This window comes from Schistocerca nitens, chromosome 4 (assembly GCF_023898315.1).
Source record: "Schistocerca nitens isolate TAMUIC-IGC-003100 chromosome 4, iqSchNite1.1, whole genome shotgun sequence".
Lineage (NCBI taxonomy): Eukaryota > Metazoa > Arthropoda > Insecta > Orthoptera > Acrididae > Schistocerca > Schistocerca nitens.
In genome coordinates, this window is record NC_064617.1 from 691,597,844 (window position 1) to 691,719,739 (window position 121,896).

Here is a 121,896-nt window from a genome sequence, read left to right on the forward strand (position 1 = left end):
GTTTAGATGTAGCGTCATCATACTACGGCGCGGTTACCTCGCATCGGACGGACGGACGGACAGATAATAATTGTCTGAAAATAAAAATTAAACTTTTCACCCGAGGGAAAATTTGAAGGAAGGACCTCTCGTTCCGCAGCTGCTTACGCTAACCACCGGATCACGGCGCTCCTGAGCTCACCCTATCCTTGATGTTGCCTATCTTGCGCATGGACTACTCAGTTTGTATATTTTGCTTATTTTTTTCATAGTTCCACACAACTTCTTCCTGTTTTCTCGATTGATCTGTGTTCAGTTTTTCAAGGCCTATCCACTGTATCAACTTATTACTAAATCTGAGGGCGGTGCGATGGGGAAGTTCCCTTGTTAGTGGTAATGTGTGTTGGTGGCGTTGCCAGTTTACATACTGTGCATGTAACTCACAATAAATGCGTTGGATGCCTCCTGTGATCAGTTTACTTGAAAAACGTTTGTTATCATCGTAATTTATGTAACTGGCTCTCCGACTTCCAATTTGACAATTTGTGGAAAAATTGTTTACCTTGTTAGTCCTAGTTTCAAACATTGTCTGATAGAAAATGTAGGCATGAAGGAGTCTGTAAAAGCAATTAATCGCTATTATAGCAAACTTTTGAATCCACTGGACACTTGAATTCTTTATATTGATTCTGAGAGTTTTGTTATTTCTCTTGTTATTTACTGTCCCAATGTCATCCGTGAGAATAAAATTAAAGGCAGTTGGATTAGGTTCCTGATCTATAAACTGTGATTTAATATTCTGCGCTGCTAAATAAATTTTGAAGGTTATATTCTTTACGTAAAACAGAGTATCGGTGTCAGTCCTAGGATTGACGATAAACTTCAGAAATACAATTACAGAATAGTGGCATATCGATTACGGCTCCTCACCATCAATAATAGTTGTTACCCATAGTTTCGTATTTGCTATTTTACCGTCGTTACCCTTTAGAGACCAACCTGATCTTTCCACAATGCCATTTTTGACTTGCTTCTTAATATGTCCTATAACTACAGATTTGTTGAAAATGTTAACTGTTAAATACGCTTTCCACAAATTAAAAACTTCCAGTTATTCTTCATATCTTGAAACTTACTACCGCTGACTTTCACTGAAGAAAAGATACATAATAATAAAATGAAATCAAAGATTAGAATGTCGAAGCATAGTGTGAATGGTTAAAATGAAATGAACTAAGAATAATCTTCTTGTCTAAAACACTTTACTCTTCCAGAGAACTTCGGTACCTCTCAAAATTTTTTCAGCTCTGATGTTTAGCCACATGTGGAAAAATAGCGGGTCTCATGATGCAGCACTGTTTAGCCGTCACAAAATAAAGCCTCAAAAATCAGTAAATAAAACTATTCTTGTACAGTTGCTCCGAATCGCATATACCAACCGCCCTTTGCTGCGACAACGACTCAAAGTCTATTGGGTATTTGATTTTGCTCTGCTTTTTCGGGCCTCCTTACCTCTCCTTCTAGCCCAACCTTTGTTCTGCAATTACGTCTTCATCGGAGAGCTTCTCCTCAATATTTTTATTTTGTGCTGAACTGTTTTGTACCCTTCTTGCATACACACGAGTGTCACGTATTTTATAGAGACTGAATGAATATATCAGGTGAGTATTTCTTCTCTTATCAAATTAAATATTACATATCTTGCTGTGAATTAATTTGTTTGTCCCCATTCCACTTACTGCGTTTCCTTGAAATTATATAAAATATAAGTCTGTAAAAAAAAAAAAATCGCGTATAGCCTCCTTTGGTTTCCACAACAGCTGGAAGTCGGTTGGGCATTGAGCCCACAACTCGAGCCACAGAACTAGGAGATTCAAGTAACTCATTCCAAGCGTCATGAATTTGCTGGTTTGCCGTGCGTTGACAAATGGATGGTTCTCACTGAAACGGCGTATCTGCTGATCCTGAGCTGCTGTTGTTTTGCGGCGACGGCCATGAGGCCTCCCATTCAGGTTACCACTCTCTTCCTTTCGTCTGATCCACCTGGCTACCGTCGACTAGTGAAGACCCATAGTTCTTGCTATGTCGGCATTTGAAGATCCCTCTGCATGGAGTTCTATGATAGCGCCCTTGTCTACCTCAGCCAGATGGGCCATTTAGCGTTGACTGAATGATTCGTTGCGGTTAATATTGGCTGCGGAAACAGCGCTGGCAGGAAACAGACTGCCTCCTCCAAGATGGCAGCCGCAACGCAGTGGCCAAGTATGTGTAACACGGAAATCGATGGCATAAATGAGAGATCGCAAGCCCGTACCCGTGTCATTACATAGTGGAGCAACTTAGAATCTCTAATTTTTCTCAGAAGGGACTGGTCCACTCTTGTCATGTCTTATCCTGATAAATATTACATGACATGAAATGTTTACGTTTTGCATATGCGGCAGGCCTGACGCAAGAAACATTTCTGAAATATCTGAGGCAACCTGAAGAACACTTCGTGAATTTTATCGGTAGAAGATTTCCTTATAAGAAGGAAAACGTGTTTATCCCCGCTCGCCGTGTTTCCAGGTGGCGCAGTTTACTCGGAGGCATACATAATTCTCGCCGGGCGTAAGAAGCGACTCGACGAGCGAGGGGAACTCGCCAAATGTCATAGGCTGATTGTCCCGAAACTTTGCTCAGTGAAGGAGAGGACAAAATAAGCGAACATGTGTTTCGGCTTATCTGCAGACACTCGACCGTTTCCGAGAAAACGACGGTCAAAGTTACCCTCATCTCGTGGTCGTGCGGTAGCGTTCTCGCTTCCCACGCCCGGCTTCCCGGGTTCGATTCCCGGCGGGGTCAGGGATTTTTTCTGCCTCGTGATGGCTGGGTGTTGTGTGCTGTCCTTAGGTTAGTTAGGTTTAAGTAGTTCTAAGTTCTAGGGGACTTATGGCTACAGCAGTTGAGTCCCATAGTGCTCAGAGCCATTTGAACCATCAAAGTTATCAACGCGCTGTTGCTCTAGTGTAGATACCTTCTGCAGCCGAGAACGCAATTGAAGCGGTGGCTCAGTGGCTACCGTCGTTCCTTCTTAACATTGATTCCCGTGTTCGAGACCATATTGGGTTTTTTAATTATTTTATTTTCCTGCCTCTCTATCAGAATTATCTACGAAAGGTTTTTTCTAATTTATGTTGAAATAATGTTGTCATTACTCGACATTTAACTTAATGTGTAATTAATGAATTAAAAAGTAATAAACGAATGAGACAAGCTGATCTAAAATCATCTGGGCTGCCTCATGTATCGTTATAACCAAATATTTTATAAATGTTAATCTACATTTATATCCGATAATGGCACTTTTTGTGTGTTGAAACCGGTTATCCAGTAAACAATATTTAAGCGATCTTGGCTTCTGAATTATTTCTACAACAGAGTGATCGCCCCACTACACACTGTGTGTTCCCTTTTTAACTTATTTCTTTACACAGTAAATTAATTGACGAATAACGACAACAGTGTATCAACATAAATTGGAATAAAATTCGTAGATAATTCAGAGAGTGAGGGGAAAAAAAAGGAAAAACCGGGTTTCGAACTCGCAGCGCTAAGTTTCGAAATCGCTATGGTAGCCGCAGAGCCACCGCTCCAGTTGAATGCTTACCCGCTAAGAGATATCTACACTATAGTAACAGCGCATTGAAAACTTTGACCGTCGTTTTCTCAGAAGCGGTAGAGTGTAAGCAGATAAGCCGAGACACGTGTTCGCTTATTTTGTCCCCGCTTTCACTGAGCGAAGTTTCAGCAAGATCAAGGTATTTCCTCGGGAACTTACACAGGAAGAAACCCTAGTAATAATGTAATTCAAGGCTCGCAAGAAAAGATTTAAGTGGTCCTTTTTCCCGCACACTGTTAATGAGTGTCGCGGTAGAGAAATAACCCGAACTTTCTGCCAGGCACGTAGGTCCGGATTGCCAAGAAATCCTGTTGATGTAGTCATGTAGATGTAACAACAAAATTATGTTTTGATTACGACATGTGACTTTCATTTGATTTAAACATCGAAGTTGTTTGCTATTTATTTACTTTTTGTTCAATAGTTTCAGCCATATACAAACACCTAGGCGCGTTAAATTGATATTGAAATAAAGTGTTATGCGTGGACCAATAACAATAAATTCCCCCACTATAATACTGCAGTACCTGCCAGCGTCTTCAGAAGTGGATATCGCATACGACGTTCCTAGGGTGTTTATAAATAGATATTGCAGACGACTTCGAGAAAAGTTTGAATGTAGCTTCGTAAAAGTTCCGTGATCAAACGATCTGAGTTGCTGGCGAATACAGTTTATCCTCACTAGACAGTATATATTATCATTATACATGAGGTGAGTACGGTTTCGCCGGGTTGCGGTGGCCGAGCGGTTCCAGGCGCTTCAGTGACGAACCGCACGGCTGCTTCAGTCGCAGGTTGGAATTCTACCTCGGGCATAGATGTCTGTGATGCCCTTAGGCTAGCTAGGTTTAAGTAGTTCTAGGTCTAGGGGCTGATGACCTAAGCAGTTAGGTCGCATAGTTCTTGAAGCCATTTTTCGACCTTTCGCGTAAATTTTCTTTACATAAACCGTCGTATCTTTTGATTGCGTTGACATAGAAGCTCATTTTTTTACACCACCAAGGGACCGGTTACCGCAAGAAGTGCGATACATTTCCGCTTATTATGTCCACCCGTTCTGGAGGTAAACGGGTTTTAAGGGTTGGGTAGACCGATAGACGGTCAAGAAAGTGAGAGTAGTAGGGTTCCGTTTTTACCGGTTTAGGTGACGAAATCCTAACAACGAAAACACTGAAGATGAGGGCCGCATAAATAACACCCGCTACTCTTTATTCGAAATGTTCTAGTTGCTGTCGATGCATAAGCATATTAATCGTAGCAACGTTTTTGATCCAAATCACGTTTACAGGAATGCAAATGGAATGTATTTACCTATACACATAGTAATTCACATCCCAGTATTAATGCCACCGCGTTTTAGAACTGCGAACATTCTCATTGCTAGCTAGCTTAAGACACACTTCTGCTAATGAACGTTTTCTGGCTGTGGCGAGTCTAGTGGAGAATTCGAAACAATGCAGAATACGTTTGGCAGCTGTGTAGCCGTTTATTTCCTGGGGTGGTGCAGAATTATCCTACAAAATTTACTCTCTAATAACGGTAATTTGTTATTTCGATAAACATCCCGAATGATTGTCACATAAGCGGTCACATAAAGGAAGAAAATTCATGTTTTTATGTTTTTGAGTCCAGAAAGCTCTATGCAACAGAAACTGCAGATTTTCATTGCGAAATTGCCGGCTTGTTCATGTCTGGGGTAATAATAGAGGGCTGTTTGCCTGGGTTGTCTGCTAGCATAGTGAAAGGAAGGTCTGGTTTGTTTTTGGTTCTAATCTCTATGGAGGCAGGTAGAATATCAGTAAAGCAATTTTAAGAAATTCTCGCGCACCCAATTCGTTTTATCGCTACCTTTATTCTGTACTGGCGCTCTGTGGATGTCAATATGACACTTTTGTAGAATTTCATACATGTTACTGCCTACTTTTTCCGCTTCTGTCAATAATGGAATTGACTTAAGCGTGGCACTGAATGATTTTTAACTGAATTTCGATATGAATCTTCACGCATTGCTAAATTTGCACATTTTCATGGTAGGTCAGCAATGGTAATCCAGTATGACTGGTCTGAACGTTGACACAGACCGTTTCGCGGCCGAATGCGGATTATATTTTGCTAATTCGTAACGGTCTGGGGTTCTTTGTCTTACTGAAACAGTTATGTTATCTGGATAAGCTGAAATTCATTTTTATTCGTCCGTTTCATACAAATTAGCGTTTCTTCTTTCAGTTCTGTCTTATATTTACGTGTTGTATTTAACACACTAATCAGCATTAATATAGTCTTACAAATTATGGAAAACAGTCTAAAAAAGTTCAGATAGTTTGTCAATTTCACGCCTGTGCATATTATGTTGGTAGCACTCCGTCGCCTTGCCTGTTATGCTGTGTAGCAGACTTTAAAGCCGTGCGGATCAGCATAACGAAAAGGCGAGGGGTCTCGCTCGTTTTGTCCACGACTGTACACCTACATCAAGAATAGCATGGGAATGATTTCCAGAATCGTGTTCAGTTCTGTCAGTGGGCACAGAAGCAAATCCTCACCTAACCGACCTTCTTCTCCAATGTTCTATTTATCGATGATTGTTCCTTCTCAAAAGGACAAGTAAATACAAAGAACGTGGTCCAGCGACATCCACGATTCCTTAGACAGGTGGAACATCAGCGTCAATGGAGAGTTAACGTCTGGTGTGGGATGCTTGCTACTACAGTTATTGGCCCTTATTTCATCAACGGTAGTCTACATGCCAACTTCCCCAGACGAATTCTTCTTCCTCTTCTGGATGAAATGCCGCTAAGAACCAGAATGCAATATTCCAACTCCAGAGGACATGCAGAAATGTATTGTGCTTGCTCTTCAGCAGGCAACACTGGAAGCAGTAAATAATTTTTTCATTCAACGAGTGCGCCAGTGTATCGGTGTCCAGCGTCACCACTTTGAGCACATTTGAATGTTGTACTCCTGGGCAATGGTCCAGGAGAGTCAAAGTCAATTTTGTGTAATGTTTTTACTTGGTTTTCATTTGTTTTTTGACAACTTCAGCAAGTGGACAAGTTTGTGATCCTGGTCTCAATTCACTGAGTTTTAGTAACAGCTACAATGCAGTATTGTCGTTTCTAAAGATGTAAATAGAAGTATGTGAAAAAAGGACAAGTTCCTTTTCGTAAGTGTGTACAACAAATGTATAATTGTAAATTGTATATTGATATGAAGCACTTTATTTGTTGAAAAGTGTCGAGAAACGCTAATGTAGGAATAATTTCTGCGATTTTAGGGCATGTGATTTCGAGACAAGTGCCAGATGAATCTGCAAGCGTGCCTCAGTAAACTGCCAGTAGTTAGTGCATGCATATTGGTGCTAAGTTCATACGCAGATAAAATTTACACATGGCAGTCTGATTAATTTCCTCCAATTTATGCATGTTTTCAAACTCTTGTATGTATCTAAGTATTTCTGCATGAGACATTCTCCTATCCAGCCTCATTGTAACGTAATTGATGAGAACAGACTCGACAATATGAATCAGTGCAATAGAAAACATAAAAAATTGTTGACTATCACTTCTTTTATTACTCCAAAAGTCGAGCATTTATCTTGTATTTCTTATTTTTGTGTGTGCAGTGTATGGTTTAACTTTTCTGTTGCGATAGCGACAAAATGTTAAAAAATATTTAAGTTTCTATAAAAAGCAAAAGAATAAATAAAGTAAAATTGAAAATAATAATGGACAAGTAGGTGGTGTAAATCGCTTACCGTATTTACCGTTCAGTTTCATAGTTCCAAATGTGTCGTTTTCTCCTGACACTTCAGCGCCATCTACAGCGTTATTGTAACGTAATTAATTGTAACAGAGATTCGACGATATGAGTAAGTGCAATTAGCTGTCACTTCTTACCCCATTACCGAAAAAGCGTAAATAAAGTGGAATATGAGCCACAGTACTTTGAAGAAAAAGCACAATACCACTGCTCTTCAAATCTTTAAGCCAACTTCAGTTCCTGGTATCAAATTGTTCAGACGACTATAAAATGCATATACAAAGTTTCACGGTACCGGTACTGCTGAAGGTGATTGTCTATAGCAGCGAAGAAATAACACTAAAAGTACTCTAAGCGCTGTACGGACTAAAATGCGCCGTCCCAAAATCACGTGACTTTAGCAGCAGGAGATGTTGCGGACAGAATTCTCGTTCTGCGCATTCTCATTCCATAGATATTTATACTCCTTGGGCCACATGCAAATTTTCTGAGGATGACAATCATAGATGTTGTACACATATGTCAGAGACAATATGCATAACAAATTGTAAACACTAGTGCGCGGCTTGGCTGTTTTTTGCACTGGCAGGGTTGCGTCAGTGTGTCATCGCAGGAGTGTGGTGATTGTCGTGTGGTTGTACATACAGCATTGTGCAATTGTTATAGTTTTGTGTTTATGACTCTGTGGTTCTACAGTCGCAATGGGCGGTCAGAAGAGATATAAGAAGGATGGTAAAGAGACGATCTCCCTTTTATCTATGTCATATTGTGAAATTATTTCGTTACATCATTTGCTTTTGTTTTCTTACAAGTTGAGTGGTAGCGATGAATAAGCCGGTAATATTGCCCAGACTCATTAACGGTTTTTAACATTGTCATCCTCACTGTATTAGTACATACTTATATAGAAGCAATATGTTCCTACTTTAAATTTTCGTCCGTCACTATTTTCTACAACAGGATACCAGTTTTTTTACAAATAGTATGTAAAATACCCGTGGTCACTACAACTACGTTTTATACACATTATATGCATTCTTGGTCGCTTATGTGGCCAGGTGAAATAACTTTTCTCGCAAGTCACAACACAAAGCCACAGAATAAGCATCATTATTTTCACTTTTTTCTAAATGACTTGGCCATAACATGTTATTGCTATTTGTTTACTTTGATCCCTGTGTACAGAAGTACCAGCCAAGAAATTTCGTAGTTAAAACTAACACGCAGAATTAAAATAAATCGTCCAATTTTGCGCTTTTTAGCACTTTTATAAAAACAGAACAACCAAATGAGAACTTATTAAATGATTGTGAATGAACACTTGTTATTACTTTAACTTGCAGCGTGCTGTTCTGATGTGAACAATTTCTTTTGCATCACTGTCTGATAACCAGTTGACAGTTGATCAAAAGGAGAATTTAAGAATTTTGTTTGTTTCCGCGGATGTATAACAGATCACATGTATTTTTTTTTCCAGATCCAAAGAAATGGAAAAAGAAGAAAAAAGATGATGATGATTATTCATATGCTGATGACGATGGAGAACAAGGAGAAGGAGGTATTGCCAAGTACTGATGTATTGTCTTCCAGTTTCTCTTTTGAAAAAAAATTTCTGCTATATTATTTCAGATATACCACTGAGACGTGTTAAGGTGGTTTGTTTTTCCGAACAAGATTAGAAAATGAATGGAAAAGGAGCAAGATTTTCAGTTCTTATAGCAGTGTTTTGTATTACAGTTTGCATGAGGAACATTGGTTGTTGTGGAAGCCACTGTGCAGAATATCTACTGGTTATCACAGAACTGAGCAGCTAAATTTTTACTGATAAAAGCTAATGTAATGATGATGGAAAGTTACAAATGACCTACCAGGACTCGTTTACAGATCCTGGGAACATTGCGTCAAGTAATTTGATGAGTGGTTGCATAGTTCAGTCAGTAGAGCTCTTGGTTGCAAAAGGCACAGGTGCTGAGTTTGAGCCATGTTCGGGCACACAGTTTTAATCTTCCAGGAAGTTTCATATCAGTAGACTTTCCACTGGAGAGTGAAAATTAATTCAACAGAAAAGAACATTTGAAGTGCAAAAACTTATTATGCTTTTGTACAGAGTGCTTCAGATATGACATACATTATTTTCTTCTGCCATTTCAACCTCGAAATGGCAATAATGTGCTAAATCTTAGCAGATTATTGGCCTTTTATGTGCTTTTCTGCTGGTCAGTGCCACTTGTATTTAGTGAATAATGACCTGTGTTTGTGTACATAATTAGAAAAAGGAAATTATGTACAACACAAGGAATATCAACCAAAATGTAAATGGATTTGACTTGTTGGGTGTTCTGCCGGATATCAGCATTGTACTTGCATGATATTTCGGTAACGTATCTTGTTACCTTCATCAGGTGCGACCTGAGACTACTCCTCAAATGGACCTAGTCCAGTATTTATGCCTGTGGCCTTCCCCCTTCACCAGGCGCTCCCACTGCAGTCCGCTCCCCCTTTGCGTTTTATCTTGTTCACCGCCGTCGAGTTGATATGATGTTTTATTCTGGCAAATACTGGTACCACTTCTTCATCTCGACATCTCAGCAAAAAACTGAGAGAACTCAGCATCCTCCCTTTCCTCTGTTGAAGCTTGTCCAGCTTCCTGATCATTAGATCCCCGGGAAAGCCTGAAGAATTACATCAAAGAGACTCTATGGGGAGGAGATGTACCAGAATATCAAGAAGCTGGACAAGCTTCGACAGAGGAAAGGGAGAATGCTGAGTACTTCCAGTTTTTTGCTGAGATGTCGAGATGAAGAAGTGTTACCATTATTTGCCAGAATAAAACATCACATCAACTCCAGGGCGGCGAACAAGATAAAACACAGAGTGCGCGCAGACCGCAGAGGGAGCACTTGGTGAAGGCGGAGACCACAGGCTTCCTGATGAAGGTAACGAGCTACGTTTCCGAAATATCATGCAAGTACGACACTGATATCCGGCAGAACACCAAACAATCCAAGATGTCATTAGATAGCCAGGAAAGCCTGAAAAATTAAGTGGATTTGTATTGTAAAATGGACAATATAATGAAAACAATTGTTCTTTCTTCAGCTCCGTAAATTAAAGTGAATTACAGAACTAATAATGTAAAAAAAATAAGGCCAGTATAATTCTCCATCCTTTCCACGTCTCAGCTGGTGCTCTGTCAATAATGTCAAAGTTGTTGGCAGAACGTTGAATCCTGTACTCATTCACCCATTCCCCTTTCATTCTATAACTGCTCATTTGCATAAAGGTAATTATTTATGATAATGCTGTTATTATAAATATCGTTTAGACGTACTGCCTCATATGTAGTTTCAAATTTTATTTCACTTTTACTGCCACAGACCACAAATCCAGATGTTCAGTTAACCGTCACTCAGTATTAGGATTTTTCTGGCTATTAATTACTCTTCTGCCTCCAGCACTTATTTGCATATACAATTAGTGGATAAGCAGCATAGTGAATACATTATTGTAGGCAAAGTAGTTGTGAAACTAACAGCTGCATCAGTAGTGCAAGTCCGTATGCCAGCCATGTGGCCTCAGCAACACAGAGTGCATGAGTGTTGCATTTGTGTGTGTGTGTGTATTTTGCCCATCTCCAACGAAGGCCTTGTTGGGCGAAAGCTTACTCTCTGACAGTCTTTTTGTTGTGCCTATCTGCAACTCAGCATCTCCACTACAGGGTGAGTAGCAACTATTCATTTTATAATATTAATTTAAGTCTTAGGAAGTGTTTTTTCTGAAGGTGTTAGTCTGGAGTGTAGCCCTGTATGGATAAATGTGGATTCCTAGCACTTCAGACTACATCTACATCCATACTCCGCAAGCCACCTGACGGTGTGTGGCGGAGGGTACTTTGAGTACCTCTATCGGTTCTCCCTTCTATTCCAGTCTCGTATTGTTTGTGGAACTAGAATAGAAACTTTTGACATGCTGTGCCACAAAAGAATGCTGAATACTAAATAGCTGGATTGAATAACTAATGAGAAGGCACTGAAAACATTTGGGGAAAAACATTTTTAGAATAACTTGACTAAAGTAAGGGATCAGTTGATATGATACATACTGAGGCATCAAATAATAGTATGATAATGGAGGGAAGTGCGATGGGTAAAAACTGGAGAGAGAGAGAGACACCAAGGATGAATACAGTAAGTAGGTTTAAATGGGTGTAGGTTATGGTAGTTATCCAGCGATGTAGAGGCTTGCATGGGATGAACTACCATAGAGAGTTGCCTCAAACCACTCTTCGGGCCAAAGACTACAGCAGCACCAAATAACATCATGGTTCTGATTTCAGTAGAGTAAGTTTCATGTTCCATATATCATTTGTGCAGTTAATTGTAATTATGTGGTGTGAGTCATTGTTCATATATAAACATGGCTTCATGCTAACCATTTACAAGTGGTATCTTTTTATTTTTGTAATACAGATGTAAATTAGTAATCTCTGCCCACCACCCTTTAGACATTACAAGGATAGAAATTCTGTTTTGGAATATAGGAGTTGTGAAGGAGATCCTTATTCAATTTATTTTCAAATTTAACTTTTCTGTCTGTCTGTGTTATAGATGCCCCTATAACTACCTTCTCAGCACAATGTCTAATAAAATCCTGTTGCACTGAAACCAATATTGGAGGACAGCTGTACTTCTTCACTACATTCAACAGCATTTTCATTACAATACCACCATGTTTGTTTTACAGAGGGTATTCCAGATGCTGCTAAGAAAAATGTGGAGGCAGAAGATCAGTCTGCCCTGGAAGATGAATTTGGAGCTAAAGATTACAGATCACAGATGGCACTTAAATCTGACCATCAATCTAGGCCTCTTTGGGTAGTAAGTATGGGCATGCCATTACTGAGATTATATTTATTTATATTTCCTTTCCCAGACTGTTCTCATACTATTTCCCCCTGCCTCATGATGCCTTGTATTTGTTTCCTCCGCATTTGTTCATTTTTTCATTACCTGTACTGAAGGTTTATTGACGCCTTATAATGTTCCATTTCATTTTATGTGTTTCCCAATTTCTGTTTATTTTTACAATTTTTGTTTTTTGCTTCCCTACTGTAGTCATTTTCTATTTGCTTAATTACTGATATTTGCATTTCTCTAACTGCTGTTACTGTTGCATTTTTCTGTTTTGTAATTTATTCCATATCTAGGAACAGATAAGCTGTGTGCAAGAGGCAGGTCTGGTCTTCAAATGAGGGTAAGTCAATTATTATCCACAAAGTAGTTATAAAATTTTATTGTAATCAAATAGGAAACTTACAAGAACATTATTTTTCGACATAGTCTCCTTGCGTTTCAACGCACTTGGTCCATTGTTGTACAAGCTTCCTGATATCCTCATAAAAGAATATTCTCGGTTGAGCTGCGAGCTAGGAAGGTACTGCTTCGTCTGAGGCAAGTCGACGGTCCCTTAATGCCTGTTTGAGCGGACCAAACAAGTGATAGTCAGAAGGGGCAAAATCGGGACTATATGGAGGATGATCCAGTACTTCAAATTTGAGTTTCTGGAGCGTTTCAGCAGTGTAGGCAGTAGTATGCGGATAGGCATTGTCCTGCAACAACACAACACCTTTTGACAGCAATCCTCGGTGTTTGCTTCGAATTGCAGGCTTTTGCTGGCATTAAGCATCTCACTGTAACATACAGTGTTTATTGTTGTTCCCCTTTTCCTCACAATGATCTAGTACTGAACCTTGTGCGTCCCAAAAAAAAAAACTTAAGCATCAGTTTTCCTGTGGACGATTGGGTCTTGAACTTTTTCTTGCACGGCAAATTTGGATGTTTCCATCCCATACTCTGCCTTTTACTCTCCATGTTTTGTCACCAGTAATGATCCTGTCTAAGAAGTTGTCCCTTCGTTACCATAGCAATCCAGATGTTTTTTGCAGATGTCCAAGTGTGTTTGTTTATGCAACTGTGTGAGCTGTTTTGGGACCCATCTTGCACAAACTTTATGAAACCCAAGTCTGTTGTGGATGGTTAAGTAGGCGGAACCGTGACTAATTTGCAGATGATGTGCCACTTCGTCAGTAGTTAATCATCTGTCTCAGAGAGTCATTTCACGTGAATCCTCAATGGTTTCTTCATTTGTGGCAGTAAATGGTCATCCAGCTCCTTCATTGTGCATAACACTTGTGCGACCACTTCGGAATTTTTCAATCCATTCATAGACACTCCATTGTGGCAAATCACTGTTCCTGAAATGTACTGAAAGTCTTAAATGGATTTTGGTCCCCGATATGCCTTCCAACCACAAAAAGTGGATCACTGAACGTTGCTCTTCTTTGGTGCAAATAGACAGCGGAGCAGCCATCACCAACAGCACGGCAGCGATAATGAAACTAAACTAGCAACTTGAAAATTGCTAAGATATAGCAACAAATAAACAGAGCATGCGTCATCAACGTAAAACGACAGTACTACCAAAATAAACAAAAATATAACTAAATTGCGGATAATAATTGACTTGCCCTTGTATTTATTGCCGTCTGTAATTTTTCCTAACTTACCAAATTCTATTACTTATTTGTTCTGACTAGTGGAAGACCATCAGTTGCATGGAAACTTCAATATTAATTAGTTGGAAATACTGGATAACATCTTTATGATACTCTAGGAATGCACTTATCTTAAATTTATTCAACTTACTCAGTTAATTTCCTTGTGATCTAAAACTGAGACTGACTGCTAAAGTTCTCATAGTGTTCTGTGTCAAGAATAAATTTCTTGTGATTCAGATACACTAGTTTTTGTTTGGATATTGCTCTGAGTAGAGTCTTAGGTCCAAATTTATGTATTATTTTGTTAGAGAGAATTATCTGACACTTGCTTAGTTCATATTGAGGTCTTTTTGTAGTAGCTTATTTTAGTCCATTTTTTATTTATTTCACTTTGCAAATGTGTGTTTAATAGAGTATTCTGCAGCATAATATTCTGTGGTACTTGCATAATTATTATCTGAATGTAGACTTTTCCAGCATATATCATTGATGAAAAGCTCTGTTGTGTGGCAATGATGAAATCTTATTCTTTTGTTTCCAGGCTCCAAATGGCCATATTTTTCTAGAATCATTTTCCCCAGTATATAAACATGCCCACGACTTCTTGATCGCAATATCTGAACCTGTATGCCGACCGGAACACATTCATGAGGTCAGTTTTATTCCAGAAATTTCCTGCATTTTGTAGAATACTTTGATGACATTTACAGTCGGTCTATTTAATTGTTTTGGAATGCTAAAATTATAATGTTAATGCAAATGCCAAAATTAGAGGTCAGCACATGAAGTGCTCCCAAGTCAGCTGATGTTGACTGTGCAGTGTATTCCCAGTAGTGAAATTTATGAACAATTTTTTCTTTGGTGACTTACATGCAGTTACATTTCTTTCCTTATGTGAGTGATGTGAAATTTTGCATACCCCAACAACAGATTGCTGCTGTGTTGAGTTCACTTACTTTATCTCCTGGTAACATTGATTTAAAAAGTAGACAGTGAATACAAGGAAAAAACATTCAGAATCATAGAAAATATGAACCTGTAAAATATGAAAACAATGACGGAATAAAACTGGTTCTTTAAACTGGGACAGTTGCTAGTTAAGGAAATCTTTCTCTGTCTTGTGGACAGTAGAATACAATGTTGCTCTGTCATTGCATCGTTGGATGACCCATACATCAGTTGAGAGTGGAGCACAATGCTGTTGGCACATTTTGTTATCCCATGCTTATATTACCCATCCAAGGACTTCCCTGAAATAACTATACTATAATATGTGATTGACAGACACCAGTAATGGGGAACACAGTTGCCAAATCATACCATATACAGCATTTCACATGCTCATGAAATCAACAGTAACAGGTGCACACAAAAAGAGAAAGTGGTTACTGGCTGTTGTTGGTGGAGAGGGCAGTGGCGATGGCTGCAGCAGCTGTGTATTCAGATCTCTATCCCCTCCCTACTGTTCCCCACCCTATGTGACAGCCTTGTCTGATACCCTACCACTCGACTCACTGAAACATCAGTCACAAAGTTATTTTGATCAAAGTATACTGCAACCAACTTTTGATCATGAAACAAGCAGGTACATTTCAGTATCTCCTCTAAACAAAATGAGCACACAAAAGGATGGTATATTTGTTGCTTTAAACATTTTCTGTTTATAGAAAAATATAAAAGATTAGTAATTCCGTGAAAAAGTTTTGTACAAAGCAGTGTTCTTGCTTCAATCCATTAAGATCATTATAAGCAAGACTTAAACAAGTAATACTTACAGAAGTCTGTTCCTTTTAGCCCTGAATAGTGTTCCACATTAAGTGTACTCTCAAACATGGAGAGTATTCCCATGTTTCATTTTCATGGTAATGGCTGGGTGTGGTCTGACTCCATAAATATGAACCTGCTGTTATTAGACCTTAACTGTAGATATAACAGTAACAGAAAAATTACTGTCTGTTTCAGTTCAGTTCAGTCGTTTGAATAGTCTTAAACAGAATTCTTGCTTTAGTGATAATTACAATGAAGGCTAGGCTTTGTAGGGATTCTTTATAGAGCAACCGATAACATAACAGGAGGCAATTAAAAGAAAGAGCATTACAGTCTCCTGGAAGAATGTATGTGTTGGCACAAGCAGTACTTCTGACTTGGACTGTCCTTTGGTGTCCCTTGTACATAATGAAAAAAGACATTAGTGTAAAAGTGGAAATGGTAGACTTTATATGATTGAGGGTTGTTCCATAAGTAATGAAACACTTTTTTTCTGGAAGCAGGTCAGTTTTATCCAGGATTCCAATAAAACATATCATTCCCCACTCTTTTGGCTACATAATTCTATTTTTCAACATAACTTCTGTTCAATGCAATGACCTCACTCCATCTTACTGGGAGGATCTATATGCCTGCATGGTACCACTCTAATAACGGATGTAAGAGCCAGCATCTTGCTACATCATTAACCTTACCATCATCCATGTACAACTTCCAGTGGCGTACATCTTTCCTTGGACCAAACAGATGGAAGTCAGAAGATGAGAGTAACAGGCTGTAGAGTGGACAAGGAAGAACAGTCTAATGACATTTTGTAAGCTCCTCTCTCAGTTGCACAGACTTGAGTGAGGTGTGTTTTGTAATGGAGAAGGAGAAGTTCGTTTACACTTTTGCGATGGACACGTTAAAATCATTTCATCAGTTTCCTGAGAATAGCAATATACACTTCAGAGTTAATTGTTGCACCATGAGGGAGGACATCATAGGCAATAACCGCCATCAGCTTGACTTCACCACTGACAGTGTGGATTTTAACATTTTCGTTGGAGGAGAGGTGATATGGTGCCACCCCATGGATTGCAGTTTTGTTTCCAGTTCGAAGTGATGATCCATGTTTTATTGCCTGTGATGATGATCGACAAAAAATTTTCACAATCAGCCTCTTAATGCACAAGCAATTCCACACAGATCATCCTTCATTGCTCTTTATTGTCTTCTGTTAAGTGGTGAAGATCCCAGTGGGCACATACCTTTGAGTACCCCAACTGGTGGACAAGTGTGTCAGCACTATCGACAGAGACGTCCAGTTGAGCAGTGAGGTGTCTGATTGTGATCTACTGATCACCTAAAATGAGAATGTCCCCATATTCCAACATTGCAAGAGTCACAGCTGTGTGCAGGCTTCTGGCATGCGGGATATTTTTGCGGTGATACCAGACACCTCTCGCTGCGCATTTGGTTTCAGCCGTACATTGGTCATACAAAGTAAAATTGGCCCATGTATTATGGGCTAACTCTGTCAGAATTTAAAGTATTTTACTGTGATAGGGTCTAGAAAAAATAAATAGCATCATATAAAGAAAAAATAAATAGTATCATATAAATTTTCAGTTACAGACTGCCATTTTCTGCAGCAAAGACAAACATTTTCTTTCTTACACTGTGTGAAATTGTAGGTGGCTATGGGGGGGGGGGGGGGGGGCTATTTCTCTTACTCTCTACAATAATGAATCTCTCTCTTTGTTCAGTGTAGTAGTCTAAATGGGAGGAACAGAAAATCTGTTAGTGTAGCTTAAAATAGCATCAAGGGGAACTGAACAACGTGTCTGATCTGATGAACAAAGCACTTTCAATACTGTGAAATACCCTCTCTCTGTGAGAAATTTTTAATTTAATGCAAGAACCCAGCTCCCTGGCCGAGTTTGCTTGTATGCAGTGACACTCAAACAGGGGGTGAGCCGGTTTGAATGCTACTGGTGGAAAAAATTTTCACCGCCAGTATTTGGCCAGCAAGGGGAGGAAAGCTGGTGGTGTAAAGTTCCTGATGACCAGACTTTGGGCGAATGCCCTAGTTTAAATACCGAACCTCTCCTCACAGTGTCTCATGAAGTGAGGGCATGTGACACTGTAGATGTGGATCCGTCATTCGGATGGGGATGGTGGCCTCTTTGGTGTTATTGGTGAGGAAGAGTCTATGTGATGGCAACAGGTTTCATCCTCTCCTTTCTCCCACGACCTCCTCCTCCTCCTCCCTCCACATGCCAAAACCATTTATGCAAGGTGTTGGCACATCGCCAGATTTCCAAGTACTTAACACTGTCACCTCTACTTCTCTCGTCAGCTGAATACTCACTATGAAACATTCCTTCTGCTGCCAGGATTCGAGCCAGTTGCCTTATGGATCGAGCATTGCTGCATTAGCATGCAGATATAGGGATGAATGTTATAAATTGGCATCCTTCCCATGTCACTACACTTTGAATTTTTTCCTAGGTGATATGCAACTGTTTCATTGACCTAGTATTGAGGTGACTAAGTTCCTGATTGTATTACTGTACAAAGGGGTTTTCATAACATAAAAGCAGTTTGTATGTAAGATAACCAGATTTTTATGTCATTTAGCTGAATATTGTAAATGACAAAATAAATCTAAAATGAAATAAAGTAGACCAAACATCTTGTTAGCAAGTTTTTTTAGCAACAAATAAGTAATATGTAGCATATACTGCTTTATTGTGCAATGTATTACATTTTGGTGTCATATAACTGTGTTGAACAATCATTTCTCCCTGGTCTTTGGTATGTCACAGGTATTTTGCACAACTTGGTGAGAGAATCTGTGCTATGCCTGTTTTGTGTGTGTGTGTGTGTGTGTGTGTGTGTGTGTGTGTGTGTGTGTGTGTGTGTGTGTGTGTGTGTGTGTGTGTCAGAATATTTTACTTTTAAATTTATAGCCTGTGATTTAGTTCTAGACCATCAAGCATATGAATCTTATATACATGTTCCTTTGTAATAACCTTCTGAAGAACAGATGTTGCATGACAAAGTAGCTCAGCATTTAATTTTAATATGCAGAATTTTTTATGATGTGATCATAGTGTAAAATGTTATTCATTTATTCTGCAAGTGCAAATCTCTAGTTAATTCTTTTGTTTCAGTACAAACTCACAGCTTACTCGCTTTATGCTGCTGTGAGTGTTGGACTTCAGACGCATGACATAGTAGAGTACCTAAAACGTCTTAGCAAATGCAGTGTTCCTGATGGCATTGTGGAATTCATCAAGCTTTGTACATTGTCGTATGGAAAGGTAGGTTCAATGAGTGAGCATTTCATCAGATTTTCTTAATTGGAGGTTGTTTATAAAATTTTGTGGTAATACGTGTAAGTTTTTTCACTTATAAATGTCTGTGTAGATAGTACAATCTTTACAGGGAAGAAGTACTCTCCATCTTGATTAACCACATGATTCAAAGATAATGAAAGGTAGTACATTAAACCAAAAATACCTGCCATGTTTGTACCTTAGTAGCAGAGTAAGTGTTGTCTGTTGGTGAAGCTTACAATGCAGTGCCACAAAGACCCATTTTTGCTCCTGTTTTGTGAAACAGAATCCTCACAGGCCTCAAAGCAACTGAGAGAATCTGCCAAAAAATATCAGTTTAGGGTCTCAGCAGCAGTTTCAAAGCACAGGCAATGTTCGTCACAATACAGCATTAAGTTATCGGAGGGTAATTACTTCACAAAGGTGCCAAAAACTAGTGTTAATTGCATGACAATTTCCAGCAGTATCTGCAGTACAGTTATCATTGGTGCTTCTAGCTGCCACAGGTGTTGCAGTTCCCTGACAATTATTGTATCAATGAAACTTGAAATTTCCTGACCGATTGAAATTATGTGTCAGAACATGACTAACTCAGAACCTTGCCTTAAACGAGCAGTGCTCTTACTGACCAAGCTATCCAGGCCTGACTCAATGCACCCCCCCCCCCCCTTTCTTGGGCTCACTTCTCCCTTTATATCTCTTCTTCTTTTCAAATTTCACTCCTGTATATACTGTGTGTTTTAATCTGACAGAAAGTTTCAAAACAGGGCACAGTCTTATGTAAAGTGGTAGATTCATTCTGGAAACAGTCCCCTAGGCTGGGACTAAGCCTTTTTTCTTCAATCTCCTTTCTTCCCAGAGGGCAACGTATGCAGGAAAGCTTCTATGATGTTTGGAAAGGAAGAAAGAGATACTGACAGAAGTTACACTCATATGATGGGCCTAGAGTCCTGCCAAGATAACTCATTCAGTAAGAGCATTGCCTGTGAAAGTCAGGGTTCTGGGTTCAAGTCCTTTTAGTGCACAATTTTAATCTGTCAGTAAGTTTCAAAATGGCACAGACTCTGCTGCAGAGTGAAAGGTTGCTAGAGTCCACATCTGTCAGACTCTTCTGATGCGATAAAATTTGATGGGCTCCCAACAGATCTTCCTTACTAATTCATTATTAGTAACTCTTGTGAAGGAGCATCTCAACAACCTGTGGATAAAGCACTAAAAATATTCACACTTATACTACAAGTCACCCTCATTGTGTTTTGCAGAAAGCTCTTTACACAAAGATACAAAGAAGTCTTCATGTCACAGACATTCTTGTCTGTGGGACATGCAGGTCATTGGTGTTCCTAGGCACAGTGTATGGCACAGATGTCTTTTTGCTGCACTTGTGAGTGATGTCAGGTACAGCTTGACCAAACTTGGGGCTACATGAAGCCCAAAACAAACACCTCACACATACAAACCATAACAACAGCAACAACAACTATACATAGTTTGAAGAAACTATGATCCCAACTAGGGATAATTTTAATCTGTGAGCTCTTCTTTCCATGAATGGCAACCATGTCAAGCTTGTTCATTCATCTGCTACTGTAGTAAGTGATTTCCCCCCTCCCCCCCCCCCCCCCCCAGTCCACTACGTCCATCAGAATTATTACTAATAAAATCTCAGTAGTGTGTGTCCTGTCAGTGCAGACATAGACATGCTTATTTTACTGCTAGCAGTGTAACGTTAGGACTGTGAATAAAGAGAGCGGATACATCAGAGATGAATTGTATGTGTTTGCAGATTTATTTTCAAAAACTTATCTTTCATTGCTTAGATATCCGCCCCACGGACTAGTCAGCAAGGCCTCTGAGACAAGCTGGAGCGCTTCCAGATGTCTGCACAGGTCCTCACTCCATCCCCACCCTCCTGACAGTGTGATCAACACTCAGTTGATGTTGTGAGCCACACCATAGGGACAATGGATGACTGGCATTTGTGACATCTTAAGAGTCAGCCATATTACTTGGACAAATGACCAAAAATATTATGCATAAGGCTTCTCTCTATGATACAGTTGTAACACCTGGAATATATTTCAAATGTCAACTGCAACCAAGAGTATGCGGAATTTGCTTTTCATTGGACGAAAAAGTATAAATTTAATTTCCATAATTTAACAAGAGATGCTTCTATCCTTTGGCCTGAATGTTACTTACATTTGTCTGTGTTAACCCCAAATCCTCCAAAAAATATAAAGAGTAATTCTTCTGCCTAAGACATACAAGTATACCCTTTTACTCAAAAGGAAGTTGTCACTTTTTCCTGTAAGATAGTCAGATTGTCTCATTTATCTCATTTTCACCCCCATTTCTGACTTATGTCCATGTTTCTTTGTTAATACAGTATATAACAAGTTGTATGCCATGGCTGTCATAAAACAGCTAAACTATCTCATGAAATGAATTACATAATATATTTTCAATATTTAATTGTTTTAGTTATGTTTTATTATTCCTATAAAGCCCAACAAGGCTCTTGAAAATGCAGCTGTCATCTGTTTGTGGTCTTTGTTTAATATGTAGCAATGACCAGCACTACAAAGGTATACCTCAGCTGAGGAAAAACAAAAGTAAATAATAATAATAATAATTTATTATTATTATTATTATTATTATTAATATTATTAATAATGCATTGACACAGTTCCTGTTAGTGCCACACTGACCAAAGAGTCAGAACGTATTGAAATATATTTTATTTTATTTGTGTAGTGAGAGAAAAAAAAAAACAACAGTAGTCTTAGCCCATTGTTGGCTGCACCAAACTGAATTTATTGTGTAGTTTTCGTAAAGCCAACCATACCCTTAAAACCTAGTGGGAGACCCTTTACTAATTCCTTATTCGACATGATTTCTTCAGGACATAATGACCCAAATATTCCGTGTCTCTTGACCTACAACAGTTGCCTTGAAAGATTAGGTGTGACATGGTCTCACCCTCCCCACCCTTCACCACCTAGTCAACACTTATTCTTTCTCTATGCCAATTGTTTGTAGATGTTTAAGTTCCGATGACCAGTCATTAATCCCACCATGAGTCTAATGTGTCTCCTTTTAAAGTCCAGGCTTGCAGAATTTCTCTTGAAATATGGCTTTGGCATCATTATCTTGCCAAGTTGTTTTTTTTTTTTTTTTTTTTTTTTTTTTTTTTTTTTTTTTATCATAGTCCAATATCCTATATGCTGCCTCTTGATCCAGCTGTGTACACTACTGGCCATTAAAATTGCTACACCAAGAAGAAATGCAGATGATAAGTGGGTATTCATTGGACAAATATATTATCCTAGAACTGACATGTGATTACATTTTCACGCAATTTGGGTGCATAGAGCCTGAGAAATCAGTACCCAGAACAACCACTTCTGGCCATAATAATGGCCTTGATACGCCTGGGCATTGAGTCAAACAGAGCTTGGATGGCGTGTACAGGTACAGCTGCCCACGCAGCTTCAACACGATACCACAGTGCATCATGAGTAGTGACTGGCATATTCTGACGAGCCAGTTGCTCGACCACCATTGGCCAGACGTTTTCAGTTGGTGAGAGATCTGGAGAATGTGCTGGCCAGGGCAGCAGTTGAACATTTCCTGTATCCAGAAAGGCCCGTACAGGACCTGCAACATGCGGTCATGTATTATCCCACTGAAATGTAGGGTTTCGCAGGGAGCGAATGAAGGGTAGAGCCAGGGGTCGTACCACATCTGAAATGTAATGTCCACTGTTCAAAGTGCCGTCAATGCGAACAAGAGGTGAGCGATACATGTAACCAATGGCACCCCCTACCATCATGCTGGGTAATACACCAGTATGGCCATGACGAATACACGCTTCCAATGTGCGTCACCGCAATGTCGCCAAACATGGATGCGACCATCATGATGCTGTAAACGAGAACGTGGATTCATCCGAAAAAGTGATGTTTTGCCATTCGTGCACCCAGGTTCGTCATTGAGTACACCATCGCAGGCGCTCCTGTCTGTGATGCAGCGTCAAGGGTAACCGCAGCCATGGTCTCCGAGCTGATAGTCCATGCTGCTGCAAACATCGTCGAACCGTTCGTGCAGATGGTTGTTGTCTTGCAAACGTCCCCATCTGTTGACTCAGGGATCGAGACGTGGCTGCATGATCTGTTACAGCCATGCGGATAAGATGCATGTCATCTCGACTGCTAGTGATACGAGGCCGTCGGGATCCAGCACGGTGTTCCGTATTACCCTCCTGAACCCACCGATTCCATATTCTGCTAACAGTCATTGGATCTTGACCAACGCGAGCAGCAATGTCGCGATATGATAAACCAAAATCGCGATAGGCTACAATCCGACCTTTATCAAAGTCGGAAACGTGATGGTACACATTTCTCCTCCTTACACGAGGCATCACAACAACGTTTCACCAGGCAGTGCCGGTCAACTGCTGTTTGAGTATGAGAAATTGGTTGGAAACCTTTCCTCATGTCAGCACATTGTAGGTGTCGCCACCAGCGCCAACCTTGTGTGAATGCTCTGAAAAGCTAATCATTTGAATATCACAGCATCTTCTTCCTGTCGGTTAAATTTCGCGTCTCTAGCACGTCATCTTCGTGGTGTAGCAATTTTAATGGCCAGTAGTGTAGTTTCGATTTATGATCATCTTGGTGATGGTTAGGACAGGTTCCAGTCCAATAAATGGAGTTATCATGCCTGTCTTAGCTAGCCTATCAGCTTGTTCATTGCCACTGACTAACTGACTGAGAACCAACAGCAGGTTTACCCTGCTGCTTTCCCCTAGTCTTGCAAGGGCATCACGATGTTCTGCTATGATATATAATCTCATTGCAGAGGCTGATGGAGATTTCAGAGCTGCTTCACTGTCTGAATAAATGTAGATGCTACAATCCCTCTAGCACCTATGCAAATTCTCTTCCGTGCACAGTCTGATAGTGGATATTTCCACCTGGAATACCATGACAAAGTTCCCTAGAGAGACTGCTCTCTCTCTCTCTCTCTCTCTCTCTCTCTCTCTCTCTCTCATCTAGGCTACACCCTGTATAACTTTGCACCAGAATGTTCCTATGTTCTTGACTCATCAGTAAACTAGATTATATCTCCCTTCTACCAACTATTAATTGGAAGATTTATTAAGGCAGCTGGAAGTTATTGTATGTTCAACTGGCATTTTCCCAACCACTCCAATATGTACCACACTCATTGTGTTGGTGTGAGATTCTGGTCATCCTAAAGGTGTCCAGTTATGTGCCATTTTCAACCTGTATGCCCATGCCGCTGCCTCCACTGTAACCCAAAATCCCATCTGTGCGTGTACTGCTAATTTTGCCTTTTCTGGTTAAGCAGGCCAATCTTTGCACTTTGCCAAGCTTCTTAGCAGCCACCTTCTGTTGTACATTATTCCACTATGCTGTAACCCCATAAACTGACATATGTCTTACTGCATTGGTGTATATCCAGTAAATACTCCTAGGCTTTAGACCCCAGTTTTTACCACTGGTCCTACTAGTGCTCATAAGAGTACCTTTCACCTTGGAGCATACATTCTTATGTGAGAGGTCCATGATAGTTTTGCACCCAGTATAACCCGTGGATACTTCACTACCTCCGATACTGGTAGATTTCCATTGAGAAGCTTGAGATTCCAGTATGTGTACTGGAAATGCTTCATTGTAAATTGTATAACAGTGTTACTAGGGACTAACCCTTAGATTTGGTTTTTGCACAATGTTCTGTGCACATCATGCCATTTTTTTAACAGTACTAGCAAATTTGTCAAGTATTACTATAATTAAATCTTCTGCTCATCCATGGCAGATGTAGCCTCTAATCTTTAACTCTTTAATGAGTTTATTTCCGGTCTCGTAAACTGACATACGGCTGGGAGTGCGGTGTGCTGACCATATGCCCCTCCATATCTGCATCCAGTGACGCCTGAAGGCTGAGGACAACATGGCGGCTGGTCGGTACCATTGGACCTTCATGGCCTGTTCAGGTGGAGTTCAGTTTTTTTTTTTTTTTTTTTTTTTTTGAGTTCATTCACTACTAGGTTCAACAGTAGTGGGGACAAAACCCTTTCTCTTGGACACCATTTTGTCATTCGCCGTGGTGGTTTCTGCCTTTCTTCTGTTCAGCATAGTCTTAATTCTCCTGCATGTGGTGGTCTCATTGCCATGCTTTTCTGCGACTCTTGTTTGTTTGTTTATTTGTTTGTGTGTGTGTGTGTGTGTGTGTATTGATGACAAAGGTCTTAATGGCCGAAATCATTAATTGTGAGAGTCTTTTTGTTGTGCCTATCTGCGAATCAGCATCTCTGCTATATGGTGAATAGCAACTTTCCTTCTCATAATAATACACACATCAAAAAAAGTTTTGCATCATCTCGGTTCCGAGAGTTCCGGAACCTGTACAGAAAATTGGGATAGAGATCAACATAAACATCATTTCTGCCCTTTCTATTGCTCATGAAAACCACACATTGCATGTTGTACCACCATACAGTGAGACTTTCAGAGGTGGTGGTCCAGATTGCTGTACACACTGGTAACTCTAATACCCAGTAGCATGTCCGCTTGCATTGATGCAAGCCTGTATTCATCGTGGCATACAATCCTCATGTTCATCAAGGCACTGTTGATCCAGATTGTCTTATTCCTCAACAGCGATTCGACTTAGATCCCTCAGAGTGGTTGGCGGGTCAAGTCATTCATAAACAACCCTTTTCAATCTATCTCAGGCATGGAAAGACATCATGTTTACACCAGTGACTGTTAAACTTTTTATTTACAATATGCAATTTCAGCCTTAGGCCATTATCAAGTGCTGATGTTTTGGCTTTAAGCCATGTCTACTTTATACAAGCTGACACATTGTATAAAGTAGACATGGTTTAAAGCAAAACATCTGCACTTGATAATGGCCTAAGGCCAAAATTGCAATAGTGGAAATAAAAAGTTTAACAGTCACTGGCATAAACATGATGTCTTTCAAGAAATTTCACACGACTGTGAATCCTAGTTATGAAAAGTTAAATATCTCAGGCATTTTTGCTAGGGTTCATATCTGGAGAACAAGCTGGCCACTCTAATTGAGCGATGTCAATATCCTAAAGGAAATCATTCACAAGATGTGCACGATGGGGCCGCAAATTATCATCCAGGAAGACAAAGACCTCACTCTTATGCTGTCGATATGGTTGCACTATCGGTCAGAGGATGGCATTGTCATATCGTACAGCCATTACGGCACCTTCCATGATTACCATGGGTGTATGTCGGCCCCCACATAATGCCACCTCAAAACAGCAGGGAACCTCCACCTTGCTACACTCACTGGACAGTGTGTCTAAGGCATTCAGCCTGACTGGGTTGCCTCTAAACACCTCTCTGACGATCGTCTGGTTGAAGGCATATGTGACACTTTTTGGTGAAGAGAAAGTGATGCCAGTCCTGAGCGGTCCATTCGGCATGTTGTTGGGGCCCATCTGTACCGCACTGTACAGTGTCATGGACCTCGCCTTGGACATGGACTTCGCCATCGATGTCGGGAGTGAATTTGCACACCACTGCGCACAGTTTGAGTCGTAACATGACATCCTGTGGCTGCACGAAAAGCATTATTCCACATAGTGGCATTGTTTTCAGGGTTCCTCCCAGCCATAATCTGTAGGTAGTGATCATCCACTGCAGTACTAGCCCTTGGACGGCCTGAGTGAGGCATGTCATCGACAGTTCGTGTCTCTCTGTATCTCCTCCATATCTGAACAACATTGCTTTGGTTCACTCCGAGACGCCTGGACACTTCCCTTGCTGAGAGCCCTTCCTGGCACAAAGTAACAATGTGGATACGATTGAACTGCGGTATTGACCATCTAGGCATGATTGAACTACAGACAACACAAGCCGTGTACCTCCTTCCTTGTGGAATGACTGGTACTGATCGGCTGTTGGACCCCCTCTGTCTAATAGGTGCTGCTCATGCATGGTTGTTTACATCTTTGGGTGGGTTTAGTGACATCTCTGAACAGTCAAAGGGACTGTGTATGTAATACAATACCCACAGTCCATGTCTGTCTTCAGGAGTTCTGGGAACTGGGGTGTTGCAAAACTTTTTTGATGTATGTATTTACCCTTCGTTACTCATATAGAAAAGATAGTAATAGTGCCTCAGTGTTTGTGAGCGAGCATAGAGAGAGAGAGAGAGAGAGAGAGAGAGAGAGAGAGAGAGAGAGAGAATCCCACTGAGAAGCAGAGCCTTTGTTTGGCTGTACTTAAAAACGACAACCAGGAGAATGCCATATTACTTCGAATCATGTCCACTTTAACATAACTTCTGTCTTTAGTCAATAGGAAACATTCATGTCGGATTTCTTGTTAATCACTTTCAATACAATCACTCAGTGGGAAAATGATATACAGACACCAATTCCAAAGGAGTATATTGTGATACACCGAGAAAGTATTTGAAGCAGTAGCTTTTTCTCCATCTGTTTTGTCCACACTGTGAAAAAATTGATACTCTGTACGGGTGCTGATGACCCCACAGTTGAGCGCCCTACAAACCAATCATCATCATCATCATCATCATCATCATCATCATCCATCTGTTTTCTTTGTTTCTGTTATGGAGGAGTGGAGACTTTATTTAATCTGCTAAGACAATTACTCCTTTGTTCTTGATTTCACTGTCCTCCCCTTTTCCTCCTACCCACTACTTAATTTTGTTCTGTGTTTAATTTTGTGCTAATTTGTGTAAATTACTTCCATATTCTTATGTACATGTATTTCTTTAAACCAGTTATGGTTACTGTTTTCTGGAGTATAACACAGTTTTTCTATTAATTTGCAATGTGCCCCATTACAATATTTGTAATATTACCATGTTTAGGATTAATTTTTATACAAGATATACTAGGAACAAGTCTAATTATAACAAATTACAAAAAAAAGAGTTGGAAGTATATATTTATATTCGCAGTAATAAACTCCTGTATGGCCCATATATTTTCAGGTAGAACTTCAAGTAGCATAGTTATTCATATGCTAGAAAAAATTATTATTTTACAAAATTTGTGAAATTTGTTCATATATATCTTTACTAAAACTGCTTTATTGATGGGTCACCTGTCTCCCGTTTCTATAACACACTTCCTTAGTGTATCTCTCTCATTATCAAGTTTGCAGCATGTCCATAAGAGGTGTTCTACTGGTCAATTACCGTCTGCAAATGTACAAACAGCACTTAGGCTAGACTGAAACACTTGTAGTTAATTTCCATGCCCTGTTAATATTGTAGTAAGATTACATGAATGCAGTAACAATTTGGAAAGACAAAGTTGAAGAGGCATAAATTTTTTTTTTTGTGCTTGCGACATTTGAAGTTTCAGCTCATTCTCTTTCCCAATTTTCTTTCTGTGTGCATTGTAATTTTCTTTTGATCACAGACAGAAAAATTCTGTAGTAGCTTTTTGTTGCATTTTCTCAAGCTGTTTGTTTGTCAAGCTTGGCTGCCAGTTCATTTCAAGGAGTTCCTACATGGGCTTTTACCCATTCAAAGTTAATATGCTGTTCCCCTGATGCAAATCCCAAATTTTGTTTCTAATCCTTTCTAACTAAAATGTATGATTCTGGATTTTTGTAATGAATCCAGTGTAATTCGGTTGCCATGAATATTACAGTTGCCATTTTAAAATTTATGTCTCATAAGTTATCTAGTTTCTCTAAAGCTTGCAAAATTGTTAATAGTTCTGGTTGGCTAATAGTGAAGCCATTCTTTAGTGTGTACTTTCACTGACAGACAACTGTACTATTAATGATTATTGCCACTCCTGAACCTGTTTCATTCTCTAAATAAGTCATATTGACATAAATCTGTATCAAATATTCCTTTATTGTAATGTTCTTCTAAAGTTAGTGTACTTGCCGGATGGGGCCACAGTTTTCAATCTAAAGGACTGACTGTAGAATGGGCCACATGTTCCATTTTTTATAATTTTATTTTCTTCAGCTGTTGCCTGGAGCCTAGTAATTATTGGTGTAAGGACTGGTAGATTGCACAATGCTTCAGTAGATGTTGTTCTGTAAGCCTTAGCAGTCTTAATGTTGATCAAGTTCTGAATCCCTCAAATCTTCATACAGTTATATTCTCTTCTTAGTGTGTGAATCCAAACAGGAGCTGCATGCGGCAATGTTAGTATTATAGCTATTTTGTAAATTATTTTCATTGCCCCTGAACGATACTGATTTAAATAAATAATGTATTCATTTTGTTCACTTTTCTTTCATGTTCTGTATATGTTCATTAAAGGTAATTTTAGAATCATTAATTATATCCAAATATTGTTATTGTTCAACTTGTTGCAGAACATTGCTGTGTAGGACTACTAATTATTGCTTTGTCTGTATGCCTTCTCATCATTATTAGCAATACTTTTGATTTTAGGTCATTAAATTGGATACTGTTTAGAGCACAAGCTGTGATTTTCTTTTTCTTTCTATTTCTCTGTTGTTGTACTCCTGTGCACTAAGGACTGTATCTGCTTTGGTCAGTATGATTAAGTCATGTCTTTGTTTTAGCTGTGTAATCCAAATTCAGCAGAGAATTATATTGGGTACTCCAAAAATATGGATTACAGTAAGACTCCTGTGGGTGCCCTTTTGTCACCTCCTCTAGTTTGATGATGTTAAATGGGAACACTGCTGTTCTGTTACTGAAATAGTTTCTAGCCAGATTATATAAGTTCCTAGGATATTGAAACTTGTGTAGCATGTTTAGGATGCTGGGCCACCAAAAGCACCCTGAACATCAAGACTGACCATCATTACATATAGTCCTTCTGATATACTTCTCTCAATGAAGTTCTTAACTGCCAACAGTGCAGTCTCTTGTCTCTTTCTCTGGAGCAAATCCGTACTGATTGTTGCGTGGGAGATTTTTAGTGAAGTCATGCTACATATTTCTATTAATTAAGAGCTTTTCCTATTCCCCCCCTCCCCATGCACAGAAAGCTGATGGAACAGAATTTGGAGACTACAGGGTTTGAGAGTGGGTTCTACTTTGGCTCTTTCCCACAGTCTTGGAAAGCAAGCATTCTGTAGGCAATTGTTACATAAAATGGTAAGATACTTGCTGTGTATTCTATGAAGGAGCTTACTAGTAACACAATTTTTACCAGGAGCCTTGTCTGCAAACAAGTTCATTATTATTTCCTCTATTCTGTCTATGTAAAATCAGGATCATCTACCATTCCATTGACTCAGAGCCTTTGAGATCTTTTCAGTTTATGGTATTATATGCCTTGTGTTTGGTTATTTTGAGTCTTAAACACTTTATTGAATAAAGTACCTAGAGCATCTTTAAATTCTGTAATTAAAGTTTCAATATTTGTTTCCACTTGAACTTTTTCTGCCAGATTGTGGCCTTTGTTTTAAAAAAAATTGTGTAAGGTCATGTTCTGTAAATATTTGTGTGTAAGCTCTTCCAAGAAGTAACATTCAAGATCTTGCTTGTGTGAATGAAGGTGTGTGTTTCCCTTTCTTTTTCTGGTGAAAGCTGTGGCATGAAGCTTATGTGTAAGTAACTTTTAATAGTGATGACTCACCGAAAGGCAGAAGTGCTGCGTCATCAATAGGTACACAAACAAAAGGTATAGAGCTTGGCCAGCTTTGAGAATTCACTGCCTTTTCCAAGCTTGTAGGAAAAACATGCACACACACATGCCCACACGCTCACTCACACTCACGTTCACTCATTCACTCGGTCACTCACTCATTTGCACATGCCTGCCTCTCTACATTGTGCTCAGTTGACTGCCAGCTCTTTTATGGTCCATGTTGAGTGTACTGGGGTGAGGTGGAGATATGGGTTGGGGTGGGGTGAGAGATGGAAAGAGACGGGAGGCAGGAAGAGGGTTGGGGGGAGGCATCTAACAGCTTATTGCAGAGTGGGGAGCCATCTGTGATCTAGCTAGTGGTACAGGTAGAGGGGCAGGTGGCAGACAGCTGGGCATGTGATTTCAAAGACTAGGGCATGAGATAACAGCACACATCTGGCTAATGTGGGGACACAAATTCAATGGGGTACTGGGATAGGGGGTGGGGAACAGCGAGTTACCTTAGTTTTTTTCCAGGAAGATAAGGTTAGCTCCCATCTGTGCAACTCAGGAAAGCTGCTGGTGGTAGTGGTGGTGGTGGAAAGGATCCAGATAGCATAGGCTGTAAAGCAGCCATTGTAGTCTCACTTGCTGTGCTCTGCTGCATGTTTTGCCACTGGTAAGTCCACCTAGGGTTTGGTAACAGCTTGGCAGTGGCCATTCATTCTAGTTGACAGCTGGTTGGTTGTCATACCAATGTAAAACACTGTGCACTGGTTGAAGCAGAGCTGGTATATAACATGGCTGCTTTCACAGATGGCCCAACCTCTGGTGGGGTAGAGTAAGGCTGTGACAGGACTGGAGTAGGTGGTACTGGATGGGTGCATTGGGCAGGTCTTGCATCTGGGTCTTCCACAGGCAGGGGATTGGGGACAGGAATGGAATAGGGATGGACTAGGATGTTGTGGAGATTGGGAGGGTGGTGAAACACCACTTTATGAGGAGGTTGGAAGTATCTTGGCCAGGATATCCATCATTTCAGGGCATGATGGTAGTTAATGCCCTGACGAATTAGTGGTTGTCATTCCAATCTGGGGTGGTATTGGGTGACAAAGGGGTGCACTTCTTTGTGGATGGTACTTGGGATGGATGTGAGGATCAGGTGTGTGTGAAGAAATGACACAGGAGGGCTGTTTACAGTGACCCCACCGAAAGAATCTCGGTTCTTGTTGATCAACGTCTCTAACCAATTGTCCAAAACCTAGCCTCCCAAATTAAAGATACCAACCATTTCGTGCACTGATTCTCCACCATCCCCACAACCTTACCTCCCAGATCCCTACTCGTCACTGTTGATGTAACCTCACCATTCACCACCATCCCTCGTGTCCATGGCCTTGCTGCAGTTGAACATTACCTCTCCCAAAGCCTTGCAAATTCCAGTCCCTCCACTCCATTCCTCATACAACTAACCAACTACATTCCAACCCTTAACTATTTCACCTTTGAAGGTAAGGTATACAAACAAATTTGTGGCACAGCCATGGGCACCTGCATGGCACCCTCCTAAGCCAACGTCTTCATTGGCCACCTAGAGGAAACATTCCTAGCTTCCCAGAACCTCAAACCCCTGGTCTGGTTCAGTTTTCTTGTTGAATCCTTTGTAATCCTGACCCGAGCCCAGGACACGTTAGTCTCATTCCACACAATCTCAACACCTTCTCTCTCATCCACTTCACCTGGTCATCCCCCACCTATTGTGCCACCTTCCTAGATGTCAAACTCCTCTTTTCAGATGGCTCCATCCACACCTCAGTCCTCATAGACCCACCAATCACCAACAGTACCAGCACTTTGACAGCTGCCACACCTTCCATACCAAACATCTTCCCATACCCATGCAGCCCACCACCCGTGGTCGATGCATCTACAGTGATGAGAACTCACTCACCCAGTATGCTGAAGGTCTCGCAAAGGCATTCACAGCCAGACAGTACCCTTCAGACCTACTCCTCAAACAGATCTCCCATGCCATATCCTCACACACACCTGATCCTCACATCCACCCAAGTCTCAAAGAAGCGCCCCCTTGTCATATAATACCAGTCCGGACTGGGACGAGTGAACCACATCCTTCGTCATGGCTTTGATTGTCTATCATCATGCCCTGAAATGAGAGACATCCTGCCCAAGATACTTCCAACTTCTCCCAAAGTGGTGTTCCGCCGCCCACGCAACATCCATCATGCACTAATCCATCCCTATGCCATTTCCATCCCCAATCCTCTGCCACAGGGATCGTACTCCGGTGAAGATCCAGATGCAAGATGTGACCAATCCACCCATCCTAGCTCCACGTACATCAGTTCTGTAACAGGGTTATCCTTCTCCATCAGAAGCTGGGCCACGTGTGAGAAGCTCTGCTGCAACCTCTGCACAGCATTTTGCACTGGTATGACAACTAACCAGCTGTCAACTAGAATGAGTGGCCCAACATGCAGCAGAGCACAACATTAGAGACCAGCACCAGCTCTTCTGAGCTACACAGATGGTAGCTATCCTTACAGCATATCCTTCACTCTGGTAACCTTCTTGGCCAAAACCGAAGGTAATTCGCTGCCCCCCCCCCTTTCGTGTGTGTGTGTGTGTGTGTGTGTGTGTGTGTGTGTGTGTGTGTGTGTGTGTGTGTGTGTGTGTGTGGTGCGGGGGGGGGGGGGGGGGGGGGCGCGTTCTGTTATCTCACACCCTAGTCAGTGAAATCGCATGCTCAGCTGTCTACCACCTGCAACCTCCTCCACCTGCATGCCTAACTGGCCCAAAGATAGCTCCCCACTCTCCCACGAGGTGCTAGATGCTTTCCCCTAACCCCTTCCCTGCCTCCTGCCTCTCTCCATACCTCACCTCCCCCACCCCCATCACCACCCCACCCCACTCCATCCCCTCACCTCACCCCAGTACACTCACTTGGCCCAGGAAAGAGCTGGCAAGCGACTGAGCTCACTGTAGGGAGACAGGCTTTTGCATGTGAATGAGTGCGTGCGTGCGTATGTACATGTTTTTACTACAAGATTGAAAAAGGAGGTGCATTCCAAAAGCTAGCCAAGCTCTGTGCCTTTCATTTGTGTACCAATCAATGACACAGCACTTCTGCCTTTCAGTGAATCATCTTCTTTATTCTGAAATAATTTGTAATTCTCAACCAGAACTTTCCATATGTTATTGTCTTTTAATTGCTTATGTCTGCAATTTAAAGTGTAATCTTTACAGTGAGTAACAATCTATCTTTTCCTAAAGTGATGATAATCCAACCTGGAGTTTCCATTGTTTGACATTACACAGTTTTTAAAAAAAAGAAGTGGGACCAAGATTTTATACAAAGGAAGAGTAAAAACCAATTAAAAATTAAAAACACAATTTTTGTTACACAAGAAATCAGAAATATAAATAATATAAAAATACAGCAACAAGAGAAATTACATCTCTGACATACCATTCATAAACCATCAGTAGGCATTAACAGAGTTTGCATAACTGTGGCTCAATTAATAATTGAAGAAATACAGTCAGTAATAACAGTTTGCACACCACCATTTTACATTAATATTTAATTTGATTTTGCTTCACCCGTAAGTGATGACTTCCAAACAAACCAAATGTAGTGAGTGACTGTGGTACACTTCATAGAAAATGTACCAGTGAACTCCAACTTCAGGAATAACCATGAGTCATTCAGTTATACACATGTAAGTGGTTTAGTATGAGCACTTGCTTTAGTCCAACACATTTTTGGAACATTTATTTCAAATGTAAAATTAGTTGTAAAAGAGGCTATACTTTATTTATATTTTTTAAAATGACATTCACTGACATTTGCATGTACTTTTGTTTTTAATATTACTTTTTATAAATTTTTGTTCTTTTAAAAAACGTTTTAGAAAGTTTCAAGTTTTATAACTTCACAAATTTCCATTCCTGGCAATGTGTTTTCTAAAATACCCAGTTCACGTGACTGGCTACAGAAATCACAAGTTGGTGCAGAGGACGTTGTTTGCTATCCTCCCACCTCGCCTATGCTTTTTCCTTCTCCCCCTTTTACCCACTCTCTTCTTTCCTGTACCCAGTCACTCCCATATCCGCATGTAATATTGCAGTGCAATATTCTAATTTCAATCTTTTATTATGTGACAGTATGATGTACTTTCATTGAAGCGTTAAATGACTTCATGATGTTCAAAGTGCCTAATTATATTTGTTCATATATCTGTATAGAACTTTTTAGTGGATTAAGCACACTTGAGGATGGCAACTACGTGCCAAAACAAGTGACATGTAAATTTTTTATATCGAAGCAATTGTGATGTAACAAATTAATATCCACACATTTAAAAAGGTCGCATACATCAAGTTGGCAATACGACAGATTTTAAAAAGTGACTGGTCATTACAGAATCAGTATCTTTGTAAGTTACTAGTATTGCTGTTATCAGGATTGCTGTCTTCCCTAAATATCTAATTCCAACTATTTTTGTTGATAACAATATGGTTCTAGGATGAAAGTAATATCAATCCGATATTGCATAATAAGCTGCATTAGGTTAGTTTTTACAGCTCTGGAGTGCTGTAGATTTACTTGTATGTCCATGATTTGTTTTTGAGTCATTTGACTTGTATTTGGTGTCATCATTAGTGATAATCAATACTCCGTTTAGGCTATGTACTGTTTACTTTCAACATATAAATCTACTGCATTGTTCTTATCCGAAAACAGAGATGACAAACACATATCTCATTTAGTGTCCATTTCTTTTTAGTTGCACTTAAAAATCACTGTAGTTGACAATGTTTGGTGATTTCTTTGTGTTTTGTGAATTGTTTGTCGGTTAATTGTTGCAGAGCTAAAATATCTTTAGTGTACTGTTTTGCAATAAGAAGTGTTATTTCTGGTTGCTTGTTGCTTTTGAAAAGGCTTTGAATTATTTTGGAGACAGGTGGTTATCTTTAGGGATCTCTTCTGCCAATAGGGCAATATTTGTTGAGGAACTTGATACTGACGAACTGCATTCAGATCCTGTACCATTTCATCTTTTATTGTGTACTGCCAGGTGCAGATGTTGTATCAGTAGCAGCTGCTGCACTTGACGTTGTGTGAGCTTCGGTATTAGCTGGAAATGATAACAGATTTACCAGATACTGTCTCGCTAAATTCATTTAAGTTGTTAATTTTCTTTGGAAGGACTATGACAGTTTCATCTGCCAGGTTTTTTTTTTTTTTTTTAATCTGGAGTTCATCAGAAAAATTGTAATTGGTCAGGTTTGAACTGTTGGCAGTATCTTTAGAAAATTCAAGATGAGATTAATGGCTTTTAGTATGTTAGTTGACATTTATAGTACAACAGCAGAAGAGACAGATGTATGTTGCTCTTCTTCAGACTGTGTTGGAGACAGGGCAATTTCAGGAGCTGCTTCTTTACAGTGATGACATATGAGGGGCGTTCAGAAAGTAAGCTCCGATCGGTCGCGAAATGGAAACGACTATGAAAATCCGATAAAGCTTTGCACAGATGTGTTGGGTAGTGTCTCTAGTATAACCCCAGTTAGCATCACGTCGCTCTTCTCATTTCTGAGCTCGCAGTGAGTGCGTAAAGATGTCTAGAAAATAGTGTCTGCCGCCAAGTACGAGGGCCTGGTGAAAAATTTCGCCTGAAGCTATGCAGCTAACATTACATAACTGTCGTGCTGTTTCTTCTTCAAGACAATTCTCAGCCGCATTCTGCAGGGGCAATGAAGATGCTCCTGCATCGTTTTCAAATGGAAATGTTAGATTACCCACAATACAGTCCACAATTGTCTCCCCCTGAGTTTCATCTCTGGTCACATGAACCGCTGTCTTTGAAGACAACATTTTGACACAGACAACGAGGTGTAGGCCAGCGTGGAGAATTGGCGGAAAGCACTGGCGGCTGCCTTCTATGATGAGGCTATTGAAAAGTTGGTACAACGCTATGACAAAAGTCTAAGTCAGAACGGCGACTACGTAGAGAAGTAGCTGAAAGGTGTAGCTAATTGTTACAAGTAAAACATTTCTGATGTTCACTGTGGTTTCAATTTGGCAATCAATCGGAGCTTACTTTCTGAACAGGCCTCGTACTATGTCATCCACAGTAATGATCAAATGGTTGAATATGTTTTGAGCAGTATGGCAAAGTGATTTTATATGATAGCATTCCTGAACTTGGGAGCTGATTATAATGTCTCTAACATGTCCTAGTGTATGTCCCCATTTAGATATTTTATTAACTATAACAGCATTACTAACAGAGGGAAATACATTTGAAGAAACAACATGTGTACTGACACTCTTAATACACTTTATTGGCATCATTAACTCCTTAACACACAAATTACCTTCTTGCACTAATCAATTTACATTTTCAACAGCTCTTGTAAAAATACAAATATTGCTCCAGATTTATACGAGTAATGTGTAATAGTGATGCTATAAATTATTTCAGTTTCTGATTTTTCGTAGTCATCCATTACAGTATTGAGAACAAAACAGAGGATTGCAATTTTGATGGAAATTTGGTGATGCAGTTCAGTCATGGAGGTTCCAGTCGAGCTTCCATTTGTGTGCACAATCATAGCTTTGATGTTGACCGTTGACTGCAGCACCATGCTGTAACTGTTCGAGGAGCTTGACGTGCTGACAAAGCTGCCTCGTTTAACTTAATTACATGGGAACCTCGGCCCCTGCGCTAAAATGAATTACATCACAGTGATTGTTGTGAAGTAAACTATAACACAACAGAGTTCAAGAACTTTAACAGTTGTGTTAAACCACTGTTCTTAGGACCTATTCTTTTGGTGTACCCACATTCTATGAGTCGTCCCTAGCAATTTTCTCTATTGTTAGTGTAGTTGTATATTATTTGTTAATTTTGTAAATGTTATACTGCTGCCTAATATCCACATTTGTTTTCTTCCCTGAGTCCATGTTTTTAATTTATTATTCGTTAATTCTAATCTTGCACACATGTGAATTGGTCAAATTCGTGGATGTGGAATTTTTGCGTTCCTGTGATTTTGTTGTAAATATCTACCATCAAGTGGAATGCTGTATCAGTTTTCCATAACATTTCTCTTACATCCTTTTTTTCCATTCCAGTTCGCTCATTGCTTTCAGCTAGATAAATGTTTCCTTATTTCAGATTTTTCCCTTCTTTGTGATGAAATTTGGTGATGCAGTTTTTTTGTTGGTAATACCTTCATTTTTGTTCCAAGACGATTTGCAGGCCTACTTTTTCTGTTGTTTTAAGTGTTCGTGGCTGTTGCGATGCTATCTGCACACTGTCTGTCAGAATTGAAAAATCTGTTTTTTGTTTTTGCAGAGTAGTGGCTGGAAGAAAATTAGTAAAATTGGTACAATGTTTCACCCTTTTTCTCCGTAGGTGAAACTGGTTTTAAAACACAATCGTTATTTTGTTGAGTCACCATTTCCTGAAGTGCTTCAGAAGCTGCTGAAAGATCCAGTAATTCAAGAATGCCGGTTACGTCGAAATGTGGAAGATGGTGCTGAGGGTGATGGCCTGATCACACAGACACAGGACAAGAAAGGTACAACACAGGTCAGTTGATTTCCAGCATTTCTTAAATCTCTCTCGAATATGGCGTTTATGCCATTTGCATCATAAATGTGTTCTTCTTGAATTTCCTGTCATCTTTATATGCATTATTTGCGTATGCAGTTTGGCAGCAGTGCACCTCCTACAGAAGGTGCAGGGCCGACAGATGCAGATGGCCAGGCTGTACCAGAGGACATAACTAGCTTCTATGACAAGATTGATAAGGAAGATGAGGATGAAGAGGATTCTGTTACAAAAATTGTGTCATTTGAAGTCAACCAGGTCAGCTTTTTTTTAGTGTAGTTGTTTACAGTTTGTACATAATCATAATCTTTAGACAACAGAGTTATGTTGGTACATGTTGAAGAATTTAAACATATTGTCCACTGGTTCAAACAATTGCAAAAGATATTGAGCACAAAAAATATGAGTATTGTTTTACTGTGAACAGTCAGAACACAATTATGGAGCTAGGACCAATATCCAAACACATAAAAACACGTACTTATCAATTGCTGATACATTAACATTTAGCAGTGCTGACACAAACATAAAGCGCTTCAGTATTGCATTATATTTGTTTTCAGGATAAATTTATCATTAGAATTAATGTTCAGAGTAGCTCACAGTTCTGTAGTGATTAAACAATAATCCTTTGATAAGGTATTTCCTCCTAAAAATCAGCAGATTTTTAGATGCTCTCTCTCTCTCTCTCTCTCTCTCTCAAAATACTGCTGTACTAATTCACCTGTCTGAGATCAGAAAATTTGAGCCAATTACTGAACTTTTTTGTTTTCCATCCACACTTTTGTACATTCTTCTCTGGTAGCTTCAGACATTATTTTGCTTAATATAAACATGCCATGCCGTTGAATTCAATGGTTTTTGCAATAGCAGCTGCTTTGTTAATAATGAGCTGTTACTCATGTTATTTCAGTCCAGGTTTAACTATTAGATAACCCTATTTCCTCTCACTGTTTATCCTCACTTTTAAATGAATGTATTGTAGTTCTGGAAGCCAACATTTGTGGCAAGTTTCCTTTCTTATTTATTTGTGTCTGCAGCAACCTATAAAGTAATCACTTCTCATCTTTGACTCCTACCCCCGTGAACCATGGACCTTGTCGTTGGTGGGGAGGCTTGCGTGCCTCAGCGATACAGATGGCCGTGCCGTAGGTGCAACCACAATGGAGGGGTATCTGTTGAGAGGCCAGACAAACGTGTGGTTCCTGAAGAGGGGCAGCAGCCTTTTCAGTAGTTGCAGGGGCAACAGTCTGGATGATTGACTGATCTGGCCTTGTAACAATAACCAAAACGACCTTGCTGTGCTGGTACTGTGAACGGCTGAAAGCAAGGGGAAACTACGGCCGTAATTTTTCCCGAGGGCATGCAGCTTTACTGTATGATTAAATGATGATGGCGTCCTCTTGGGTAAAATATTCCGGAGGTAAAATAGTCCCCCATTCGGATCTCCGGGCGGGGACTACTCAAGAGGATGTCGTTATCAGGAGAAAGAAAACTGGCGTTCTACGGATCGGAGTGTGGAATGTCAGATCCCTTAATCGGGCAGGTAGGTTAGAAAATTTAGAAAGGGAAATGGATAGGTTAAAGTTAGATATAGTGGGAATTAGTGAAGCTCAGTGGCAGGAGGAACAAGACTTTTGGTCTGGTGAATACAGGGTTATGAATACAAAATCAAATAGGGGTAATGCAGGAGTAGGTTTAATAATGAATAAAAAATAGGAGTGCGGGTAAGCTACTACCAACAGCATAGTGAACACATTATTGTGGCCAAGATAGACACGAAACCCACACCTACTACAGTAGTACAAGTTTATATGCCAACTAGCTCTGCAGATGATGAAGAAATTGATGAAATGTATGATGAGATAAAAGAAATTATTCAGGTAGTGAAGGGAGACGAAAATTTAAAAGTCATGGGTGACTTGAATTCGAGAGTAAGGAAAAGGGAGAGAAGGAAACATAGTGGGTGAATATGGATTGGGGGAGAGAAATGAAAGAGGAAGCCGTCTGGTAGAATTTTGCACAGAGCATAACTTAATCATAGCTAACACTTGGTTCAAGAATCATGAAAGAAGGTTGTATACATGGAAGAATCCTGAAGATACTAGAAGGTATAAGATAGATTATATAATGGTAAGACAGAGATTTAGGAACCAGGTTTTAAATTGTAAGAAATTTCCAGGGGCAGATGTGGACTCTGACCACAATGAAGGCAGCAGAGGATCAAGTAGGTAAAAAGACGAGGGCTAGTAGAAATCCTTGGGTAACAGAAGAAATATTGAAATTAATTGATGAAAGGAGAAAATATAAAAATGCAGTAAATGAAGCAGGCAAAAGGGAATACAAATGTCTCAAAAATGAGATCGACAGGAAGTGCAAAATAGCTAAGCAGGGATGGCTAGAGGACAAATGTAAGGATGTAGAGGCTTATCTCACTAGGGGTAAGATAGATACTGCCTACAGGAAAATTAAGGAGACCTTTGGAGAAGAGAGAGCCACTTGTATGAATATCAAGAGCTCAGATGGAAACCCAGTTCTATGCAAAGAAGGGAAAACAGAAAGGTGGAAGGAGTATTTAGAGGTTCTATACAAGGGCGATGTACTTGAGGACAATATTATGGAAATTGAAGAGGATGTAGATGAAGATGAAATGGGAGATACGATACTGCGTGAAGAGTTTGACAGAGCACTGAAAGACCTGAGTCGAAACAAGGCCCTGGGAGTAGACAACATTCCATTGGAACTACTGACTGTCTTGGGAGAGCCAGTCCTGACAAAACTCTACCATCCGGTGAGCAAGATGTATGAGACAGGCGAAATACCCTCAGACTTCAAGAAGAATATAATAATTCCACTCCCAAAGAAAGCAGGTTTTGACAGATGTGAAAATTACTGAACTATCAGTTTAATAAGTCACAGCTGCAAAATACTAATGCAAATTCTTTACAGACAAATGGAAAAACTGGTAGAGGCCGACCTTGGCAAAGATCAGTTTGGATTCCGCAGAAATGTTGGAACACGTGAGGCAATACCTTAAAAGAAAGATTAATCTGTAGACTTAGAGAAAGCTTTTGACAATGTTGAGTGAAATACTCTCTTTCAAATTCTAAAGGTGTCAGGTGTAAAATACAGGGAGCAAAAGGCTATTTACAATTTGTACAGAAACCAGATGGCAGTTATAAGAGTCGAGGGACATCAAAGGGAAGCAGCGGTTGGGAAGGGAGTGAGACAGGGTTGTAGCCTGTCCCCGATGTTATTCAATCTGTATATTGAGCAAGCAATGAAGGAAACAAAAGAAAAATTCGGAGTAGGTATTAAAGTCCATGGAGAACAAAAAAAAAAAAAAAAACGTTGAGGTTCGCCGATGACATTGTAATTCTGTCAGAGACAGCAAAGGACTTGGAAGAGCAGTTGAACAGAATGGACAGTGTCTTGAAAGGAGGATATAAGATGAACACCAACAAAAGCAAAACAAGGATAATGGAATGTAGTCGAATTAAGTCGGGTGATGCTGAAGGAATTAGATTAGGAAATGAGACACTTAAAGCAGTAAATGAGTTTTGCTATTTGGGGAGTAAAATAACTGATGATGGTCGAAGTAGAGAGGATATAAAATGTAGACTGGCAAAGGCAAGGAAAGCGTTTCTGAAGAAGAGAAATTTGTTAACATCGAGTATAGATTTAAGTGTCAGGAAGTCGTTTCTGAAAGTATTTGTATGGAGCGCAGCCATGTCTGGAAGTGAAACATGGACGATAACCAGTTTGGACAAGAAGAGAATAGAAGCTTTCGAAATGTGGTGCTACAGAAGAATGCTGAAGATTAGATGGGTAGATCACATAACTAATGAGGAGGTATTGAATAGAATTGGGGAGAAGAGAAGTTTGTGGCACAACTTGACAAGAAGAAGGGACCGGTTGGTAGGACATTCTGAGGCATCAAGGGATCACAAATTTAGCATTGGAGGGCAGCGTGGAGGGTAAAAATTGTAGAGGGAGACCAAGAGATGAATACACTAAGCAGATTCAGAAGGATGTAGGCTGCAGTAAGTACTGGGAGATGAAGAAGCTTGCACACGATAGAGTAGCATGGAGAGCTGCATCAAACCAGTCTCAGAACTGAAGACAACAGCAAGAACATCTTTGACTAGTTTCACAGAAATCATTTCCTTAATCGGGTAAGACTGTTGCATGTACAGCAGATAAAACTGCATACACTTTCTGTGATTACAACAGAATGTAACCATTTATACCACAAACAGATGAATTCTGATGGCAAGTAACAAGTGCAGATCTATGGATGGAAAAAATTTATTTTGATCACGTAATTTATTTGTTAGGGCATACAATGTGATACATACTAGATAAAATACTTGTGCTGTTATGCTAATTCTTTGTGAAATGTTCACGTGAAGAGGAAAGAAAATTTCACACTGATAATAATGAAGCTGCAGTGGCTAAATTGAGAGAACACTTAGTTGAAAACACCTACTAACAGCTCCAAGTCCTATTAAGTTGTAAGATTTTTCTCCTTTAGTCAGCATTTAAATTTATTGATATTTTTAGGAAATTTGCATTGAACATTGAAAGTACATTAGTTCAACTGTTTCAGTTTCTTTCCCTGCACTTTAGTATTGTTCTGTGGGATTATGAAATAATTTTCAGGCCTCCGTGTAATCCTCATTTTTAAGCCTGTGAAATTGTGTTAGTCTTTTTTTCTGTCACTGTAAAATAATTTAAAAAGAATAAGACCAAGAAAAATGCTGAATTGTGAAAGGAGGGGGACAACTTTTGTGCAATGTCTGTAGACTTTCTTTTACTTTTGTGTAAGAAACTGGAAATGATTTACTAATAAATTTCTTTTCCTTTCTTTCCTTGTTACAGGAAAAAATTGAGGTGATCCAGAAGCGCTGTATTGAGCTTGAGCATCCTCTGCTGGCAGAGTATGATTTTCGAAATGACACTGTGAATCCAGATATCAAGTTAGTATTCACATATATAATTGTCAGATCCATATTTATTACAAAAACGTATGTATGTATGTATGTTCCACATCACCTCCTAAACCACTAGAGTGATTTCAACCAAACTTGGTACTTGTATCCCTTATGTCTAGAAAGAATCGCTGTGGAGTAAGAACCACCTACCTATTAAAAGGATTTTGGTGGTGGTCGGTGGGGAGGGGGGGGGGGGGGGAGGGGCCATGAAAAAGAAGTGTAGGCACGACTTGCGAGTATCCAGACTTTACTTGTCCAGTATTTGAGAATGAGAGCACTTAGTGACTTGCAACAAATTGTACACGAGATTTCAAACTACAGAACTTTTTCTCACTGACAGTGCCCACAAAATGATGAAAATTAAAAAAAGTTTATCGCCAACTACATTTTCATTGTTCATGCTGTAAAACTGCTGTGTTATTATTTGTTGGCTATTAACTCTTATTTGCAACGCATTTCACAGATGGTATATATGTCACTGAACGTACCTACAAAATTATATCATTTTACGACACGTTATTCAGGAGATATGATGTCATAAACGTTGCGGTACATGAAAACAAAACTGCAGGCAAAATTCATTAGAGATACAAATGAACTATGTGTACAGACAACACAAAAGTTTTCTGGGTAATGATACTGCATCATATTGTATAAAACTGCTGCTGGAGAAAACCGGTGTTTTAGCCATGGTTGCAGTGGCCTCCTCCTGGGTCTGTCACTACTGTCACCAGTAGACCCAGAAGAAGGCCACTGCAAGCATGGCCAAAACGTTGGTTTTCTCCGGCAGTGGTTTGATACAATATGATGTGCTACCATACCCAGAAAACTTTTATGTAGACTGACTCTCGGCACAGAAGCCTACACAGTTATATGTGTACAGATATGGATGAAATATGTTAAATATGCATGACATGCTTACAAAGGCGAACCTACACTATGTGACCAAAAGTAACCGGACACCACCAAAAACATATGTTTTTCATATTAGGTGCCTTGTGCTGCCGCCTACTGCCAGGTACTCCATATCAGCAACTACAGTAGTCATTAGACATCATGAGAGAGCAGGATGGGGCGCTCCGCGGAACTCACGGACGTGGAACGTGGTCAGGTGATTGGGCGTCACTGTGTCATACGTCTGTATGCGAGATTTCCACACTCCCAAACATCCCTATGACCACTGTTTCCAATGTGATAGTGAAGTGGGAACGTGAAGGGACACACACAAAAACATACAGGCTGACCTCGTCTGTTGACTGACAGAGACCGCCAACAGTTGAAGAAGGTTGTAATGTGTAATAGGCAGACATCTATCCAGACCATCACACAGGAATTCCAAACTGCATCAGGATCCACTGCAAGTACTATGACAGTTAGGCGGGAGGTGAGAAAACTTGGATTTAATTTTCATGTGGCTGCTCTTAAGCTACACATCACACCGGTAATGCCAAACCACACCTCACTTGGTGTAAGGAATGTAAAAATTGGATGATTGATTGGTGGATAAATGTTGTGTGGAGTGTCAAATCATGGTACACATTGTGGCGATCTGATTGCAGGGTGTGGGTACGGCGAATGCCTGGTGAATGTCATCTGCCACTGTGTATAGTGCCAACAGTAAAATTCGGAGGCAGTGGTTTTATGGTGCGGTGCTGTTTTTCATGGAGGGGGCTTGCATCCCTTGTTGTTTTGCATGGCACTATCACAGCACAGGCCTACATTGATGTTTTAAGCACCTTCTCGATTCCCACTATTGAAGAGCAATTTGGAGATGGCATCTTTCAACATTACCACGCACCTGTTCATAATACAAGGCCTGTGGTTGAGTGATTACAAGACAGTAACATCCCTGTAATGGACTGGCCAGCACAGTATCCTGACCTGATTCCTATAGAACACCTTTGTGATGTTTTGGAGCACCAACTTCATGCCAGGCCTCACCAACCAACATAGATACCTCCCCTCAGTGCAGCACTCCGTGGAGAATGGGCTGCCATTCCCCAAGAAACCTTCCAGCACCTGATTGAACATATGTCTGTGAGAGTGGAAGCTGTAATCGAGGCCAACACTGCACTGAATTCCAGCATTACCGATGGAGGGCACCACGAACTTGTAAGCCATTTTCAACCAGGTGTCCGGATACTTTTGATCACATAGTGTATGTGTCGAAGACATCTCCTAAACACCTGGATCGATATAAATGAAACTTGGTACATGTATTACTTACTATCAGGAAAGAAATACTAATGGTGTAAGAACCAGCAACCTCCTGTTGAGGTAGAGGTGATAATGTGGAGAGAGAAGGAGGTTGTAGGAGATGAACAGAAAGACAGATAGGAGGGTGGAGGAGATGGAGAGAGGTGGAAGAAGCAGATGACACAGACGAGTGCGAAGCAGATGAACAGAAAAGGAGGAGGAGGGTATGGACAGAGAGAGGAGGAAGGAGGAGATGAACTAATAGAAGATTGGAATAAATATATACCTGGCAATCCTGAGTATTCAGCTAGTTTTTTTTAATAATGTTACACAGCTGTTATTTTTAAAGACATTTTGTGTCTCTGATACTTGAACTAAAATTAGATAAATGTAAGCAAAGAGGTTATACTTGCTTGGTTTTGTCAATAATAATTTTGAGGAAAAAGAACAAAATGTTCAAATTGAAAAACTGGTAGTTCCTTATTTGTGAGATGTAGGAAAGGCAACAAACTGCCAGCAACCGAAGACCATTAAAATGACATACCAGAAACAGGCTGTAGACAAACAATTTTGAGAATGTGATGATGTATATGATCCATTTGACAAGAACGGGGAGATGACAACCCAATAGAAGAATTTGATATTCTGACCATGATAGTTTCCATGACAGGGTTGGCTTTCCCAGTGAGGCTTCTGTGCTCCACTGTCATCTTAACAGGACTGCATACTAATGGCTCCTAACCGAGCGAGGTGGCGCAGTGGTTAGACACTGGACTCGCATTCGGGAGGACGACGGTTCAATCCCGCGTCCGGCCATCCAGATTTAGGTTTTCCGTGATTTCCCTAAATCACTCCAGGTAAATGTCGGGATGGTTCCTCTGAAAGGGCACGGCCGACTTCCTTCCCCATCCTTCCCTAATCCGATGAGACCGATGACCACGCTGTCTGGTCTCCTTCCCCAAACCAACCAACCTAATGGCTCCTAGATTCCCAGCCACCAAACCAGCATCAGTCACTTCCAGTGAGCCATTTTGCACTTGACTGGCCGTGGTAGCCTGTGGCATCGGCCCCCACATAGCTTGCCACCGGCCACGGTTGTTGATTATTCAAGGTTTCACTGCACCTGAGACACACTGATTGTAGCAGCTGCTGTGACCTACAACAATAATTCACCGCCAGATGTGTGGGTAGAGGCACACTCTTCCAATGTCACCAGATGTGGGCTTGAACTACTGTAGTAATAAAAGAACTGTACTGCCTTTGAACAACTTCCAACTCACCCCAACCCACTAGCCTCCCCTGGGGCACAGCCACAGCCTCTACAATAAATCTGCTTCAATTTATTAATTCTCTTAATTTGGCTGTCAAGTGTAACTAACCTTTGAAAGTCATTATTATTTAATTGTGCACTTAAGTACATAATAAGAGAATGGTATAAGACTTAACCTAAAGAACACACGAAGTAGAAGCTCCAAAAATGAGTTTAGACTGCTTGGAATTTGCTGGTGATTGTGCTCTCCTAGCTAACAGTGTTCAAGAAACCAGACAACAAATTAAATCACTGCAAGAAAATTGGCCTTAGAATATTGTTTGGAAAAAAAAGGAAAAAAAAGAGAAAAATAATACTAACTGATCCATCACTTGCAAATAACAGCACAATAGAAAAACACAAAATCAAAACTGTTGGTTGAATTTAAATATTTAGGTGAAACATAATATGCAACCTAAACAAGAAACTGATGTGGCAAAGAGAATAAAAACATGAACAATGCAAATGACATTGCCAAAAACACACATGACAAAAAAACCTATCAACAGTTGCAGGATTAAAACCTTATAAGACCGTAACAACCTAAAATAACATTTGCATCTTCAGAAGAGGTAATACAACAGGAAGTTACAGAATACTAAAGACACAAAGAATAATAATTAGGAAGTGCATGGAGGATAGCTTCAAATTAAACAGTATACAAGAAAACGGAACTGGTAATAAACTTAATCAGAAAGAGAGACCCTCATTCTTTGGGCATCTGATCAGAACACCAGAAAACACAATTGGAAAGAGAACAATAGAGAATATGTGGAATACTAAGAGCAACATTTAATGGATTACAGAAATTAAGGAAGTTTTAAGAGAAATGGAATTTAAAGTAGGTGATTGAAAAATCAACAGATAAAACCAAAATACTGCAATACATTCAAACAGACCACAAAAGAAGATAAATAGAAGTACTACAGCAAGGTTGATCTCAAAGAAAGAAAGAAAACAACTTATAATACGTTTGTTTATATCTGAACAAATGAAGATACATGGGAAAGACAGAAGAACAAGAAGAATCCTTTGCATAATAATAAATTACAGTAAACCTTTGTGTAACCATTGTACTATTGAATTGAATTGTGTTATTGGGTTATAGCAATTCCTTGTATAAACCTTTGCATAAATGCCTGAAGTGGTGCAATGAAGGTCATAAAATTAATAATAATAATAATAATAATAATAATAACAAACAGCCAAATGTAAGAAAAATAGCATAGTCAAGGGAAAATACAATAAACAAGAAGATTACATATTGGATAACCACAGCGACTGCATACAGGCGATGGAAAAAATAGATGCCTATAAATATCTAGGATACAGACAAAAAATAGGAATAGATAATACAAATATTAAAGAAGAACTAAAAGAAAAATATAGACAAAGACTAACAAAAATACTGAAAACAGAATTGACAGCAAGAAACAAGACAAAAGCTATAAATACTTATGCTATACCAATATTGACCTACTCATTTGGAGTAGTGAAATGGAGTAACACAGACCTAGAAGCACTCAATACACTTACACGATCACAATGCCACAAATATATAATACATCACACACATTCAGCAACAGAAAGATTCACATTAAGCAGAAAGGAAGAAGGAAGGGAATTTATAGACATAAAAAACCTACATTATGGACAGGTAGACAATTTAAGAAAATTCTTTATAGAACGAGCAGAAATTAGCAAAATACACAAAGCAATCACTCATATAAATACATCGGCTACACCAGTACAATTTCATAACCGCCTCTACAAACCTTCAGATCACATAACATCAACAGATACGAAGAAAGTAAATTGGAAAAAGAAAACACTACATGGCAAGCACCCGTATCATCTAACACAGCCACACATCGATCAAGACGCATCCAACACATGGCTAAGAAAAGGCAATATATACAGTGAGACGGAAGGATTCATGATTGCAATACAGGATCAAACAATAAACACCAGATATTACAGCAAGCATATTATTAAAGATCCCAATACCACAACAGATAAATGCAGACTTTGCAAACAACAAATAGAAACAGTAGATCACATCACAAGCAGATGTACAATACTAGCAAATACAGAATACCCCAGAAGACATGACAATGTAGCACAAATAATACATCAACAGCTTGCCTTACAACATATAAACTTATAAAACAACATGTTCCCACATACAAGTATGCACCACAAAATGTACTGGAGAATGATGAATACAAATTATACTGGAACAGAACCATTATAACAGATAAAACAACACCACATAACAAACCTGACATCATACTCACAAATAAAAAGAAGAAATTAACACAACTAATCGAAATATCCATACCCAATACAACAAATATACAAAAGAAAACAGGAGAAAAAATTGAAAAATACATCCAACTGGCTGAGGAAGTCAAGGACATGTGGCATCAGGATAAAGTTGACATTATACCAATTATACTATCAACTACAGGAGTCGTACCACACAATATCCACCAGTACATCAATGCAATACAGCTACATCCAAACATATATATACAACTACAAAAATCTGTAATTATTGATACATGTTCAATGACCCGAAAGTTCCTAAATGCAATGTAACATATACCGTACAGTTAAAAGGAAGTCACGCTTGATGAAGGTCCGCGTCACTTTCCATTTTTAACCAGACCTAAGGTCTGAGAAAGGAAAGAAGATAACAATAATAATAACAATAACTCACATGTTAGATATAGAAGAAAAATTTCAGCTGACATATATAGAATACAAAGACACCCTATACAGACATTAGACCATTCTTGCATAGACCGCTAAATAACCCACAAGTCGAAACAACAATAAAAACTATCAACACAATCATACACAACAAAATAAATAAAAACACAACTATGGAAGAGTTACAACTACTGGTTTATATAGGAGCACTCACTACACTAAATATACACACTAGGCAGAGATCAGAACCAACCAACACACAGAAGAAACCCACAAAACCAGCATGGCAACACAGGCTACAGATCAGAATAGAAAAACTGAGAAAAGACATCGGACAGCTAACACAATTTAGAAGAAATGAAATGTCAGGAAAAAAATGAAAAAGGTTAGGTAAAATCTCACAACAAGAAGCGATAGAGCAATTAGATGAAGAGAAGCAGAAATTACAAGCATTGGCCAAACGACGTAGAAGATACAAAAAAAGTGAAAATAGAAGGAAACAAAACCAAAAATTCAACACAAACCAAAAGAAATTTTACCAGACAATAGATAACACACACATTCAAATAGACAATCCACAAAACATAACAGACATGGAACACTTCTGAAGCAACATATGGTCAAACCCGGTACAACATAACAGGCATGCACGGTGGATACAAGCAGAAACAGATATACAAGACGATACCACAAATGCCTGAAGTGATAATTTTGCAACATGAAGTTACCCAAGCAATTAACTCTACTCACAATTGGAAAGCCCCTGGAAAAGATAAAATAGCAAATTTCTGGCTAAAGTTGTTCACCTCAACACATTCACATCTAACTAAATTATTTAACAATGATATGAATATAATAGAAGGAAACATTCCACGTGGGAAAAAATATATCTAAAAACAAAGATGATGTGACTTACCAAACGAAAGCCCTGGCACGTCGATAGACACACAAACAAACACAAACATACACACAAAATACAAGCTTTCGCAACAAACTGTTGCCTCATCAGGAAAGAGGGAAGGAGAGGGAAAGACGAAAGGATGTGGGTGTGGATGGATATGTGTGTGTGTGTGTGTGTGTGTGTGTGTGTGTGTGTGTGTAAGGTAAGTCTTTCCGCTCCCGGGATTGGAATGACTCCTTACCCTCTCCCTTAAAACCCACATCCTTTCGTCTTTCCCTCTCCTTCCCTCTTTCCTGATGAGGCAACAGTTTGTTGCGAAAGCTTGTATTTTGTGTGTATGTTTGTGTTTGTTTGTGTGTGTATCGACGTGCCAGGGCTTTCGTTTGGTAAGTCACATCATCTTTGTTTTTAGATAAATTATTTAACAGTTACATTGCAGACCAATACACATTCCCTAATACACTCACACATGGAATAACTTATCTGAAACCTAAAGATCAAGCAGACACAGCAAACCCAGCAAAATATCGCCCCATAACATGCCTACCAACAATATACAAAATATTAACTTCAGTCATTACACAGAAATTAATGACACATCCAACACAGAACAAAATTATAAATGAAGAACAAAAAGACTGTTGCAAAGGAGCACGAGGATGTAAAGAGCAACTGATAATAGATGCAGAGGTGACATATCAAGCTAAAACTAAACAAAGGTCGCTACACTACGCATACATTGATTACCAAAAAGCTTTTGATAGTGTACCCCACTCATGGTTATTACAAATATTGAAAATATACAAAGTATATCCTAAATTGATACAGTTCCTAAACATAGTAATGAAAAATTGGAAAACCACACTTAATATCCAAACAAATTCAAATAATATCACATCACAGCCAATACAGATTAAGCGTGTAATATACCAAGGAGACTCATTAAGTCCTTTCTGGTTCTGTCTTGGTCTGAACCCACTATCCAACATGCTAAATAATACAAATTATGGATACAATATTACTGGAACATACCCACACAAAATCACAAATTTGCTGTACATGGATGATCTAAAACTACTGGCAGCTACAAATCAACAACTCAACCAATTACTAAAGATAACAGAAGTATTCAGCAATGATATAAATATGGCTTTTGGAACAGACAAATGTAAGAAAAATAGCATAGTCAAGGGAAAACACACTAAACAGGAAGATTACATATTGAATAACCACAGCGACTGCATAGAAGCGATGGAAAAAACAGATGCCTACAAATATCTAGGATACAGACAAAAAATAGGAATAGATAATACAAATATTAAAGAAGAACTAAAAGAAAAATATAGACAAAGACTAACAAAAATACTGAAAACAGAATTGACAGCAAGAAACAAGACAAAAGCTATAAATACTTATGCTATACCAATATTGACCTACTCATTTGGTGTAGTGAAATGGATTAACACAGACCTAGAAGCACTCAATACACTTACACGATCACAATGCCACAAATATAGACTACATCACATACATTCAGCAACAGAAAGATTCACATTAAGCAGAAAGAAAGAAAGAAGGAAGGGAATTTATAGACATAAAAAACCTACATTATGGACAGGTAGACAATTTAAGAAAATTCTTTATAGAATGAGCAGAAATTAACAAAATACACAAAGCAATCACTCATATAAATACATCGGCTACACCACTACAATTTCATAACCACCTCTACAAACCTTCAGATCACATAACATCAACAGATACGAAGAAAGTAAATTGGAAAAAGAAAACACTACATGGCAAGCACCCGTATCATCTAACACAGCCACACATCGATCAAGACGCATCCAACACATGGCTAAGAAAAGGCAATATATACAGTGAGACGGAAGGATTCATGATTGCAATACAGGATCAAACAATAAACACCAGATATTACAGCAAGCATATTATTAAAGATCCCAATACCACAACAGATAAATGCAGACTTTGCAAACAACAAATAGAAACAGTAGATCACATCACAAGCAGATGTACAATACTAGCAAATACAGAATACCCCAGAAGACATGACAGTGTAGCACAAATAATACATCAACAGCTTGCCTTACAACATAAACTTATAAAACAACACGTTCCCACATACAAGTATGCACCACAAAATGTACTGGAGAATGATGAATACAAATTATACTGGAACAGAACCATTATAACAGATAAAACAACACCACATAACAAACCTGACATCATACTCACAAATAAAAAGAAGAAATTAACACAACTAATCGAAATATCCATACCCAATACAACAAATACACAAAAGAAAACAGGAGAAAAAATTGAAAAATACATCCAACTGGCTGAGGAAGTCAAGGACATGTGGCATCAGGATAAAGTTGACATTATACCAATTATACTATCAACTAAAGGAGTCACACCATACAATATCCACCAGTACATCAATGCAATACAGCTACATCCAAACTTATATATACAACTATAGAAATCGGTAATTATTGATACATGTTCAATGACCCGAAAGTTCCTAAATGCAATATAACATATACCGTACAGTTAAAAGGAAGTTACACTTGATCAAGGTCCACGTCACTTTCCATTTTTGACCAGACATAACGTCTGAGAAAGGAAAGAAACAATAATAGAAATTATTCATTTTTACTAAAAGTTTTCATTTACTTGCCCAGGTACAATAAAAACGAGTAATTTCATGTTCAAATAATAATAAGCAATGCATTCCTGTTTGGCACAAAGTTTGCATATAGATATTTCAGTTTGTCTGCATTATTAATTTCACTCTTACCTTTTAGCTGAACGTGTTGTTGATGTTGTTGTAGTTGTGGTCTTCAGTCCAGAGACTGGTTTGATGCAGATCTCCATGCTGCTCTATCGTGTGCAAGCTTCTTCATCTCCCAGTACCTACTGCAACCTACATCCTTCTGAATCTGTTTAGTGTATTCATCTCTTGGTCTCCCTCTACAATTTTTACCCTCCACGCTGCTCTCCAATACTAAATTGGTGATCCCTTGATGCCTCAGAACATGTCCTACCAACCGATCCCTTCTTCTAGTCAAGTTGTGCCACAAACTCCTCTTCTCCCCAATTCTATTCAATACCTTCATTAGTTATGTGATCTACCCATCTAATCTTCAGCATTCTTCTGTAGCACCACATTTCGAAAGCTTAGTCTCTTCTTGTCCAAACTATTTATCATCCATGTTTCACTTCCATACATGACTACACTCCATACAAATACTTTCAGAAACGACTCCTTGACATTTAAATCTGTACTCGATGTTAACAAATTTCTCTTCTTCAGAAACGCTTTCCTTTCCATTGCCAGCCTACATTTTATATCCTCTCTACTTCAACCATCATCAGTTATTTTGCTCCGCAAATAGCAAAGCTCTTTTACTACTTTAAGTATCTCATTTCCTAATCTAATGCCGGCAGCATCACCCGATTTAATTCGAGTACATTCCATTATCCTTGTTTTGCTTTTGTTGATGTTTATCTTATATCCTCCTTTCAAGACACTGTCCATTCTGTTCAACTGCTCTTCCAGGTCCTTTGCTGTCTCTGACAGAATTACAATGTCATCAGCGAACCTCAAAGTTTTTATTTCTTCTCCATGGATTTTAATACCCACACCGAATTTTTCTTTTGTTTCCTTTACTGCTTGCTCAATATACAGATTGAATAACATCGAGGAGAGGCTACAACCCTGTGTCACTCCCTTCCCCACCACTGATTCCCTTTCTTGTCCCTCGACTCTTATAACTGCCATCTGGTTTCTGTACAAATTGTAAATAGCCTTTTGCTCCCTGTATTTTACCCCTGCCACCTTTAGAATTGGAAAGAGAGTATTCCACTCAACATTGTCAAAAGCTTTCTCTAAGTCTACAAATGCTAGAAACGTAGGTTTGCCTTTTCTTAATCTATTTTCTAAGATAAGTCTTGGGGTCAGTATTGCCTCACGTGTTTCAACATTTCTACGGAACCCAAATTGATCTTCGCCGAGGTCGGCTTCTACCAGTTTTTCCATTCGTCTGTAAAAAATTCGTGTTAGTATTTTGCAGCTGTGACTTATTAAACTGATAGTTCGGTAATTTTGACATCTGTCAACACCTGCTTTCTTTGGGATTGGAATTATAATATTCTTCTTGAAGTCTGAGGGTATTTCACCTGTCTCATACATCTTGCTCACTAGATGGTAGAGTTTTGTTTGGCCTGGCTCTCCCAAGGCTGTCATCAGTTCTAATGGGATGTTGTCTACTCCCGGGCTTTGTTTTGACTCAGGTCTTTCAGTGCTCTGTCAAACTCTTCACGCAGTATCTTATCTCCCATTTCATCTTCACCTACATTCTCTTCCATTTCTATAATATTGTCCTCAAGAACATCATCATTGTGTAGACCCTCTATATACTCCTTCCACCTTTCTGTGTTCCCTTCTTTGCTTAATACTGGGTTTCCATCTGAGCTCTTGATATTCATGCAAGTCGTTCTCTTTTCCCCAAAGACCTCTTTCCAGTAGGCAATATCTATCTTACCCCTAGTGAGATAAACCTCAACATTCTTACATTTGTCCTCTAGCCAATTTTTCTATATTTTCAATTCAAATATTTTTAATGTTGGTGATATATCTAATTTCTCATTGTTGGCTTGCATTGCACAAAACTGTGTGTAGATTTTAATATCTTTATTTCATTTTTTCTCATAGTTTAAGAAATTTTCTTAGCGTTCACATTGTCATATCTGTCAGGTGCTACGTTCCAGTGCTCACATTTGTTTAGTTCAGTTCAGTTAATATTCTGTCACAGCAAATGTCTTTTGACCTGTTCAGTCACGACAAGAAGACTGTAATATGTTACAGGTTTGTGAGGGAAGCAGTGGACCATAAAAATGAAAGCTCCAATAAATTTCTCATTTTATCATAAAAAAATACCATGTTACTAATTCTGAAGGTGCTTGAGGAACATTCATCAAGAGGGGAAGGTTCACATTTTATCAACTGGTCTAATTCAGCACCAGTTTTTTAAATTTTGTTCTAATGTCATTTATAATCAGTCTCTGCTGAATATTTTCATAATATGTACAACAAGGAATCAATCCTGTTTCAAAGTCCACTTGTATGGTGATGCGTAATAAATACCAATAATCCTTTAAGTTTCCAATGCTTATGACTAGTCACCATAAGCAAAGGTACCACAATACTTAAAACACATGTAGTGTTACTTCTCTTGAAGATAGGGGGTTCAAATCCTGGTCATAGAAGAAATTTTTGTCACTTATACTTGGCTGGCACAGAGGAAAAGGGAAGATGGTATACTGTTCTTTGTAGTCATACTGCACACCAATTTGTGATTAAAATGGGTCTGTTCACCCACATCTCACAGACTGAGAGTGTAACAATAAATAAAATCATTCTTCTGACCGGTGTAAACATTTTATCTAACAACACTTTGGCAGCTGATGTGTCAGTTTAACAATTTATTTTCTGAAGCAGCTTCTTATTTACCATCATGAGGCCGTGTGGACATAGTCTCAGGACTCCTAACCTAGAAAAATCTAAAGTGATCATTATGAACCATCTCTGGGATCAAGAATCTGATGATAATGATCATGTTGTTGGATGAAGCTTCTAAGCTGCACTATTCCTTTTGATGCTGTTCAACAGAAATAACCTATATTACAACATACATCCTTCTGTCTCATTGGCATCAAATCATGTTGAAATCTAAACATAGCCCTAATAATCCTTTATGCTAAAACAATTACACTTAAAATATAACACAGCATTCACCTCCTGTAAAGGGTAGGTGCCAGCCTACACAAACACTATAATTCAATTTTGAAATTCCATCTATTACTTTGTGTCCCAAGCAAGGAAGTCCTACAGCTTACTGTGTTAAGAGAATACATAACAGGACATGGAACAGAGATATTAAATGTGAATAATATTTAATGTACACATATTCCTTTATTATTACAATAATGGAAATTCCTGGATGGAGCAATATGTAAAATAAAGCAAAGACAACCACTCACCTATAGCAGATCAATGTGTGGAGCACAGAAATGCATAACAGAAAAGAGCATTTGCACTAGCTTCTGAGACTAGAAGCTCTTTTTCTAGCAAAAGTATACACATTCTCACACACAACCACACAGATACCCAAAGGCACACTCTCGTGACCATGGCAAGACTTGTGCATGTATGGAAAGTAAACATTTCTCTCACATTAAAAAGAATATTAATCTGAATTTAATGTGATATACCTTTCTGTAATAGCTTTATGGCAGAGGTTGGACAAATGTCGATCACAATCTGTTGGTAGGTCACAAGTGCTTATTTGGTAGATCAGGTGAGTACTGAGAGCACAAAAGAAAAATGGTTAAATAAGATTTTTTCATGGCACTGAAAATGCTTGCTCGTTCAACAGAAGTTTGTTTTTTGCTAACATTTGCATAAAATTGGTACTAACATCTGTTTTGAACCTCTAATCCTATGTTAATGATACCTAATCATGTCTCTCACATTAGTTCTGTCAGCCACCATCTGTGTGCCGATTGATGTTACATTATTTCATTTATCTTGTGCATTGTTGGTACATATGTGACGGGAGAAGTCTCTGATTTTCATGCATTATGGTGCAGTGCCAACTTCTATGATGTAATACTGCATGGAATGAATGCAGGTAGAACCCTGTAAATAGTTTTTGTGTGCTGTCAGCACTGAGCATGCATACATGCTGACATGCTTTGCGAGAATGTCATCACAGTTCGCCATGACAACTTGTATGTTTGTGGTTTGTCATCAGGGACATTTTGTGACAAATCTTCAAATGTGACCTTGTACCAGAAAAATAATATGTAGTGCAAAAACTTCATGCAAAATGAATTATGTATCAAAAAATGTAAAATTTATCATTTTCGTTCCAAATGGGTACATGATTTTTTTGTAACCATTTGTGAAAAAGACAAATGTTGAGAGATATTTCAAAACCATGCGTCTAGGTGAAAATGCCAAGTTTCCTTTATACTTTGAACTGAGAAAAGAAAAAAATCAAGAAACATAAAAATCAATCAAGTTTTCAGCAGAATTTGGTCGCAAAACAAGTAGATAAGTGTTGCTGTCACCCTCGCTTCTTATCATGTTTCGCATGTATTGATAAAAATGGGAAAACCCTTTGAAGATGATGAATTCATAAAAGAAACATTTTGAGGAGCTGCTGCTTAGTTGTTTCAGAATTTCAAAACCAAATCTGAAATAGTGGATGCCATCTAATCCTTTCAACTTTTGTCAAGACTGGTCAAAGAAGAGCTTAAAGAATATACAACGATCAAGACACAAAGAGATAACTGACATTACCTGTTAGTGGACGTTGATGTAAATCAATGGGAAAAGTTGAAAATTTGACCTGTACCGGGATTCATATGTGGGTCTCCTGCTTGCTAGGCAGATGTGCAGACCACTGCACCATCTGGACACAGTGGTCATCACAACTGCATGGACTATCCTAACAAGCCTCCCACCAGACCCAAACTCTCAACCTACCCACACACTACTGAAGTAGTTCCCTGTGCCCACTATCGTCATTACTCACAACATTTCACTGATTCCTGTATGAGTTACAGTGCGGTGTGCATATGCACTGAAATGATGATTTGATTATCCTGGTATCTGTTCTTTTGGACGACACACAACCTCGAAACAGATTCTGATCAAATCATCCTACCTGCAGACAAAGGCTGTTATTAAATTGCAGTGACTATCTGCTATCTGGTTGGTTGATTAAAAGGGGGGGGGGGGGACCCAACTGTGAGGTCATCAGTCTGACTATCTGACAGAAGGCCTCTGCCAGTTATCTGATGCCTCTGTCCATAAATTCTACCAGGGGAATCCCATACCAGAGGCCCAACGTAACCTCCAATTCCCCCTTAAAACCTTAGGCCCTTCCCAGAACCTCTCCCCTGAATCCATTTCCCTCCTCTCCCCTACAATACCTCACACATCCACCATCTATGTGCTTCCCAAAATCCACCATCCCAACAATCCTGTTGCTGGTTATTGTGCTCCCATTGAAAGCATTTCAGCTCTCATCGGCCAGCAGCTCAAACCAGTTGCCTGTAATCTAGCCTCCCACATCAAAGATACCAACCACTTCCTTCACCGACTCTCCCCCATCCCCACCCCTTTACCTCCTGGATCCCTGCTCGTCACTGTTGACACCATTTCCGTATACATCAACGTCTCTCATGTGCTTGGTCTTGCCTCTATTGAACACCATTCCTCATACACCATACTAGCTGTAACGTAACTCTCAACTACTTCTCCTTTGAAGGAAGGATATAAACAAATCCCCCACCTAACCATGGGCACACACATGGCGATTTCCTATGCCAACCTTTTTATAGAGCATGTGAAGGAGATCTTCACAGCCTCCCAAAATGTCAAACCCCTAGTCTGGTTGAGATTCATTTAAGCTATCTTTAGATGTGGACTCAGGGCCAAGACACCCTATATTAATTCCTTCACGCCCTTATCACCTTCTTCTCCCTTTCTCTTGTCCTGGTCCTCCTCAAGCCAGTGTGCCATCTTCCTGGATGTTGACCTCCTCCTCTCTGTGCCAATAAATTGTTCAACCATTAACACTTCCTGCTTTTTGATAGGTATCATCCCTTACACACCTAAAAATCCCACCCATACATCCTGGCCACCTGGGGACAGCATATCTGCAAGGACATTCTACTCAAGATCCTTCCCATCCCTCCTAAAGTGGGGTTCAATTGCCCACACAACCTCCACAGTGTCCTAGCTCATCCCCATGCCTCTCCCAATCTCAGTCCCTTGCCACAGGGATCATTTCCTGTGGAAAACCCAGATGCAAGACCTGCCCAATCCCGGCACTTCCAGTCCTGTCACAGGCTTATGCTACCCCATCAGAGGCTGGTGCTATACTGGAGACCTTCACAAAAGTGATCGGCAACCGTTCGGGCACCTTGGACACACCACAGCATTGCGAACTTGCCCTGTTGCAGAAACGTACGGACACCAGGCTGTGGTACCGGCACTAGCAGAGGCTGCCAATTCCAAGGGACCTATTTGCATCTGCCACAAAGGTGACCAGAAAATAGTGCCATGGTTATTCCACCGCTGGCCACTATAAAGATCAGTACCAAAGCTGCATGGGTCAGTTCTTCCAGCTTTGAGAGCCTCTCCTAGCCTCCGGATGGGTGCTGCACACCCCATTGTGTTAGGATACCCTCAAAGTCCATCATAGAGACTGACACTGCTGTATTCAGCATTTGTCATTGTTTCCCACTGCCATCAAACTGTATCTGTCCTTTTCTGACCCTATGGAGGTGTCATTCAAGACAGCTTCATCGGACTTAGAATATTTTCCATACAAGTGTATTTGTCTATGAAGATCCTAATTATGTTACTTTGTCAGGCTCCGGAATTGCCATACTGTTAAGTCTGTACTTGTTAGACACTGTAGTTGCAATTTTGCTATCAACAAAGCAGCCATTTGTTTCCTTGGTCTATCAACTTTTGTAAACTTTGATTGCCATTTTCCCAGTGTTGGTGTGAGCGAAACATCAGCTGGGCCACATTTGAAAGCCACCATGTCATATACCAGCTCTGCTGCAATCATTGCACAGCTTTTTATATTGATATGACTACTAACCAACTGTCCATCACGATGAATGGGCGCCACCAAACTGTGGCCAAGAGCAAAGTAGACCACCGTGTGACATAACATGCAGCTGAATATAACAGGCTTGATTTCAATGGCTGCTTTACTACCCAAGCCATCTGCGTCCTCCCCTCTACCACCAGCTTTTCTAAACTGCACAGAGGGACAGATGGGAGTTATCCTTAAAATACATTCTCTGCTACTGAAATTATCCTGGCCTCGACCTATGGTAACCTACTATCCCGATACCCTCCACTCAACAATCTCCATCCCCCATGTCCTATCACCTCTCTATTCTTGTCTCCTACCCTCTTTCTGTGGCTTCTTCTGCCAAAGCAGCTGCCCATCTTTCTCCTTCCCCCTCCTCTCCTTTTTTGCTCCCCACCCCCCATTCACACATCCCTGCCCCACGGCCTCCCAGTGCTATGCCTGTTGGTAGTCTAGTCCTTCATGGTCTGCTAGACAGCATTCTACTCTCCCTAAATGCGTACCCTGCTATCCCTTACCCTTTCCCACCCCATCCAGATTGGTGCTTGCGTTCTACATGACACTTGCATTCCAGTCCGAGCTGCTGGAGATGGCAGTCATGTGTGAGTGAGATGTGCTTGCTGGTGTGAATAAATGTGTGGGTATGGGGGGTGGGGGGGACAAGCAAACATTCCTTTTCTGATGGAGGCTTTGGCTGAAAGTTAAATAGCAAGTGGCTTTTTGTCGTGCCTGTCTGCAGTAAGTAGCAATGTGTTTTTCCTTATATTATTTACGAATCAAACCCTTCATCATATTTGCATGTCTATTTTAGTGGCTATGTATGATTAGTTCTGAAGTATTTTATGCACATGAAAGGACTAAAATTATGACACAGGTAGTTGGCCATAGTTTACCTTCAGGAGGCCATATTCTTGGTATTAACAGTAGACACAACAAGCGGCTGCAGCTTGTGGAACTATTAGTTCCTTTCACACAGAAACGGGGGGGGGGGGGGGGGGGGGGGTGGTTAGAAAGTAAGGGTAGATTGTTTGGACTCCAGGATGAAGTGAACCTGTGAGTTGTGAGGCGAGGGAGACAAAAATTGAGGATGAGGCAACAGGGAGAGTAAGAAGCAAATATAGTACATTAATACATCATTTTTCCTGATTAGTCAACCTTTTTTGCTTGTTTGGCTGCTGCTTTTTTGTATTTATCTATCTTCTCTTGTTTCCTTGAAGTCCTTCCTTGCTCTCCTAGAATATTTAATTACTAGTCATTTTCTGCATCTTATTTCAGTGTCCAGTTTGCCCTCTGCAGAAACTCTTACCCTTATCTTACCCTTTTTTTCTCTTTCAGCTATTATCATCAACAGCCCAAGCAACTCTCATTTTTCACAATCTCATAACATATCCTACCTTACAACAACATACCCACATTCCTCCCATAAACATGCTTTCGCCTTAGCCAAACAACTGTCCCACTTTTTTTTCCCAGTCCTTCTTAACCATTGGTGTTACTCCCAAATGCCTCACTTTGCAAGTTCCCATCTTTGACTACAACTCATCTTTTTGTCAATTGCTCCTTAAATTCCAGACTGTTCAGTACTTAGCCATTACCCACCTAGCCCTTGACAAATTCATTGCCTCCATCAACTCTGCCATTCCCAATAGCTGTTGTCTCTATTTAAAATCTTCCTCCTTTCAATTCCTAGCTGTATTAACCCATCAATCTAATTCTCATTGAAGCCAGCCATAAACTGAACAAAATGCGTTCGTTCCAAAGGCCTAATCTTCAGTTTCAAGCACAAATTCAATCACACTGTCCTAGTCAAAGATCTCCTCTCATTCACTTTAACCTCAATTGGAAATACTATTTCGCCACATAATCCCAGCTCAGAACCAACAGAGTGAACATCGAACCCTCCCTAGAACACTTCCAACCCTAATATCAAAAGTATCCTCCTCTTCCCTAAAAACATCTTCTCCAGAAGTCCTCACTTCCAGCATTGCTTCTCTATCCTCTCTGAAAAAGTCACTGAAAACTCGTACGTTACGCAAGCTGAGCTGCAGTAACCTGAAGGAAGATCACTCCATCATCCTTCCTGTGGACAAAGGCTCCGAACATTCAAAAAGTCACAGAAACTGCTGTGGGAACCAGGATACAACCCTTGTCCTACGCCAACCTTTTCATAGGCTGCGTGGGAGAGGTATTCCTCAAGACCCTGTGGCTTGGCACAGGTCAGTGAATGACATCTTTGTGATCTGGACTGATGTTTAACAATTCTTTCACTTCCTGCAACAGCTAAACTCCTTTTCCAGCTCATATTCGTCTGGTCCTTTTCAAAATCCAAAGCCATCTTCCTCAATAGTGGCCTCTGCCTCACTGCAGTTCACATCCAAACCTCTTGTCAATACAAAACCAACCGACAAGCAACAGTACCTACATTTTGATAGCTGACTCCATGTCAAATGCTTCTTTTCCTACAGACTAGGCATTCACAACAAACATCTGTATCATCCAAGCCTTAATTGCCTCAATATAGTACTTCACCCTTACTTTCACAATTGCAGCTCTGAAATGAGAACCTTTCTCCCTGATATCCTCTCTGCCTCCGTAATATCCATGTCATACCATCTGATATTCAAAGACCATTATCCCTAACCCAGGGTTCCTGTCCCCTGAAGTTGATCCCACCATAAAATCTGCCCCATGCACTCTCTCACCCACTACCAACTACTCCAACCCCACCCCAATTAAATCTTGCAGTATCAAAGGCAGAGTGACACGTGAAACCACAGTTTGTTTACCTACAAATGTTTGTACGCTGTCCAGTATTTTATACAGGAAATGAGCACAACTAAATTGCCTGATTGTATAAATGGCTATTAGCAGAACTGTCTGCCAGCCATCTGGCATGATGTTTGGTCCCAAATCATGTAGGCAAAGTTATTGGCTCACTGCAGTGCTGATTGCCACACTGAACAGCACAAACAAGATACAAATTTCGCTTCATACTTTCAAAGTATTCCAAGGCAACTAAATACATGAAAGAAATAGCAACAGGTCATTGCAACATTCACATGTAACACCTTCTTATCCTCGTCCTTATTTCTAGGGGTAGTAGGGGTAATTTACTCCCACACCACATGTATACAAATAATTAGGTGTGTATGTACCAGATTGGTTGAAGTTGCTCCAGGTGTCCCTGAGTTTTGCTTGTATGTCACATTTTCAACCTCACTCTCAGAAAACTATCAATTTGATAAAAATATTGGTTATTCTCAAATAATTTAACATTTTGCAGCAACCTCTAGGATTGGTGGGGATATATTTCCCCCACAGTATTGTTATATACATAATGAGTCCTGTATGAGTATATATAAAATTTGGTTAAAAGTGCTCTGGGCAGTCATAACTTGTGCTTTTATGCTACCCCCCTTTTCACCTCAACCCCAATGGCAGGTAGTTGGTCCTTACTCCATAGTGCTTGTTTCCAGACAGTAAATGATATGTAGACCAAGTTTGATTGAAATTGATGAAGTGGTTTAGGAGTTGTGGAACATACATACAATGATTTTTATAAATGTATTGATTATGCCTGTTTGATTATTTTCTTTAGTGCTTTTTACTTTTTCATCTTTGTACTCCTCTTCATGTCCTCCCCATACCACCACCACTACCACCATCACCACCACAAAAAGCCTCACTTTCTGGTTTTTTCTCCATCTCCCTTTCCTCTTAGTTCTTAATTTAAGTACATATTTCATTTCTCTTTCTAATATTCCATCTTTACTTCACACTCATTTTTTGTCAGTTCTCGACTGAAGTTGGTAACAGTGCTCACAAATATTTCAATGTACTATCTTGGACCCCCCCCCCCCCCCCCAATATATCTCTCTCTCTCTCTCTCTCTCTCTCTCTCTCTCTCCCTCTCCCTCTCCCTCTCCCTCTCCCTCTCTCTTTCTCTCTCTCCCTCCCTCTTTCACTGATGCCCTCACCTTCATTTCCATCTCCCCTCCTCCTCTTCACAGCTGGTGTGTGTCTACTTTCTTGGGGTCAGAGTGATCTATTCTCCCTTTTTAACCTCCTTCAATGTTTTCCCCTTTCCTCCCTGAGGAAGGAGCTAACAGTTCCAAGGCTAGGATAGTTCCTTGTACTTTTGTATGTAACTGTCAGCAGTAGTAAGAATTTCACCCACTGAACATAAGTACTGACCAGCAGTTACATCTTGTAATTTTATAGTTCAAGTAAATGTCACAGGTGGAAGAATTTTTATCTACAAAATAATTCTAAATACTTATTTCAAATTTACAAAGAGACAGAGTGGCTTGTCGGTACTAATCTTGAGGCAAAATTCCCATACTGGCGATACACATATAAAATGTAAAACACTAATCCTAGCTTTCAAAACTATTAGTTCCTTCCACAGTCCACAGAAAGGCAAGAGCACAGCTAAGGGAAGATTACAAAGTAGCAGTAGGTCACTCAGTCATCAGGATGAGCTAGATACGCCTGTTATGAGGATGAGGGAAATGAAGATCACTTCACCTTTATTTACTCTCATCCTCACAACAGGTGGGTCCTAGTCATCTTGGATCTGAGTTACCTGCCACTCCTTTCAAACCACCCCCTTGCCTATCCATCTTACCTTCCTAAGGAAAGAACTAATCGTACTAAAAGAATCCACACATTGCAAGGTTGATAATGCTGCACACCAAAAATTGGTAAAAACATTGTCTATCTGACTGAAATAACTGCTACTTGTCCATTTCGCATTCTGCCTGGATTGGTTCTGACACAAAAACAAAATTTTGCCATTAAAAGTTGTTTTTTGATCAATATTATTGGAATATGGCCTATTCAGAAATAAATGAATAAATTATAATTTTAAATGTAGTAAGTTCTTTGTATATGGATAAATAATTTACTTGCATCCAGTCACGTGTACCAAGGTAGTTTGACATGCTTCCCTCTTTAGTATAATTTGAAAGGTTTAAAATTTGTTCTTACCGAAATGGTGCAATATAAGGTATGCAAATTAACATATATTAGATGATCTTAATGAAGTAATCAGCTGCAAAGTTTTATGTTCTGTAAATTTTAGTGTACTTCCTGTCAGATTAAAATTATGTGCTGGATCTAGTGTTTCACGGATAATTTTTCTCAACTTCTTTACAGTTTCAGTCTGTCATGAAGTTTTAAAATTGTGCATGTTCTACTGCAGAATAAAAGGTTCATTTTGGAAATATTAGTCTATCTTGGTATGTACACAAAACGGAGACCTGGAACTGTGAACTGGTTTTGCGGAGATACCCATATGTGCATGGTTAGTTACTATCTCTGTTACAAAAGTCTCAGAAAATTATGAACAGAATTATGCTGTCTTCAAAACTGTATGTTATGTATGAAGGGTGTTCAATAAGTAATGCCACACATTTATTTTCTTTGTCAGTTTTGGTTGAAAAAATGTAGAATTTATTGTGGGACATAATGAAATATTCCTGCTTCAGCCCCTATAGTTTCATGAGGTTGTGACAGGTGTCAATGCTATACATAGACTCCAAAATGGCATCTGTAATGGAGGTGCATTCCAAGCAAAGAGCTGTCATTGAGTTTCTTTTGATGGAAAACCAGAGCTTTCCAGATATTCATAGGCACTTGCAGAATTTCGGTCATCATTGCAACAAGGATGCGCAAACCTGTCCAATCTCCTGCATGCCGGCTAACTGCACACAGCTGTGACTCGTGCAATGTTGGAATGTGTGGTCACTCTCATCCGAGGTGATCGACGGATCACAATCAACACCCTGCTGCACAACTGGGTGTCCCTGTTGGTAGTGCTGACACACTTGTCCACCAGTTGGGGTACTCAAAGGTTTGTGCTCGCTATGTTCCTCACCACCTAACGGAAAACCACAAAGACCCACAAAGGACCACCTGTATGGAGTTGCTTGTATGTTATGAGGCTGATTGCAACAATTTTTTCTCGAACCTAGTCATGGGTGATGAAACTCGGGTTCATCACTTTGAACCAGAAGCAAAAGAGCAATCCATGGAGTGGCACCACACCACTTCTCCTCCAAAGAAAAAGTTCAGAGCCACATATCCTCATCCAGTAAAACCATGGTGACAATCTTCTGGGTCTCTGAAGTGATTGTTCTGTTTGATGTCCTCCCTCATGGTGCAATGACCAACTCTTGAAGTGTATTGTGCTTCCCTTAGGAAACTGTAGAAATGACTTCAGTGTGTTCGTCACAACAAATGATCTTCTCCTCCTCCATGACACCATGACAATGCAAGGTCTCATGTAAGTTTGCGCACCCAAGAAGAGTTCATACAACTTCATTGGACAGTTCTTCCTCAAGCACCCCACAGCAGGGACATTGCACCTTCCAGTTTCCATCTGGCCCAATGAAGGATGCTCTGTGCAGGAAACAGTACATTAATGACGTGAGGGTGCTGATGTAGCAAGACATTGTCTCCTACTTTGACCAGTAGAGTGGTACCCTGCAGGCATAAAGGCCCTCTCAGTAAGGTTATGCAAGGCCATCTCATTGAACAGAGATTATGTGTGGAATCCAGAATAAAACCAAATGAGTAAACATTCCAGTCTGTGGTTTATTAATCTTATTGTCCAGTTGACCTTTTAGGTGTGAAAATTGGCAGATAACTGGAATCATACACACCGGTCAAAGAAATCAAGAGATTTATTCCCTCCAGCCTCATTTTGGTTGATTATATCCAACATAGTTTTAAATCCAGGTAAATAATTTGTCATTATTGGTAGTTGTGTGTATTGCTAAGTAGTCATTTGTGTTTTAGCGGCAGTGAATGACTAACTTATTTCTCAGTTTTGTAATGTTCTTGTTTTCATTGTTAATGGTATATATTAGCACTTTTTTTTTTTTTTTTTCCAGCATTGATCTGAAGCCTTCCGCAGTCCTACGCCCTTATCAAGAGAAGAGCCTCCGTAAAATGTTTGGCAATGGTAGAGCTCGGTCTGGTGTTATTGTTTTACCATGTGGTAAGTAACACTTAGGTCTATCATAAATATTTGTGGTAAAGATACCATGTTGTTCATGCAGTTATGAAAATTTGCATAGCAGAAGCTGAACTGTGATTTATATTGCAAACCTCCATTAGATTAAAAATTGCAGGGAACAAAATAAACGGAAATGTATGTACAGATTGTGGATGAACATGCAGTTTTAATCTTTTTTTGAAATTCGAATACAGTGTGCATTCTGATGTTGCGGTATGTGAAATGGGGGGGAGGGGGGGTGTAACTTGTAAGATAACCAAATCGATTTTTTGTCATTTCTTCTTGTTTGCCTCTGTAGCCATGAAACTGAGAAGCTTAACAAATAGTGGATTTTTTAATAATTTATGGAATTTCACAGTTTTGGATTCACTTTTACATACAATTTTTATTGAAATTGATGCCGTATTTTCGGACGATGACCAGTTCTGTAACTTTGTGAAAAAGTAGCACATAAATCAGGTTGACTCTCACATCGAACAACAGTCCAGTGGCAATTTATCAGATAAATTATATCAATGTTGAAGCAGAGTTTTAGAAATACTATGAGTGGATCGAGTATTGTTATAAAAGTCTTCAAAACAAAACCGGCACAGAACACAATTCATATTTACACCGTGTGTCACAGTAAATACAGTGTTTTGCATAAATCTATCAAAGAAAAAGTTACACTGAGACATTTCATTCAGTCCAGTCCTTAATGAAAGTCATAACATACAATAATCAATTGTTCTAATGACCATGATTGCCCAACCTTTCTAGTATTTGCAACACAGTTTAGTTAAAACAGTCACCAGCTTGCATCAGAGAATTCACTAGTGGGTTCTTAAGCAATTACATTACTAAGTTTTCATGTTCCTACCTCAACATCTGTATATACATAGATACTTCACAACCCACTGTACGCTGTGTGGTGGAGGGTACTCTGTATCACTACTAGTTATTTCCTTGCCTGTCTCACTTGCAAATAGACAAAGTGAAAAATGACTATCTATATGCCTCCATATGAGCTCTAATTTCTTGTATCTTATCTTTCGTGGCAGTTTGCTTCAAATGCCAGTTCTCTGAATTTTCTTAAGAGTGTTTCTCAAAAAGAACATTGCCTTCCCTTCAAGGATTCCCATTTGAGTTCCTGAAGCATCTCCATAACACTTACGTGTTGTTTCAACCTACCGATAACTTATCTAGCAGCCCACCTCTGAATTGCTTTGTTATCTTCCTTCAATCCCACCTGGTACATAGCCAAAACACTCAAGCGTTACTCAAGAATAGGTCACACCAGTGTCCTACATGCTGTCTCCTTTACAGGTGAGCCTCTCTTTCCTAAAATTTCCTAATAAACCAAAGTCAACCATTCACCTTCCCTGCCACATTTCTCATATGCTCATACCATTTCATATCACTTTGCAACATTATGCCCAGATATTTAAACGACTTTGCTGTGTCAAGCAGGAGACTAGTAATACTGTTCCTGAAAATTATAAGTTTGTTCTTCCTATTCATCTGCATTAACTTTCTACATTTATGGCTAGGTGCCACTCATCACACCAACTAGAAATTTTGCCTGAGTCATCTTGTATCTTCCTACAGTCACTCAACTTCGACACCTTACCGTACACCACAGCATCATCAGCAAACAGCCACAGATTGCTGCTCACCCTGTCTGCCAAATCATTTACGTATATAGAAAACAGCAGCAGTGCTATCACACTTCCGTGGGGCACTTCTGACGATACCATTGCTTTTGATGAACTCTCACCATCAAGTAGTACATACTGGGTTCTATTACTTAAGAAGTATTTGAGCCACTCACGTGTCTGTGAACTGATTCCATATGCTTGTACCTTCTGTAACAGCTTGCAATGGGACACCGTGTCAAATGCTTTCCAGAAATCTAGAAATACGGAATCTACCTGTTGCCGTTTATCCATAGTTCACAGTACGTCATTTGAGAAAAGAGCAAGCTGAGTTTCCCCTGAGTGATCCTTTCTAAAACCATGCTAATTTCTGGACATAAGATTCTCAATCGCAAGAAATTGTATTATATTCAGACTGAGAATGTGTTCAAGGATTCTGCAGAAAACGGATGTTGTGGATATTGGTCTGTAATTTTGCTGATCTGTTCTTTTGCCCTTATTATATACAGGGAGTCACCTGCACTTTTTTCCAGTCACTTGGGACTTGGTGCTGGCTGAGAGATTTGTGATAAATGCAAGCTAGGGAAGGGTCCAGTGCTGTAGAGTACTCCTTGAAAAACAGAATTGGGATGCCATCTGGACCAGGTGACTTATTTGTTTTCAGCTCTTTCATTGTTTCTCTACACAAGGATGCTTATTACTACATCGCCCCTACAGGAGTCTGTTCAATTTTCAAATGGCAGTATGTTTGTACAATTCTTGTGTGTGAACAATTTCTTGATTTTGGACTTTGTTTTGCTATCTTCCACTGCCACACTAGACTGGTGAACAAGTGACTGGATGGAAGCCTTAGACCACTTGGCAATACCATAGGACCAGAATTTTCTTGAGTTCTCTGCCAGATCTTCTGCTAAGGTATGATGGTGGTAATTGTTGTCTACTTCATCATAGATCTTATCACACGCACGAATCTCGGCTAACCTTTGCTTGTAGTCGTTCGTGTGTGTTCTCTTTTGAACCAAGACTGCAACAACCTCTGCTTTCTCAGCATTTTCTGAATCTCATTATTAAACTGTGGTTGGTTTTTCCCATCCTTAATCCACTTATGAGACACATAATTCTCCAGACCATGATTTACATTCTGCTTAAACATTGCCAATCCTCCTGAAACTAAGTGATGTTGACATTTGACTTAGACAGTGAATTGACAACTGCTTATCTGCTCTTTCTAGCAGAAACACTCGTCTGGCCTTCTTAATCGTCTTATTAACTTTAATTACCACTGCTATAATGACATGATCACTAATCCTTGTTTCTATACTGACTGACCTATTTGTGGCTACAAGGTCTAAGATTTTTGTATTGCGTGTGGGCTGCCAAACTAGTTGCTCATCACAGTTTTCTAGAGACTTGTTCAAAAGTACTTTGCACAACTGTCTCTCTATACCCTGTGCAATGAAGCCAGACACATCCCAGCCTATACTCGGTAATTTAAAGTCACCTCTTACTGGTATTGCATGATCTGGATATTTACAAGCTGTGACTGTAGACTTCCTTTGAATGACTCTAGAACTATAGTTGCAGAATTGGGTGGCTGGTAAAGACATCCATCAGTTAACTTGGTTTCACCTAGACCTGTTATATACAACTAGATAACTTCACTGTCACACTCAGTTTCAAACTCAATAGGCCTCACCTACTATGAACACTCCCCCTACTATAGCCTCTAATCTGTCTTTTCGATATATATTCATGTCTCGCTAAATAACACAGAACTTTCCACTTTGGGTTTCAGCCAGCTCTCAGCCCTCAAAATAGTTTGAATCTGAGAACTTTCTTAGAAATACTTTGATGATCTACTGATAAGATTTTGATAGTCGAAGTGTCTTTACTCTGAATGCGGTTCTGACATGCCTTGCTGCGTATCGACTGGCGAGTGTTCACCAGTGTACCTCAAACTGCCAACTAGCCTAAAAAAAAAACTCATTTGCACTCCACAAGTTCTCTGCTACCCGAGTAGCTGTGTTCTTCGTGTAGTGCACCTGTGACCTATCAAGGGTGTGGGGCAGAAAAAATGAGATTTATAGTCAAGCAAATACAGAGCTATAAATACAAAATCAGGTAGGGGTAGTCCATTGGTATGTGTAACAGTGAATAATGAAACAAGAATTGTGGGTAAGCTGCTATGAACAGCAAATTGAGTTCATTATCGTAGCCAAAGTAGACACAATACCAAACCCATCAAAATAGTCCAAGTATCTATAACACCCACCGCAGTTTGTGTGCCAACTAGCACCACACGTGATGAAGAGATTAAAAGAATGTATGACGAGATAAAGGAAATTGTTCCAGTAATTGAGGGAGATAAAAATTTAATTGTTATGGTCGACTGGAATTGATAGAGGGAAAATGAAGAGAAAGAAAAAAAATTTATTAGACTATGGCCCGGAGAAGAAAAAAAATGAAAGTGTAATGTTCGTGGTAGAATTTTGCACAGAGCATAATGTAATCATCATTAACACCTGGTTTAAAAATCATGATAGGAGGCAGTGTATGTAGAAGAGATTTAGAAAGGTGGAGGTTTCAAATAGGTTACATAATGGTGAGATAGAGATTTTGAAATCAGATTTTGAACTGCAAAACATTTCCAGTGGCAGGTGTGAAATCTGACTGTAATAATATTTGCTATGAACTGCAGACTAAAGCTGAAGAAGTTGCAGGAAATTAAGGAGATGTGACCTGGATAAATTGGAAGAACCAGAAATTTTTTAGAGTTTCAAAGGGAGCATTAAACAGCGACTGACTGAAATAGGGAAAGGGGCACAATAGAAGATGAAATAATCAAGGCGGTGGGGGGGTGGGGGGGGGGGTGGGGGAACAAGGACCAGTGGAAATCATTGGATTACACAGAAGATATTGATATTTAACTTACAAAAGAAGATAATATAAAAATGCAACAAATGAAGCAGGCAAAAGGGAATACAGATATCTAAAAAGTGAGACTGACAGGAAGTACAAAATGACAAAGCAGGAATAGCCAGATGAGAAATGCAAGGAAGTAGAATCATGCATAGCTAGGTGAAATACGTGCCACCTATAGAAAAATTAGACATTTGGAGAAAAGAGAAGCAAGTGTTGTGTATTAAGAGCTCAGCTTGCAAGCTAGTACTAAACAAAGAACGAAAAAGTGGAAGCAATATATAGAAGAGCTACACAAAGGAAACAAACTTCAAGGCAATATTATATATAGGGAAGAGGGTGTAGGTGAAGGTGAGTTGGGAAATATGATACTATGAGAAGAATTCAACAGAGCACTGTAAGACGTAGAATAAGTACGAACAAAACCCCTAGAATAGACATTCCCTCGGTGTCGTTGAGATGCATGGAAGAGGCATCCATGGCAAAACTATGCCTCCTGGTGTATGAGATACACAGTCCAGTCATATTAACGTGACCACCACCTATGTTTGATGTCAACATTGTACTGGTTGTTACCTATCTCGTTTCTTGATAACTGAATGATGTGGAATCTTACGCGGTATATTGTGGTAGGACCACATTCGCACCACGTGTTTGTAATTGATAATAATACGAGTAGTTCCAGCACAATTTCAGCAAGGCTTATTTATTAGTAGCTGCTGAAAGATTACACACTGCAGATCTCGTTTGTCTAGGGGTTTTGTCTGCAAAACATTACTCTAACAAGCATGGCCTGGGTTTTCTTCTTGTTTGAAATAAACACTACCGGATTCGAATTACTTTCGGCTAAAAATAATATTTATTCGTACTTTTTATTTAGTAACTACAATATTTTCACTTCGAACATTGATACCCTAAAAATGCATTATACTGTACTGGTCACGTAAACACGTCCATCTCCCTCCAATATCGACAAAGAAGTGGTGGGCAAGCCAACATGTGCCCGGAAGTTGCAGACATTCCTGCATTCCAGATTCTTTGGTCTTCTGACCTTAATACACTCCAAAGACACATATAAATAAATACATATAAATATACAACATTTATCATCTCAAACAAATCCATTATTTATCATAAAAGAAAATATTCATAAATAAATAAATTAAACACATTGTATGGCAACATAATGAAGTTACCTTAACTCTCTACTGTGGGCATCGTACTTTTCGCATGAGATAAAGTTTATCTCTGACAGTTAATTACATTACAATAGCCCACCAGGACTTACAAGTGTACCTTGGTCCACTTGTCAGTCCGATACAGAAATTGCATCATTGTCTTGGCTTGTATACAACTTTTTATCACAACTGTAGTAAACTGTTTATTCTTTCATCAACCATTGACTTCCTCCTTTGTCTCACAACATAAATACATATGTCGATTTGTTGCCCAGAAATTTACTATAAAATAATACTAAAGCTAAAACATTTTCTCATATTAGAACAAACATAGTACTAACTCCTATATCATCAGTGAGTTTGCAAAAGTATTTCAATTCAACAACAGTATTCTCTCATGAGCCTTGTAAATTATGTGATATCAAAATTAAGAGGCAAAATAAGCCAACTTAGTATCTTTATGGGGTTATAAACAGAGCTGAATAAAAACAGTTATGGTGAGCATGATGTAAAACAAAAGCACACTTGCATATACAAGAAAATATATTCTATTAACTATACAATTTTTTTTAAGCATTATGGTCTATTTAAGAGAATGAACAAGATTTCAAAATTTAGGAGATTTGCTATTCTCAAACTGTGAGGGTGGGTGACATGTCTTGTCTCCTAGCATCATCAGTAAAATAAAATCCCTTATTTATCAAGTTTACATATTTTGCAATTCATTAAATACTGTAAAATTACTTAAAAAACACATAGGAATCATGAAATCTAATCTTATAATAGAATTATGTGACAATCAGTCTAGATACAACATCGTTTTGCATGAGATGTGTTACATGGCATAGTATGGTGACTGCATTTTTTTTTCTTTCTTTCTTTACTTCCAGTAAAATTCTTTCCAGATAAAGGCATGTTTTTAGGCTCAGTTTGCTCTTTTCTCAATATACGGCTTCAAAGAAACAACATTCCTAAGACCAAACAGCTTTCTCGACTTGGGATATACTAATCGGTACGCATTTGGATGGGGGTTCTCAATAATCTCAAATGGCCCCATGTAAATGTCAAAGAACTTCTTGAGTTCTGCTGTTAGTAACTTTGATCGTTCGTGGGATTTCACTAAGACATGGTCACCTACTCTGAATGTGGTAGCCTTTATTTTCCTATTATGTCTGGTTTTCCTAGCTTCACCTAGTTTCTTCATGGTTTTCTTTACAATCTCTTCACGTTCTTTCATTGATATTAAGCTACATTGTGGAAAGTCTATTAATTCAGAAGTAAGATTTGCTGGTCTGAGATGAAACATAATTTCATATGGTGAAAACCCAGTAGAGCTATGCTGCAAGCTGTTCATGATATCCTCGAAGTTGTTTACATGGTCGGACCAACTAGGGTGTTTGTGACTACAATACGTCCTACAAAGTCTCCCTATTTCTCTCATGTACCTTTCTGCTGGGTTTGAAGATGGGTTGTACACGGATATCAAGATATGTTTTGTGTTAGTTTTTCCCATGAATGCTTTCCAGTTTTTTACTTAATGATTCTGATATCCCAGATACTTGACTTCCTGTGTCCACTAAACACTTTCCTTTCCATGATCCTATCTGCACATCAATAAACGGACTGCTTACATCAAAGTCAAATTTTTTGTTAATATTCTCATGTAATAAGTCATCTTCAATTTCACTGAATCCATATCACTTTCCAGTATCCTTACCTGTATCATTACTACCAGAGTTGTATGCTGTTATTACCCTAATTGCATTTTCTTTGGCCTGATTACTATTCCTGAATATTTCATTAATCCAACTACATTCATTTGTGCTATTGTGTGTCTCTCCTTTATATTTCTCTCTTAACATTTGTGCAATGTGATATTTAATTCTATGCCACCAGTCTGGATACAAAGTTTCACATATATCAAGTGTTACCTTTCTGAAATTTTCATCATCCTTAATGGCACTACTGTTAATCCATAAGTTAAACAAAAATTGCTCACTATCTGACATTTCATCATCTACTCCCCTAATGCTGTTAAGATTACCTGCTGTCAATTCCTTCTCATTTTTCTTCCATGTATTAAGATCAAATAACTCATTGGCTGAAATTCTGGCATCCTTATCATTGAAATTGTCAAGTGTGTTCATGTGTACCTCGCTAATTTCATTACTATCCTCTTTTATATTAGTAATCCCTAAAGCTTCCAACTCCTCACTTACACCAATAAAACATCTATCTTCACTACTATCCTCAATCTCCTTTTCTTCCCAATCAACATCACAAAAATTATCATCTCTATCCTCTGCACTCTTACCTTCAGTATGCAGATACACATTTAAATCATCCTTACTAGGTGCTCTTTTCATTCCTAGCCCACCAGACTCTTTCATAAGTTCCCTAATTCCTAATACACTTTGATCATTTGAACAACCATTTTCCAGCAAGGTGCTCCTCTCAGCCCACTCATAGAATGAATCTAAGTTTAATTCTTCACAGTTTTCTAAGCAATCAGTGTCTTTAAATAACTTACCTTTTGTTTCTGGTTTATTAGTATGACATATATTATTTGTAACAGATACTACATTAATGGTATAACACTTCTCTTTAAAATAATTACTCATTATGTCACAGGTATCTTTCTGTTTAGTTAGACATTTTGGGTTGGCCCTTTCCATTTGTGTATAAGTAGCTCCTACCTTGCGGACCGCCAATGGAGCCTCATTCAGTTTTTTAACTCCTGTTCAGTTCTCCCCATACCATTATGACTATTCCACTCCTTTGGTTTATTTCCAAAGTGTCTGTTACCAAATTGGTTATGATTATTTCCATACTGACCTTTGTAATGGAAATTGTGTCCTTGTGATCCCTTGAAGTTGTACTGGTGATTTCTCTGATGAGAATCACTACTTCCAAAATTGTGTGTTTCCTTTTTATCATGTTGTATGTTTCCCCAATTTGTATGCCCTGTCTTTTGAAAATGGTTTTGACTATGGTGTGGTGGTTTACCCGTTTTCTCAATAATTCTGTCTAGTTTGTCAACATATTTCAAAAACTGATCTATTGTGTCATCTGGACCATAAGCTAACTCCCACTGTAGTTCACATGGTAGCCTCCTTTTGAGTGCATCAATTTGAGTGAGTTCATCAAAAGGTTTGCTTAGGTGAGTGAGTTTCCTTAACTGATTTCTGCAAAATTGCTTCATGCTACCAAATTCATGTTTATAAACAGGTCCATTCAAGAATTCGCTTTTTATTCTTGCTTGTTCTGTCTCTGACCAGAATTTACTTAAGAACCTCTCCTCGAACTCTGCAAAAGACATTCCCTCCGTACAATAATGATTAGCCCATGACAATGCTTCACCTTCTAGAAATCTTTTCACAAATTTAATTTTCAAATTATCATTCATATTTGGAAAAAAGTTATCTTTGCAATGCTGCAGGAAATCTACCGGATGCATACTGCTCTCATCTGAAAAGTTTTTTACTGGAATATTGTACCACAAAGTGCCAATATTGTTCGGCAAACTATTGGTGACCATATTGCTACTAACACTTTCAAGTTTCTTAGTGATGTCATTAATACTACTTTCTAAACTCTTGACTTCATTTTTGTTTATCTGATTATTTACATCTATTTTTTCAGTAATAATTCCTATCTTTTGTTCAAATTTGCTTTCTACTTTAACAATTTTATCGTCTACAAGAGAAATACGATCAGATACTGTTTCTTCTACATGTTTGATATCTGAATGCACAACTTTAAACGCATTATGGATTTTCTCTCTACCTGTACTAACTTCAGTTTTCAGATTTTTTACTTTTGCATCTACATTTTTAACTTTTCTCCCGACATAATTGACCTTACCCGTGATCTGAACCATATTACGACTCAAACTGGAAATTTTTGCTTCTACTTTTTGAAAGTGATCGTCATTTTTCTTTTCATATTCTTTGAACTGTTTTTCAAATTTATCACTCATGAGCTTAAGAGTCTGGTCTAACTGAGCAGCATTGTTTTGCTCCATTTGATCCAAACGAATCTCATTAGCATCGAGTCTGTCTTTAATATTTCCTAACCACTGTCCGTTTTGTCTGTTAGTGTCATCAATTGCCTTAAATTTTCCCTCCATATAATTCATTATTTTTGATAGCATGTCTTTAACTTCATTCTGTCTTTCCGTATGAGTTTCAACTTTGTCTACAGGATTCGGACTATTACTGTTGCATTCACTTTCGTATGATAAATTTACATCTGTACTAGCGTTGGCGACACCGTCGTCAATACCTTCCTCTTTTACAATAGTCATCTTTTTACACAGGAATAAACAAAACACAACAAATTTATCTTTTCTAAAGGATACTAAACTATCTTACTCACAGTTTACTGGTTTTCTTATCTTATAACGTCTTCTTTCTTGATTGGTGCGTGATGGAATTCACAACACTGAAACACTACACTTATATGAATATTGCTTTTTTGTTGCACAAACACTTTACACTTTTTTCTTGACTTATTGCGCCGTTATTCTTGCTCCAGTAACTGCATTCCGATGTCTTGAAGGTACCAGCATACGATTTCCTTTGTCTTGAAGGTATCAGCATACGACTTCCTTGAACATTTTCATCCAGGATGTACGAATTCTGTCGTTTTCTTCGCAATCTCGGTGGTAGTTTATTTCGGTAACATTTTCAATAATCCCGGACGATGCCACCATATTGTACTGGTTGTTACCTTTCTCGTTTCTTGATAACTGAATGATGTGGAATCTTACGCGGTATATTGTGGTAGGACCACATTCGCACCACGTGTTTGTAATTGATAATAATACAAGTAGTTCCAGCACAATTTCAGCAAGGCTTATTTATTAGTAGCTGCTGAAAGATTACACACTGCAGATCTCGTTTGTCTAGGGGTTTTGTCTGCAAAACATTACTCTAACAAGCATGGCCTGGGTTTTCTTCTTGTTTGAAATAAACACTACCGGATTCGAATTACTTTCGGCTAAAAATAATATTTATTCGTACTTTTTATTTAGTAACTACAATATTTTCACTTCGAACATTGATACCCTAAAAATGCATTATACTGTACTGGTCATGTAAACACGTCCATCTCCCTCCAATATCGACAAAGAAGTGGTGGGCAAGCCAACATGTGCCCGGAAGTTGCAGACATTCCTGCATTCCAGATTCTTTGGTCTTCTGACCTTAATACACTCCAAAGACACATATAAATAAATACATATAAATATACAACATTTATCATCTCAAACAAATCCATTATTTATCATAAAAGAAAATATTCATAAATAAATAAATTAAACACATTGTATGGCAACATAATGAAGTTACCTTAACTCTCTACTGTGGGCATCGTACTTTTCGCATGAGATAAAGTTTATCTCTGACAGTTAATTACATTACAACATGCAATAAGCACTCACAGACGGTAAATTGGCAGCACTAGCTCTAGAGGGTCATAAAGCATGTCAGACGGACACAGGAAACAGTGCTATTGTTGCCATAATGCAGAAATGAAGCAGTTTATCTGACATCCAAAAGTGCATGACCATTGGCTTTTGGCCAAGGGTGGAAGCATTTCCTGAAAGGTTAAGTCTTGAACAGTGCCACTGTCATTAAAGTATAGTATGCAGGGTAAATGGCGCCATCCAAAACCAGCACTGAGGCAACTGTCGTGCACCACAGTTAATAGATGACTGGGGTGAACAAAGGCTGAGGGATGTGTACAGGTGTAATATGGATGCAACTGTTAATTGACCACCTAGATGAACCAAGGGGCTACCAACAGTGTCTCCTCAACCATCGCCCAACAAAAGTTGCTACGTATGGGCCTTCGCAGCACGCGCCTGGTTCATACACCAGTGCCGACTGCAGTTCAGCAGCAACGAAGAATGCAATTTGCACGCTAATACTGCAACTGATCGTCAGTTGGGTGACGACAGATGGCCTTTTTGAGGCGAATCCTGTTTTATGCTCCATTGGACAGATGGCCATTGCCACATATGGCATGAAACTTCTGAAAGCAAACACCGTGCAGTAGTGTTATGATCTGGAGTATGTTTTTGTGGCATTCTCTGGGTTACCTCGTCATTCTGGAAGCCACAGTGCATCTTGAAAACTACAGTAGTTTTTATATGCGTGTTCTGCTGACAGTTGGTGAGTAGATTTTTGTATCTTCCTTGTAACATTATATTTCCTAAGAGCAGATTGTTTTTCCTCAACATGATGGTGTCTGCCAGCAGGACCATGTGCTGCGTCTCACAGCTTGCAGTGTATGTGCGTAGCTTGAAGTGCACCGGGGTGAGTTTACTGTACTCTCACAACCACCAAAACTCCCCGGATTTAAACCCAATTGAGAGTATGTTGGACCACCTTAATTGGGCTGTTGGTGCCGTGGATCCTCAACCAAGAAACCTAGCGCAACTGGTCATGACACTGCAGTGAGCATGGCTTCACATCCTGTCAGTACCTTCCAGAACCTCACTGACTCTCTTCCTGCACGTCTCGCAGCAGTCCGTCCTGCAAAATGTGGTTATTCAGGCTTCTGACAGGAGGCTGTGTTAATGTGATTGGACAGTGTATATGTAATGCCCTCAGACTTCAAGAAGAATGTAATAATTCCAACTCCAAAAGGATCATGTTCTAACTGGTGGGAATATTATCAAAATAAACCATGGCTTGCGGAAACACTGATATGCATTGTTTACAGGAAATGGAAAAGCAGATAGTAGGTGACCTCAGGGAAGATTAATTTGCATTCCGGATAAATATGGGTATATGGGATACAGTACTAGAAGATAGGTTGAAGAAAGACAAACCTACATTATAGTATCTGTATATTTAGAGACAACTTCTGACAGTTTTGACTACACTATACTCTTTGATATTTTGACGGTAGTGGGAATGAAGTACAGTGGCTGAAAGGATATTTACATCTTGTACAGAAACCAGACTGCAGATTTGAAGGACATGAAAGGGGAGCTATAGTTGAGAAGGGAATGAGACAGTGTTATAGCCTCTCCCTGATGTTATTCGGTCTGTATATTGAGCAAGCTGAGGAAGGAAACCAAGGGGAAATTTGGAGAGGGAATTGAAATTCAGGGAGAAGAAATAAAAACTTTACAGTTTGCTAGTGACACTGTAACTCAGTCAGATTGGAATCGAGCAGTTCAACAGAATTGACAGTATCTTGAAAAGATGTTAAAAGATCAGCATCAGCTAAAGTAAGCAAGGGTACACGAAGGCAGTCAAGTTAACTCAGTTGATACTGAAGGAATTAGATTAGAAAATGAGACACGAAACATGGGCAGCAAAATAATTGATGATGTCTGAAGCAGAGAAGTTATAAAATGCAGACTGGCCATAGTATGAAAAGCAGATATGAAGAAAGGGAAATTTATTAACATCTAATATAAATTCATGTTGGGAAGTCTTTTCTGAAGGTATTTTTCTAGAGTGTAGCCGTGTACAGAAGTCAAATATGGACAATAAGCAGTTGATATAAGAAGAGAACAGAAGCTTTTGAAATGTGCTACTACAGAAGAAATCTGAAGATTAGAGAGGTAGATCAAATTACTGGTAAGGAGGTAATGAAATGAACTGGAGATAGAAAAGTAATTTATGGCACAACTTGACTAAAAGAAGATATCAGTTGATAGTACACCTTCAGAGGCATGAAGCAATCTTTAGTGGAAGGAAGTATGGTGTTAAAAATTGTAGAGGAAGACCAAGAGATTTATACAGTAAACAGATTCAAATGGATGTAGATTACCGTAGTTATTTGGTGCTAAAGAGGCTTACACAGGAGTGAGAGACATGAAGTGCTGCATCAAAACAGTCATCGGACTGAAGACAAAATGACAACAACCACCAAAACACCACACTAACCATAGAAGAGAGATTTTGCCCAAAATAAAATCAGTTCCAGGTATATGATCACACTAAAATGTCTTGCCCTGTGCTGCATATTCTCCTACTGCTACAATAACTGAGCAGTGCCTTTTTATAATTTACTAGCTTGGAGGGAAATATTCAGAGGTAAATTTTCCTTGTTCAGATTTCTCAGCCACTGAATAATAGATTATTTGGAAAGTCCAAACCTAGTGGATTACCCAAGTTTGAAATGTATGTTTGTACATTAATCATTCCAGTTCTGTAGTTTTTATATGGATATCTTCCAAATGTATGTAACCTAAATTAAGAAATATGGTTTATAGTTATTCTTTGGTCATATTCATAGCCATATTACATGAACAGAAATACATGAACAGATCATGGATGGTCTCAGAGTTTGTCATCTGCTGAAATATGAATTCTGTGTACATTGCGATGTTGTGTGAAATTTATTTGATCAGGCTGAATAGTTGTTGATCATTTTGGTAGTGATAACGGTCCTGAATGATATGGAAGCTTTTAATTTTGCAATTTATGTCGACAGATAAGATCTTGGCTGATTATAACTAGGGTGTCAGTCTTCCTTGCTAGAGGTAGTTCCAGCATACTGCCAAGGAGCTTTAAGTAAATTAAGTTTAAAATTACATTTAATATGAACACATGATCTATAAATTCATGCATTATAATATAACTAGCCTTTTCCACACAGCTTTGCCTGCATATGCAGCTGACACTTATATTGAACACACCTCCATTTCTCCCTCTGTATGCCCACCTCTATCTGTCTTATCTCCTCCTCCCCATTCTCTCTGTCAATTCGTCTCCTCCTCCCCCTCCCCTTGTTCATTTCCTCCACTCCTCTCTCTGACCATATCTTCCTCCAACCACCGTCTGACCATATCCTTCTCCCCCTCTTTCTTTGTGTCTCCAACTCCCCTTCTCCTTTCCCATCTGCCCACTACTGTATTTACTCGAATCTAAGCCACACTTTTTTTCTGGTTTTTGTAATCCAAAAATCTGCTTGCGGCTTAGAATCGAGTGCAAACTAAGTGGAAGTTCTGAAAAATGTTGGTAGATGCCGCCACAACTAACTTCTGCCGTCAAATATATGTAGCGCTACACAGGCATGCTTTGCAGGCACAAAGCTAAATAAATTTTTAAAAAAGTAGATGATGAGCGTTTTTCTCCGCCCTGAGTTTCGACCAACGCATTTTCATACATTATCCAACAAAGTAAATAGAAATTCCGTATTGTTCATCTTCAATTGTAGCAGCCTTTCAAATATTCGTAGCAACAAAAATAAATTTCTTTACACTAAAATACCAATAATGCACAAGGCTTTAGGATTGTTGCACGAGTTGATATGCTGGGGCTCATTAAGATTTCATGTAGTGGCACCTATTGCTTCATGGAATTTTGTAAAGTGCTTGTTGGTGTTAGTGAATCATAATGAAGCACTTTCATTATAGTGCCAAATTCAAGAGGAGAGTTATTTCTTTTGCAGAACGAAGTTCTAATCGTGCTGCAGGTCTGCGATACGGGATTAATGAGAGCAACGTCAGGCGAGGGCGACTGCAGAGAGAGAAATTACTTGAATGTTCAAGTAGCAGTAGGCTAAAGCGTTTAGTGGGCCAAAATGTGGCCGATATCGTGCACTAGAAGTGATTTTAAATTAATTTGTGAAGGAGCAGCGCTGAAATTCCTGCCTGTGAACGCCGAAATTTTAAAAATTAAGGCACATGAAATTGCTAGAGAGCAAAAAATCGAAAATTTTAAGGCTAGTCGCAGCTGGATTGATCTGTTTATGAAGCACTGGGGTTTTTCACTTCGGAGGCAAACTTCCGTTGCACAAAAGCTGCCGAAAATTATTAAGAAAAACTTGTGGAATTTCAGCGCTTCATAATCAGGCAGTGCACAGAAAAGCAATACCTTCTTGGTCAGATAGAAAATGCTGACCAAACTCCCATATATTTTGACACGCCGTCAAATTATACGGTTGACGCCAAAGGAAAGAAAGACACAAGTGTTCTTAAATCAGGGGCTGAAAAACAGCGGATGTCCGTCGTGCTTGCTTGCACAACAGATGGACATAAATTACCCCCATTCATAGTTTTCAAGCGAAAGACTTTACCGAAATTGGACACGTTTCCAAAAACTGTAATTGTACGAGCAAACGAAACTGGGTGGTTTTCGGAGGACATGGTGCTGGAATGGATTAGGCGTGTGTGGAATCATAGTCCTGGTGCAATGCTTGATTTACACAAGTGACCTCTGGTTTGCGCAGTCTGTTGGTATTAGATGCTTACGCAGGCCATACAACACCTGCAATAAAACGAGAATTACAGGAAAGCAAAACGGACTTGGCAGTAATTCCAGGCAGGATGGCGTCAATTCTGCAACCACTTAACGTCTGTTTGAATAAACCATTTAAGAACAAGCTTAAACGCATGTACACAGACTGATTTTCGAAAAGCGACAGAAAACTGACACCAACAGGACATGTAAAACGCTCAAGTTTGTCGCAAGTGTGCCAATGGATTTATGATGCATGGAAGTGTGTTCCAAATCAGATTGTGCAGCAAGTGTTTAAAAGATGTTTGTTATCCAGTGCACTAGATGGTATGGAGGACAATGCTCTGCATGAAGAAATGAGCAACAAAGAATCGAGTAATAGTGATTCATAATCATGACTGATATTTTAAACATTTCTTATAAGATGTATTACAAATCTAATAACATTTTGTTTTAAATTTCAGCATTTAATTTCTAAGTTATTTTCATTCTTATTTCATAAGTGTTGCTACTCTGCATTGCACAGGATAGAAAAGCGTGGAGAGCTGCATCAAAACAGTCTACGGACTGAGGACAACAACAACACACTCTGCATTTGAACTCATCACTAAAAATCCACGAAAATCTGGCTGGCAAGACTGTTTGGGATGTATGTCAATATGGCCAACTCTACGTTCTGAATTATTTCCTACCTGAGACAAGAGATGGTTGCTAATAGGAACTTTTACGAATCGTGAATCACATGCAGTATTCTCTTCACCATAAGAATAAAATGAATGTAAACATTATGCCATGATTCTTTTGTGTTTGCTGCTATCTCATTTAAATCCTGTCTGCCTAATAAACTACAAAACTAGAGTGAGACAACAGCAAATGCGAAAGAAAAGAATAACATATCATGTCATGTTTATATTCATATTATTCTTACGCTGATTAGTGATACCGTCAGAAATGAAGCATGGTAATTGACTAGATTTTTAAATCTAAGATGACTGTAATTTCTGAGCAGAATGTAATGTACTAAAGAGGCGTCTGCAAAGATTTTCCAACAGAGAAAAATTTTCGCTGAACTCTAGTTCAGAACATCCATCATACGCAATATATTATTTGGTTCTTGTTGATCATTATCAAAGAAAGCAGCAGTGTAAGTAACAACAAATAGCAGTCTCTTACCATTGTTTCGCTAATGAGACAATTCCTCTTTTTTATTGTAAGCGGCGGTAGCGCGCACAAAAGCAAGCCATGCCGCGAGCGACGACAGGTTGTAAACACTCATTATCAGAATGCGACAAACAATGCATGACACAATACAATATTGCATTTTCAGCTTAAGAGTGACGTAAACACCTATAACAAAGAGAACGACCTAAGTTGTGTCTCATGTTACAATGGACCAACTTTGTTTCGATTTGGAGGTGCGGTCTAAAACTTTTCTCCCTCCAAAATTTCAAGTCTCAAATTTCAGGTGTGGCTTAGATTCGGGAAATTTTTTTTTCCTTGATTTCGAGTCTCATTTTTCAGGTGGTGATTCAGCATCTCCGGTACATGATGAGTAGCAACTATCCATTTCATAATACTATTTATTTGCTTCTGATATACAGGCCATCATGCAGGGCAGCCTATACGTTGGGTCTGGGTAAACATTTTCTTTCCCCTAACATTAGGCTGCCCTGCAAAGCAGGTTCATTTAGCAGGCCAATATTGTTCCCACACAACATGCCTGTCATGGAGGGCAGCCTGTACACCAGAGGCTGCTGTGAACAACATGTTTTTTGCCTAATGGATATCTTTATGAAACAGTGTCTTTCACTCCAATATTGATGATTCCTGTAAATTGTTATCCTGAAAGAAGTAAGCTAACTAATTATTGTTCCATCTGCGATGAAGTCATTAAAGATGGAGTTCAAGTTTGGAATTGGTAAGGACAGTGATAGCAATAGGCTGTGCAATTTCAAAGGAACAATCTTTCTCATAGGCAGTTTAAAGGTGACCAGACAGGGATCTGAACTGCTATCTTGCAAGTCCTTTGTCTTACCTTTAGGTCACCTTGCTTGATCAGGTGGTATGTTTGTTGGTGAACAATGCTGCTAGCCAGGAATGTGAAGGTATAAACGGTTTGGAATCCCTGGCTAGGCAATGTCAGTGTTATTTTATCCATTCCGTATCTTGTGAACTCCTCCCTCCATGAACCATGGACCTTGCCGTTGGTGGGGAGGCTTGCGTGCCTCAGCGATACAGATGGCCGTACCGTAGGTGCAACCACAACGGAGGGGTATCTGTTGAGAGGCCAATCAAACGGGTGGTTCCTGAAGAGGGGCAGCAGCCTTTTCAGTAGTTGCAAGGGCAACAGTCTGGATGATTGACTGATCTGGCCTTGTAACATTAACCAAAATGGCCTTGCTGTGCTGGTACTGCAAACGGCTGAAAGCAAGGGGAAACTACAGCCGTAAATTTTCCCAAGGGCATGCAGCTTTACTGTATGATTAAATGATGATGGCGTCCTCTTGGGTAAAATATTCCGGAGGTAAAATAGTCCCCCATTCGGATCTCCGGGCGGGGACTACTCAAGAGGATGTCGTTATCAGGAGAATGAAAACTGGCGTTCTACGGATCGGAGTGTGGAATGTCAGATCACTTAATCGGGCAGGTAGGTTAGAAAATTTAAAAAGGGAAATGGATAGGTTAAAGTTAGATATAGTGGGAATTAGTGAAGTTCGGTGGCAGGAGGAACAAGACTTCTGGTCAGGTGACTACAGGGTTATAAACACAAAATCAAATAATGAATAGGAAAATAGGAACTTCGGGTAAGCTACTACAAACAGCATAGTGAACGCATTATTGTGGCCAAGATAGATACGAAGCCCACACCTACTTCAGTAGTACAAGTTTATATGCCAACTAGCTCTGCAGATTACGAAGAAATTGAAGAAATGTATGATGAAATAAAAGAAATTATTCAGATAGTGAAGGGCGACGAAAATTTAATAGTCATGGGTGACTGGAATCCGAGTGTAGGAAAAGGGAGAGAAGGAAATGTAGTAGGTGAATATGGATTGGGGCTAAGAAATGAAAGACGAAGCCGCCTGGTAGAATTTTGCACAGAGCACAACTTAATCATAGCTAACACTTGGTTTAAGAATCATGAAAGAAGGTTGTATACATGGAAGAACCCTGGAGATACTAAAAGGTACCAGATAGATTATATAATGGTAAGACAGAGATTTAGGAACCAGGTTTTAAATTGTAAGACATTCCAGGGGCAGATGTGGACTCTGACCACAATCTATTGGTTATGAACTGTAGATTAAAACTGAAGAAACTGCAAAAAGGTAGGAATTTAAGGAGATGGGACCTTGATAAACTGACTAAACCGGAGGTTGTAGAGTGTTTCAGGGAGAGCATAAGGGAACAACTGGCAGGAATGGGGGAAAGAAATACAGTAGAAGAAGAATGGGTAGCTCTGAGGGATGAAGTAGTGAAGGCAGCAGATGATCATGTAGGTAAAAGGACGAGGGCTAGTAGAAATCCTTGGGTAACAGAAGAAATATTGAATTTAATTGATGAAAGGAGAAAATATAAAAATGCAGCAAATGAAGCAGGCAAAAAGGAATACATACGTCTCAAAAATGAGATCGACAGGAAGTGCAAAATGGCTAATCAGGGGTGGCTAGAGGACAGATGTAAGGATGCAGAGGTGCATATCACTAGGGGTAAGATAGATACTGCCTACAGGAAAATTAAAGAGACCTTTGGAGATAAGAGAACCACTTGTATGAACATCAAGAGCTCAGATGAAAATCCAGTTCTAAGCAAAGAAGGGAAAGTAGAAAGGTGGAAGGAGTATATAGAGGGTCTATACAAGGGCGATGTACTTGAGGACAATATTATGGAAATGGAAGAGGATGTAGATGAAGATGAAATGGGAGATACGATACTGCGTGAAGAGTTTGACAGAGCACTGAAAGACCTGAGTCGAAACAAGGCCCCGGGAGTAGACAACATTCCATTGGAACTACTGACGGTCTTGGGAGAGCCAGTCCTGACAAAACTCTACCATCTGGTGAGCAAGATGTATGAAACAGGCGAAATACCCTCAGACTTCAAGAAGAATATAATAATTCCAATCCCAAAGAAAGCAGGTGTTGACAGATGTGAAAATTACCGAACTATCAGTTTAATAAGTCACAGCTGCAAAATACTAACACGAATTCTTTACAGACAAATGGAAAAACTGGTAGAAGCCAACCTTGGCAAAGATCAGTTTGGATTCTGCAGAAATGTTGGAACACGTGAGTCAATACTGACCCTACGACTTATCTTAGAAAATAGATTAAGGAAAGACAAACCTACATTTCTAGATTTTGTAGACTTAGAGAAAGCTTTTGACAATGTTGAGTGAAATACTCTCTTTCCAATTCTAAAGGTGGCAGGGGTAAAATACAGGGAGCGAAAGGCTATTTACAATTTGTACAGAAACCAGATGGCAGTTATAAGAGTCGAGGGACATGAAAGGGAAGCAGTTGTTGGGAAGGGTGTAAGACAGGGTTGTAGCCTCTCCCCGATGTTATTCAATCTGTATATTGAGCAAGCAGTAAAGGAAACAAAAGAAAAATTTGGAGTAGGTATTAAAATCAATGGAGAAGAAATAAAAACTTTGAAGTTCGCCGATGACATTGTAATTCTGTCAGAGACAGCAAAGGACTTGGAAGAGCAGTTGAACGGAATGGACAGTGTCTTGAAAGGAGGATATAAGATGAACATCAACAAACGCAAAACGAAGATAATGGAATGTGGTCGAATTAAGTCGGGTGATGCTGAGGGAATTAGATTAGGAAATGAGACACTTAAAGTAGTAGAGGAGTTTTGCTATTTGGGGAGCCAAATAACTGATGATGGTTGAAGTAGAGAGGATATAAAATGTAGACTGGCAATGGCAAGGAAAGCATTTCTGAAGAAGAGAAATTTGTTAACATCAAGTATAGATTTAAGTGTCAGGAAGTCATTTCTGAAAGTATTTGTATGGAGTGTAGCCATGTATGGAAGTGAAACAAGGACGATAACTAGTTTGGACAAGAAGAGAGTAGAAGCTTTCGAAATGTGGTGCTACAGAAGAATGCTGAAGATTAGATGGGTAGATCACATAACTAATGAGGAAGTATTGAATAGGATTGGGGAGAAGAGAAGTTTGTGGCACAATTTGACCAGAAGAAGGGATCGGTTGGTAGGACATGTTCTGAGGCATCAAGGGATCACCAATTTAGTATTGGAGGGCAGCGTGGAGGGTAAAAATCGTAGAGGGAGACCAAGAGATGAATACACCAAGCAGATTCAGAAGGATGTAGGTTGCAGTAGGTACTGGGAGATGAAGAAGCTTGCACAAGATAGAGTAGCATGGAGAGCTGCATCAAACCATTCTCCAGACTGAAGACCACAACAGCAACAACATCTTGTGAACTCACAAGATCTAGCCTGGATGAAATAAAATTGGTGACTTGTGTTGTTGGGGTAGTGTACCATGGATATAGTGTGTTTCTTTGTATGAATCTGTTTAACTTAACAAAATTGTTACAAAAGGCAATGTAACTTGGCTCTTATTGTGCATTACTCATATGTGAGGTAAACATTATCACTTTGTTTGTATTGCAGGTGCTGGGAAGAGTCTTGTGGGTGTTACTGCTTGTTGCACTGTTAGAAAGAGAGCACTTGTCCTCTGCAACTCTGGAGTCTCTGTGGAACAGTGGAAGCAGCAGTTCAAAATGTGGTCCACAGGTATAGTAACAAGGTCACTAACTAGAAATGTTCTTCAGTAGTCTACTTTTCACATAAATGCTCTTTACCTTTGAGCACATAAGAATGAATATGGAAAATCACTTTACTTTTGGAGATGTGCTATATTTGTATGGAATATGTGAAAATGTATTATTATGTCCCTGCTTTCAAGATAGTGATAGAGAACTAGGCAATACAAAAATTTACTTTTGTAGTAGATAAGTGTTTTAATAGTATGTAATAAATTATTCCTGATCTGTAATGTAGGAACACCTTATTTCATAAATGAAAATTTACTCTTAAGTATTCTCTCCTGAACTGTGCTCTAATAAAAGGAATCTGTTAAACTTTGGTTACACAATAAACTAGTCAAATATAAAGGCCGTAAATTCAACTAAATACCTAGGAATTACAATTACGAACATCTTAAAATGGAAGGAACACATAGAAAATGTTGTGGGGAAGGCAAACCAAAGACTGCGTTTTATTGGCAGGACACTTAGAAAATGTAACAGATCTGCTAAGGAGACTGGCTACACTACACTTGTCCGTACTCTATTAGAATACTGCTGCGCAGTGTGGGATCCTTACCAGATAGGACTGACGGAGTACATCTAAAAAGTTCAAAGAAGGGCAGCACGTTTTGTATTATCGCGAAGTATGAGAGAAAGTGTCACTGAAATGCTACAGGACTTAGGTTGGACATCATTAAAAGAAAGGCGTTTTTTGTTGCGACGGAATCTTTTCACGAAATTACAATCACCAACTTTCTCCTCCGAATGTGAAAATATTTTGTTAACACCGACCTATATAGGAAGAAACGATCACCACAATAAAATAAGGAAAATCAGAACTCGTACAGAAAGATATAGTTGTTCATTCTTTCTGCGCGCTATATAGTTGTTCATTCTTTCTGCGTGCTATATGGGAATGGAATAATAGAGAATTGTGAAGGTGGTTCAATGAACCCTCTGCCAGGCACTTAAATGTGATTTGCAGAGTATCCATGTAGATGTAGATAACTTTCATTCCCATGTTTTTCAATCTGGATATGACCAAATATGTTAGTTGTGCTGCAGGCCATACTCTTACACCTTCCATAGTATTAATTGTGCTTTGATATATTCTTTATACAGATCAAGGAGATCAAGGGACAGATGTAATCAGAAACCTTTGTCACATTCAAAAGAAAACATTGCCAGTTATGGGCTGTAAAATTTTCAGTTTATTTGCTATCAGCCAGTTTCAACCGTATAGTCATTGTCGATCAACTTAAAGATTATCTCTATACAAAATGTTGCAATACAAATTAATATATCAGTCCGCATATGGAAACCTACATAAACATTAACACAATTTGTTTTGAATATGAACAGAAGGTTTCTAATACATATAGGAGAACCACATACACCACAGTTTAAGTACATATTTGACATTCATCCACAGAAAAATCCAGTTTATTCCTTACATGAACCTCTGCTTATACATTCACTTTCCAAATATTATTGTTATTTCTCTTTGGTTTCTAGTTCCATAATAATAAAACTTTTGTTTCCAAAAACTCTGTCATTGCTGTTTTCCCATAGTTTTTATACATCACAGTTCTGTTATTTATGTTGTCTCAGATTTTCACATATTTTCTGTTGTTCACTTCAATATGCATTCCTTTCTAACTCTTATTAGTCTCCATAATATACATGTGTGTGTTCAGAAAAACTGCTCTGCTCACAAAGAATACTTTTCAGCTGGCAGTTATCTTTCCTTTCTGCTTGATATCTGAATTGTCTGTGCATCCAGTCTTTGTCATTATTGGCATTCCATTTCTAATGTGTAGTTCCTCTCTCGATCTTACACCGGGCTCCAAGATTCTATATTAAATTTGATGTGATTACATCTGCAGAAGAGGTTTTTTTTCACAGTATTTGGAAAGAATATTTATCTACAATAAATTTCAATTTTGATAGTAGCTATAAAATGTGCTGTCATGAATTTCAGGTGTTGACTAATAAAGTATTGTATATTTTATGTCAAATAATTTCACTTCTGGCTTATTATAGCTTTGTAGCTTTCAGAACACTGTAAGTAATGTTCGCATTGCACAACAACATACTTTGAGATTCAAGGCTCCCATTATTTAACAGTCAATGTTCAAATTTGAAACACTGAAAGCCTGATGGCGGGAGCCTTGAAACTCAAAATGCATTGCTATGTTGCATGAGTAGTGCTGTAAAGTTTGTTGACAGCAACCAAGCTGTAACAATTGACTATAACAGCTGCCCCTTCACATCTATAGAAATGGATAATGATATTAAACATTTGTGATTTTTTGTCACAGCGGATGACAGCATGATATGCCGTTTCACATCTGAAGCCAAAGACAAACCAATGGGATGCAGCATTCTTGTTACAACATACTCAATGATTACGCATACACAGAAACGTTCGTGGGAAGCTGACCAGACAATGAAGTGGCTGCAAGAGCAGGAGTGGGGTATTATGGTCCTTGATGGTAAGATATAATGGGTGTCTGTAAATTATATAAAAGCATATAAAACTATAAAATGTACTGAGAAAAATAATGGATGGGATACAGAAATACTGTATGCAGGACTGGTGAGTGTTCTGCAGATCTATAAACGATCACAGGTCTCAAAACTACACTCCTGGAAATTGAAATAAGAACACCGTGAATTCATTGTCCCAGGAAGGGGAAACTTTATTGACACATTCCTGGGGTCAGATACATCACATGATCACACTGACAGAACCACAGGCACATAGACACAGGCAACAGAGCATGCACAATGTCGGCACTAGTACAGTGTATATCCACCTTTCGCAGCAATGCAGGCTGCTATTCTCCCATGGAGACGATCGTAGAGATGCTGGATGTAGTCCTGTGGAACGGCTTGCCATGCCATTTCCACCTGGCGCCTCAGTTGGACCAGCGTTCGTGCTGGACGTGCAGACCGCATGAGACGACGCTTCATCCAGTCCCAAACATGCTCAGTGGGGGACAGATCCGGAGATCTTGCTGGCCAGGGTAGTTGACTTACACCTTCTAGAGCACGTTGGGTGGCACGGGATACATGCGGACGTGCATTGTCCTGTTGGAACAGCAAGTTCCCTTGCCGGTCTAGGAATGGTAGAACGATGGGTTCGATGACGGTTTGGATGTACCGTGCACTATTCAGTGTCCCCTCGACGATCACCAGTGGTGTACGGCCAGTGTAGGAGATCGCTCCCCACACCATGATGCCGGGTGTTGGCTCTGTGTGCCTCGGTCGTATGCAGTCCTGATTGTGGCGCTCACCTGCACGGCGCCAAACACGCATACGACCATCATTGGCACCAAGGCAGAAGCGACTCTCATTGCTGAAGACAACACGTCTCCATTCGTCCCTCCATTCACGCCTGTCGCGACACCACTGGAGGCGGGCTGCACGATGATGGGGCGTGAGCGGAAGACGACCTAACGGTGTGCGGGACCGTAGCCCAGCTTTATGGAGACGGTTGCGAATGGTCCTCGCCGATACCCCAGGAGCAACAGTGTCCCTAATTTGCTGGGAAGTGGCGGTGCGGTCCCCTACGGCACTGCGTAGGATCCTACGGTCTTGGCGTGCATCCGTGCGTCGCTGCGGTCCGGTCCCAGGTCGACGGGCACGTGCACCTTCCGCCGACCACTGGCGACAACATCGATGTACTGTGGAGACCTCACGCCCCACGTGTTGAGCAATTCGGCGGTACGTCCACCCGGCCTCCCACATGCCCACTATACGCCCTCGCTCAAAGTCCGTCAACTGCACATACGGTTCACGTCCACGCTGTCGCGGCATGCTACCAGTGTTAAAGACTGCGATGGAGCTCCGTATGCCACGGCAAACTGGCTGACACTGACGGCGGCGGTGCACAAATGCTGCGCAGCTAGCGCCATTCGACAGCCAACACCGCGGGTCCTGGTGTGTTCGCTGTGCCGTGCGTGTGATCATTGCTTGTACAGCCCTCTCGCAGTGTCCGGAGCAAGTATGGTGGGTCTGACACAGCGGTGTCAATGTGTTCTTTTTTCCATTTCCAGGAGTGTACATTCTTTATCAGAGTATGTCCATGGATGAAAGAGAGTCACACTTTTCCCTAGTGTTTTTGTGTATTTCAAATTGAGCCTCCTCCAGTGGCATGTATAAAAAAATAAATGGCACACAAAGCTGTAGTTAAGTATATAATTAAGGCAAGGACAACCAATTGATCACTTCAGTGAACTCTTACAATAATCAGCAAAATGCCACAAGTAATGAGGATTATGAGCAAGGTGCACTATACTTGCACTGGTAAAACATAGCACTTGACAGCTTATCTTACAACAAATAAGGTTGGCTATACTGCAATAGCAATGTTGCAACAGCAGTCTCTGTACACATAGCAGACAATATGCATATTTGTTCCACCTCATAAATGTAAGCTACTGAGCAATAGCAATTTGTTTTTGAGCTGCTACCACCGTGGCAGCAAATGTTGTTGTTGTTGTTGTGGTCTTCAGTCCGGAGACTGGTTTGATGCAGCTCTCCATGCTACTCTATCCTGTGCAAGCTTCTTCATCTCCCAGTACCTACTGCAACCTACATCCTTCTGAATATGCTTAGTGTATTTATCACTTGGTATCCCTCTACGATTTTTACCCTCCACGCTGCCCTCCAATGCTAAATTTGTGATCCCTTGATGCCTCAGAATATGTCCTACCAACCGGTCCCTTCTTCAATCCTATTCAATACTTCCTCATTAGTTATGTGATCTACCCATCTAATCTTCAGCATTCTTCTGTAGCACCACATTTCGAAAGCTTCTATTCTCTTCTTGTCCAAACTTTTTATCGTCCATGTTTCACTTCCATACATGGCTACACTCCATACAAATACTTTCAGAAATGACTTCCTAACACTTAAATCTATACTCGATGTTAACAAATTTCTCTACTTCAGAAACGCTTTCCTTGGCATTGCCAGTCTACATTTTATATCCTCTCTACTTCAACCATCATCAGTTATTTTGCTCCCCAAATAGCAAAACTCCTTTACTACTTTAAGTGTCTCATTTCCTAATCTGGTTCCCTCAACATCACCCAACTTAATTCGACTACATTCCATTATCCTCATTTTGCTTTTGTTGATGTTCACCTTATATCCTCCTTTCAAGACACTGTCCATTCTGTTCAACTGCTCTTCCAAGTCCTTTGGTGTCTCTGACAGAATTACAATGTCATCGGCGAACCTCAAAGTTTTTATTTCTTCTCCATGGATTTTAATACCTACTCCAAATTTTTCTTTTGTTTCCTTTACTGCTTGCGCAATATACAGATTGAATAACATCGGGGAGAGGCTACAACCCTGTCTTACTCCCTTCCCAACAACTGCTTCCCTTTCATGTCCCTCGACTCTTATAACTGCCATCTGGTTTCTGTACAAATTGTAAATAGCCTTTCGCTCCCTGTATTTTACCCCTGCCACCTTTAGAATTTGAAAGAGAGTATTCCAGTCAACATTGTCAAAAGCTTTCTCTAAGTCTACAGATGCTAGAAACGTAGGTTTGAATTTCCTTAATCTTTCTTCTAAGATAAATCGTAAGGTCAGTATTGCCTCACGTGTTCCAGTATTTCTACGGAATCCAAACTGATCTTCCCCGAGGTCGGCTTCTACTAGTTTTTCCATTCGTCTGTAAAGAATTCGTGTTAGTATTTTGCAGCTGTGGCTTATTAAACTGATTGTTCGATAATTTTCACATCTGTCAACACCTGCTTTCTTTGGGATTGGAATTATTATATTCTTCTTGAAGTCTGAGGGTATTTCGCCTGTTTCATACATCTTGCTCACCAGATGGTAGAGTTTTGTCAGGACTGGCTCTCCCAAGACCGTCAGTAGTTCCAATGGAATGTTGTCTACTCCCGGGGCCTTGTTTCGACTCAGGTCTTTCAGTGCTCTGTCAAACTCTTCACGCAGTATCGTATCTCCCATTTCATCTTCATCTACATCCTCTTCCATTTCCATAATATTGTCCTCAAGTACATCGCCCTTGTATAGACCCTCTATATACTCCTTCCACCTTTCTACTTTCCCTTCTTTGCTTAGAACTGGATTTTCATCTGAGCTCTTGATGTTCATACAAGTGGTTCTCTTATCTCCAAAGGTCTCTTTAATTTTCCTGTAGGCAGTATCTATCTTACCCCTAGTGATATGCACCTCTGCATCCTTACATCTGTCCTCTAGCCACCCCTGCTTAGCCATTTTGCACTTCCTGTCGATCTCATTTTTGAGACGTTTGTATTCCTTTTTGCCTGCTTCATTTACTGCATTTTTATATTTTCTCCTTTCATCAATTAAATTCAATATTTCTTCTGTTACCCAAGGATTTCTACTAGCCCTCGTCTTTTTACCTACATGATCATCTGCTGCCTTCACTACTTCATCCCTCAGAGCTACCCATTCTTCTTCTACTGTATTTCTTTCCCCCATTCCTGCCAGTTGTTCCCTTATGCTCTCCCTGAAACACTCTACAACCTCCGGTTTAGTCAGTTTATCAAGGTCCCATCTCCTTAAATTCCCACCTTTTTGCAGTTTCTTCAGTTTTAATCTACAGTTCATAACCAATAGATTGTGGTCAGAGTCCACATCTGCCGCTGGAAATGTCTTACAATTTAAAACCTGGTTCCTAAATCTTTGTCTTACCATTATATAATCTATCCGGTACCTTTTAGTATCAGCAAATAAACAACCATATGTCTGCTTGTGTCTGTATATGTGTGGATGGATATGTGTGTGTGTGCGAGTGTATATCTATCCTTTTTTCCCCCTAAGGTAAGTCTTTCTGCTCCCGGGATTGGAATGACTCCTTACCCTCTCCCTTAAAACCCACATCCTTTCGTATTTCCCTCTCCTTCCCTCTTTCCTGATGAGGCAACAGTTTGTTGCGAAAGCTTGAATTTTGTGTGTATGTTTGTGTTTGTTTGTGTGTCTATCGACCTGCCAGTGCTTTCGTTCGGTAAGTCACATCATCTTTGTTTTTAGATATATTTTTCCCACGTGGAATGTTTCCCTCTGTTATATCAACCATATAATGCTGTAGATATGAGTAGAAAACATGCTTTCGGTAACGGAGCAAAGGCATACAGGAAATAAACATTTGATGATGACTGATATCTTGAAAACAGTATGGTACATAGTTCAGAAAATGAATAATAACTGAGATAGTAACTTCTCACTCTTAAGTTTTCCTATGACAATGATGCAATAAATAACCGATATTTGTAGATTTCGAACACCAGTTTACGGTGACAGTGGCATAATTCCATTCAGCACCACATTGTAACTGTTGTCGGAATCAGCAAAACTATCTTCATTGTCATCACATCATTAGACAATTCATTAGCTGTTGATTGTCACTAACGATAACCTTCCATTGTCAGTGCTGCTCAAATAAGTTTTTCGTCACAAGAGCTTCATGCAACAGCCTTTCCACCTTTGTGATGTTCCTTATATATGTCTTCACATCACTCCATACTAACTCGATGGGGTTGAAATGGCAGTGGTATGGTGGCAGTCTTATTACAGTATGATGCTTCTCCTTGGCGATTTTGTCTAATATTACTATATAATTACTACTATACAATACTATATAATCACTATAAAATTAGAGAGGTGGCAGGGGTAAAATACAGGGAGTGAAAATCTATTTACAATTTGTACAGAAACTAGTTGGCAGTTATAAGAGTCGAGGGGCACGAAAGGGAAGCAGTGGTTGAGAAGGGAATGAGACAGGGTTAGCCGATCGCTGATGTTATTCAATCTGAATATTGAGCAAGCAGTAAAGGAAGCAAAAGAAAAATTTGGAGTAGGAATTAAAGTCCAGGGAGAAGAAATAATAACCCTGAGGTTTGCCCATGACATTGTAATTCTGTCAGAGAGAGCAAAGGACTTGGAAGAACAGTTGAACGGAATGGACAGTATCTTGAAATGAGGATATAAGAGGAACATCAACAAAAGCAAAACAAGGATAACAGAATATAGACGAATTAAATCAGGTGATGCTGAGGGGAACAAGATTAGGAAATGAGGCTGTTAAATTAGTAAATAGGTTTTGAAAGAGAAATTTGTTAACATCGAGTGTAGATTTAAGTGTCAGGAAGTCATTTCTGAAAGTATTTGTATGGAGTGTAGCCATGTATGGAAGTGAAAATGGATGATAAACAGTTTAGACAAGAACAGAATAGAAGCTTTTGAAGTGTGCTGCTATAGAAGAATGCTGGAGATTAGATGGGTAGATCACGTAACTAATGAGGAGGTAGTGAACAGTATTGTGGAGAAGAGAAATTTGTGGCACAACCTGACTAAAAGAAGGGATCAGTTGGTAGGACACATTCTGAGGCATCAAGGGATCACCAATTTACTACCGGAGAGAAGTGCGGGGAGGGTGTTAAAATCATAGAGGGAGACCAAGAGATGAATATAGTTAGCAGATTCAGAGGGATGTAGGTTGCAGTAGTTACTAGAGATGAAGAGGTTTGCACAAGATAGAATAGCATTGAGAGCTACCCCCAGTCTTTGGACTGAAGACCACAACAACTAAATAATTAGGCATCATTGGCTTATTTTCTTTAACAAGCAAATATAACAAAAGCTTCATCATGCTCATATCCGCAGAAATATTTCATGCCTGTAACCACTGTACCAAAACTTCTTTGCGGTCATTTGTTGTTGGAGCTTTGTTCAGTATCACTGAATGATATGGATCACTGTCCATCACAGTTGTTGTAGGGACAGAAAACTGTTTTAAAAAGTTCCTGGACCACTCAACAAACTGTGTATGGTCCATGTCTTCATGGTAAACACTGTCTTTTTTGACCGAAAAACTAGAAGTGCATCATCATCAAAACCACTGGAAGAACCTGCATGGATCACAATTAATCTTGCTTCTCTCCACCACTACTGTTTGGAGTGTCATCTGTCCAGCATTTACTGTCATCAACCCATGTTTTGTCTAGTCATATTATGGACTGAGAATCCTTGCCCACAACTCTGTGCAAGAATATGCTTCAAACCGTTACAGTATGTGCCTTTTCTAACAGGACTTTGCCCGTCTAGCCATTAGCGAAGAAAACCCATACTTTACAGTTCAATTTTCAGTGAAGTTTTCCCACGCTTGGAAAGCTCACTTTCTTGTAACAACACTAGCAACTTTGCAACAGTAGGATAGTCTTTGCTGCTGTAGTAAGCATAAATATGCCTGTGAATGACATCTGGTGACAGGGTGAGGCTGCTTTTTCTTCTTTTCAGCAGTCGCTCAAAATACATTATTCTATCCAGATGCCTCATAAGCATTACGGCTCACTTCTACCTCTGTCAATTTTTGCAGTAGCACTCCTTTACTTACTACTGTTCTTGCACCAAGTTAAAGAGTTTTTGATGTGTGTTCCACTGCTTTATTGGCAGGAACTGACAGCTGTCCATGAATATTTGTGTATCCTTTCTCCTGCTCGTAAAACTCATTGCCTGGGTGTTTAGTTCCTGCGTGGCACAGTGGTGAGTGAACCTGCCTAGTAAGCAGAAGACATGGTTCAAATCCCAGCCCAGCACAAATTTTCAGTGTCCCCATTGAGTTAAATCAATGCCTACTAGTAGCTAGTGTCTTTCGTTACATATGTGAGTTTTTGACTCAGTGTTGATATCCTGATAATTAACTCTTTGGATAACAGCCGGTTAGAATAATATTGAGCCTAGGAAACCAGCCATTTATGCCATTATTTAAAGTGTTACTGGCACATATGTAATTGATGTACCTTAAAGAGTAATACATACTGAAAAAGACCAAGCGTCAAGATTTATTTTGCATATTTCCTTTAGTTCTTTGACAGATTACAAATTTTAATGACATGAAATATAATTATCCTTTCAAAAAGAAGTGTGCGTCGAGTTATTGAGCAGTTTCTTCCTCTTGTCCTAAAATTTTTTGTTCACTCAACAAACGCAACATATTTATAGCAAACTTACAACAAACTGCAGAATCTAACAAGTACACATGCAAAATTATGTCAGTATGATCATATTGACTCAGTGATTTGTGACAGCAGCTGTTACATTCCCTAAGGTTTCTTTTGAAATAATTCTAGAAATTGACAACAGAAGACAGCACCAATCAAGCAACAGATAGAGATATGTACGTACGTTTTTCTCATGAGTCCAGTTTTCGAAAGATAGCTGGCTTGCATGTTGAGAAAATCATGGCTTGACCCTTACTCGGGTGCAGTCTATTTCAACACAAAGTTCTGGCCTGAGCTATGTTTGGGCTTGGCCTCCAAAGTGTTAATGGCTTGGTACTTTGCTTCAGTAGTTAACATGATACATGACAGTCTTCAGCATGAAGGAAGAGAAATAATAAGCATTAACTAGTGAACGTCAGATTTGTGAGTGGGGAGACAAAACATAGCCTGGTGGTAATGTATATTATTCCTTTTGTCAGAATTTAAATTAATGGTGTAGTCATATACGTCAAACACAAACGGAGCTTTGAGCTGGACTGTTAGAAGGGTGTGAATTGTAGCTTTGGTCGTAAACTTTCAAGAATGTGAAGTGCTTGCCATAGAACTTTTAACTTTTGCAGTCCAGTTGCTTGGAAAATGTTGTATTACTGCAGAAATTAGATGTGAAAAATTATGTTCAGTGTCCCATTGTAGCAAGCACAGAACAAAGAAATACTCAGAGTACAATTCTCTGTGCTTGTTTTTATCCATTTTTTTTATCCATTTTTTTTATCCATTCTCCTCCATTATATATGTTTCTGAACATTATTTATGACCAGTAGAAAAATAAAATCACAAAGTATTTTATGTTAAGCTTTTAAATTTCATCTGTTGTAATCTATATTGCATTTAAACAAAACTCATTTCTTCCCCACAGAGGTTCACACTATACCAGCAAAAATGTTTCGACGTGTTCTCACGATTGTCCAGTCACATTGTAAGTTAGGCCTCACTGCAACATTGCTCCGTGAGGATGATAAAATTGCTGACCTCAACTTCTTGATTGGCCCCAAGCTCTATGAAGCTAATTGGCTGGAGTTGCAGAAACGGGGTTTTATTGCAAGAGTTCAGTGTGCAGAAGTGTGGTGTCCAATGACACCAGAATTTTACCGTGAATACTTGGTCTGTAGAACCAGCAAAAAATTGGTAAGTACGATATACTACGAGGGCTGTTCGGAAAGTAAGGAACGATAGGTTGCGAAATGAAAACCACAGTGAAAATCAAAACGGTTTATTTGCAACAGTTGGCTACAACTTCCAGCAACTTATCTCCATAGTCGCCGATCCGACTTAGACGTTTGTCGTAGCGTTGTACCAACTTTCCAATACACCCATTATAGAAGGTAGCCGCCAGTGCTTTCCGCCAATTCTCTACGCTGGCCTACAGCTCGCTGTCTGTGCCAAAATGTTGTCTTCATAGCCAGCGTTACATATGAGCAGAGATGAAACTCAGAGGGAGGCAATTACGGGCTGTTTTGTGGGTAATCAAACATTTCCAATTGTAAACGATGCAGGAGCATCTTCATTGCCCCTGCAGAATGCGGCTGAGAATTGTCTTGAACAAGAAACCGCACGACAGTTAGGTAATGTTGGTTGCATAGCTTCGGGCGAAATTTCTCACCAGACCCTCAATCTTGGCGGCAGACACTATTGTTCTAGGTATCTTTATGTGCTCCCTGTGTGCTCAGAACTAAAAAGAACGACGTAACGCGATGGACGGGCATACTAGAGACATTGCCCAACACACCTGTGCAAAACTTCATCGGATTTTCACTGTGGTTTCCATTTCGCGACCGATCGTTCCTTACTTTCCGAATAACCCTCGTAATATTGCATTGCAAAAAAACACAGACCATGTGGATACTTCCACCAATCAAGTACCATGAATTATGTAGATAGTAATTGTCCTTGCAACACACCCAACTATCCCTCCCACTTGCCACCTCCTTTCTCAATTTGCTCTTTCCACCCAACACAACTGCTCAACCTAGTCAGGTTTTAGTGCCAGCACAGTGTAGTCAGCCAGTACATTGTTGTTGTAAAGGCATATGTGTATGTACTATATTAGTGCTGAAGAAGGATTCATCCTAAGCTTAGCAATATTCTAAGTCTTTTTTTATGTGCCTGTTCATAATCCAATGCCTCAGTTATATGGCAAGCTGCTACCTCTATGTTATCAATTATGTACATAGGTTGGAAATGTTGTGGAGACACTGTGCAATGGAATCTACATAAATAATACTATTGTTGCTGATAGTACATGTTGTTGACATATCTACCTTACCTCCAAGCAAATGGACTTGCCCGTCCCACGTCACCAGCGTGTGCACATTCAAGGGAAACACAGTCACTTTTGAGCAGGTGGTCTAACGTATTGGTGTTACTATGTTTTCAAAACAGGAACAATGGAGTTGGATCAATATTGAATGTGCCAGAGGTCATACAGCACGACAGTGTCATCAAGGTCTTCAAGAGGCATGCGGGGAATCGGCATTGCCATACAGAACAGTGGCACATTGGGTAAAAACCTTCAACGAAGGTCAGCAAACTGTGGCAGACATGCATCGGGCAGGTTGTCCTAGCATCTCTGAAGAAGAAGTGCATGCTGTTGCCACATTAGTGGACAGTGAACGACGCCGTACGATTTGTGAGCTCACCTACAAAACCGGATTAGCGCATACGACTGTGCGTCACATACTGAAGGAACTCCTGGGCATGCGAAAAATTGCATCACGATGGGTTCTGCATTACTTGACAGAAATGGATGCATTACAATGCTGCTCAGATGCACTTGGAGTGCTATGAGTGTGAAGAAGAGGCTTTCTTACGCTGTATCCTAACACTGGATGAGACATAGGCCACATCGTACGAGCCAAAACTGAAACGCCAATCCAACGAATGGCATCACTATGGGTCGCCGCAAAAGTCGAAAGTGCGTCAGAGCCCCAGTATGGTGAAAGTTAATGGTGATTCTCATGTGTGACTGTGATGGTGTTATCCCAACGCATTATGTTCCTCCATGGCAGACCGTCAGTGCACAGTATTACTGTTCCTTTTTGGAGCATTGGGGTGTATGTGTTGTTTTTAATCATTTCATCTCATCTTCAATGACTTTCAAGTTGCTGAAGTGCTGTCAAATAGAAAGAGTTGCACCAGGCAACCGAGCAACACAAGACAAAGTCTCCCAGTCATTAATGCCCTAAGAATTTTATATTCCGTGGCAAACATGTCATTACCCACATTACTCAAATATCACATTAATAAAGTCTTCTGCCCTGAGTACTCAGTGGTATTATTCTTCTTGTGACTGCACCAACAGCAAAATGTAATTGGAATGAGGTCACGATATTATTCCATCAATAGGCAATAACCAAAATTAATTATCAACAAGTGCCATAGCCCGTGGCTGTTCTTGGTTGAACCTTCAGAATGGCAATCCAGACATTAACCATTTTCCCCATAACAACTGACAGCATCAAGAGACGTGGACAGATTTTGGTTGAAATGTTACTGAATTCTCCAGTGGTGTTTCCTAAGACTCTATGTCTTATTTATATTACCATGATTCTTTCTCTGGCCATGTGCCAGCTATCAGATGGAACTACTTAACTACTGTGTCTCACGATAATATGTATAATTTAGTGTATAAATGACTGGGAAATATTGTATCAGTTAAGACCATTGAAATAGCCATAAAATTTGTATAATTTGGTATATATACTACTGAGAAACTTCTGATTTGTGGCCTATTTATATAATGTAGTAATTTATTTTATCCCAACAGCTTCTGTATGTGATGAATCCAAACAAATTTCGTGCAACGCAGTACCTGGTCCGCTACCATGAAAGGCGTGGAGACAAGACGATTGTGTTTTCTGATAATGTTTTTGCTTTAAAACATTATGCCATCAAAATGAACAAACCATACATCTATGGCCCCACATCCCAGGTTGGTATATATCATGCAGCACTCTATACATCGTTGTCTCCTGCACTATAGCCCTCTCAGTTTTGTGACTGTTGCCATTGCCTCTAACTTTCCTGCCTTCCAAAATGTCACGACCTATCTCCATACACGACCTACAATTGTGCCTCTCTTGTCCCAGTTGTCTAAGCTGTGACTCGGAAACAATGTTCACATAATTGCTGGTTTCAAGCCTTTAAGTTATCTGATTCCATCTTTCATCTTTTCCTGTGTACTGTTATTCTTTTTAGCTTTGCATACTTACTAAATCCACATCATTTGTACATTAATTCTTGTCTCCCTTATAGTTTGTTCTTCTCTGCAGTTCCTTCTGGACACAAGCTAATGACTCTCTCTAGGTCCAAAATGTGAAGAAAACATTTCTTTTCCCTTATTATTCCTTCCATTACTAAATATAGCATCGCAGTTGCTTCTGGTTTCTTTAACTTCACTTTAAAGAAAACAGTTCTCCATCCAGTGCTTCTTCAGTGTTTCTTCCCAATCTTCTGAAGTCTCAGGGTATGTCTCATGTTTTTCACAGATTTTGAACACAAGATGAAATACGAGGGTTATTCCAAAAGTAAGGTCCGGTTATAAAAAAAAAAATCAAAACTAAAATGTTTTTTCAAAACAATTGTTTTATTTACATTCCTTACATCTTTATCTATTTTTCTACATAACTTCCATACGTATTTAAACATTTGTCACATCGTTCTACAAGCTTTTGAATGCCCATGTTATAGAAATCGGCTGCCTGTGACGATAACCAGTCCTTAACTGCTTCTTTCACTTCATCATCTGTGTCGAAGCGCTTGCCGCCGAGAAACTCCTTTAAGTAACGGAACAGGTGGAAATCACTTGGCGCCAGGTCCGGACTGTAAGGAGGATGGTCCATCTGTTCCCATCCAAATTTCTTGATCAGAGCTTGCGTTTCATTTGCAGTGTGGGGTCTGGCATTGTCATGCAACAACAAGATTCCAGACGACAAAAGACCACGTCGCTTATTCTGGATTGCACGTCGAAGTTTAGTCAGGGTAGCGCAGTAGGCGGCTTTATTAATCGTTGTTCCTCTCTCCATAAAGTCGACTAACAATACTCCACGTCTATCCCAGAACACAGTCGCCATAACCTTACGTGTTGAGATTGTCTGCTTTGCCTTGACCTTGACTGGCGATGACGTGTGACGCCATTGCATTGACTGACGTTTAGACTCTGGAGTGATGTGAGAAACCCATGTCTCATCCCCTGTGACAACATTGTCTAAAAGACTGTCACCTTCCTTATGATATCGCTCCAAAAAATCAAGAGCAAAAGCCATTCTTTTCATTCGTTGGGGCTCAGTAAGCAGCCTGGGAACCCAACGGGCACACAATTTGTGAAACTTCAAATGTTCAGACACAATTCTGTACAAAGTTGTTCTACTCACATTCGGAAAATGCATCTCTACGTCTGTAATAGTGAATCGGCGATCTTCACGAATTTTTTTGTCAACCGCATTGACCAAATCGTCTGAAATCACTGATGGTCGGCCACACCGTGGTTCATCGTGCACATTATCCCGTCCTTCATTAAAAGCTCGCACCCACTTGCGCACTTTACTGTCGCTCATTATGTTAGGACCGTACACTTCAGTAATCTGCCGATGGATTTCCGCCGCTGAATTGTTTCTTGCAGACAAAAACCGTATCTCTACCCTTACTTCACAATCGGCGGGCTGATCAATTGTCTTAAACATTGTAAAGTGACACTGTGAACTACACTCAGCAACAGTAACAAAGCGAATGGCGGCGTTTGACGCGCAAGGCTTGCCGGGAGTCGGCGCGCATGCGTGTTTTGTCATTGGCGCCAAATTTCAATAGTTACGGCGAATCGGACCTTACTTTTGGAATAACCCTCGTAATATTCATGTTCTTGTATACACTCACTGATTAAAATATCTCTGAAGTTATCACAATGACTCTTGCTGACTTGCTTGAATTCAGTGCTTGGTCTTATTCAAATCACATTTCGATTGATACCCCATCAGTCTACTCCCCTCCTCCTCCTCCTCTATCTTCTTCTTCTTCTTCTTCTCCCTCTTCTCCTTCTCCTATTGTGCTATAGGACAGCTATTTCCAGTCTTAGTGTAGTCTTGCTGTATATATGCCGTTTTTTTCCACTACTCAGGATTCATTCATTAATATCTTTGCTTTTTATTTTACCAACACCTGTTAAATCTTTCGCAACAGAACATATATTTTTCCTCTGTCCATATTTCTTCAGTATCTTCACCTCCAGAGTATCCATATAGATGTAGATACTTCTTTGCTCTTTTTGTGGATTTAATTTAGAAGCAATCTATGCTTATACTTGTTTTCTTTTAGTCCCATCTTTCGTTAATAAACCACAATTTTTAATGTGTTATCTTTGGCTTTGTCATCACTGTCTGTGCATTACTTACAGCAGCACCTCTAGTCATAATTAGTTCCTTCTGTCGTATACTCCACTCATACACTGATAATCTATATAATACTCTGAAGCCTGCTGGCTACTCATCTGCAGAATTCCAGTTCATTTCATTCTTCCTTAATTTGACAGTATCTTCCTACCTATTCTGTGCTCTCTCTTATTCTTTGGAATTTCAACCTATTGTTCATCATCACTGCTTGATAATGTTCAAAATCTAGGCCTGAGTATGCTTTTGAATTCCAGTATTTTGTTTACTTTGACTCTAAATCCTTGATTTGATGCAGTTCAGTTGGTATATTTTTGTCTTTTCCAGTCTTTCTCAAATGTACTTTCTTATGTTCTAATTTTAGAAATAGTGTTCACATTGAAACTTCCTGGCAGATTAAAACTGTGTGCTGGGCCGAGACTCGAACTCGGGACCTTTGCCTTTTGCGGGCAAGTGCTCTACCACCGAACTACCCAAGCACGACTCACGCCCCGTCCTCACAGCTTTACTTCTGCCAGTACCTCGTCTCCTACCGTCCAAACTTTACAGAAGCTCTCCTGCGAACCAAGCAGAACTAGCACTCCTGAAAGAAAGGATATTGCGGAGACATGGCTTAGCCACAGCCTGGGGGATGTTTCCAGAATGAGATTTTCACTCTGCAGCGGAGTGTGCGCTGATAAGCTATGTCTCCGCAATATCCTTTCTTTCAGGAGTGCTAGTTCTGCTTGGTTCGCAGGAGAGCTTCTGTAAAGTTTGGACGGTAGGAGACGAGGTACTGGCAGAAGTAAAGCTGTGAGGACGGGGCGTGAGTCATCCTTGGGTAGCTCAGTGGTAGAGCACTTGCCCGCGAAAGGCAAAGGTCCCGAGTTCGAGTCTAGGTCCGGCACACAGTTTTAATCTTCCAGGAAGTTTCGTATCAGCGCACACTCCGCTGCAGAGTGAAAATCTCATTCTGGAGTGTTCACATTAATTTATCCATGTTAATGGTAGTTGAGTGAATGGCTGTGAATTTAATTACTTGAAGAAATACTGCAACCAGCCTCCTTTTGTTTAGCTTTATTTATGCCAAGTCATGTCTCAGTCTTCAGTCATCTTCAGTTGGTGTAATACATTTATGTTTTCATCAGTACAACATTTTACAAACACTTTTAGGTTCACTGTTGCTCTTGAATTTGATTTTTTAGTTAATTCTTTGTAAACTAATTAAAAAGCAAATACATTCATTTACTTGTGGTGGTCAGTGACTAAATTATACCAAATTATTCTTCATCAAGATGAATGTTAATATCTTTTTCTTGTTAAACAGAGTGAGAGAATACAGATACTTCAGAACTTCAAATTCAACCCAAAAGTTAACACCATATTTGTCAGTAAAGTGGCTGACACATCATTTGATCTCCCAGAAGCAAATGTGTTGATCCAGATCTCATCGCATGGAGGCTCCCGTAGACAGGAAGCTCAGCGACTGGGTCGTATTCTTCGAGCTAAGAAAGGTTAGTGATTTTAACATTATTTTGATTAACTTTATTTAAAATCTTGGTGGAAGATATAACTGTTTGCAGTCTTTTAATTTTTATTCACTGATTACATATTAACCCCTTAACATAAAACCCCGAGTTGTTTAATTTTTATCATTCTGACAGAAACTTAAAATTCTGAGCAACTTAAGAGCAGACATTCAAAAAATAAATAAATAAAATAAAACCCCACTTATGAGGTTTTAAGAATGGGTTTGTAATTGTACAATGGTTGTACTTACATACTACTGTGATGCATCTCCTTCAAAATAGCCCCCTTCTGACTGAACACCGACTCCAACGGTGTTTCCACTTTTGGAAACCTTTCTGGAATTTTTTTCCTGAAGTGTGTTAAGGACGCTCTCCGTATTTTCCTGGATGTCTTCAATTGAGTCGAATCGCTTACCTTTCAGTGAAAATTTAGGGAACAGATAAAAGTCCGCAGGGGCCAAATCAGGGGAATATGGCGGTTGTGGAAGCACAGAAATTTTGAATTTGATCAAAAATTCAACGATGGAGAAGGCACAATGAGCCGGAGCATTGTCATTGTGTAGCATCAACTCCTGCGTTTCACAATTCAGGCCTTTTCTTCAGCACCTTTTTGCGCAGGTGCTCAAGGACACATTTGTAGTATTCCTAGTTAATTGTCTGTCCTCCAGGGGTAAATTCATTATGCACGATACCGGTACAATCGAAAAATATCACCAATATTGTCTTCATCTTTGACCAATTCTGCCATGCTTTTTTTGTTCGTGGTGATCCTGGAGTCTTCCACTGCGAAGACAGCACTTTGGTTTCAGGATCATATGCATATACCCATGATTTGTCACCTGTAATTACCCTATTTAACAAATCTGGGTAATTTTTAGTCCGATTAATCAGTTCTTGGCACACTTCAAGTCAGTATTGTCTCTGGTTCACTTGACAACACTTTTGGAGTGAATTTTGCGGACACTAGATGCATGTTCAGATCTTCAGTTAAAATTGACTGAACTGCATAGAAACTTAAATTAAGTTCATCAGCCATCTCCCTAATTGTAAATCTATGATCAGAGTACACTAAGTCATGAACTTTCATAACATTTTCATTAGTTTTTAAGGTGGAAGGATGACAGGACCGTCGTTCCTCTTCAAATGATTCACGGCTATTTTTAAATCTTTTGAACCAGACGAAAACATTTGACTGGCTCATACAATTATCTCCAAAAGCTGTTTTTAATAGTTCATAAATCTCAGAAGCTGATTTACCGGTTTTAAAACAAAATTTCACACAAACTCTGTGCTCCATTTTTATGTCCATTTTCACGCAGACAGAATCTGGCAACAAGCCCTAACAGACCCACACTCAACCAACTGCCACAATGAACTGAATAAAGGAAACACAGTTTCCTTTCAGAGGGCATTCGAGGACAAGGCAATGAATCATTCCCCACCCTCCATGTATCTACCCGCCTAACTAGTAAGCAGTAGTGGATACATTCTTAAAACTTTCCAGTCACACCTCGTATATCCATTTCAGCGGTGACATTTAAGTGTCCAGCTGCTAGAGACCAACTGGTCCTACGTGTGTAGCCTGGCTGTCATGTTTTGGTTGAGGTGCTTGCACTAGACATTGTTTTTACTATTTGCAGCTTTGGATACTTCACAACAAAAGTGAGCCGTCATTCCCTCTCCTATGTTGTTATTTAGGCAATGCTTTCAGAAAAGGATGGTTATAATGATCCTGAGTTTGACATTGAATTTAGTGGCCCAGAAAGTGAACAAGAATAGGATGTTTCTCATTAATAAAAATATTATCTTTTAGAACACAATTTTTTAAGAAAACACCATGTTTTGGGGACTAAAAAATCATTCATGTCTGCTCTTATACCTTCTCCAAGATGTAAATTATATGAAGAACAGTTTCTTAAGTTGCAGTCATATTTTAACTGTATATTTTATATGTTTGGTACAGGAGCAATAGCAGAGGAATACAATGCCTTTTTCTACACCCTGGTGTCACAGGATACAATGGAAATGAGCTACTCACGTAAAAGGCAACGATTCCTTGTTAACCAAGGGTATAGCTACAAAGTTATTACTAAACTTGCTGGAATGGAAGAGGTAATGTGCAGTAGATTTTTATTTTATACAGTATTTCATGCCATATTTATTTGTGTTTGATAAGCAACTCTAATTTTATTTTTGTGATCAGTTCAAGCAGTAAACACAAAATATTACTATATCATCAATTATCACCCTGGACTGGAACAACTGGGCTATATCCTTTGCCAGGGCTTTGGTTATTCTCATCCCACCCCGAAATGAGGGACATCAAACCCAAGATCCTTTCCAACCCTTCTAAGGTATTGTTCCATTGCCCACACACAACCTTCACAACATCCTAGTCCATCCCTATGCCACTCCCATTCCCATCCTAGTGCCATAGGGGTCATATCCCTGTAGTAGACCAAGGTGCAAGACTTGCCCAGTCCACCCAGCCAGCACCTCTTACTCAAGTCCTGCCACAGGCTTATCCTATCCCATCAGAGGTTGGGTCACCTGTGAAAGCAGCTGATGTCATATACCAACTCTGCTGCACAGCCTTCTATGTTGGTATGACTACAACCAGCTGTCCATCAGGATGAATGACCATTGCCAAACTGGTGCCAAGAACAATGTTGGCCACTCATTGGCACAACTGCAGCTGAACACAATATGCTCAGTTTTGCTGCTGCTTCACAACCCAAGCCATCTGGATCCGTCCCTTCCCCTTGCAACACATCTTCTGCTCCCGTAATTGTCCTGTCCTCAATCTCAGGTAACCCACTGACCCTCCACCCAACAGTTTCCCCTTCCTCTGTACTGTCACCCCTACCATTTCACGTCCCCACATCACCTCCAGTGTGTGCTGCTTCCCACCAGTCACTACAGTCATGCTAGCGCATATACATGCCACCCCTCCCTCCTTAATTCCTAGCCAGCTAACCGGCCACTTCCCTCTGTGCTGCTAGCCGCCCATCCCATACCCTGGCCTGACCTATCGTCCACCTTTCTATCTCTGTTAACTGTAAAATTTTCTAACTGCCCACCATTTCCACAGCAAAGATGATTTATAAAGAAGGGAAGTAACTTTACTTTATAAAATGTGTAAAGCAGAGTTATAGCAAGTTAGAGCATATCATAAGAATTACATACCAAATACTTTACATCAAAATTTTATGAAATCTAATGAAAATGTTTTTAAAACCCCTACTGCCTACTTCCTTCTGTGTAAGGTGGAAGGCCTACTAGTGTGCATTAGGGACCAGGTTGACTACCACAGCTGTAGCTCATCAAAGGATAACTCTGAAAGCTATGAAGTTTCTTTCTTTTGTGTGTGCCTTTCGGCATCTCAGTGCTTTTGCTATTCGGTAAGTGGTCTCCTTTAATCCTAAAATACTTTTAGGAATGTTTCTCAACCACAGAAGATCTTTATCTAAAGAAGATAACCAAACTTGTAGAGGATGGGTGATATATTTGATGGTCAACAGTATATTTATGTGCCAGGATATGCAAAACTGCTTCCATTCTACAGAAGAACAAAACATTGAATTCTCTGCCCATGTTGAGTGGCCATTTTATCTTTATGATGAACTGTAGTATGTGCCTCAACCATAAACTTTTATGATTGAATTGAGGGTAATTTAATGTCCCACTCATAAAAAGTTCATTAGATACGGAGCACATTCTCAGAATGGACAATGACGGGGAAGGAAATTGGTTGTGTCCTTTTTTAATGAGAACCATTTCAGTATGTGTTTCAGTTGATTTATAAAAGCATCTGGGTGGCCAGATGTGGATTTGAAAATTGCTCCTTCCAAATGAGAGTTGAGCAAACCACCCAATGCCCCAAGTGGCTTTGTAAACTTACTACTAAGTAATGAGTTTATTAGGGGTGGAACAAGGGTTCAAACTCATTAAAAGGTATAGCCAAGACGCCCCTGAAGAATCCACATTATGCTACAAAAAAGAATTTTTTAAAAAAGCATGGAATATAATCAATACAAAAAACAATATTTTTTTAAAAAAAAACAGCATGGAATGTAATTCTGTGTAGCTAAACAAAGTTATTTTAAAGTATGGATTCAGTAGTGTGCCACTACAGTCCGAATTGCACTGACTGCAATTGGTTTTGCTTTACAATCTTCACCTTACTATAAAAAAACTTCAGTCATAGTTAAAATTATTATGTCAGAAGATGAGAACAACTCATTGCACATGAGATGAATATTTAAAAGTTAGCTGTGTGCATAAGTCATTGCAGCTGACCAGGCTTGTTGGAAAGCACAGGTAATTCCAACCAAATCTCTCATTCTGCAAAAGTCTACACATACATCTCACTCACATCAAGAGCAAAGGGGTCCTTAATCCAATCTTTATATGAGTCAGATTCTGTAAAGAATCCACAAAAATGTTTGTCAAAAATCATGCAATTGCTATGTGAGTATAAAATAATACCAGCTGATGTTGACATTGTTACTGTAGTTTCACAGTTGGTAAGATGCTGGGCTCTCATCAGGGCATGCAAATTTAAGTTTTCTGTGGTTTCCTTAAATCACGTATGGCAAATTTTGAGAGTTCCTTTGAGAAAGACACATCAAATTTTCTTCGTATACTCCCCCAATCCCCTGAGTTTGTGCTTTATCTCTGAAAACCTCATCAATGCGACATTTGAATGTAATCTTCCTTCCTTCCTTCCTTCCTTCATAGATGCGAGTATATTTCTAGAGAGTGGAAAATGTGTCTTAATTGCCATATGAGAAAAGTTTTCCCATAGTTCTATTTTATTTATCATTGCTTCATTTTGTCTTCAACTTCTTATGTTGTTGTGTTTTTTTAGATGTACATTTAATATGTTTAAAAGTGAGGATATAGCCAAGAAATAAGTGAACAGTAGTAAGCAGGTGAAAATAGAAAAGTGAAAATTGTTTTACAAAAGAAAAGTTTTTACTTTACTTGCCTCTTGATGGCCAACATACTCCAGAATGATATTGTTGAGTTATGTCCTGCACATCTTAACAATGCTGTTCCAATTTACATATAATTAATTTACTTATCTACCAGTGAAGCAAGGCTAAAAGACTTTCGGATTTTTCTAAAATTCATTCACATGGAATGAAGGTTGGAAACAAGAAAACATATTGAAAGAGAGAAAAAAACTCTTTGAAACCAGGGATCAGAAGACTCACAAAGCATGGGAAATGATACTGTGTGTGTGTGTGTGTGTGTGTGTGTGTGTGTGTGTGCGTGCGTGCGTGCGTGCGTGCGTGTGTTCAGTCATTTTTGTAATCTGTGAATTGCTGTTTTTGAGAGTGTTGATAAAACAGGAAGAAGTATTTCACCTAGTCTTAAATTCATTTTTATATTTTTAGGAACCAGACCTACTATATGGAACTCGTGAAGAACAAGGACAGCTGCTACAGCAGGTACTAGCAGCAAGTGATGCAGATGCTGATGAGGAACGTATCCCTGGAGAAGGACCCCGATCTGCTTCAAGTTCTGGTCCATCAGTAAGTATTTACTAGTATGGATGTTGCAATGTGTATGGAGACATAGGATGATAGGGGTGAAGGAAGATAACATAGCATAAAAAGGCCGACACTTGGCCAAGAACACATTGTTTGATTATCATCTGGAAGTAACCTCCGGTATCATGTAGTTTCAGAAATGGGCTGAATAGAACAGTTGCTACACTGACTCCCACACTAGGTCATCTGTGATAGAGACACACATTTTTTTTTCTGTCACCTATAGTAGCCATTCAAAATTACTGTTGCCGTTGGGACCAAATGTCATGAGTGAAGATCTGGCACTACACAATATCAACTGCAGGAAACTTTCTGTGGATTTCTCGGAAGTGTTTGGCACGAGACAGTGACTACACACTTCAGATAACATGAGTTCTGCACTTGTTGAGCAGAATAATTTTAAGTATTTTCGATCCACACTTGACAGCACAGTTTAAAATAGGGTAGGGAACTGAAACAAATGATAAGTTAAAGCTGAAACAGACAATACTTTCATAGACATTAGACAGCTTCTGAAGAGTACATTTCACAAAACGAAATAGGCATGATATTCCACAAAAATTCTCAAATAGGCATGATATTTCTTAATAATTACACTGATTGACTGACCTGGATATCCAAGCACATTAAAGCGTCCATTTCTGGGACACAGGAAAGTCCCACGATTAATGAGGGGAGCATATGTGTTGGCAAACCTGGATGTTGCTTTTAGGCATTTTTCTACATCTCTGTACCTAAATATCAGGCTAGTTTCCACATGCTGCCTCAGTTACAGAATGTGTTAATATTTTGAAACACTTTGTCGCATTTGAACATGCAGAGTGCACTATGTATACATAGATTCCTGCTTGGGGGATGAAGAGATGGATGGGAGCTAGCAGTAGCTTTAAAATGTCTTTGGGAGTGGGGACCCCATTGTAATAATAGTGTGTGTGTGTGTGTGTGTGTGTGTGTGTGTGTGTGTGTGTGTGTGTGTGTGTGCAAGTATAATTGGTTCTCTGTAGCTGTGAGGTACCCAAATTATACTGCGCAATTTTATTTATTTATTTATTTATTTTTTATTTTTTTTATTTTTTTTTATTTTTATTTATTTTTTTTTTTTTTTGTGAAATTTAAACATTTTATGCAACTTGGACCTCATTACTTGGATGAGAGTTCTCTCCGTTCCTGTATGGCGACTTCTGTTTCTGCACCACAAATATATGACAAAGTGTCATGCTAAACTCTTATTCCTGATCAAAATATGTCCAAAATTAAAATCCAGCCATCAAAATAATTTGAAGTGAATGTACATTTTTTTGTAAGATTATTTTAGTCATTGATATCTTAACATTGTCACATTTTGTTTAACTGTTTTCTGTTCTCTCTACTAGGTTCATAGACGGCCAGGAAACATGAGTTCCTTATCTGGAGCTGATGATGCAGTATACTTGGAGTATAAAAAGACATCACATTCAAATGTCAAACACCCTCTGTTCAAAAAGTTCAGGGCATAGTCTTAAGTGTTTACTTGTTATAAGATTTGTTATGTTGTAAAATATTTTGTACAAAAAGTTTTGTAACCAAAAGCATTTTGTATATTAAAATAAAAATATATTCAAAAATTTCTTCTGTTATTTTACAACTCTATTAAATGAACTCGAAGGATGCACATTTTCCCTAATGAAGCTAGAGTGTTATTGTTATGAATGATCTAATGAACAAGTTGTTTTAGTAGAAAGCTAATAAAAAAAAATAGTTCTATGCTATACAACAAACAGTGAAATCATCTCAAACAAAATCTATATGCAGGTAAGAACATTCCCCCCCCCCCTCTCTCTCTCTCTCTCTCTCTCTCTCTCTCTCTCTCACACACACACACACACACACACACACATTGAATCATTGAATGCAGTATTTTAAAATGTGGATAATATAGTCTTTTAAAATATTTATTTTTCAATGGGCCAGCTAAATGGTTACTGCTTTTGTGAGAATTTTCCTCGATATTTCAGAACATTCATTGAGTATGGATCACTTCTTGTCTGTGCAAGGGTATACAGGTTGTCTCATAAGGAATTCTCAATATTCAAGAATATTACAGGAAGGCTCGTTTAAAGTAAAAAAACTCCACATTTTCATATGCCCTGTTCAAATGTTTCCTGAGCTGGAACACATTTAATGCCACTTAAGCAGATTTTTCCTGTATAATTCGAAAACCTCAGCTTCTAATAAAAATGTGTTGCAATACAAAATAAAACCACATTAAATTTACTACAAAAAGGATACTATTCATTTTTTACTCTAGCACGTAGTTTGCATGAAGAAAGTGAGAGAATATTGAAAATCTCACTTGATGTGCATTCAGTGTAGCTTAGTTAGTTCTTGTAAGCCAATTTAAGGTAGTTTCCTGACTCTATAGACCACAAATATCCAGTATAAAATTATTCCTCTCTACTTTCTATGCAGTACTGTGGTACAATGTACATTGAATGTGTTCCATCTCAGAAGCCGTATAGAGTAAGACATATGTCCAGTGAAGCTTTTTGCTTCAAATGATCATTCTTCCTGGGACACCCTTATAGCTTACATATTCATATCAATTGGACGTCACCAATTCCTTAAGTGAAATATAAAGTTGACACAGTAAGATAATTTTGCAGTGTACCTCAAATACTGGTTCTCTGAGCCTACCCATTAGCCTTACTTAACAAGAAGTTTCTCTTCCAACAATTTCCACTCGTGTTTCTGGAACATCTTTGCATGATGTAAACTGGTATAACAACAAAAACTGAATTCCTTTGATCTCTTCCTTTAGCTCAATTTGAAACAGTTCTCAAGAAAAAGTGACAAATGTGTCTTTTGTTTGCTCACCTTTGCAGGTGTATCTCACAGTGCCATACTTCTCCCAACAAACTGAAACTTTAGGTGCTCTTCCTCTTATTGATGTTACATTGATTCCACATCATTTCATTTATTATATCATTATTCTTGTATCCAGGAAAATACAATATATTTATTTTAAAATTCCAATCATATCTACAATAAATACACAATACACTGTAGATTTCAATTGCGAGACTGAGAATTTGGCAGTCTCGATTGCTGGATATTTGCTGAAAACACGTCACCCAGCATGCAATCTTCAAGCAACTTCGGGAAGACCAAGAGGTGTTCTTCATCTTGAAGTTCTCCACATTCATAGAGTGCATCTCCTGTAATTTAGCATCACCGCTTCAAGTTTTGTTTGCACCGCGTCTGTTCAAAGACTTCCATGTCCGGCAGGGTAGTTGGCAATCAGCCGCATGCTCTTTCTTCATATTTTGACTATTACTTCTAGTTGCCTTGTTTTGCCACAATTCTATTTGGCGAGCAGAAGGTGATGATGTAATTGCTTGAAGAAAGCTCTTTCTCGACTTCCACTTAGGATGTGATACTTTGCTTCCAAACATGGCTTTGCTTGGAATTGTTTTCCTATTTTTTCTTCTCAGTCTCTGTCGCTGTTCATCTGATATCCAGGGATGCTGTGCCTATAAGATGGTAGAGATTGTCAACTAGTGGTTGCAGACAACCAGTTATAATGTGGCCATCTAGTTCAGGGTGGTTTCAACGCGCCTGGTGTGGGTGCAGAGTTCTGCCAGACATTTGGTTGAGCGCCCATGTACTGTTAGTGAGTTTGCATATAATATTATTTCAGCTGCAGATCTTGAGCTTCACATTCTCGCAATCGTCGTATTGTCAAAGTATTCTGCCAGATCATTTAGGCCTGCAGTCAGTTCCATTTTTAACTCCTCAAATGTTCTTCCTTGGATTGCAACTGCCATGTAGTTGGCGTAAGTGAAAGATCTTTGTGTTTGTTCTAGCAGATTGGTCATTGGCATGGATAATATACAGCAGTGGATTCTCTTTGAACTTTTCTTGTTCAGGATGCCAAAGAATTGCCTGTTTTGTTATAGGCCTTGGGATGAAATGCTTAATCAGTAGTCTTTGGTGATTGTATAAATCTTCCTTCCATGTTCATTATGATTTACTGTATCATACTCCACTGTTTGGGCCACAAATTCCACACTTGTGATCTGCCCCATCTCATATCCATTTTCAGCATATAGATTTAGGTTCAGGATCTGGCCATAACATGAGTTTCCTAAATGAAATCCTGCCCGTTATTTAATAAGGGTCTTGTCTACATACCCCAATAGCAGTTCAAGATCACTATTTCCCTGTTGGATATTTCCAGGTTTCAGTAAGGTTGCCACATTAGCTTTACACCAGATTTTGAGCCTCTGTAACTTGGGAGAGACAGTTGTTAACTGTTATAACGTCAAGTTTAACAAATATATTTCAGAACGACACAACACATATAAGTCACAGAGTAAGTTGACAAGCAAGACGTGTGCACGTTAGCATTCGAATGAGCACTGAGTCCCAGTCTAGCGGCCGCTGCTCGGCTGGCCGCTTAGGTGGCACAGCTGCTGCATGGCTGGCAGACAGCGCCGCACGTAGAGGACGCACGTAATTACCCGGCGGTGCTTTGAATGATCGGCGAGTCACAACACTTTTCCCCCCTTTGAAATTGTTGCCCTGGTCTTGATGGAGGTGTCCTGGAGATGGCTAACGTCCATAGGCGTTGTTTGACTCGCCGTAAAGTCTCGAGGAGGAGGCTTCCTGTACGGACGGAAGTGTCCCCGATGATAACGGGTCGAGATGACAGGAGACGTAGGGGTCGAGTCTGCTGGGGCCCCCTGCACCAATCTGCCCGTTGCGGCAAGTCCAGTTGATATGACAGGAGACATGGGCGATGTGTCAGCGTCCATTGGAGGAAGAGGCGAGTAGATTTGCTCTGACAGAGGATGGTCATCCAGTTCCTGCATGGGCACGTCTCCTGGTGGCGTCCGTTCTTGTGCTGGCATCGTGATGATGGTGAGAGGGCTGCGTTGTGAGTATTGAGAGATGCCAAGATCCCGAGCGTCAGGTAGGGCCAAAAGTGGTGTAGCGGCATTCGGAACAGGCGTTGCTGGCACACGAGGCTGAAGCTGGTCCGAATGACGCACTACAACACCTGTGTCCGTCTGGATTTCATACAGGCATTTGCCACGGTGTCTTAAGATGCGGCCCGGGCTCCATTTTGGCCGCCTGCTATATCCCCGTACCCAGACGAGGTCGTCGGCGGTGAACCGGCCAAGGGAAGGCACCCACGGCTGTGAGGTGGGAGGCCGCAGAAGATGAAGTAGTGTGCGGGGCTGTCGGCCATGTAAGAGCTCAGCCGGGCTGTGGTCACCCATGGGGGTGAAACGGTAAGACTCCAGAAACTGGAGAAGCGCATCATCAGCAGCAGAAGAAGTCAGAAGTTTCCGCATCTGAGCCTTAAATGTGCGGACCAGTCGTTCATCCTCACCGTTGGATTGTGGATGGAACGGCAGGGCCGTGACATGCATAACACCCTGAAGAGCACAAAAATCCGCAAATTCGGAAGAGGCAAATTGCGGACCATTATCAGTAACAAGAGTAGAGGGGAGGCCTTCCAAAGAAAAAATGCGGCGAGAGCACTGGTGGTTGCCGCGGTGGTAGGTGACGTGCAACTACGAGGAGCCAATAAGTACCTAAAAAGGGTCCCGCAAATTCAGCATGAATGCGCTCCCAGGGCTTCTCGGGCGAAGGCCACGGTGACAAAGATGACTTCGGGGCAGCGGCCTGTCACGCACAAGGGCCGCAGGCAGCGACCATGTGTGCTATTTCAGAGTCGATGCCAGGCCAGTACACATGACGACGCGCCAGAGATTTTGTGCGAGACACACCCCAGTGCCCTTGGTGAAGGAGGCGCAAGACCGAAGCACGCAAAGACGCAGGTACCACGACACGTGGCAAAGCATTGTCAGTGGAGAGGAGGATAACACCATCCCTAGCCGTGAGGCGGTAGCGCAAAGCATAGTAGTTCCGCAGCGGATCAAAAGTCTTAGCGGACGAGCGATCTGGCCAACCCTTCTGAATACAGCATAAAACCCGGGAGAGGGTAGGGTCTGAACTCGTAGCAGCCGCCAGCCTGTCCCCAGTGATGGGGAACCCGTCCACAACCCGCTGCTCGGCAACATCCAGGTGGAAACACAGAAGTTTGTTCCTATCGAATGCCTGATCAGGACCCATGGGAAGGCGAGACAGAGCATCACCATTTGCATGTTGAGCCGTTGGCCGGAAATGAATCTCATAATTGAAACGAGACAAGTAAAGAGCCCAACGCTGGAGGCGGTGTGCAGCCTTGTCGGGAAGTGACGTTGATGGATGAAACAAGGAAACAAGTGGTTTGTGATCCGTAACAAGATGAAATTTTGAGCCATAGAGAAAAACACCAAACTTATGAAGAGCATAAATAATGGCCAAAGCTTCTTTTTCAATTTGAGAATACTTTTGTTGGGCATCTGTGAGCGTTTTGGAGGCATAAGCAAAGGGTTGTTCCGAACCGTCAGAAAAACGGTGCGTAAGGACTGCACCGACCCGTATTGAGAGGCGTCTGTGGCAAGAACAAGATGTTGTTGGCCAGGTCGACAAGTAGCCAGGCACGGGGCCTGTTTCAGCATAGTCTTCAATTTCTGGAAAGCCGCATCGCATGACGCGGACCAGTAAAACGGCACGTTTTTATGCAACAGGCGATGCAACGGCTGAGCCACCGAAGCCGCAGACAGTAAAAACTTGTGATAGTATGCTATTTTCGCCAAGAAGGCCTGCAGTTCCTTAACAGATGTAGGGCGAGGAAGGGCATCGATCGCAGCAACAGTTTGCTGAAGCGGACGAATACCCCAAGAGAGTTGAAACCCCTAGTACGTGATAGATGCCCGAAAAAATTGTGATTTCTGAAGATTACACTTAAGACCGGCAATCTGTAAGACATGAAAAAGTGTGCAGAGATTTTGAAGATGTTCTTCAGTGGTGGAGCCAGTGACAACAATGTCGTCCATGTAATTGATACACCTAGGGACAGGGAGCAATAATTGTTCCAAGAATCGCTGAAAGAGGGCATGGGCACTAGCAACCCCGAATGGCAAGCATTGGTATTGATAGAGGCCGAAAGGCATGTTAAGGACCAGAAACTGCCGGGAAGCAGCGTCGAGAGGAAGTTGATGATAAGCTTCTGACAGGTCAATTTTAGAAAAATACTGGCCTCCAGCAAGTTTAGTGAACAGTTCTTCAGGACGGGGCATAGGGTAAGTGTCGATGAGGCATTGAGCATTTACAGTGGCTTTGAAATCGCCACAGAGACGAATATCACCATTTGGCTTAGCAACGACAACGACAAGAGAGGACCACTCACTGGAAGTGACAGGAAGCAAGACCCCTGAAGTAGTGAGACGATCCAACTCCTGTTTTACCCATCACGAAGGGCCACAGGAATGGGCCGAGCCCGAAAAAACTTAGGCCGAGCAGTGGGTTTGAGCGTGATATGAGCTTCAAAGTCGTTTGCACGGCCTAACCCAGGAGAAAAAAGGGACGAAAATGTCGTCGACAAGGAATCCAGTTGAGCATAAGGAATAGCATCAGAGACAATATTGACAGAGTCATCTATGGAGAACCCAAAAACGCGAAAGGCATCGAAACCAAAAAGATTTTCTGCGTTGCTCTGGTCGACCACAAATATGGGAACAGTGCGAACGGCGGATTTGTAAGATACCTCAGCATTAAACTGTCCCAAGAGAGAAATCTTCTGTTTATTGTACGTCCGTAATTTGCCGAGTGACAGGTGACAGGAGTGGAGAACCCAACTGAAGATACGTCTGAGAATTAATTATAGTGGCAGCAGAACCGGTATCCACTTGCATGCGAACATCTCGACCAAGGATTTGGACAGTGAGGAATAACTTCCCTGAAAGGGAAGAAGTGCAATTCACAGACAACACAGAATCAGAATCAGCGTCATGTTCATGAACATCATGTATGCGGTCGGATTTGCAAACGGAAGACACATGACCTTTCTTTTTGCAATTGTGACACACAGCCCAACGTTGGGGACAATCCTCGCGTGAATGTTTCGTAAAACACCGCGAACATGAAGGAAGTTGTCGGAGGTTTTGCTGCAGTTTCTTAGCGGGTTGTTTACGGCTAGGCCGAGGCTGCGCGTGGGAGCGCACTGCGGCCACGTCGGCCGGCGGGGACGCGCCGCACGCGTCGTCAACAACGCACGGAGGCTGTATTTCCCCGACATCACCCCACACCTCTATTTGCGCCCCAGCGGTGCGAGAAATTTCAAAAGACTGCGCAATGGAGAGAACTTCATCTAGAGTCGGATTCGCCAACTGAAGGGCACGTTGGCAAACTTCTTTGTCGGGCGCCAACCGGATAATAGCATCCCGTACCATGGAATCGGCATAGGATTCTTTGTGAATGTCAGTAACAAATTGACACTTTCGACTGAGGCCGTGAAGTTCAGCAACCCAAGCGCGATAGGATTGATGTGGCTGTTTTTGACAACGATAAAAAGCAACACGAGAGGCTACCACATGCGTTTGCTTTTGAAAATAGACAGACAGAAGTGAGCACATTTCAGCAAAGGACAAAGATGCAGGATCCTTCAAAGGAGCCAATTGCGACAACAACCGATACATTTGAGGTGAAATCCAGGAAAGGAACAGAGACTTACATGGTTGTTCGTTCGTGACGTGGAATGCCAAGAAGTGCTGTCGAAGACGTTTTTCATAATCAGACCAGTCTTCCGCCATCTCGTCGTAAGGAGGAAAAGGAGGTACAACCAACAACGAGAAACACCTCGCATTTGACGCCGCGACGAAATCGCGAATCACCGCTGTTAGAAGCGTTTGCTGTTCAAGGAGATTTTGCAATAGTTGCTTGACAGTAGCCATGGAACCCTGTGGGTCAACGGTGAAAAGGAAAAATCCACTACCTCGTCGCCAATTGTTATAACGTCAAGTTTAACAAATATATTTCAGAACGACACAACACATATAAGTCACATAGTAAGTTGACAAGCAAGACGTGTACACGTTAGCATTCGAATGAACACTGAGTCCCAGTCTAGCGGCCGCTGCTCGGCTGGCCGCTTAGGTGGCGCAGCTGCTGCATGGCTGGCAGACAGCGCCGCACGTAGAGGACGCGCGTAATTGCGCGGCGGTGCTTTGAATGATCGGCGAGTCACAACACTAACTAGATTTAGAATTTTTGTTGTTCTGATGGTTGAATGTTCTGCCACTTGGATAACTCCTAGTGTTGCTCGTGGTATACCCAATTGTCTGTGATCACATATTATCAGTGGAACGATCTTCGGGGAGGCACCTTCAACTTTGTTTATGAACATCACTTCTAGATTCTTAATCAGTCTGACTCATTGGAACAGTATAATAGTAGTACTTCATTCCATTCTAACAAAGACTCCCTCCGTGTCCACAAGCATTGTCATACATTCTTTTAAGGCAAATTGATATCCATTATGCCAACTGAAAAATTCATTTAAATAATTCAGTATTTCCCCAGGTTACTCAGTAATGTCACTTTCCTCTACGCAATGACAGTGTTAGCAATGTCTATACAAAA

The 121,896-nt window shown here is 39.8% G+C and overlaps 1 protein-coding gene across 1 annotated transcript; it reads left to right on the forward strand.

The window, feature by feature from the left end:
* Window positions 1-7,947: 7,947 nt before the first annotated feature.
* On the forward strand, window positions 7,948-113,969 carry LOC126251914 (general transcription and DNA repair factor IIH helicase subunit XPB). The gene is made up of 17 exons (XM_049952646.1): window positions 7,948-8,128; window positions 8,874-8,954; window positions 12,140-12,273; window positions 14,494-14,604; window positions 18,878-19,027; window positions 38,114-38,290; window positions 38,411-38,569; window positions 43,193-43,290; window positions 67,030-67,136; window positions 88,737-88,859; window positions 91,195-91,368; window positions 99,797-100,065; window positions 102,704-102,868; window positions 106,624-106,810; window positions 108,789-108,937; window positions 112,228-112,365; window positions 113,757-113,969. The coding sequence occupies exons 1-17, from the start codon at window positions 8,098-8,100 to the stop codon at window positions 113,877-113,879; spliced, it is 2,376 nt and encodes a 791-aa protein (XP_049808603.1). The 5' UTR covers window positions 7,948-8,097; the 3' UTR covers window positions 113,880-113,969.
* The last annotated feature ends 7,927 nt before the right edge of the window (window positions 113,970-121,896 follow it).

Bases quoted from the DNA above. Each gene is read 5' to 3' on its own strand.
- LOC126251914 (XM_049952646.1), top strand. From the start codon at position 8,098: ATGGGCGGTCAGAAGAGATATAAGAAGGATG. The intron at 38,291-38,410 runs GTCAGTTGATTT...TTGCGTATGCAG, and splicing joins ACAAGAAAGGTACAACACAG to TTTGGCAGCAGTGCACCTCC. The intron at 106,811-108,788 runs GTTAGTGATTTT...TGTTTGGTACAG, and splicing joins TATTCTTCGAGCTAAGAAAG to GAGCAATAGCAGAGGAATAC.